At 55.1% G+C, this 141,182-nt stretch overlaps 2 protein-coding genes across 3 annotated transcripts; one reads left to right on the forward strand and one right to left on the reverse strand.

The window, feature by feature from the left end:
* The first annotated feature begins 3,740 nt into the window (after positions 1-3,740).
* Positions 3,741-16,780, forward strand: HK3 (hexokinase 3). Its single transcript, XM_056113042.1, has 18 exons — positions 3,741-3,821; positions 5,023-5,185; positions 5,943-6,097; positions 6,219-6,338; positions 6,767-6,865; positions 7,978-8,077; positions 8,172-8,355; positions 9,525-9,680; positions 9,808-10,041; positions 10,784-11,079; positions 11,479-11,618; positions 11,709-11,828; positions 12,550-12,645; positions 12,843-12,942; positions 15,203-15,386; positions 15,651-15,806; positions 16,283-16,516; positions 16,622-16,780. Exons 1-18 carry the CDS (start codon positions 3,741-3,743, stop codon positions 16,764-16,766), a joined length of 2,763 nt encoding a protein of 920 aa, XP_055969017.1. The 3' UTR covers positions 16,767-16,780.
* Positions 16,781-16,882: 102 nt separating this feature from the next.
* On the reverse strand, positions 16,883-82,505 carry UNC5A (unc-5 netrin receptor A). Of its 2 annotated transcripts, XM_056113123.1 has the most exons (16): positions 82,410-82,505; positions 34,871-35,092; positions 28,565-28,708; positions 28,190-28,293; positions 27,437-27,617; positions 26,716-26,883; positions 26,051-26,215; positions 24,598-24,786; positions 24,185-24,487; positions 20,822-20,909; positions 20,504-20,672; positions 20,005-20,238; positions 19,732-19,881; positions 19,314-19,478; positions 18,424-18,602; positions 16,883-18,086 (listed from the first exon to the last, which is right to left on the reverse strand). In XM_056113123.1, the coding sequence occupies exons 1-16, from the start codon at positions 82,477-82,479 to the stop codon at positions 17,921-17,923; spliced, it is 2,697 nt and encodes an 898-aa protein (XP_055969098.1). In that variant the 5' UTR covers positions 82,480-82,505; the 3' UTR covers positions 16,883-17,920. The 2 variants fall into 2 exon arrangements, with proteins under 2 accessions (XP_055969098.1, XP_055969099.1); XM_056113124.1 differs by lacking the exon at positions 26,716-26,883.
* Between the last annotated feature and the right edge of the window lie 58,677 nt (positions 82,506-141,182).

Genomic DNA, 141,182 nt, shown 5'->3' on the forward strand with positions numbered 1-141,182 from the left:
CACGCAGTCGACCCAGGTTCAATCCCCAGCACCTCATACGGGCCCCAAGTCTGCCAGGAGTAAGCCCTGAGCACTGCAGGGTGTGGCCCTGAAAAGAAAAAAAGGAATTGCAAAATCCAGCATTAGCTGGTGACTGGTAAGGGGTGGTGGAAGTAGGGGGTGGGACTTGGAGATGTTACAACACGGAAACAGTTTTCACTTTGGGGTGTGACCAGCACAGTGAGATACCATACTTGGAGAACCAGGAGAGTTTCAGCCTGAGACAGTGACCTGGGGCTGTTGTTGAGGTAAGCAGACGCCTCCCTTCCCCTCTTCCCCGCTCCTGCCTCAGCTTCTGCTCAGCCTCTACAGGGAGTAGACCCTGGGTATCAATGAGGATGCCACCCAGCTAGCTTGAACCGAAAGGCCAGTTACGCAAAGAGGAGCCAAGTAGGACCAGAACCGTAGGACAGCGGGGATGGCCCTTGTCTGGCACGTGGCTCACCCAGGTTCAATCCCTGGCACCCACTAAGGTCCCCCCCCAAGCTCCACCAGGAGTGATCCCTGAGCAGAGAGCCAGGAGTAAGCATTGAGCACTGCCTGGTGTGACTTTAAAACAGTACAAAAAATATAGTAACAGGACACTGCTAGATACAACAGATTCTTTTTTTGCTTTTTGGGTTACATCCGGTGATGCACAGGGGTTACTCCTGGCTCTGCACTCAGGAATTACTCCTGGTGGTGCTCAGGGGACCATATAGGATACTGGGAATCGAACCCGGGTCGGCTGCATGCAAGGCAAACCCCTACCCACTGTGCTACCACTCCAGTCCCTGGATACGACATTCTTCACCAAGAATTCTTCATCGAGGAAACTAAAGTTTCTTGTGGGGGGGGGGAGGGGCGTGGTGTCAAATAAACCAGACTCAGCCACAAAGATAGCACAGGGTAAATGTTCATGCACTTTCCTGACATGCAGCTGACTGGGCACTATATAGTTCCCTGAGCACTGCCAGGAGTGAGCTCTAAGCCCTGAGCACTGTTGGGTATGGCCAAAAATCCAACAAAGAATAGACCTGGGGGCAGAGCAATGGTAAAGCAGGTAGAGCATTTGCATAGCACATGCCCTACCTACTAGGTTCAATCCCTGATATTCATATGGTCCCCAAACCTGACAGAAGTGTTTCCTGAGCACCACTGGGGAAAAAAAACCAAAAATGTAGAACAGATTATGGAAAAAGTGAATGGGGCGGGGGGTGCTAGAGAGCAAATACAGTGAGTAGAGTGTTTGCCTTCCACGTGACTGGTTCAATCCCCAGCACCCCAGATGGTTCCCCAAGCACCACCAGAAGTGATGCCTGAATGCAGAGGCAGGCATAAGTTCAGAACACCTCTAATTGTGGCCCCAAAACCATAAAAAAAAGCAGGGGGCGGGTCAGAGCAACAGTATAGCAGATAGGGTGTTTGCCTTGCATACAGCTGACTAGGGTTCAATTTTCAGCATCCCATATGGTCTCTCAGACCCTCCCTGAGCACAGAGTAAGCCCTGGAGTTAGCCCTGAGCACTGCCAGGTGTGGCCCCCAAACAAAAGAGTGTCTGAGAGGGCCAGAGAGAGAGTACAGCCGGGAGGGCATTTGCCTTGCCTGCACTGACCAGGGCTCATTAGTCCCCGGCATCCCATAGGGTCTCCCAAGCATCACCAGGAGTAATTCCTGAGTGCAGAGCTAGGAGTAACCCCTGAACATTACCAGTGTGATCCAAAAAGGAAAAGAGTGTCTGAGTGAATGAACAAACGTTCCAGCCAGCTGGCATCAAACATGCAAGTTTCCCACATCTACCCCCTTGGCTCTTTCCAATGGTGATTGGTTGCATCCTCTGTGAAACTCATATTGCATTTGATGGAAACTGTAGGAATAGGTGACTTTGGAATGATCTGATGCAAACTGATTTTTTTATGCTTTTTGGGTCACACCCAGCGATGCACAGGGGTTACTCCTGGCTCTGCACTCAGGAATTACTCCTGGCGGTGCTCAGGGGACCATATGGGATGATGGGAATCGAACCCAGGTCGGCCGCGTGCATGGCAAACGCCCTACCCGCTGTGCTATCACTCCAGCCCCCACAAACTGATTTCTTGATGCACTGTAGCACTGTCCGCTGTCTCCCGTTGTTCATCAATTTGCTCGAGCGGGCACCAGTTGTTAACTGTTTTTGGCATATCGAGTATGTCGATATGGGGAGCTTGCCAGGCTCTGCCGTGGGCAGGATACTCTCGGTAGCTTTCCAGGCTCTCCGAGAGGAATGGAGGAATCAAACCTGGGTCGGCCACGTGCAAGGCAAATGCCCAACCCGTTGTGCTATCGCTCCAAAATGACATCAACATGATTTCTTGATATTAGGCAAAAATTAAGAAAGGAAAATTAAAAAAAAAAAAACTCAAGGCCAGAGAGATAATACAGTGGTAGGGCACTTGCCTTGCATGCATCTGACTCAGGTTCGATCCCCAGCACTCCACATGGTCTGAACCTGACAGGAATGATTCCTGAATGCAGAAGAGTAAGCCCTGAGCATCACTGAATGTGGTCCCAACACACACACACACACGCACGCACACACACGCGCACACAGACATACACACACTTTGGTGACTAGACTAAAGCATTAATACAGCTGGTAGGATGCTTGTCTTGCATGTGGCCAACTTGGATTCAATTCCCTGCACCCAATATGGTCCCCAAAGCACCACCAGGAGCAGTCCCTGTGCACCTAGCCAGGAGTATCCCTTGAGCATCACCAGGTGGAAAAACTTGGGGCTGAAGAGAGCATATAATTTGGGGATATTTGCAGACTTGATCCCCAAATCCACATGGGGTCCCCTAAGCCCCATCAAGAGTGATCCTGGATCTCAGAGCCAGGAGAAAACCCTGAGCACTGCCCAGTGTACACCCCATCCCCACCCCTCAAAAGAAAAGAAAAGCTATGGCCAGAACCCTGATTTCCCCCATTGTTTAGGGGGAGAGGAAAGTTTCCAAGACAACCAGAATCTTCGGAAGAATGTCTAGGAGAAATTGGGTACGAAAGCCAAGAGACAAAAGAAAGGGGGTGGAGCTTATTAGAGGCGGAGAAAGCACTTCCAGCATTGTTCAGGGCTTTCCCTGGTGCTCAGGTGCTCAGGGGCACCTTCCACAGCGAACCATCGAGGTCAGCTTGATCGAAAAGGGGTCAGGCACGTGCCTTATGATCTCCCTGTGTGATCTCTTCAGCCGGGGACGAGAGAATTCCACAGTGACAAGTAACCACAGCCTCATATGCCCGAGAGAGGGCAGGAAAGGTGGGGGCCGAGGAAAAGGCTGGGCTGGCCTCCAAGGGGTCCGAGGGGACGCTTGGGAGTGATGAGAGAAGGGAGAAAGCAGAGGCAGAGGGGATCAAGTTTGGCTGTGACTCGAGAGATGTCAAGTGAGAACCTGCAAAGGGTTCTGAAGAGGGTCAGAGAAATAGCACCACAGGTGGGGCACTTGCCTTGCACGTGTCTGACCTGGATTCGGTTCCCAGCACCACCCAGGGCATCCCCCACTTGGAGCACTGCCAGGAGTGTTCCCTGAGTGCAAAGAATGCTGAAATCCAAAGGTTCTGAGCTCCGCTCACAATTTCCTCCTGATCACCCCAGGAAGATGAAGGCGGAGAGGCTGGGACCCCAGCTTACCGGGAGGCTGTTCATTTCTCCCCCATAGGTGGCCACCCATCCCTAACGAGGACCCACATGGACCCTCCTGGGCCCTTCATGCCTCAGGAAGGCGAGAACCCTCCAGAAGTCGGGCCTTCCGCAGACAGCTCTGAGCTGGTGAGTTCAGCCCTGGGGCCCGCCCGGCTCAGGCCTGTTGGAATTCAGGGGCTGCAGGGGGAGGGGGAGGAGGGCTTCAGGCTCACCTTGCACCTAGGCACACCATCTCCTTGGGCCCTTCACACAACCTCAAGGTGGCTTTCAGGGCCTTGAGTCCTCCCAACCCGGAATGATTGAGAGCTGAGAGCACCTCAGGGCTACCTGCGAGGAACAGCAGTGGGCCAGAGTGATAGCACAGCGGGGAGGGCATTTGCCTTGCACATGACTCACCCTGGTTTAATTCCTGGCATCTCATAGGGTCCCCCCCAAGCACTGCCAGGAGTGATTACTGAGTGCAGAGCCAGGAGCAAACCCTGAGCATCACCCCAAACAGACAAACAAACGCAACTACAAGTTCAACAAGGGTTTATAGTCAAGGCTTCCTTCCGTCCTTGACCATGCCCCCAGGCTCTTGGCCATGCTCTGTCCTCCCAGCGGTGCCTTCCAGGGTCCCTAGTCCCCCATCTTCCCATCCCAACTCCACTTTGTCTGCCCAGAAACTGCAGAACTGGAAGTTGGCCCCAGAGTGCCTTGCACTCAGTCAGGGTTCTCGCCCCTTGCACGCAGCCAACCCAGGTTCGATCCCCGGCATCCCACAGGGTCCCCTGAGCACTGTCAGGAGTAATTTCTGAATGCGGAGCCAGGAGTGATTCCTGAGCATGACCTAAGAAGCCAAAAAAAAAAAAAGAAAAGAAAAAATAGCAGCATCCATTCCTCATTGTTGTTGGTGGTGGTTTTTTTGGTTTGATTTTGGCCACCCCTGATGGTTCTCAGGGCTTACTCCTGGCTTTGCACTCAAGGCATCACTCCTCGTGGTGCTTGAGGGACAATATGAGGTGTCAGGGATCGAACCCAGGTCAGCCACATGCAAGGCAAGCACCTTACCTACTGTACTATCGCTCTGGTCCCTTGGTCTGTGGGTTCATTCATGCACAGCTCTGTGGGGCCCTGTGACAGCCCCAGAATTTCAGCAGTGGAGGTGTTGGGACTTTTCTGCAGCCTGATGGTGGCAGAGGAGAGGAAAGGGTCGAGAAGGCACCCGGGCGATGTGCAAAGAGGTGCTGTTCTAAACGGGAGCTCAAAGACAGGAGCTAGGCAGGGTGGCCCTTAGGGCCTTGAGAACCAGGGACGGGCACCCCCATATCATCCTGCTTGTGCCCAGGTGCAGGCATGTCTACAGCAGTTCCTGGTGACCGGTGCCCAGCTGCGACAGATCCAGACCGCCCTCCGGAGCTCCATGGACCAGGCGCTGAGGGGCCCAGCCAGCCCGACCCCTGCTGTGCGCATGCTCCCCACCTACGTGGGCTCCATCCCGCATGGCACTGGTGTGTGGTCAGGCCTGCAAGGGAGGACTCTGGGGTGGGTGCACCTGACCCCTGGCCAGATCACTTCTAAGACCTCCCCCACTTTCAGGGGACTTTTTTTGGGGGAGGGTGACACTCAGTGATGAACAGGGGTTACTCGTGGCTCATGCACTCAGGAATTACTCCTGGTGGTTCTTGGGGGACCCTATGGGATGCTGGGAATCGAATCCGGGTCGGCCCCATGCAAGGCAAACTCCCTACCCGCTGTGCCAACACTCCAGTCCCCTCCCCCACTTTTTAGGGGGCCACACTCAGTTGTGCTTAGGGTTTACTTCTTGCTCTGTGCTCAGGGATCACTCCTGGTAGGGCTCAGGGAACCCTAGGGGATCCCACCTGGATCTGCTGGTGCAGGCACCTTCTGGACCATATGGGATGCCAGGGATTGAACCCGGGTCAGCCGCAAGCAAAGCAAGCACCCAACCTGCTGTACTATCGCTCCAGCCCCTTGGGCCATCGGACCAATGGTCCCCTTGGCTCCAGTCCCCTCCCCCTCCATTTTTTTCCGGGGGGGTTGGGTTTGGAGCCACACTTGTTGATGCTCTGGGGATCATGCAGTGCCAGGGATAGACCGTGGGGCTCCCCACTGCCAAGCCTGTGCTCAGCCCATCGGGCCAACCCCCCAGTCTCTTCCAGGTCCCTTCGTAGGAGACTGGGAGACATAGAAGGGTTGGGGGCTGGTGGACAGGAGGATTGCTCTAGCCAGTTCCATGCCCTGCAGAACAAGGCGACTTCGTGGTGCTGGAGCTGGGGGCCACAGGCGCCTCCCTCCGTGTTCTCTGGGTGACCCTGACGGGCACCGAGTGGCCCAGGATGAAGCCCCGGAGTCAAGAGTTCATCATTCCCCCAGAGGTGATGCAGGGGCCCGGCCAGCAGGTGAGAGCTCACAGCTCGCTCTTGGGGTCCCGCAGGGCAGCCGGCTCAGGTGTGTGTGTGTGGGAGTGAGATGGGAGGGGGAGGGAGGGCATCTCTGAGCCCCACCCCTGCCCCTTCCCAGCTCTTTGACTTTGCTACCTGCTGCCTGGCGGAGTTCCTGGACGCGCTCCCTGAAGTCCAGCATAAGCTGCAACTGGGGTTCAGCTTCTCTTTCCCCTGTCATCAGACAGGCCTTGACCAGGTAAGTGGGGGACAGGGGTGATCTGCGGATGTTGGACAAGTGACCTGCTTTGTTTTTCTTCTTTTTAGTGTGTGTGGGGGGGGGGCACACACCCAGCCATGCTCAGGGGCTTCTCCTGGCTCTGCACTCAGGAGTTACTCCTGGCCTGGCAGTGCTCCAGGGACCCTATGGGATGCCGTGGATTGAACCTGAGTTGACCGCATGCAAGGCAAACACCCTCTCTGCTGTCCCCTCTCTTTTTGGGTCACACCTGGCGATGCTCAGGGGTTAGTCCTGGCTCTGCTCTCAGGAGTTACTCCTGGCAGTGCTCAGAGGACCATATGGGATGCTGGGAATCGAACCCGGGTCGGCCGTGTGCAAGGCAAACACCCTACTCGCTGTGCTATCGCTCCAGCCCCTCTCTCTGGATTTTCTAACCCCCCCCCCAGAGCACCCTCATTTCCTGGACCAAGGGTTTCCGGTGCAGCGGTGTGGAAGGCCAAGATGTGGTCCAGCTACTGAGGGAAGCTATCGAGCGGCAGGACCTGGTGAGTGGGGAGGGGCCGCCCACAAAGTCCTGCTAGACTCTCCCTCTTGAGATACCTCTTCTAGGGACTGTGGGGATTCCCCAGCAGTGCTCAGGAGCCACAGGGCCACTCCTGGCAAGAACCAGACAACCGGGCTGAAGAGTTGAATGCTCAGGCCTGAGGATGTGGTGTGATTTGGGAGGCTTTGGGGAGGGGGTGTGTTGTGCCAGGGAAAAATCTCGAGTCCTTGTGCTTGCAAGGGATGTGTCCTGACCCCTGAGCTCTCTCTTCAGCCACATTTTCTCCATGTTTTTTATTTTTATTGTGTTTTGTTTTTTGGGCCAAGGTGGTGCTCAGGGCTTACTCCTGGTTCTGCACTCAGGATTACTTCTAATGGTGCTCAGAGTAACATAAGGATGCCAGGGATTGGGCTGGAACAATAGCACAGCGGGTAGGGCGTTTGCCTTGCACGCAGCCGACCCGAGTTTGATTCCCAGCATCCCATATGGTCCCTCGAGCACTGCCAGGAGTGATTCCCGAGTGCAAAGCCAGGAGTAACCCCTGAACATCGCCGGGTGTGACTCAAAAAAAGAAAAAAAAAAGGATGCCAGGGATTAAACCTGGGTCAGCGACATGTAAAGCAAGCGCCCTCCCCACGGTACTATTTCTCTGGGCCCCTCCATGTCCTTTAGGAGGATGTGTTGCGGGTAAATGCTCCCATTTTACAGGTATGGAGACTGAGGCTTTAAAGAAAAAAGAAAAAAGGGACCAGAGAGATAGCACAGTGGATACAGTACTTGCCTTGAGTACCATCAGGTGTGGCCCTAAAACCAGAAGGAAATAAAGGAAAACTTGAGGGGGCTGGAGTGATAGCACAGCAGGGAGGGCATTTGCCTTGCACATGGCCGACCCTGGTTCAATCCCCAGCATCCCATATGGTCCCCTGATCATCACCGGGAGTAATTCCTGAGTGCAGAGCCAGGAGTAACCCCTGAGCATCGCTGGGTATGACCCAAAAAGAAAAAAAAAAGGAAGGAAAACTTGAAACTTGAGAAGGTGGAGGTGTGTGGATTTGGGGGTCTCCTTGGAGATCTCTGGGTACCCGCTGACCTCTGTCCTCCCTCTGTGGCCAGGCACGCCGTGTGGAAGTGGTCGCTGTGGTCAACGACACGGTGGGCACCATGATGGGCTGTGAGCGGGGGGTCGGGCCCTGTGAAATTGGGCTTGTTGTAGGTAAGACGGGAGTTGGCTGGGGGCGTGGACTTGGGGGGGGGAGGCAGCTGCCGCCTGGGGGGTGGCAATCCTCACTGGGGGTCTTCCCTGGTAGACACAGGCACCAATGCCTGCTACATGGAGGAAGCTGGTCACGTGTCCACACTGGACGAAGACCGGGGCCGCGTGTGCATCAGCGTTGAGTGGGGTTCCTTCAGCCAGGACGGGGTGCTGACCCCCTTGTTCACCCCCTTCGACCACACCCTGGACTTGGAGTCTCTGAACCCCGGGACCCAAAGGTAGCCTGACCTCCTATGTCTGCCACTTGCCTGTCCTCTCTCCCTCCTGGACTTGAGTTTCCAGAACCTTTGGGGACTGGGGGAGTGCTGACCAATTCAAAGAAGCAAAGGGGGGGCTGGAGCAATAGCTCAGCGGGGAGGGCATTTGCCTTGCACGCGACTGACCCGAGTTCGATTCCCAGCATCCCATATGGTCCCCTGAGCACTGCCAGGAGTATTTTCTTAGGGCATGAACCAGGAGTAACCCCTGTGCATCGCTGGGTGTGACCCAAAAAGACAAAAAAAAAAGTCAAAGGAGCAAAGGCTCCGGGCTGCATCATGCAGCGGGAAGGGTTATTGCCTTAAATGCAGTCAACCGGGGTTCGATCCCCAGCATCCCATAGAGTCCCCCAAGCTCTGCCAGGAAAGATCCCTGGAAAGCACACACACACACACACACACACACACACACACACACACACACACACACAGGAGCAAAGGCTCAAGGTTCTAGAACTGGGGGAAGGGGATTGGAGCTATAGAACAACTCAGGGGGAATTCACCTTGCAAATAGCTGAGCTGGGTTCAATCCCCAACATCCCATATGGTCTTTCAAGCACCACCAGGAGTGAATCCTGAGTGTAGAGCCAGGAGTAACCTTAGAGTATCAAAGGGTGTGGCCCCCCAAAAGCCAACCCCCCCAAACAAAAACAATACAGCAGGGAAGGCACTTGCTTTGCTCACAGCCAACCCAGGTTCAATTCCTGGTATCCCATAGGGTCACCCAAAACCCCACCAGGAGTGGTCCCTGGGCTCAGAGCCCTGAGAAAGCCTTTTGCACTGCCAAATGCGCCCCTTCTGGAGCTAAACTTCCCACCCGACCCTCCCTTATTCCCTGTCCTTACTGGTTCTGACGGGTGGCAATTCAGAGGAAACAAAGCACTCAAATTCCCCTTTTTGGGTCCTCCTACCCCCTGGATGGTCTCCCTGAAGTGAACTTCCGCCAAAGCTAAAGGAGGGGCCTTGGCAAGCCCCCAACTGTGTGGGTGAGCATTTCCTGGGAGGCTGTTTGTTGATGGAACCTCAGTTTAAGGCCCGCCCCAAAAGTCTTGGTTGAGCAGGTGGAAGGTTTAGAAAAGGCTCTGTGTGCGTCCCCCTCCCCTCACACCGTGGGGTGCCTGTCCCCGCAGATTTGAGAAGATGATCGGAGGTCTGTACCTGGGGGAGCTGGTACGGCTGGTGCTGGTGCATTTGACTCAGGCGGGGGTCCTGTTTGGCGGCCAAGCCTCCCCAGCTCTGCTGAACCTCGGCAGCTTCCGGCTGGAGGACTTGGCGGAGATGGAGGCGTAAGTAGGAGAAACAGGAGTATGGGGGCTTGGGAGGGACAGTGGATGGGTCTTGGCAGCTCAGTCCCCAGTGTGGGGCTGGGGGCTACTTGGATGGAACCCTGCACTGAGCCTTCTCCCCCCGCAGCCCCTCGGCAGGGGAGCCCCGCGTGCGCGCCGTCCTGCAGCGCTTGGGCCTGAGCGTGGGAGCGGCGGATGCGTCGCGGGTGCAGCGCGTGTGTGCGGTGGTGTGCGCGCGGGCGGCCCGGCTCTGCGCCGCAGCCCTCGCCGCTGTCCTCTCCCGCCTCCAGCACAGCCGCGAGCAGCCGAGCCTCCAGCTCGCCGTAGCCACGGGAGGCCGAGTGTTCGAGCAACTGCCCAGGTAGTGGGAAGGGTTAGGGAGCCGTCCTGGGGAGACGTTCAAAGGACTGGAATATTATGGGGTTTCGCCTGTGAGAATCTTGGGTTCCAGCCCTGGCCTCACATGGACCCCAAGCACGGAGCTCGGTAGTTCCAGAGCATCACCAGGTGTGCCCGCCTTCAAAAAGTCAGAGATTGGGGGGCTGGAGTGATAGCACAGCGGGTAGGGCGTTTGCCTTGCACACGGCTGACCCAGGTTTGATTCCCAGCATCCCGAGCACCGCCAAGGGTAATTCCTGAGTGCAGAGCCAGGAGGATCCCCTGTGCATCGCCAGGTGTAACCCCAAAAAGCAAAAAAAAAAAGCCAGGGATTGGGGCTGGAGAGATGGGACAGCCAGTAGGGTGCTTGCTTTGCACATGACTGACCCGGGTTCCATCCCAGAACCCCATATGGTCCCTTGGAGAACTGCCAGGAATAATTCCTGAGTGCAGAGACAGGAGTAACGACTGAGCATTGCTGGGTGCGCACCCCCCCCCCGCCAAAAAAAAAAAAAGACTCAGGATCGTGGGTGGCGTTGTTGACACAGCTCTGGAGGTGTGGTGCAGCAGGGACCCCTGGTAGGGTTCTTTTCTTGGAAGCTGGGCAGATATGCCAGGTAGAAAGCAATTTCGAAGGAAAGGGCTGGGACCCAGGGGGTTAGCCTGCCATGCAGGCCAGAACTGGCGGCGAGCCCAGGTGCTGTCTGCTCTGTCTCTCCTCCTAGCTTCCTCCGGATCCTGCAGGAGACCGTGGGGCTCCTGGTCCCCGAGTGCGATGTCTCTTTCCACCGCTCTCTGGACGGCGGCGGCCAGGGGGTGGCGATGGTGACGGCGGTGGCTGCCCGCCTGGCCGCCCACCGGAGTCTGCTGGCCTCCACCCTGGCACCTTTCCAGCTGAATCGAGAGCAGCTGGCAGCTGTGCAGGCGCAGATGCGCGAGGCCATGGTCAGGGGGCTCCAAGGGAAGGCCTCCTCCCTCCGCATGCTCCCCACTTACGTCAGGGCCACACCTGATGGCAGCGGTGAGGACCAGTGGGTGGGGTTTGTTGGGCTATAAGGGGCGTGGCTCGGTCTGGGGGCGTGACCAGCATGGAGGTGTGGTCCGGGTTTGGGGGCGTGGTTATGGCCGAGAGTAATATAAACTGGGGGGCGTGGCTCGGACTGGGGGCGTGGTCTAGGTGAAGGTGGGGCCCGGGCTTGGGGCGTGGTCACGGCTGAGGCCGTGGCATGGGCTGGGCCTAAGATGGGGGCGTGGCCAGGGCTAGGGCGTGGCCCGGGCTGGGCCACAGCTGGGGCCGTGATGAGGGCTGGGACACAACTTAGAACACGGTCCCATCTGGCGGCGCAGCGTGAGCTGGGGGCTGGTATGGGCTGGGCTGCTCCACCAGCTCTGCCTTACCAGCCAGACCACTGTTCCACAGAGCGTGGGGACTTCCTGGCCCTGGACCTTGGGGGTACCCACTTCCGGGTCCTCCTGGTGCGCCTGGCAGCGGGGAGCGTTCGGATCACCAATGAGGTCTATTCCATCCCGGAGTGTGTGGCCCAGGGCTCAGGACAGCAGGTACTACAGGGAGCCTGGACCTGGGGTGGGGACTGGGGGATGGGGAAGGACCGGCGGGGAGCCCTTCCCTCATATGCCCACCTCCCACAGCTCTTCGACCACATCGTTGACTGCATCGTGGACTTTCAGCAGCAGTGGGGCCTGAGTGGGCAGAGCCTCCCGCTGGGTTTCACTTTTTCCTTCCCCTGCAGGCAGCTGGGCCTGGACCAGGTAAAGCTGGGGCTCTAGAAAGGGTCAGCCCTGAATCCTACAACTGGCATGCATTTTAGGGGGTCAGAAGGGGGACATCACGGTGCTAGGTTGGCAGCAGGGAGACTCTACAGGGATTAGGTGACTTGCTTTGCACATGACCAGCTCTGGTTTGATCCTGCGCATCCCAGTGTCTCCCATGCCTCACCAGGAATGATTCTTGAGCACAGCGCCAGAAATAGCCCCAGAGCACGGTTGGATATGGCCCCAAGCCACGACAGGCAAAGGCCCATCCGTTTTTTCCCAGAGCTGGTGTGCCCACAGGCAGTGGGTCAGCCTGGAGGTTGTGAGGTTGGGTCATAGGGGGGGTCGATTCGATGGGCACCCAGCAGGATGGCCTGTGGAGGTGCTACAGTATCTCCCAAGCGCTGGATACTAGACCAGCAGAAGCCTGTTGCTGCCTCTCAAAGGAACTTTTCAAAGTCTTTTGGCTGGGCCAGAGCGATAGCACAGCAGAGAGGGCGTTTGCTTTGCATGTGGCAGACCCGGGTTCTATTCCTGACATCCCAATAGATCCCCCGAATCCCACCAGGAGTGATCCCTGAGTGCAGAGGCAGGAGTAAGCCCTTGAGCATCGTCAGATATGGCCCCAAAACCAAAAAGGAAAGAAAGAAAGGGATGTCAGCTTTAAGGGGCAGTGGGAGGTTCCCATCCCCTCCTCTCCCTTGCACCCATACCGCAGGGCATCCTCCTGAACTGGACCAAGGGTTTTAAGGCTTCAGACTGTGAGGGCCACGATGTGGTGCGTCTACTGCGGGAAGCCATAGGACGCAGACAGGTAAGTTGCAGCTTCCAGTGAAGGTTGGGGAGGGAGGGGGGGCGTACTTCATCGGCGGGGGGAGGGGGAGCAAAGCGACTCCTGCTTCCCAATGGGGGTGGGGGAGGCCTCTGCAGCTCTAGACCTCTGGGTCCAGCGCCAGTTGCCGTGGCGACCACGTTGCCTAGCAACCGAACAGCGCGTCCTTTTGTGCACAGGGAGTGGAGCTGAATGTGGTCGCCATTGTCAATGACACAGTGGGGACCATGATGTCCTGCGGCTACGAGGACCCTCGCTGCGAGGTTGGCCTCATTGTCGGTGAGGAGGGTCCTGCTCTTTTGTGCCCCAAATGTCTCCTGTGAAATCCGTAACCTCTGCTCTGACCCAGGGGAGTCCTTGGAAACACAATAGCATTGGTTGTGGGCAGGGGGTGCCCTGGAACACAGCTTAGCGATGGTTTTATAGTCATTCTGTTCTGAGCCAGCTGCGGAATGAACCGGGGTTGGGGAGACAGAGAGCTGAGAGTTGGGCGGAAATACTAGATAGGGTCACCATGGGCAAAGCCACGACCTTGGGTAATTTTCCAGCCACACAATGACCTTGTAGAACTTACCAGCCCCTTGATCTCCTCTAAAATCGTGCACCTTCTAAGAAGAGTCTGATTTTTCAGTTGTTGGTTTGGATCAGGGGCTCTACCTGACAGAGCTCCTGAATCTGTGTTCAGGGATCACTCTTGGGGGGCTCGGACCCTATGGGGTGCCAGAGATGGAATGTGGGTCAGCAGCATGCAAGGCAAGCACCCTCTCCATTGTACTATTGCTCTGGCCTAAAGGATCTGTTTATTGGAGGCAATTGAGAGAATGTCTCCAGGGCTCCTGAGTATAGGAAGTGGGGAATAGTACCAGATCCGGGGTGGGAGCAATAGTACAGCGGGTAGGGCATTTGTTTTGCATGCGGCCGACCCGAGTTCAATCCCTGGCATCCCTAATGGTCCCCCAAGCACTGCCAGTAGTAATTCCTGAGTGCAGAGTCAGGAGTAACCCCAGAGCATCACCGGGTGTGACCCAAAAAGCAAAAAAAAAAAAAAAGTACCAGATCCTTCTATGAAGTACCCCTCAGTTGCCAGTTGGGGCAGGGCAAAGGGGAGGAGGGAGGGAGCTGAGGGAGGGAGTTCCCTGCTTTTCCCTCCAGGGTCCAGGGACTGAGCTCAGCTCCAGTACAGACAGTGGAGCGCTGAATTCAATGCAACTCCCAAGGGCAATGAAGCTGAGAAAATAAGGGAGTCAAGGGCCAGAGGGATAGTACAGTGGGTAGGATGCTAGCCTTACACGGGGCCAAACTGTTTTCAATTCCTGGCGTCCCGTGTGGTCTCCCAAGCATGCCAGGGGTGATCCCTGAGCATAGCCAGGTGTGACCTGAAAACAAACAAAAAAAAAAACGGGCTGGAGTGATAGCACAGTGGGTAGGGCGTTTGCCTTGCATGTGGCTGACCCAGGTTCAATTCCTGGTATTCCATATGGTCCCCTGAGCACCGCCAGGAGTAATTCCTGAGTGCAGAACCAGGAGTAACCCCTGAGCATCACTGGGTGTGACCCCCAAAAAATAAGGAAAAAAGGGGGGTGCCATAGGAGGGTAAGTTGTAAAAATAATTTATTTAAGAGTCCAAAGAGCTGTTATATCGGGTAAGGTGCTTACCTTGTACACAGCTGACCAGGGTTATTCCCTGGCAGCCCATATGGTCCCGCATGCCCTGCCAAGAGTGATTATGTTCTTTTTTTTCTTTTTGGGTCACACCTGGCACTCCTGATGGTGCTCAGGGGACCATATGGGATGCTGGGAATTGAACCCGGGTTGGCCGCGTGCAAGGCAAACACCCTACCCGCTGTACTATCACTCCAGCCGCACCCAGAGTGATTCTGGGGCACAGAGTCAGGAGTCGTCCCTGATCACAGTGAGGTGTAACAAAAAAAGGGTGAAAAAAGAAGAGAAAAAATTGAAAAGAAACTAGGCTTGGAAGGAGAGGATGTGATGGACTCCAGTTCCCACTGTTTTTTTTTTTTAATCACATCCAGTGATGCTCAGGGGTCTGGCTCTGCACTCAGTAATTACTCCTGGCAGTGCATGGGGGATGCCGGGGATTGAACCTGGGTCGGCCACGTGCAAGGCAAACTTCCTACCCGCTGTACTATCGCTCCGGTCCCTCAGTTCCCACTCTGGTCCCCTTCTCTGCTTCAAACTGGGCACAGATGCAGAAGTAGTGTGGCCCGCTCATCAGGCATCCTCTGGCCATTTGGGGGCCCTGGTATCCCCAGAGAGATATCCCGAGCCTTTGCTTTGACTGGAGACTTGGGGCTGGCCCCGCTGACAGTGGGAGACCTGAACACAACTGCCTGGGCAGGACTGAGGGGCGGGTTCTTCTCAGCGCCCCCTATGGGTCAGGGCGGGTGAAGCACCTATGAACGGGAAAGCAAAGGCCTGGAGGGAGACAGAGTGGTCGGGAACGTGCCCCAACTTTGCCATCTTGGTGTGGCATGCGTTACTCCCCGCATCCCTAACGGACTTCCACTGCCATCTGCAGGGACGGGCACCAATGTTTGTTATATGGAAGAACTTCAGAACGTGGCGGGCGCCTTCGGGAACTCGGGCCACATGTGCATTAATATGGAATGGGGCGCCTTTGGGGATGATGGGTCCCTGGACGCGCTCAGCACCCGCTTCGACGCGGACGTGGACCAGGCCTCCATCAACCCCGGCAAGCAGAGGTCCCAGCTCACCCCTGGGGGCTTACGGGGCTGTGCTGGGCCGATAGAGGGGGTGGGGGCGGTGGGAGGGGGGGTTGAGGGGTGAGCTCTTACTCCATGCACACACACACACACACACACACACCTGGGGGCTTGCGGAGCACTGCTGGGCCGCTGGCGGTGGTGGAGGGGGGTTGAGGGGTGAGCTCTTACCACACACATACATACACACACACACACACACACACACACACACACACACACACACACTTGCCCTCCTCGCAGGTTTGAGAAGATGATCAGCGGCATGTACCTGGGGGAGATCGTCCGCCACATCCTCCTGCATTTAACCAGCCTTGGGGTTCTCTTCCGGGGCCGGGAGACCCAGCGCCTTCAGGCCCGAGACATTTTCAAGACCCAGTTTCTCTCGGAGATTGAAAGGTGCCTCACTGCCGTGCTTAGATCAAAGGCTGCATTGCAGGCTTTTTGCGTGGGGGAAGCCCTGGGTTCAATTCCAGACACTGCAGGGTCTCTGAGCAGCGCCAGCTGTAGCCCCCCACCACCCACCAAAGAAAGATGTATTGTCCCCTTTTGTGCCCCAAAGAGCCTTTCTGGGTGCACTTTTTGTTTTTGGAAGGGGATAACCCAACTGTGCTTAGGGCTCCCTCCTGGTTCTGTGCTCAGGGATCACTCCCTGGCAATACTTGGATGCACTATATGTGCTGTTGGGATCGAACTCAGGTGACGTCATGCGCAAGGTGCTTACCGGTTCTGCTATCTCTACCAGTTCGGGTCTCTGTGCCCTGGGTGTGGGAAGCTGGTGGGTGGAGCAAGTGGGAAGCTGGTGGGTGGAGCCAGGTCTCGCGGGAACTGACGTAGACCCCGCCCCTCTGAACGCCCCTCCCTTCTGGCCCCAGCGACAGCTTGGCCCTGAGACAGGTCCGCTCCATCCTGGAGGACCTGGGGCTGGACCTGACCTCCGATGACGCCCTGATGGTGCTCGAGGTGTGTCAGGCTGTGTCTCAGCGGGCCGCCCAGCTCTGCGGGGCCGGCGTAGCCGCCGTGGTGGAGAAGATCCGTGAGAACCGTGGCCTGGACAGGCTGGCCGTGTCGGTGGGCGTGGACGGGACCCTGTACAAGATGCACCCCCAGTGAGTCTGGGTGCTGATCGGGCAGGGCAGGCACGGCCAGGAGCAAAGACGGGGGGCACACCTGGGATGAGCATTGGACCCAGGCCTCCCCTTTCTCCCTCGTAGCTTCTCCAGCCTGGTGGCGGCCACCGTGCGCGAGCTGGCACCTCGCTGCCAAGTCACTTTCCTGCAATCGGAAGACGGGTCTGGCAAAGGGGCGGCCCTGGTCACTGCTGTCGCCTGCCGCCTTGCCTCGACCGCCCGGGCCTGAAGAAATCGCCAGGAAGCAGCTGCACGTGGAACCAGGATCTCCACCTTGATCCCCAGTTTACCTTGAACCCCCCCGCAGACTTCCTCCTCCCTACCCCCCAGAGAGGGAGCACCGGGTTAGCAATATATATATATAATTTATTTACATTCACGTCCACTAAAATCCCTACGCGCCCCGGCAGCCGGCAAGGCTGTGAACATAAGGCCAAGTGTAAGTGCGCCAAAGGGCACTTAAAGACTGAGTCGGGGCGCCACCTCCACACGCCAGGTTCCCCCCCACCCTCCCGAGCGGGGGGAGGAGGGGCAGCGGCTGCCCTGGCCACGGGCACGACACAGCACGCACACTCGCCCTGGTCAGCCCCGGGACTCACTGTTGCATAATCACACGCCCCCTAGGGGGCGCAGCTCCACGCAGCTGGGGGCCGGGGGAGGGTGGGGACGGGAAAGGAGTGGTGGGAGCCGGCGACCCCTGGGTGGGTGGGTGGGAGAAGCGGGCAGCATAGGGCCAATGGAGAACCACACCAGGCGTGAGACACGTTGAGGGGCAGCCGGGTGACCAGCGTGAGATGCGTGTGTCTGTGTGTCCCGGGGGGTCCGGGCGATGGGGGTGACATGGGTGTAAAGAGCACACAGACATGCAGGGGAACGTGCCCCCCGTGGTGGTCATGTGCCTGAACCCAGGGGCTGCCCCCTGATCCGTCTGTGGCCCTCAGTCCTGGAGCCTGGGAAGTGGCCTTCTCTCCACTGGGGCCCCCCTCCCCGCAGGCACCAAAATGTTTGCATAAGATCCAGCTCCGTGGGAGCCCCCCCCGGTGGGGGGAAGGGCACATCCCTAGCCCCGCGTGGGCGTGCATGGCCGTGGATGTGGCCCCCTGGCCAGGGGCAAGAGGGGAGGTAGCATGGCACAGGCAGACACACACACACAGAAGGTTCCGACGCTGGCCCCGGGACCCTCCTGGAGAGGAGGTGGCCAGGCCGAGGAAGGTCGTGAGTGTGGGCGAGGTGGGGGCGGGACCGCGTCCTCCCGAGGGTCCTGTCCGCGCAGCTCGGCCGGGGTGGGGGGCCTCTCGCCCCCATCCCCGGTGGCTTGTCTGTCCCTGGTGGGTGCCAAAGCTGGTGAAGTGTAGGCGCCGGCGTGGGTGTGACCCGGCCGGCTCAGCACTCGGCCTCCGATACGGTGAAGAGGCCCGAGTCGGGCTGGCCCAGACCGGCCACGGCGGCGGCCAGCTGGCTGAGGTTGCCGTTGGGGAAGTGTCGGGCCTCCCACAAGTTCAAGATCATGGCTGTGGGGCTGGGCTTGGAGGCGAAGAAGCTGAGATGGCTGTAGGGGTGGAAGCGGGGAGCCCGTGAGAGGTCTGTCCCGCCCCTGGAGGGTGCACCCCCTTCCCTTCTCCCCAGGAAAGGGTCTCTCCTCGCTCAGTGCACGGGATGCCCCTGTCGCAGCTGGGGGAGCCCCCACAGGGTGTCCTGGCCTGCCCCATTTCCCATTCTGCAGGCCCCAACCCCAGACTTGTGGGCCTCGCCTCTGGTCTGCAGTGTCCTGACCTACCCCCACTTCCTATCCTGCAGGCCCCGCCCCCGGACCTACAGCCCCCGCCCCTCACGACAGACCCCGCCCCCAGAGCTGCAGGCCCCGCCCCATCCCACCTCCCACCCACCTGTCCAGGTGCAGTTTCTGCGCCAGAGTCCGCCAGTCGGCGCTCCGGCTACATGGTGGGTCGAGGCTGGTAATGATCTTTTGCCGAATGAGGAAGGGAATCTTGAAGGCACTGGGGCCCACGAGGGCGGGGACCCCCCCTTCACTCTCCAGAGCCAGCAGCTCTGTGTATCTCGTGTCCTGGGAGCAGGAAGGAGCCAGGTGTCCGTTAGTTTAGAACTTTCCCCCCACCAGGCCCAATGCTGCCCGCCTCTGATATAGGGCGGTACTCTGGGGCCTCTCGCATTGCCCTAACCCCTCTCTGGTCTTAAAAATTGTTTTTAAAAAATTTTATAAAGTAGTTCATAATATTTGATTCCATTTAATATTCAAACACTAATCCCACCACCGCTACATCTTTCTACCACCATATTTTGGATGCTTCCATTCCAAACCCCAGCCCCCCGCCCCAAAGCAGAACCTAAATAATATATTTTGTATTGTTTGTCATGAAACCGCTGAAAATGCTACAAAGCCTCTCTGGCCTTTTAAGCAGAGGCCATCACCAGGTGCTGGGAGACATCAGCACTCAGACCCAGGGTCTCACACGTGCCGGGAGTGTGCTCTACCACGTGAACCATATCCCTGGCTCCCCTACCCGCCTGTCATACTCCATCTTCCAGGTCCAGCTCGAAATCTCCCTGGGATGTCCCCATTTCCTACTATCTTCTCCCCCCAACCCCTGCCGGGGTGAGGGGTTGCTCCATATTTCCCACTCTGCCCATGTGGTCCCCATGTCCCTCCGTTCATCTCTGCCTCTGCCTCAATCCAGCCGGAGACCTTGAGGCGGGGGTGGGGTGGTGGGGGTGGGGGGGTGGGGACCGAGCAGGGCCGACTTCCGCTGCTGCCCACCTTGGTTATATTGATGTTAATGTTGAAGCTCTGCCCTTCGCCCTCCACCTGCCACACCCACACCTTGCAGGCTAGGTCGCTGGTGCTGGGGCTGGCGCGCTCCAGGGCGAAAGTGCAGTGCAGGTACTGCTGCGTGCCATTCCAGATGTGGTAGAAGGGAATCTCCTGCGGAGGGGTGGGGAGGGTCGGGGGCAGCGCAGAGGGTGGGTCAGCAGGCACAGGGGCTTCAAGGCTCACCTCTTGTCAGCAAGCAGGGGGGGCGGGGCCTCAAAGGGCGTGGTCAGCGGAGGGTGGTGCATTAGAGAGGCAGGGGCAGCACAGTGGGCGGGGCCGCTGAGGGGCGGGGCCAGCGCGGGGCGGGGCCAGTGCACCGGGCAGTTCCAGGCGCGCCCCCTGCAGGCACTTTGCGAGATCTCACCTGGTAACTGACCAGAAGCTTGCTCTTCCAGAGGGAGCTGGGCACGTCGTGCACCGAGAGACGCAGGTTGTGGTAGCTGTCCTTGAAGTGCAGGATGCGGGGCTCCTGGATCAGCTGACCTCCCAGCTGCTTCTCCAGCTGCACCACCTCCTGCAGCACCGACAATCAGCGGAGATGGCACCGCCCCCCACCTCCCACTGGCTCCGCACCCCACCGGGGGTTCGGAGAGGGATCGATTTCCCCTTGGCCAGCTAGGCAGAGGTGCTCGGGTACCTTGAGGGCATCATGGGTGTCGTGCAGGCAGTAGACGCGGATGGTGTACTCCAGGGACGTGCAGGCCACCGGGGCGAACAGGAGCAGCTTGAGGCGCTTGGAGGCGGCCACGCTCAGGGCCTCACCCACCAGCGCGAAGCGGCCCAGCTGCTCCGTGAACACGTAGCAGGAGCCTGCGTCCAGCTGGCAGTAGTAGAGATGGGAGGGCGACTCCTCACCCAGATGCAGTACATCCTGCGGGCAGGACCCCAGAACTCAGTGGGCAGGCCCCCTCCCGGCTGGGAGGGGCAGCCGGAGACTGGGAAGGAGGGATAATTGCGGCTGAGCCCCATGCTAGGGTGGGGGGTACACGCAGACGCCAACTGAGCCCCTGGCTAGGGGGGTCACACAAAACCTTCAGTTGAGCCCCATAATAATGGGGGTGCACCCACAGACTCCCAGATGGAGTGTACACACAGATCCCCCAGCTGAGAGCCACTAGGGGTACCTGGGCACTCACCTCCCAGCTGCCTTCACAGGACTGCTTTTTGAGGCGCAGACTCCAGCTGTCGGGGCCCGGCTCCCCACAGTGGTCCATGGTGAGGATGACGGGTCTTGTGAGCAGCACCCCGGGGGGCCCGCAGCTAACGATGGGGCTCAGCAGGGTCTGACAGCCGGCTAGGGGCAACCTCAAGTGGGGAAGGGCGGGTGGGGGGGGCAAGGCGTCAGTGGGTCCTCCTGGGAACGGGGGGGGGGGGGAATCCTGACACCTGGGGTGGAGGATGGGCAGGGTGACCGCGAGCGGGGAGCCCCACCCCCCCAGCGTGCGCGCCCACACCTCACGTCCTCCGGCTTGTGCAGTGTGAGGTAAACTTCGTAGATCTTCCCCCGGGGGATGGCGTCAGGGGGGATGAGGAGGCTGATGCCTGCGACAGAGAAGCGGGAAGCCCCTGGGTTACTGAGCATCCATTTTTCTGATGACCTGCTAGGAGTCTCTGATAATGGGCAGGAGCCCGCCAAGCTGGAGAGAGAAGTGGCGATTCCTGCTCCCCAGCCACACGGGCTTGAAACGGAGTCAAAAGTGACCCCAGGGGCCAGAGTGATAGTGCAGTGTCTTACACGCAGCCGACATGGGTTCGATCCCTTGCACTTTAGGATCCCCATAGTATCTCCAGGAATGATCCCTAAGCAGAGAGCTGGAGTAAATCCTGAGCATCACAAGTGTAGCAAAAAAAAAAAAAAAGTACAGCAGGTAGGGTAGGTAGGTGCTTGCCTTGCACATGGCTGACCCCAGTTCGAGCCCCAGTACCCCCATATGGCTCCCTAAGCCCGCCAGGAGGGATCCCTGAGTGCAGAGTCAGGACTAAGCCATGAGCACTGCAGGGTGTGGGTCAAAAATGAAAACCCTAAAAACATACAGACAGGGTGATCCTAAGAGCTGTCAGAAAACTCTAGTCCCCCATACCCCTAACCTGTACCTGGCTCTGTTCATCCCAGGCCTGCTAACATCCTGCCCACCTCCTCTATAAAATTCAGTTCTCTGGCTTGCATTGATTGATATTTTAGTGGTTTTATTTGAAGGTTTTGGAGTCATAACCTGTGGTGCTCAGTAGTTATCCCTGGCTCTGTGCTCAGGAGTGGCCCCTGGCAGTAAGTGGGGTCGAATGTGTGTCAGGCAAGTGCCTTAAACGTTTGCACTTGCCAGCCCATCCTGACCTGTGTTTCAAAGTGCTTGGCCTGAAGCTCCCAAATATCTTTCTTTCTTTCTTTTTCCTTTTTTGCTTTTTGGGTCACGCGATGCACCACAGGGGTTACTCCTGGCTCTGCATTCAAGAATTACCCCTGGCGGTGTTCAGGGGACCATATGGGATGCTGGGAATCGAACCCGGGTTGGCCGCTTGCAAGGAAAACGCCCTACCCACTGTGCTATTGCTCCAGCCCCCAGACTGGGGTTTTATCCCCAGCATTCCATAGAGTCCCTGAGCACTGCCAGGTATGACCCTCAAACACTGTAGCACTGTCCTCCCATTGTTCATCGATTTGCTCGAGCGGGCACCAGTAATATCTCCATTGTGAGACTTATTACTGTTTTTGGCATATCGAATACATCACGGGTAGCTTGCCAGGCTCTGCCATGCGGGCAGGATACTCTTGGTAGCTTGCCGGGCACTCTGAGAGGGGCGGAGGAATCGAACTCGGGTCGGCCGTGTGTAAGGCAAATGCCCTACCAGCTGTGCTATTGCTCCGGCCCTCAAATAAGCTAACAAACAATTTGTTCACATATTGCAAATGCTGATGACTCAGAGAAATGAGTGGAAACGTCATGAAGTTTTCACCCCAGTAGGGAAGAAAAAGGGAAAGTAGTCAGGGAAGCTGACTAGCTAAGCTGACCACTGACTAGCTAAGTCTCCAGATCAAGGCCCCTAGGAGCTGATGAAACAATGGGGAGCCAGGAGGCAAAGGGTCTTTGTGTGTGTGTGTGCGTGCGTGTGTGTGTGTGTGTGTGTGTGTGTGTTTGGAGGGCTGCTGCCATGTGCAGGAAAGACAAGGTCACTGCAGGCAGCGGACTGAGGTTGGGGTGTAATCTGGTCACATGGCTCAGTGACGTGGGCTCCTGCAAAAGCCGTGAGAAGCCCGGTCTAACTTTGTGGGGTGCAGCATGGGACAGTGAGGAGGATGAGGCGGAGTCAGAAGCAGGAGTAGGGAGAGGGGCCGTGGGGGGAGCGGGAGTCCTTAAGGAGGAACCAGGAGGGGATTGTAGAGGCGAACAGGAGAAAGAAGAGGAGCTGGAGGTCAAGGTGGCCCCCCAGCCTCTGGCTTGAGCAGTGCAAGGGCTCAATCCCTGAGGTGGGGAAAGTGGGGACGCAGAGGAGGTTGTGGGGGAGGGCGGGAGACAGCGCTGTTCGGGGCAGGAGGAGGCTGAGGGGCTGCGAGACAGCCAGATGGCGCTGCCCAGGAGATGGCTGGGTGTGGGGGCTGTCACTCCCTGCTGAGGGAGGAGGGGGAGTAAGATCTGCAGGAGGGAAGCCAAGGGGTGGGTGAGATGGTGGGCAAGGGTGCTCCAGAGGGAGTTCCGAGGGCTCCTGAGGCCTGGAGCGGCAGCTAAAGGCATCTGCTCAGCAAGCACGAGACCAGGAGTTCGGTACCAGTACTGTCCGCCCTTCACCCAGTGCGGTTCCCCTTGCTGGCAATGCTGCTCTCTGGGGCCTCTCGCACCTCCAGAGTGCAGCCTCTGATGCACAGCCAAGTGTGTAGGAGCACTGCAATTAGAGAGGTGCGTGAGCACGGTGCCAGGAGCATGACGCCTAGTGAGAAACTCAGCACATGTGAAGCACTGCAACGGCCCCCTTGAGCTCCACAGCGCCCCCTAGTGTGCATGTGTAAGCGCCCCCCCATTAACACGATGAGCTCCCCTATTGAGCATGTGTGAACCCCACAGCATGTGCAATCCCAAGCATCCAAACAACCGCCAGGAAAGGGCACCCGAGAGGATCAAAGAACAAAAGGCGTCTATGTTGTTTCTGCGGGTTTTCTGAGAGGTGGAGAAGGCCCCCTTTTCCAAACCGTTCATCCTTCCCAGCAACTGAACCCAGGGCTCTGCCATGGGCTGGCTCACCATTCTCTCCATCTCGATCCCCTTTCTTCGCCTGCGGGGCTGAGCAACACAAGAGAAACGGTGTGTGTGTGTGTGTGTGTGTGTGTGTGTGTGCGTGCGCGTGTGTTGGGTGTGGAGCTTCTCTCTGCTTCACAAAGCTAGGCTGTGGGGCTTGCTCTTCAAGCTCCGTAGTACCAAGCAAAGCAACAGCTCATTGGATAAGGAGCTTGCCTTGCATGAGGCTGACCCAGGTTCAATCCCTGGCATCCCACAGGGTTCTCTGAACACCACCAGGAGTGATCCCTGAGTGCAGAGTCAGGAGTAACCCCTGAGCATCACTGGGTGTGGCTCAACAACAACACCCAGGGGCTGGAGAGATAGCACAGCAGGTGGGGCGTTTGCCTTGCACGCGGCTGACCCGGGTTCGATTCCCAGCATCCCATAGGGTCTGCTGAGTACCGCCAGGAGTCCAGGAGTAACTCCTGAGTGCAAAGCCAGGAGTAACCCTTATGCATCGCCAGATGTGACCCAAATAGCAAAAAAAAAAAAAAAACCAAATATTTCCTTGTACGTAGGCAGGGGGACATGCTCTGGGGTCCTTCCCACCTGTGTTTGGAATCATCAGCCGGCCCCCGAGGAAGTTGAAGGTGCCATAGGCCATGTTGCTGGTGCCACGAGGCAGGGATCGGAAGAAATTCTGAGCTGACAGGCGAGACACCAAGTCCTCCGCCTCCGAGGCTGGGGAGCTGAGGTGCAGAGTGTGGCGGCCTGTCCCCAGCGGGCTGAGCAGGTGCCCATTGGTGAGCTGGAATTTGGTACCAGGCCCGTCTTGCCGGGAACACAGACTTCCCTGGTAGGTAGTAGTGGTGGTGCTGAGGTCTGGCTGGATGGTGAGCAGATGAGGATTGTCTGCAAGGACAGAGACAGACTTAAGACACGTCGGCCCTTGGCAGAAAAGGGGCGGGGAAGGTGGGGAGCGGTGGTGGTGTCAGAGGGGCGGAACTTCCGGGACATCCCACCTGCTTTGCTGGGTTTGATACTGACAGGCTGGAAGCCGGAAGTGAGGATGGACGAGTCGGCCACGTCTGAGTCCAGCCCCTCCTTCTTCCGGCAGTAAACAAGGACCAGAACCAGCAGTAGCAGCAGCAGGCACACGGCCACGGCGATCAGGCCCACATAGAGAGCCACGTCCTCGGGGCCGGAGGCAGCTGCGGGAGAGGGAGGTGGGGCAGCAGGCTGAGGACCAGGGTGGCAGCTGCTTAAGTCTTTCACCTACCGGCTACCCCCTTGCTGGGTGACTCCTAGCAGTGAGTAGGGCGCTGGCCTTGCACGCAGCTCACCGGGGTTCCAGTCCTGGCACCCTAGAGGGTCTCCTGAGCCCCTCTAGGAGTGATCCCTGAGCACCACTGGGTTTGCCCCGTAAATTCCCAAAAAGCAAACTCTGTTTGCTGGCAGATCATAGGGATGGGGGAAAAAGCCCCCTTTCTGTGGTTGGTGGTCTCATGCAGGGTTTCAAGATTCTGCCCACCGGGGCTGGAGTGATAGCACAGCAGGTAGGGCGTTTGCCTTGCACGCGGTTTGGCCCGGGTTCGATTCCCAGCATCCCCTATGGTTCCCTGAGCACCGCCAGGTTTAATTATTGAGTGCAGAGTCAGGAGTGACCCCCTGTGCGTCACTGGGTGTGACCCAAAAAGCAAAAATAAATAATTTTCTGCCCTCCTAGGTTCGGCAAAGGTGTGTGTTTGGAGGCAGGGTGAGGGGAGTGGGGGTGTCTGCCCCTCTGATTTCTGTCCCCCTCTAAACTAGGAGCAGGACCCTCGGTGTGTGTTTGTTCCAGGGCTGGGGATAAAGTGATTAACCCCCTAGAGAGAGCATTATCCATTTTTGGGTTTGTTTTTGTTTTGCAGCCACACCTGGCAGTGCTCAGGGCTTACTCATGGCTGTTTTCAGGGATCACATCTGGTGGGCCTCAGGGAACCCTACGTGGTACTAGGGAATCGAACCCAGGTTGACCGCATGCAAGGCAAGCGCCTTACCCGCTGGACTATTGCTCCGGCCCCTAGCGTTATATTGGTTTAGAGCTGGGCCTTTGCAGAAGGAAAGAAATGTCCATCAGAAAGGAATTGACACAGATAATTAGGTTTTTAATTGAAAGCATGGGGGAGGGTGTGCTCCGGAGGGGAAAAAAAAAATCCAACAGAGATCTTTAATTGTTAGTTATGGCTTTGTAATTAACAGGCCTCCCCAATCTGGAACCCTCCCAGGATTCGCTGGTGCATTTGGGGGACGGGGAGTGGGGGAGGGGGGGCAGAGGAGTGGGGCTCTGGAGGTGCCTGGGCTTTGTCATGTTTCCGGGGACGCCTGGTAGGTATTGGGGTGTCCCTGGATATGGGGAGCTCTGGAGAGATGGTCCAATCACCCCGCAGCTAATCCTGTAAGAATGCCCACCCTGTGGGGGTACCGGGGACTAACTGTGCACGCAGAGGTCGCTGGTACAATTGCGGGTATCCAGGTCTGCACCCCGACATTCCTCGCCGCCATTGCGGGGCGCTGGGTCCGAGCACTCGCGACTCCGCCAGTGCGTGCAATCCAGCCCGCAGGCCGACCACTTGCTCCACGTGCTCCAGCTGCCGTCCACTAGATGCGAGACACACGGGATGAAGGTCAGGGATGGCATCGTCGGTTGGGGGGGTTCAGTCCAGGTCGCCGCCCCCCCAACCCTCTGCCGAGTTCGCCCCGCTGTCCCAGGATGTGGCGCGGGGGGTCCGGGCTGCCTGTAGGTGATGCATGCTGATGGGAGGAGGCGGGATGAGCCCTGGCCTCCAGACTTAGACTGACCCCAGGGGCGCCCCAGCCCGCTGCAGTGTGTGAGCGCATGGACGCCCCCACCCCTCCCGGGGGGTTCTCCCAGATCCCTGCACCCCTGCTCAGCCCTACCCCTGCCTGGTTACTGAATCTCAACCGCGGCGACCCAGCCCCACCTCTTGTCCCATAGAAACCCTGGTCCCGGCTTCAGACGGAGCCTGGCCCAGCGGGCAGGCAGACGGGCGGGTGGGATGGAGCCATGGGGGGCAGATGGAGCCGGGCACGGAGATGGCGCGGTGAGGAGCGAGGCGGGCGGTGGCGGCCACTGATACCTGGGCACAGCGTGGCGCAGGCTGTTTTCTGGACATTCTGCCCCTCACAGAAGGCGCCCCCGTTGAGAGGCGCCGGGTTGGTGCAGCTCCGGCTCCGTTTCTGCCAGCCGCGCCCACAGCTGGCACTGCAGACGGACCACTCCGTCCACGTAGACCACCCACCGTTCACTGGCCGGACAGAGAAGGGCCGGGGTCAGGCAGCGGGGGTCGCTGCCATGCTGGCCCCGAGGGGCCCAGGCAGGAGGGCATTGGGGGACTGGGCCCTGGACGCAGGTCGGAGCAGGGGCTGGTCTGGGAGAGGGGTCCCAGAGTGTGGGGGCCCACGCTTGTGCCACGCACCCCAGGAGCCACTCCACTCATGCTTCTGCCAGGGGTGCTGAGCACGTTGGGGGCTCCCAGACCTAGTGGCAGCTCCTAGGTTGCCTCCAGCTCCGATCCAGATGTTCTCGGGGACACTCCTGTACCTGGCACGGCCCTCACTTTCCCCAGAGTCCCATCCTGGGCCTTCATCTTTCCCTGCTCCCCAGAAAGCCAAGTCAGCCCCACATATCCCCAGCGCCCCTAGACCCTGCTCCTAGACCCTCATTATTCTGGCCACTGTTCCCATCTGTATCAACCTCAGCGATCCTTCTTCATCGCCCCCCCCAAGCCACACAGCGATGTCACCTCCATACTGTTCCCCATCGCCCCCGCTCGCGCCCCGCCAGTGCTCGGAGCCCACCATAGACGATGACAGCAGCCGACGAGCTGCGGCGACGGGCCACGATGTTCTTGGCTACACAGGTGTAGTTGGCTGTGTCTGCCAGGCGGGCCTGTCGCACCACCAGGCTGTGCTCGCGCGTGATGTACACGTTGGGGTCCAGGGAGGGATCCACCAAGTCTTCATTCCGCAGCCACTCCACCTGGGGAACAGAGCCACGCCCCTGCACCGCCAGCCACGGCCCTCCTGGCTGGCCGCTCCCCGTTCAGAGCACCTTGCCACGCCCTCCGCGGCTGGCCACTCCCACCTAAAGCACTACCTGCCATGCCCCTGCGCCAGACCACGCCCCTCGCTGCTGGCCACGCCCCGCTTAGACACGCCCCCTCACTGCCAGTCTCAGCTCTTGCTCTTGGCCTGGGTTCCAGAGGGCAGGTAAGGTTTAGGGAGTGGGCATCAGCCTGGGCCAGGCCCTGAGTCGTGGGAGTCCTTCCCTGGAGCTTAACCCAGAGTTTCCCACTTGTGGGTTTCCTGTCTTCCTCCTGCCATGCTTTTGGACCCTTTGCTAAGGTTCCAAGTGCCAGCCAGTCACGGGTGCCCAGGGCATCTGAGTTCAAAGCCCACATCTGTGTGCCGCACATGCCCTGCAGCGGGGGAGCTGGCGTGGGAAAGATACAGACTCTGCCAACAACTGGGCTGGGGGTGCGGGAAATTCTCAAGGAGGAACTCAGTCCCTCTGCCGGCGGACACCCACCCCTTCGAGCAAAGCCCCCTCACCTCAGCGGGGGGGATGCCCTCCGGCGGCCGGCAGGCCAGCACAATGCCTTGCTCCAGGGACACTTCTCTGGCCAGCGGCTCCTGTTCGAAGTTCTTGCGCAAATCTGGGGGAGAAGAACAAGGGGTTTTTTTCCCCTCCACCCTGTGAGCGTCAGGACAGCGACACGTCTGACTCCCACAAGCGCCGGGGATGGGGGTGGGTGGGTTAGAAGATGGAGGAGCCCTACGCTTCTGAAGGGACAGAGATGGAGAGGTGTGAGCAGCAGACCACTAGACTTCCTCCAACAATCTGGCTGGAACTTAAGGTTTTCTGAGGGGAACTTCTTCCTCCCCACTCCACATCCACCGTGATTACCCCCATGGCCCTGGACTCACAGGCAATGCGGATGTAGGCCTTCTGACTCTTGGTGGTACCCGACGAGCTCCACGCCACGCACTGGCACCAGTACTCCTCCAGCCCAAACACCTTCTCCACCTGCTGCCTGGACACGTTGATACGCACCTCCATGGCCGGCAGCCCTGGCGGGTGGGGCAGGAGCAGGGGGGTGGTCAGCGCCCTAGCCCTGAAGGCACACGCTGCCCGGCCCACCTTCACCCCGCCCACCTGCTTGCCCCGCCCACCAGTTCCACTGGGCAAAGTAGATGCTGGAGTGGACCCTTACCTTAGCCTGGAGCTAAAGGACGGTACTGATGTCAGAACAGCTATTAACAATAGAGTTACCGCAATCACCTGGGGCTCAACCGACTTCCTCACACACCTCTAGCCCTTTGCACCCACCCCAAGGTAAGAAAACAAGAGATTGCCACAGACAGAGGTGTTGGGGGTCCTCTGAACTGAAAGTACACACACTCCGGGGGCACTGCAGTTCTTGGGCTGAGCTATGTGTGCCCAGGCCCTGGGGAGCAACGGGGCTGGTGGTGTGGGGGGCTCGTCTATAGAAAAAGAGCTGGCCGGGAAAGCAGGCATAAAATCCACTCTGCACCCACTAATTGGGATTGTGTGTGGGGGGGGGACTGCTTGTTTTTTTTCCCTTTTTGGGTCACACCTGGCGATGCACAGGGGTTACTCCTGATTCTACACTCAGGAATCACCCCTGGCAGTGCTCAGGGGACCATATGGGATGCTGGGAATCGAACCCGGGTCGGCTGCGTGCAAGGCAAACGCCCTACCCGCTGTGCTATTGCTCCAGCCCTGCTTGTTTGTTTTTGAGCACAGCCAGAAGTGCTCAGGGGTAACTCCTGGCTGGGTGCTCAGAAATAACTCCCGGCGGTGTTCGGGGAGACTCTATGGGATGCTGGGGATCAACTGGGTTCAGCTGTGTCCGCCAGGCGGGCCTCTCGCACCACTAGGCTGTGCTCGCGCGTGATGTACACGTTGGGGTCCAGGGAGGGATCCACCAAGTCTTCATTCCGCAGCCACTCCACCTGGGGAACAGAGCCACGCCCCTGCACCGCCAGCCACGCCCCTCCTGGCTGGCCGCTCCCCGTTCAGAGCACTACCTGCCATGGCCCTGCACCAGACCAGGCAAATGCCCTACTTGTTGTACTGTACAAGCCCCGAGACTTTGTCAAGGATGAAGATGAGGGGCTGGAGCGATAGTATAGTGAGTAGGGCGTTTGCCTGGCGTGCAGATGCCCCTGGTTCGATCCCCAGCACCCCTTATGGTTCCCTGTGCCTACCAGGAGTGACCCCTGAGCGCAGAGCCAGGAGTAAGCCCTGAGCACTGCCAGATGTGGCCTCCAAACCAAAATCAAAAAAAAAGAAAAAAGAAAAATGGGGCTGGAGTGATGGAGTGATAGCACAGTGGGTAGGGTGTTTGTCTTGCACGCGGCCGACCCTGGTTCGTTTCCCAGCATCCCATATTGTCCCCCAGCACGGCCAGCAGTAATTCCTGAGTGAATGAAGCAGGAATAATTCCTGTGCATCGCTGGGTGTGACCCCCCCAAAAAAAAAGGAAAAAAAAGAAGAGAAAGATACAAATTCAGCTATTTGCCTACACTTACCCCCAGACTCAGGGAACTGAAAGGGGGGCCTGCGGAGGGGGGGGAACACAGTCCCTTTGAAAACTCAGAAGGACCATCAGGCCCCCTCCAGCTCCTGGTCCCTCTCCAACCCCCCCCAACAATCCCCGGTCCCCTCACATCCCAAACCAGTGTCCCCAGGAGTGAAAAAGACTGTTTGTTTCCAATTTCTCCTCCTGACCCCAATCTCTTTTGGGTCACTGGCTTATCAGGGAGCGGCAGAGAGGCCGGGGCTGCTGTGCTGTTCCCATTGTTAACACAGAAATTCAATTAGGGCCGCATTGCGGGGAGCCAGGGTCCCCGCAAGCAGCCAGCCCGGGAGACTGTTTTCTCTCTTCATTTCTCTAACACATCTTCCCTGACCTCCAACCTGACCCCTTCTTCACCCCTTCCTACTTTTTTTTTCATCGCTCACCCCTGCTCTTGGAAGGGGGTGGGTTTCAAAGCAAGTGGGGGGGTCACCACTGCTAAATCTGATCCTTCTATATGCCTGCCTCTGCTTTCTCTTCGGCACCTCAAAGCACCCCCAATGCACGCCTCCTCAGGCAGGGGTGGGGTGGGGAGAGCATGGTGTGAAGGCTGACAACTAAGGATGCCCCACGGTCGGTGCACAGAACGGGAACATGAGTCTCGGGGTCTCTGGCAAGGGGTTTTTGATCACAAACCCAGGGAAGGTGTAGGGGTGGGGTGGAGGAGGGGAAACTGGGGTTCTCTTCAAAGAGCATTTAGAACAGTTAGAACAGGACCTCCTTTCTCTCCTGGGAGCCAGATGTCCTGTTCCAGTCTCCCCCTCTCCCGCCACCGCAAAGATGTTAGGGTCAACTCAACTTGCACACAGTCCAGTAACTCTTAGGGAGCAGCACAGTGCTCAATTTAAGCTCGATTTCTCTGCTCTCCCCGCCCCGCCCCTTCCTGCCACTGCCAGCCTCGATGAATTCCAGCCCAGAGAGTCTGCCAGGTCCCTGCCGCTGCCCGCCCTTAAATCCCACCAGCTCTGGGAGAGGAGGAAGAGCCTAGCCCCTGCCCTGCCTGGGGTCAGGATGGAGGTGGGGGGCTTATTCCGTGTGCCGGGTTTCATTCATCCTACAGCTCACTACCTTTCTTTTGTGGAGCAGATGCCAGGCTGGCGGAGGGCAGGGAAAGGGGAGTGGAGGACGTAGGGGTGCAGAAGGGTCCCTACTGATCAAACATCATGTGCGGTGTGGGCAGGCATGTGAGAAGTAAATTTTAAAAGTTTATTTGTTGGGGCTGGAGAGATAGCACAGCGGGTAGGGCGTCTGCCTTGCACGTGGCCGACCCAGGTTCGATTCCCAGCATCCCATATGGTCCCCTGAGCACCGCCAGGAGTACCTCCTGAGTGCAGAGCCAGGAGGAACCCCTGTGCATCGCCAGGTGTGACCCAAAAAGCAAAAATAAAAAAGTTTATTTGTTTATTCATTTATTTGGGCTGGAGCAATAGCACAGCAGTAGGGCGTTTGCCTTACAAGCGGCCAACATGGCCGACCTGAGTCTGATTCCTCCGCCCCTCTCGGAAAGCCCGGCAAGCTACTGAGAGTATCTTGCCCGCACGGCAGAGCCTGGCAAGCTACCAGTGATGTATTCGATATGCCAAACACAGTAACAAGTCTCATGATGGAGACGTTACTGGGCCCGCTCGAGCAAATCGATGAACAATGGGAGGACCGTGACCATTCATTTATTTATCTGGGTTGGAGCGATAGCACAGCACGTAGGGCGTTTGCCTACCCGGGTTCGAGTCCCTCAGTCCTCTCGGAGAGCCCGGCAAGCTCCCGAGAGTATCCCGCCCGCAGGCAGAGCCTGGCAAGCTCCCCGTGGCGTATTAGATATGCCAAACACAGTAACAACAAGTCTCACAATGGAGACGTTACTGGTGCTCGCTGGAGCAAATCGATGAACGACGGGAGCACAGTGCTATTTATTTATTTAATTTATTTATTTTTGGCTTTTGGGGTCACACTTGGCCATGCGCAGGAGTTACTCCTGGCTCTGCACTCAGTAATCACTCCTGGCGGTGCTCGGGGGGACCATATGAGATGCTGGGGATTGAACCCAGGTTGGCTGTGTGCAAGGCAAACGCCCTACCCACTGTACTATCGCTCCAGCCCCAGTACATTTTTTAAAATTTATTTTTTATTTTTTGGGTCGGGGTGTGTGTGTGTGTGTGTGTGTGATGTGGCGGCGCTCAGGGACTACTCCCAGCTTGATGCTTGAAGCCCATGTGTATCAAAGTTGGGGCATCTGCATGCAAAGCAAATGCCGTCTGAGCCATCTGCCCAGCCACAAACACAAAATGTTTTCTGCTGCTGGGGTTCGAACCCATGTGCATTCTCTCACTTAACCCCACTTCAGCCCGGGGATTTGAACATTTCCACTCTTTATAGCATCGGAGGGTGGGTTCTCCTTACTCCAGGCTCTGTACTCAGGGATCACTCCTGGCGGGGACTGAGGGACTCTATGGGGATCTAACCCAGGGTTGGCCGGCCACGTGCAAGACAAATGCTTTACCCGCCATACTATCTCTCCGGCTCTGAATTTCCATTTTTATAGCATCAGAAGGTTGGGATAAGAAACGTTTCTGGATTTTGGTCTCTAACCCTGGTCGGCTACATCGGTAAGGAGGATCAATGAGTGACATACAAGGAGTACTGAATCCCTAGGGTATTACCCTAGACCCGCTCTCGCGTCCCTCAAACTCCCCCCTCCCCCAACGATGGGTGGGTTGCAGAGTCAGGCTGACCTTAGATTCCCCAATACAAAACGTTTCTGGGGCAAAGTCTGGAGTGCAGCCGGCACACGCGGCACGCGGCACATTTGCATATTTGCGAGTAAGACCGCGCTCCGCCCCCAGCGCGCAACTCGTCCGGGTTAGAGATCCGCGCCGTCAATGACAAATGCTGGTCCTTGGGAGGCCCAAGGCTAGAAGCTCCAAGGCTAGAAGCTCCAAGGCTAGAAGCTCTCTGGGCACGTTTCCCAAGAAACTCTGTGCCAGGCTTGAACGGAGCCAAGCTGGACGCCTGTGTGGGCGTGAGGGGGGGGAGGGGCGGGTGGATATGGGAGTGGTGGCTGGCCTCGCCTGTGGCTGTCACTAGCCTTCCTCCCCTTCTAGTCTTGTCCCTGGGGGAGTCGCCACAGCAAGGGGTGTGGGGGTCGCTCTGCAGGCTGCAAGGAGGGGGCTGAGCTCTGCGCGTGGGGTGCAGGGAGTGGAAGGGCTTGGAGAGAGTCTCCAGCAGAATCTCACGGCTCCCACTTTCTTCCAAAACATTCAAGAGGAACTCTCCTTCATTCTCATTTAAAAAGCGTACTTTAATTTGATTTATCTTTTGGGACTGGAGTGATAGTACAGCGGGTAGGGTGCTTGCCTTGTGTGTGGCTGCTGACCCGTGTTCCATCCCCGGCACCCCATAGGGTTCCAGGAACCCCACCGGGAGTGATCCCTGGGCACAGAGCCAGGAGAAAGCCCTGAGCCCTGCTGAGTGGCCCTCAGCACACCCTCCCCCTCCAGATTTTGTCTTTATTTTGGTTACCCCCTTCACTGACAGGGCAGAACAGTGACGGGGAGCACCAAGATACCAAGATCTGACCTGGGAGGTCAGGATTTAAACTCAGGGTCTCATTCTACCCCTTTAACTCTTTCCTTGACTCTCCTCACTCCCATTTTCTTTTCTTGAGGGAGGCATATCAGTATGGCCCTGGGATCGAACTCGATCAGCTGCGTGCACAGTCAGATATTCTGCTGGATTATATCTCTCCAGTTCCTCTTGGTCTCCATCAACAACCAACTGCCTAAGATCAGGGCTAGGGGAACCGGTGTCTGGGCTAACCCCCAGATCCCCTGCTTCAGATCCCCCTGCTTCCTATTCAGCTTCCCTATCATCCACCCCCCTCTGCCTGCCACTTGCCCTAAGTGTCAACCAGAGTCCTGGCCACGGCACTGGGCAGTTTAAAATCCCACGGGACTGTGAGGTCACCTCACTTTCTCTCTGGGGACCTGTGCCTTGTGTGTCACCTTCAGGCTTGGGAATATTCCTTTCTCCTGGCCCTAATTAACGCTCACCCTCCTCTTCCTCTTTCTCTCCCTCTCTCCCTCCCTCTCCTTTTAGGTAGTGTGGTTTGCGATACTGTTACTGAAAGGACTTTGCCTCCTTTCCGCACTTAGTTCTTGTCCAGAGTGATCATTTCCCACTATCATTGTCATAGTGGTCCCTTCTCTGTCCAAACTGCCCTCCCCCCACAACTTGTGGCAAACTTCCTACCAGTCCTCCTGGCCATCAGTTTTGGGTACTATTCTCATACTATGTTTTTTTATATCCCGCAAATGAATGCAATCATTCTATGTCCTCCCGTCTCCCTCTGACTCATTTCACTCATTTCACTCTAAATGCCCATCCGGATATAAGCAAATTTCCTGACTTCATTTCTCTTCACGCATCCAGCCTCCTTGAGCCACGCCCCTCCCACCCCACGTAGCCATGCCCTCCCCACCAGCCTCCTTGAACCATGCCCCGCCCACCCTTGTAGCCACTCCCTCCCTGCCAGCCTCATTAGCCACGCCCCTTCCACCGCAGAGCCACACCCTCAAAAAACCCTCCTCGAGCCCCGCCCCTTACACCCGGCCCACCCCAGAGCCAGGCCCCTCACCGCTACTGGCGTCAGTGCTGCGCTCGATCACGTGGTCCACCTGGCGCACCCACTCCCCATTACATTTGAAGAAGATCTGCGTGGCGGGCGTGGCCTTGCACACCAGCAGCACTGGCTTGTTTTTGACGATGTAGACGTCCTCGGGCTCCACCAGGAAGTGGGGCAGCAGATCCGGGTTGGCGCCGGGCACCGGGTTGGCCACCGTGGCACTCTGCTGGGCGTCTGCAACAGAAAGAGGGACGTGGTGAATCCAGGGAACCTAGCCGATGGCCAGGCGGGCAGCCAGGGGGCTGGACTCCCCTCTGAAAATTGGGGTGTGGGGACACTTCCTGTCTGTTCAGGGAGGGAATCAGGCTTAGTAGAACTCAGGGACCAGCAGTAGCGACTTGGGCGTGCTCCCTGGGGCAAAATCTAGGGATCTGGGAAGTAGCCCATTGCCCCAGCAGGTCCTGGAGAAAACCCGAGGGACAGACAGGATCTTGCAGGCCCCCTGGACCACTTTTGGGGAGTGGAACTTACTCCTAGCTCTGCGCTCAGACATAGCTCCTGGCCGTGCTTAGTGGACCTTACAGGGTGCCGCGGATGGAACCTGGGTCAGCAGTGTGCAACGAAATCGCCCCGTCGGCGTTTCCAACTCAGAAAATAACCAAAGAAACGAAAGAGGGGCGAGGCTGGAGAGCCTGAACTTCCCAGGGGCCCAGCAAGGGGGCAAAGGAGGGAACCAGGCAGGATGTGGACCTGGGCCACGTGCCACGGCTCAAGGAGACCTGAATGTGGGCTTCCTTCTAATTTTAACTGAAAACCACAACCATGTCCCAAGGCATCGGCTGCTAATTACACAGGTAATTGGCTTTGAGGCCTTGGCAGAGGTAAACCCCCTTAGCAGTCTGACCCTGATCGATCACTGGACCCCCAAGAGAGGATGGTGGGGATGCGATGGAGTGGGAGGGGGGAAGGGGCACCCTCTACCTCTTCTCGCCAAATGGATTCCTCCAGCCTCCCCCCCACCCCAACTTCCTCACACACGGCAGGGGCCTCTGGACACTAAGAGGGTGCAGGGTGGGCCCCAGAGGTCCTCTGGGTGGTGACTTTGGGAGGTTACTGTGTGTCACCTGGGCGGAAAAAGGCCCCATCACCCCTGAGATCTGGAGGTGCCTCTCTCTATTCTCCCCCAAAGCTAAGGGGAGCTTCGTTCTGCCCCCAGCCCCCACCCCAACATCTGCGCCACTCCATCTCTCCAGGGGTACAAGATCCTGTTTCTAGTGTGGGAGTCCGTCCCTGTCACCCCAAGAGCATGTCTTGGAGGAAGGCACCTGGGCCTGGGCCTGGAGGTGTCCTAGGATGCTTGGGGCATCATCCTCTCCTGCACTCAGATGAAATGAACCAGACGGAGGGTGAAATGAGCAAGGCTTGGTCCAGGGGCCTAGTCCAGGGCACCCCTACCTGAGCCCGTAGCCCCCTGGACCCAATGATCTACCATCTCCAAAGGCACCTGCATGTTCTCACCTTCAACTCAGAAACCCTCCCAGTGGGGGCCGGAGTGACAGTACATTCCTGGCATCCCACACCGTTCACAGAACACCACTAGGAGTGATTAGAGCCAAGAATAAATTCTGATAGAGAAGGGAGCACTAAATAAAGGGTGTTAGGAGGTTCCTCCCAGGATGGGAGATGCGTGATGAGAGTAGACTCTAGACCGAACATGATTGCCACTCGATCCCCGGCATCCCCTAGGATCCCCCCAGCACTGCCAGGAGTGATTCCTGAGTGCAGAGCCAGGAGTAACCCCTGAGCATCGCTGGGTGTGACCCAAGTAGCAAAAAAAAAAAAAAAAAAAAAAAATTCCTGAGCATCCGCTGAGTGTGACTCTGCATCCCCCCCAAAGAAACCTCAGCTACCTTGTCTGGGGTGGGCTCTGATGGGGAAACTGGGGCTCACTGCTGGCAGGCGCCGTAGCCTCGGGATGAGGCAAGGGAGGGACTGGGCAAGTGAGAGTATTTTATAGGGGCAGGGCAGTGTCCACAGGATTGGAGGGTCCCCGCGCCTCTCCCCCACCCCAGGACAGTCTTGCGCTTTCTCCTTGATCGCGTCCTCCCTCTGGTGACTTCACACAGGCTCCATGTGCCTGTGTCTGCAGCTCCGTGGTGAAGGTCAGGAGGCCAGGACCACACTGGCAGCTGGGGAAAGCTCATCACGTCCACCCCACCGCACCCCAGACATCTTCCCAGAGACCCGTCAGGGCCCCCCGCCTGCCCTCCGTTACCACGGGCTTCTGCAGAGGCCCTCAGGAGGAAGGGAGAGGCGTCTAGACATCTCACAGCTGGGCTGGGGGGAGTCAGCCCTGCTCCTTCCTGCGGGTTCCTTTCCTTTTCCCCATTAACTCCTCACTCTCTGGGAAGCAGCAAGTGACCGGGCCCCAAAATCAGGCAGCACAGTGGGGTGTGGGGGAGGGGGAGGTATGTATGGCACCCTCTGTGTGAGGATCTGAAAGGGGGCCAATTCTTTTCAGTGACCTCGAGAACCTTCGGAGAAGTCACCGCATCCACGCAAGACCCCAAGGGCAAGCTGGATGCCCCCCAAGCAGCCCACGGGGGCAGCCCCCTGGCCTGTGGGCTAGGTCTCAGAAGGTGGGGTGTGGGGTTAAAAAAGCAGGCCTGCCTGCCCACTATCCCCCCCCCACCAACCCCCAAGTCTCCCCTATCGATCACGGGGCCAAGCACTGCTCACGTCAGCCGCCCGCTGAACCCAGCACAATCCCTCATGTCCGCATTTAACTGCTAATGAAAAATAAATGTACTGTGACCAATAAGAGACATACCTCACTTCTCCAGGGCCTCCGTCACGCCAGGCTGGCACGGCTCCTCTCCCCACCCAGGGCCGGGGCACAGCGATTGGGTGCACCTGGGCTACCTCCAGCCCCAGCTCCGTCCTCGAGCAAGGACACTGCCCCCCCCCCCCCCCCGTGTGTGCATGTGTGTAACTCAGGCCCCAGGAGATGGCCACCTAGAGTGACCAGAAGCTTCCTTCAGGGCAATAGCTGCCTCCTCTCCCTCAGGAGCCCCTCTGGGGCCTCCTTTGCTTGTCTCAATGATGCCTCGGGGGGTCAGCAGGTTCTGTGAAGGACCTTGGTTCCCCAGCCCTGTTTGCCGCACTCCTCACTACTCCCTATTACCTTGCCCAGGGGTCTGCTTCTGTCCGCTGGTGCATTGGCAAATGACACATTCCTCAGCCCACAGACCAGATTCATCCCAGTGGGTGTCTATGGGATGTTCCCAAATAGTTAAGGTGTCTCTCTGGCTGCCCTGAGCATGTCATTGCGCACTTATGAGGGTCACACACGGCCACAATCCCCAGGCATCTTTCTCCCCCAAAGCTCCCCCAGTCACAGCTCCCCAGGCATCTTTCTCCCCCAAAGCTCCCCCAAAGCTCCCCCAGTCACAGCTCCCCACAGCTCTGCCGCCCCCACCTCTAGATCTCTGTCCCCACTCTGGCTGGAAACCCCCTTTACTTGTTGTGTCAACAATTCCTCCCTCTCCTGGAGCTCAGTGCCTTTTCCTGGGGTTCCACCGCAATCTTTTGCACCAGGAACCTACAGGTGCTGAGTCCACTGTCCATGCTGGAGGTGAGGGAAGGGGCGCGGGTGCTGGCAGGCGTGACCTCTGTGTGGGCGTGGCTTCATAGTGGGTGGGAACCCGACAAAGGCGTGGCCTCTGTGTGGGCGTGGCCCACACATGGGCGGGGCACCCGGGGTGGGTGGGGCCTCAGAGTGGGACATCTCTAGACGCTAGACTGTGAGTGTACATGAGGACAATTGGTTTGTGGTTCATTTTGGGTTTGTTGTTGTTGTTGTTGTTATTTGCTTTTTTGGGTAACACCCGGCAATGCACAGGAGTTACTCCTGGTTCTTACACTCAGGAATCACTCCTGGCGGTGCTCAGGGCAGGACCATATGGGATGCTGGGAATCGAACCTGGGTTGGCCATGTGCAAGGCAAACGCCCTACCCGCTGTGCTATTGCTCCAGCCCCAACATGAGGACAATTGGGAGATGCAGGTCCGACTGGTCTCCAGACGGATCCCTGCCACCTCCCCAGTCTCCCCCAAAGCCTTCTCATGGCACAAACACCCATAAGCAGCTCAGGTCAAAGGCCCTCTCACTTTCCACGGGAGCCCCTAAAGTTCCCCGGAATTGCAGGTGGCTCTGGCCTTGAGGCGGGGTCCTTCTGGTGGGTCCTTGCCCAAAATGGTCTCCTACTCTCTCAGGAGGGCACAGGATACCTGGAACCTCAAGGGCAGCACTAATCCAGCTGCCCCACCCCCACAACTCTGTAGGGATGCCAGGGGCTGGGTGACCACCCGAGTGTCTAAGTGTGTGTATGTGGGGCTGGAGTGATAGCACAGCAGGTAGGGCGTTTGCCTTGCACACGGCCCGACCCAGATTCGATTCCCAGCATCCCATATGGTCCCCTGAGCACGGCCAGGAGTAATTCCTGAGTGCATGAACCAGGACTAACCCTTGTGCATCGCTGGGTGTGACCCAAAAAGCAAAACACAAAAACAATAAGTGTGTGCATGTGTCGGACTGTACCTGTGTGTATCTATTTGTGTGTGCGCGTGTGTGTACATGCGCGCACAACATGTATAGGAATTCTGTAACCAAAGTTCAGCAGGAGACACCCATAACCTGATCTTCAACCATTCCTTCACTCGTTTATTCATTCATTGATTCACTGTAGCACTGTCCTCCTGTTGCTCATCGATTTGCTCGAGCGGGCCCAGTAATGTCTTCATCGTGAGACTTGTTACTGTGTTTGGCATATCGAATGCGTCACGGGGAGCTTGCCAGGCTCTCTGAGAGAGGCGGAGGAATTGAACCTGGGTCAGCCACGTCAGTCGCGCACAAAGCAAACGCCCTACCGCTGTGCTATCGCTCTAGCCCTCAAACAAAAACCATAAATAAGAAAAAGCAGAGAACCCTCCCTTATGAATCCCACGAGCTGGGGCTGCAGGCCACGGCCCAGTTATGTCCGCGCTGGCCATAGTTTCCAACAGAAACTTCCCAAGTGCAGACGGGAGGTGTCGGGGTTCATCCCCCCGCGCCACCCCCCCACAGGAGCCTCCGCACCATTCATTGATTCATTTTCATTTATTCACTCATTCACTTATTCATTCCTTCATCCATTCATTTATTCACTTATTTGCTCAGAGCGGAGGGAGGAACCCCAGCTCAGGCTCTTTCCATTCAAGTCAGAGAAATGAAGAATGAGGACAGGGGTAGGGGGGTGGAAAGGGAGGAGAAGGGGGGAGGGGTCCTGAGTCTGGGTGTCGGGTGTGGGGGGGTTGCAAATCTGGGAATGCTTTTTGAGAAAGGGTGTGGGTGCCAACTGGAGGGGCCCAGGGCTTGGGGCTGGCATGGGAGTGGGGTCCTGAGAGCCAGATTGCCTTGAGGACTCGCGAGGTTCATGGGCAGAAAGCAGCAGTTTTGCAGGGAGGCCCAGGTACATCCAACGAGGGCAGCATGGAGGGGAGAGTCACAGCAGGTGCCAAGGGGGCATGGGGTACATTTTTTTGGTACCACCCAGTGGTACTCGGGGATTACTCCTGTCTCTGAGCTCAAGAATCACTCCTGGAGGGACTACGTGCAAGGAAAGTGTCTGCCCACTGTATTATCACTCCGGCCCCTACAGGGATTTTTATTTTGAAAGTTTTGTTTTGTTTCGGGGCCACACCCGAAATGCTCAGGGTTACTCCTGGCTCTCCACTCAGGGATCACTCCCGGAGATGCCCAGAGGCACTCTATGGGGTGCCGGGGATCGAACCCGAGTCAGCCACAAGCCAGGCAAGTGCCCTACCCGCAATACTATCCAGCCCTGGGACGTTTAAATTTTTTTTTCTTTTTTGGGTCACACCCGGCAAGGCACAGGGGTTACTCCTGGCTCTGCACTCAGGAATTACTCCTGACGGTGCTCAAGGGACCCTATGGGATGCTGGGAATCGAACTCGGGTTGGCCGCGTGCAAGGCAAATGCCCTACCCACTGTGGTATCGCTCCAGCCCCGGGACGTTTAAATTCTTGAAAGGAGTTAGGAATTTATTGCAAGGATTATGGGGGCTGTGGTGGAAGCAGTGGTAGGGAAATAGATGGTGAAGCATCCAGCATAAAGGACCATGGCAGACCCGCCCCCTTATGACCCAAGTAACTGCCCAGTGGCTAAAGTTTCAGCAAGTAGGCCTCCTCTTCCGGGAAGCCTTCGTGGATTCACACTCTTCTTCACCATTCCTTCCAGTGCCCACCCTGTCCCCAGTATCTCCCTCCAGGCTCAGTGCGGATTTGGGTGAACCCATTTGCACACTCGACCAGGAATTCCATGGGGTCAGAGCCTGGGTGTGGAAGGGATGCTGACGGGATGTTGGATGAGTGACTACACAACCACACTATGGCGCCAACCCCTTCCCTAAATGTCTGCTCTATTCCAAGGGGACTTCCCGCTTATCCTGCGCAGGGATGCAGACCGAGCTCAGGAGCGGGCGACATGAAAATTCCTCTCTCCCTCACTGTACCCCACCACGCTGAGGCTGAGGACCCCCCCAGAATCCCCCCATATCCCTTCCTTTCTCACCTGCAGTCTCAAACGCGAGGGCCTGCCTGTGTAAGCTCGGAAGCCCGGGGTAGGTGTGAAAGTGCTTTCAAATGTTTTATTTTTAAGAGCACCATGAAAATATGAGGTGTGATTAATCAGGCTATTCAGGAACACGGCTTTGTAGGGAATTAATTGGGGGGTGGGGTGGGCGTGGTCTGTTTCCCACGGCTGCTGGGTCCCAGCCCCTGTCCACCACCAGATCCTTTCCCTGTCCGCTGGGTGAGGGACAGAGAGTGGTCCTGGTTAGCAGGTTAGCAGGCTGTTGTGGCCACTCCCTCCTCCTGCTCCTTCTCTGGGACCTTTTTTTTTTTTTTTTTGCATCACACCCGGCAATGCACAGGGGTTACTCCTGGCTCTGCACTCAGAAATAACTCCTGGCAGTGCTCAGGGGATCATATGGGATGCTGGGAATCGAACCTGGGTCGGCCATGTGCAAGGCAAACACCCTACCCGCTGTGCTATCGCTCCAGCCCTCTGGGACCTGTTTGGATTTGAAATGAGGTGTAGCAGAGAGACCCCTGGCTTCCAGCTCTCCCCAGCACCGAACACAGGCTAGCAGTGGGGCTGGAGCGAGGACCGCGAGGAGGGCGCTTGTCTTGCACACGGTCAATAATTGGGTTTGATCCCTGACACCCCGTAGGATCCTCTGAACCCCACCAGGAGTGATGCCCAAGTGCAGAGCCAGGAGGAAGCCTTGAGCTGGGTGTGGCCTCCAAAACAAACAAATGAAAGACCCCAGAGCACACACACCAGGCTCCTACTGGCCCCGAGGAGGTGGCACTTGGATTATTCAGGTTCTCCCTTCCTCTCTGGCTAACACCACCTGGCTGGTTGGTTGCAGAAAATGTTGGTGGGGGGGTGTGTGTAGAGAATAGCCTAATCTCCAGACCCCAGATATGGATAACTGTCACCCACCACACACCCATACATCCAGCCATCAACCCACCCATTCACCCACTCATCCACCCATCTACAATGCATCCATCCACCCATTCATCCATCCATCTATCCATCCATCCACTCACCCACCATCTGCCCATCCATCCATCCATCCATCCAATCATTCCACCCCATCCACCCATCCAATCATCCTATCCATCCATCCATCCAATCATCCCATCCATTCATCCATCCATCCACCCACCCATCCATCCAATCACCCCACCCATCCATCCATCCATTCAATCATCCCATCCATCCATCCAATCACCCCATCCATCCATCCATCCATTCATCCATCCATCCAATCATCCCACCCCATACATCCATCCATCCATCCACTCACCCACCATCTGCCCATCCATCCATCCATCCATCCAATCATCCCACCCCATCCATCCATCCATCCATCCAATCATCCCACCCCATCCATCCATCCATCCAATCATCCCACCCCATCCATCCATCCATCCAATCATCCCACCCCATCCATCCAGCTATCCATCCATCCATCCATCCAATCATCCCATCCATCCATCCATCCATCCATCCATCCAATCATCCCACCCCATCCATCCATCCATCTATCCATCCATCCATTTATCCATCCATCGAATCATCCCATCCATCCATCCAATCATCCCACCCCATCCATTTACCCATCCATCCATCCATCCACTCACCCACCATCTGCCCATCCATCTATCCATCCTAGAACTCTCCTGCTGGTCCCTGGGGCACAGAGGCAGATCTGCGGGATGTATGGCAGGTGGAGGGTTGCAGGAGTCACAGTGGGGGGATCGGGATGGCTTTGCACTCTGGGATCACTCCTGGCGGGACCCAGAGGTCCCAAAGAGGTGCCAGGAATCTTACCTGGATGCACCAGGTGCAAGGTAAGCACCTTCCCCGCTGTACCATCCCTCCAGGCTCCCCTCCCCCACGCCCCATTGTTAAACCTCAGTTTCCTCATTTGGGACACATCAGGACAAAGTGGGGGTCAGGCACGACACCCTTCCCTGCCCGGGGTCTCGAGACACCCCTCCTGCCTACTCCTCAAACTCCATGGAGGGGGTGGGGGTAGGGCTGGTAGACCCTGGGGTTCCCTCCAGTCCCTCATGTCTAGGAGGGTGCAGGGGGCAAAGGGGGACAGATGGGGGTGACCCCCGGCTCTCCCCCCCAGGCACTCAGCAGCTCTCCTGGACCCACACGTGACGCATGGCTGCTCGCGCATGCGCTCCAGTGTTCCTGGGAACAGAACGTGCGCGTGAAACAGCAGCAAATGCCAGCACCCCAAGATCGCAGGAAGGTCACCCTCAATCCCCGAGGGCTCCAGGGAGCTGATCACAGACACAGACGCGGCTGGCCGGAGGACAAGGAGAGGGGCTCCTGGGCCTCACGCAGGCAGCGCTGGCTCAAACCCTCCCTCCCCCCCACACCTCACAGTCTGGGCTTGCCTGGGGTCATCAGGCCACAAAGGGCGGCCAAAGGGCAGCCTCTGGACCCCCTCAGCCAGGCCATGCTGGGGGGACAGTGGGGAGCGTCTGGGCCCCGGGGGCCCCCACCTACCACATTTGGCCCTCAAGGATTTTGTTTCTCAATTTTAGTAGCACTGTCCTCCCATTTGGTCATCGATTTGCTCGAGGGGTCACCAGTAACTCTCACAACAAATTGTGAGACTTGTTACTGTATTTGGCATATCGAATACGTCACGGGTAGCTTGCCAGGCTTTGCCGTGTGGGCAAGATACCCTCGGTAGTTTGTCTTGCCGGTTCTCAATTTTAATCTTTTTATTTATTTATATTTTGGTTTTGAGGTCACACCTGGTGATGCTCAGGGCTGACTCCTGGCTCACTCAGGAATCACTCCTGTGGTGCTCAGGGGACCTTATGGGATATCAGGGATCGAACTCAGGTCAGCCGCGTGCAAGGCAAGTACCCTCCCTGCTGTACTATCGCTCTGACCCCTAATTTTAATTTTTTGGGGGCCACACCCCACATTTCAGGACTTACTCCTGGCTCTGTGCTCAGATGATGATGCTTGGGGGACTTTATGCAGTGCGGGGTGGAAGGGTGTCAAATCTGGGTCCTGCCACATATTAGGCCCTGTTCTGTCTCTCCAGTCCATGCCCCATTCTCCAACTCTCCAAGCTTGTCTACCACAGGGCCTTTGCACATGCTCTCTGTAATCCCCGCCCCCACCTCCACAACCTGGCTTGGCATCCATTCCTCCTTTCCCCGCTCCACCCCTCCATTGCGCCATTTGAAATCACCCCCATCCTTCCCCAGCTATTGTTCCTCCCAATATTTGAAGTCATCCACTGGCTTGCCATTCTTTGGCCCCCCATTTTCCGCAGCCTGTCATAACCACAGGCACCCCAATTTTCGGGGGGCCACACCTGGCAATGCTCAGGGCTTACTTCTGGCTCTGCACTCAGGTATCCCTGCTGGTGGGGCTCCAGGGACCATCTGAGATGCCAGGGATGAAATCGGCCTTACCAGCTGTTCTGCCTCTCGGACCCAGGCACCCCACTTATCTTAACTCTCTACTGCCTCTCCCCAGAATCTAACCAGGGACAAAGGACCTACTAGCGCCTCCAGAAACACTGAGTTTGTGAGCCCAGGAACTCAGCTGCATCCCACTAAATGCACGTCACCGGTCCACCATCGGTCAAGATCCGCAGACTTTGGGGAACTTAGGACGCTGGGGAGAGTCTGCAGGGATTTGCGGGGGGGAGGGGGAGGGCACTGACGGGGTTGGAGGGGGAGACAGGGTCCCTTGGGGCTCTCCTCTTGCCCCCAGGACCTTGCTTGTGGGGGGGGGCGCCTGAGAAATAGTTAATAAAAGCCGAGGTCTAAATAAGCATTTGATTAACAAACGATAAAATAGCTATTGTGTCCCCGAATTAAGCTGTAATTGTGGCTGATAATTGGCTGGTTAGAATTTAATAAGCTGCAATTAAATAGAATGGAATCCGGGGCAATTACGTGGTCACACAGCCCAGAGAGGAGTGGGGAAGGCAGACTTTGCCGCGGGTGGGTGCCGGGATCTTCCGTGGCGTCGGTGCGGGCTGCGTGGCTGTGGATGTAGTGCGGGTTTGGGTGGGGGTGCGGGGGTCAGGAGAGGGGAGTTTGCGGGAGCGCGTGCGCCCGTGTGTGTGTGTGTGTGTGTGTGTGTGTGTGCGCGCGCGCGCGCGGGCACGCGCCTGGGGCTCAGCCTTCCACCACCAGGCACGGGCGGATGCTGGCGCAGCCACCCCCCCCCCCCCCCCCCCCCCCCCCGCTGGCTGCCTCGGAGCCCAGCCAGAGTCGCTGGCAGCAGACAAGGCTCCGTGGCTCAGCTCCCTGCTGGGCGGGAGGCCGAGGCGGGCTTGGGAGGGGCTGCGCCGCCCGGCTTCCTGACGACCAGGGCTCCGAGCAAGGGAAAGGACTCGCTCAAGGTCATTCGGTCCTTGTGATGGGTCTGTGGGATAGTCTCGGAGGGAGGCAGGGGGGACGCGGGCCCAGCAAGCTGGCCCCTCCGGTCACACCCCTCCCTTCCATTTCCACCCAGGCATCCCACTTCATGCATTCCAGGCTAGGACAGGTACAATTGTTTGCTCCCCGTTCCTGAAAATAAGACACCCCCATTCCGTATTTTCTTTTCTTTTTTTTTTTGCTTTTTGGGTCACACCCAGCGATGCTCAGGGGTTCCTCCTGGCTCTGCACTCAGGAATCACTCCTGGCAGTGCTTGGGGGACCCTATGGGATGCTGGGAATCGAACCCAGGTCGGGTGCATGCAAGGCAAATGCCCTACCCTCTGTGCTATCGCTCCAGCCTCCTCCATATTTTTTCCCCCTTTTTGGGCCACACCCAGTGATGCTCAGGGGTTACTCCTGGGTCTGCACTCAGGAATTACTCCTGGCCATGCTCAGGGACTATAGGGGATGCCAAGGATCAAATCCAGGTCAGCTGGATAAAAGGCAAATGCTCTACCCGCTGTGCTATTGCTCCAGCCTCCCATACTTTCTTTTTTGACTTTTGGGTCACACCCGGTGATGCTCCTGGCTCTGCACTCAGGAATTACTCCTGGTGGGGCTCAGGGGATCACAGCGGACACCGGGGATCGAACCTGAGTCAGCTGCGTGCAAGGCAAACATTCTCTCCGTGGTGCTATCGCTCTGGTCCCCACTCCCCTTCCATGCTTTTGTTCCTTTGATACTACTGAGACTCTGGGATCTGCCCTGACACCCCATCACTCACGGTCCGGGGTGACTTCCAGGTACAGCCAAGGGGATGGTGCAGTTTCCTGCAAGTTCTACTAACGACCTCATTCGCTTTTTAATTTGCTCCAGGAGCCATGCCCAGCAGTGCTCAGGGCTGACTCCGTCTCTGTGCTCAGGAATCACTCCTGGCAGTGCATGCGGGATGTCAGGGATCGAACCCGGGGTCGGTGGTGGTGTGCAAGGCAAACACCCTCCCCGCTGGACTATCGCTCCGGCCCTCATCGGCATTTTTGCAGCGTTGCCGGTGGTTCATTTCATTCAGGTGCTGTCCCGACTCGGAACCATTTCATACCTCACTGGCTTCACGTGGGCCCAGCCGGTGTGGGGATTGGGGGGTTCAGAGGCAGCCGTACGGCTCCCTGTAGGGCTGGGAGTGTCGGGCAAGGCAGGGAGTCCCCCGGGCTCAGCCCAGAGACAAGAGGGAGGTCATACAGCCTCCCAGTCTTGGGGGGGGACACACACCCTGGCCGGAGCTCCCTGGCCCTGCCCCACACACGTGCTCAGTGACATGCACTCACGCTCACCACTCCTCCCCTAAGATTTGGGGTGATGTCATCAACCCTCAACACAGTTGGAGAAGCCAGACAACACAATTTTTGTTATTTGGGGGCTACACCCAGCAATGCTCAGAGGTCACTCTTTTTTTTTCTTTTTGGGTCACATCTGGCGATGCACAGGGGTTACTCCTGGTTCTGCAATCAAGAATTACTCCTGGCGGTGCTCAGGGGACCATATGGGATGCTGGGACTCGAACCCGGGTCGGCTGTGTGCAAGGCAAACGCCCTACCCGCTGTGCTATCTCTCCAGCCCCATCCTCCTGCTTCTGAGCTCAGGAATCACTCCTGGCGGGGGATGCTGGGGCTCGAACCCTGGCCAGCAAGGCAAACAGCCAACCCACTGTACTCTGGCTCCGGCTGTAGGAAGGAACTCTGATCCCACACTTCCACCCTCCACTATCACTCTCTCGGGCGCTGGGGTTATCCCACAGTCTCCTGCATCCCCCCTGCACACACCGCTCCCTACAGTAACCTCATCCCCGGCACCCCAACACCCCTGCTGCCAGCTCAAGGCACTCACAGCCCTCCTCCCCCACTCTTCCTGGAAACACTCCCTCCCCCCAACTTTATACCCCCAGCCCTGCCCCCACATCTCCTCCCCCCTTCCCCCCCCATGAGGCTCATTGCTCAGCACCCTGGTTCTGATGGGGGAGGGCAGAGGGGGGATGCCTCCTCCATCAGACTGTGAATGTGGCAGGCCTGCTCTCCACCCCCCTAGCACCCAGCTCTGGGACCCACAGCTGGGGGTCAAGGATTGCGGATGAGTTTGAGGGTCACCCTCCCTCTCAGCAGCCCCAGGCTGGGCAGTGGGAGTCAGTGGGAGTCATTCCTGTCCCTGCCTGTGTGTGACTGGCCCAGGGCACCTCTTCAGGGGGTGGAGGGGAGCCCTCCCCCCAGCAGCTGGAGATCAGCTGCTCTCTGCTGTGTGAACTTGGGCAAATCTCTGGCCTCTCTGGGCCTCAGAAGGACCAGGGGAGACCAACCCAGGTGTCCTGGGGACCAGGGGAAGCAGAGAGGAAAGGGGTTCATCCAGCGACCCCTAACCACTGCCATGGGGACAGGCCTGGCTTGGAATTAGTTCTTTCAAGAAAACCTTCCTTCCTTCCTTCCTTCCTTCCTTCCTTCCTTCCTTCCTTCCTTCCTTCCATCCTTCTTTCCTTCCTCCTTTCCACCCTTCCTCCCTCCCTCCGTCGCTTCCTTCTTTTCTTCTCTCCTTTCCCTCCTTCCCCTCCTTCCTAGAATTGGTTCTAAAGGTAAAAGGTAAAGGTAAAGGCCCTCCCGTTGATCGTCGATTTGCTCGAGCGGGCCCAGTAACGTCTCCATTGGAGACTTTGTTGTTACTGTGTCTGGCATATCGAATACTCTCGGTAGCTTGCCGGGCTCTCCGAGAGGGGCGGAGGAATCGAACTCAGGTCGGCCATGTTGGCCGCGTGTAAGGCGAACGCCCTACCCGCTGTGCTATCGCTCCAGCCAGAATTGGTTCTAAAAAAAAAAAAAAACCCTAGAGGCTGGAGTAATAACACAGCAAGGTAGAACGTTTGCCTTGCATGCGGCCGACCTGGGTTCAACTCCCAGCATCCCATCTGGTCCCCTGAGCACCATCAGGAGTAATTCCTGAGTGCAGAGCCAGGAGTAACCATTGTGCATCGCCAGGTGTGACCCCAAAAAAGAAAAAGAAACCCTGAAATTTCCTCCCTTTGTCTCTCCCTCCCTCTCTCTATCCCACCCTCCCTTCCTTCCCCTTCCTTTCTAGAATTGGTTCTTTCAGGAAATACTACAATACTTAGAATTTTTTTCCTTCCTTCCTTCCTTCCTTCCTTCCTTCCTTCCTTCTTTCCTTCCCTCCCTCCCTCCCTCCTTCCTTCCTTCCTTCCTCCCTCCTTCCCCTCCTCCCTCCCTCTCTCCATTCCTCCCCCCAACTTGTGGAATGCCCCATTTGGAAATGTTCGCAGCTCATTTGAACTCTGTGAAGACAAGCTGGCTGCTCCAAGATGGACTGGACCAAATCCAAAGTCTCCCGCAAGTTTACAAACTTGAGCGAGGGGGTCCCAGATGCAGAGAGCACACAGGGACAAAGGCACTTTCCCTGCACGTGCCTTGCCCTGTCAGGAATGATGCACAGCTTCCCACCAAAAGAAGCAGGTTCAGGGGGGCCTATTTCTGGGGCGTAGGCAGAGGCTGGGGGGTGGGATGTTAGAGTCCATCACTGCAGGCAGCCTCACTGCATCACCCCCACGCAAGGGTCCCCTGAAAGGCAGGGTTTTCAGCAGCTGAAAACCTCCAGAACTGAATCGCAACCATGTTCACGGTCGCTGAACCTCACCCTGGAGTGAATCTTTTCTGGATCACACGGCTGCAAATGCGGTCACATGACACTTCACAGGACACACTTTACCCATACTCCAAAGTACCGCACCACATACGATGGGATTCAAAGTAGGAGGCAACCAACCTTTGAGGGAATATTATATTATTTCGGTTCTGCTGTGGGGCAGGGATTGGGGTTCGGGATGGAAACACCCAAAATATGGTGGTGGGAAGGTGTCATGGTGGTGGGATTGGTGTTTGAATATTGAATATAATCAAATACTGTGAACTACTTTATAAAATAAAAAAATATTTTAAAAAATAAAGGTTTTTTTTTAAATTAATTTATTTATTTATTGAATCACCATGGGAAAGGTTACAAAGCTTTCAGGTTTAGGTCTCAGTCATGCAAATATCAAGCACATTTCCCTTTACCAAAACTTACTTTTCACCATGAAGAACCCCAATAAAACCCCACCCCCCACCCCTCCCAGTCCCTGTGGGGCAGATGAATTCTAGTTAACACTCTATCTGCTTTGATTAGATTCATTGTTTCAATAAAAGATTCACCACTATTATTTAGAGTTTACCCCCCCTCCCCAAATCAGACATGCTGACAAAGCATTGTGAAGTGATTTGCTTTCTACAGCTGGGTTCAAGAATTATATGTTGGTTTTGGATTTCTGCTATTTTACTTATTGACCCTGGAAGTATTTCTACTGAAAGTAGTTAAAGATACTTTCAAAGATAGTTAAGAAATTGGTTTCTGTGCCCTGGAGTCGTGGCCGTGCTGGAGAGCCGCTAGTGGGGGGCAACTGGTGGCCTCGGTAGGGCGTGAAGGACGGACCGGAACGCCCCCCTTCCCATGAGGTTTTAGTCGCCCCCACTCCCCCGGCTCATACCTGCTGTCCACAAGGCTCCCATGCGGCCACCATCTTTCTTTCCAGAGAGGAGAAGGCGACTGGGGCAACACCCTTTCCCCTCCGGACAGACATGATGGCCTGGATTAACGCATAGTCCGTTCACTTTTCTGCTCCAAGCTGCCGGGTTCTGCATTAAGTCCTTGTGCTTCTGGGGCCGTGGCCGTGCTGGAGAGCCGCTCGCGGGGGGCAACTGGTGACCTCGGTAGGGCGTGAAGGACGGACCGGAATGCCCCCCCTTCCCATGAGGTTTTAGTCGCCCCCACACCACCGGCTCATACCTGCTGTCCACAAGGCTCAAAGGGTTTTTTTTTTTTTGGCGGGGGCGTGGATAAGGGTTTGGGTTACATCCAGAGGTGCTCAGGGCTTACTACTGCTCTGAGCTCCTGCTCTGATCACTCCTGGTGATGCTCAGGGAAGCATCTGGGGTGCCGAGCATCAAAGCAGTTTGGCAGCATACGAGGTGAGTGCTATCCCCGATGTACTACTGCTCTGACCCCCCTTTTCTGGCAGGAGGAACAACGGGGGGAGGCAGGGATTCACAGGTAGATTAGGAAAGCAGAAATGGGATGCAGAGGAAGTGGGAGGATGGTGGGCTGAGGGGGTGACCCACTCTCCCCACTTTTGCTCTGGGCAACCATTGGCTCACCAGAGGAAGCCAGGAGAGGGCTGCTGGTGAGGCCCTGGCACCCCAAGAAAAGAGCCTCGCAGGGCTGGAGCTCAGCACAGAGGGCATTTTCCTTGCATGCAGCCGACCCAGGTTCAATTCCCAGCATCCCATATGGTTCCCTGAGCACTGCCAGGAGTAATTCCTGAGTGAAGAGCCAGGAGTAACCCCTGTGCATCGCCAGGTGTGACCCAAAAAGAAAAAAATAAGATCCTCGGGGCTGGAGCAGTAGCATAGCGGGTAGAGCGTTTGCCTTGCACGCGGCTGACCGGGGTTCGATTCCCGGCATCCCATAATGGTCCCCCAAGCACCGCCAGTAGTGATTCCTGAGTGCAGAGTCAAGAGTAACCCCTAAGCATCGGCTGGGTGTGACCCAAAAAGAAAAAAAAAGAGCCTCGCAGAAGATTCCCCCCAACCCAAATTTGGGTAGGCAGAAGCCTGGGTTGGCTGCGCCCCACCAGCTGGGAAGTGGGTGGCTGGCTGCACCCATCGTACCCCGGCAAGACAGTAATGAGCCCTCACCCTGTTTTAATTACCGGCTGTCCAAATAATTATCAGCTTGTTTATTTCACTTCATGGCGGCCGTACTTCCTTCTACTGATATTGATTTCATGTTTTCCTGCTCTGTTCATTATCTTTCCTGCCCCTTTAATGGGCTCTGAGGTCTTGGAGGGACTTGGAGGAGGTGGGGGGAGGGGGCGGGAGGAGCTGGGGTCTTGCTGTGCACCCCGAGGCAAGAAGCTGCCCTCTCTGGGCTTAAACCCAGAACACCCCCCCTCAAGCCCTCCCCAATACCCTCTCACGCTTGATGCATGCAGAAAGGAACGTGTTCAAACATGATTTCCAAGGTATGGAACGCTGCCCCCTGGAGGCGGGTGGCGGTAGTAGCCAGGGCTGATTCTGCAGGGCTATTGGTTCGGTGGAAGAACAGGTTTTGGGGCCAGAGTTTTGGGAGGTTTTGGGAGGAGGAGGTGTAGGAGGAGGCGGCAGGGAGGAGGCCGGGTCAGGCCGTAAGCAGGGTAGTGAGTGACCCCCCACCTCTCAGATCTGATGGGGGAGGAGCCAGGAAACCCTACCTCGCCTTGCCTGACCCCCACCCCTTGCTCTCAGGCTCACATCTCAGTGGTTGCCAAGGTTAGGGGAATGGGTGTTTGCCTTGCATGCGGCTGACCCAAGTTCGATCCCCGGCATCCCATAGGGTCCCCATAACCTGTCAGGAATGATCCCTGAGCACAGAGCCAGGAGAAAGAAAGTCTGTTGTTATTGGTGGGGGGGGGGGAAATTCAGATTTTGGGGGTGGGTTTGGGTCACACTTGGCACTGCACTCAGGAATTACTCCTGGCGGTGCTCAGGGGACTATATGGGATGCCGGGAATCGAACCCGGGTTGGCCACGTGAAAGGCAAACACCTTACCCACTGTGCTATCGCTCCAGCCCTGGGATTCAGATTTTTGTGGGGTTCCCCCTCCCATGAGAATGGGGCAGTAGGGGCTGGAGAGGTTGTGCAGCGTGAAAGGCGCTTGAATTGCACAGGATCAAGCAGGATTCGACCCCCAACATTCCATAAGGTGCCCCCCAGCACCGCCAGGAAGTGATCCCTAAACTCAAAACCAGGAGTGAGCCCTGAGCACTGCCGGGCGCGTCTCCCCCACACCCTCCCTCCCACAAAAAAAAAAAAGGAAAGAAAAAGCAAAGGAGATAGTAGGCGAAGTCAGTTTGGGAACCTTTGTTTGAGAAATTAAAGAAAAGGGGAGCCGACTTGCCTCTTAAAATAAGAGGCAAGAGGAAGGCGGAAGGTAGGGGTGGGCTGCGGAGGGGGTGTTCAAGGAGACCAACCTGGAGGAGGAGGTGTAGGAGGAGGCGGCAGGGAGGAGGCCGGGTCAGGCCGTAAGCAGGGTAGTGAGTGACCCCCCACCTCTCAGATCTGATGGGGGAGGAGCCAGGAAACCCTACCTCGCCCTTGCCTGACCCCCACCCCTTGCTCTCAGGCTCACATCTCAGTGGTTGCCAAGGTAACGTGTGATGCTTTACCGGCCCTGCGCGGTGCCAGGGCTGGAGTCTCAGATTTGGGGGGTGGGGGGGTGGAAAGGAGAGAGCACGGTGGGGAGGGGAGGGGGACGGGGAAGGCCGGGGCTTTGTCTGCAGTGAAGATTTACCACCCCTTGCAGGGGTCATTAGCGCTTAATAAATCACTAATAATTGCATGAATATTTAAATCTTCATAAAAAAAGAAAAAAAAATCAGCAAGCGCGTCTCCCTGCGAGGGTATTTATTGCTTTCGGGCTGGAATCTATAAAAGTGGGCATCGGGCTGATTGAACTGCTGTTATCGGCCCGGCTAAATGGGTAATTGGGACGGAGAGACGCAATCAGAGCTATAAATTACATACAGTAAACCGAGGGCATTAACGCGGGGTTTATTATCAATTATCTTTGCGCTCATTCCCCTGAAAACGAACTTTAAGTCTATTAAGGAGAAAATTTAAGGTCTTAATGAATTGGAGAAAAAGAAATTGCTGAGGGACCCCACTCCCAACACCCCCTCGCCTCATCCCCTTGCACCGGAATCCTCTGTGGCTGATAAGGGGGGTTCCCCAATCCATCCAAGGAGACCCAGGCAGGAGAGTCCGCCAGCTGGGTGGGCCCCAAGGATCTGCCGTGACCCTCTCTTGAATGCAGCCGGCAAGCGAGTGAAAAGGGGGGATGGTGGGTGGCATTCACCAGTGAGGCTGCATGGGTGGGTGGGGAAAATCAGCCGCTGAGGTTTTGCCTGTGCCCCAAAGGGGAGAGGGTAGGGTGCCCTGTGTGAAGTGGTCACTCCCCAGCATGTCCTCCCCATCCAACACGCAGCCCACTGGTTCCTTGCCTGACGTCAAGGTCAGCACGACCTACTTCCGGGCCAGTTCACCCAACACCAGGGCTCCCTGGGGCACACAGAGGTGCCAGGATTGTGTTCAACTGACCTGGAATGCTGACAGCCTGGAATTTTTAAATGGGGGGGGGTCGGAGGCGGAGGGGCAAACCCCAGAAAATCCAGGCCACCCTCTCAGGGGCTCCCCCTTGGAGAGGCAAGCCCTGGCGAGGTGTGAGATTAGCACATCCCACCTTCTAAACCAGGGATGCTGATGGGGGGAACCTGAATGGCTTCCCAGAGGTGGTGTCACTGGGCCTTCCAGAGAAATGAAAGGTCCTTAAAGATCGTCAGCTGTTGGAGCAATAGTACAGTGGGGAGCGCATGTGCCTTGTACAAGTTTTGCTCCAGGTGCCACCCCCGGTATCCCATAGGGTTCCCGGACCCCGCCAGGAGTAATTCCTGAGCCTTGAGCATCACCGGGTGTGGCCCCCAAACCAACAAGAACAAGGAACAAAGTAGGGGTCATACTGATGCAAGAACTGACCCCACTACCCTTGGGGACCCAGGGGACCCCTGTGTGCCACACGTCGCATCTCAGAGAGTCCTGGTGCACTGAGGGAATGGATCCCATTCTGTTTGGGGTGCATAACCATGCTTGGAGACTCAGAACCCCCATGAGCTTGGATCCGTGTTCAGATACAGCTTTTATTTCAAACGTGTGTTTAGGGGCCAGAGCGATAGAACAGTGGGGAGGGTGTTTGCCTTGCACACGGCTGACCTGGGTTCAACGCCCAGCACCCCACAGGGTTCCCCTAAGAACCACCAGGAGTGATCCCTGAGCTCAGAGCCAGAGGTCAGCCCTGAGGACAGCTAGGTGTGGTCCCCAACCCAAAATTAAATAAATAAATATAAAGTAAAACCTGGGCTGGAGCGATAGCACAGCGGGGAGGGCGTTTGCCTTGCACGCAGCTGACCCACGTTCGAATCCCAGCATCCCATAGGGTCCCCTGAGCACCGCCAGGAGTGATTCCTCAGTGCAGAGCCAGGAGTAACCCCTGAGCATCGCCGGGTGTGACCCAAAAAGAAAAAAAAAGTAAAACCTGCGTTTGTTCCCCCAACTCCATCTGCATAATGGCGACCCAGCCCCCACTCTCTGCACGCCCCTGGGGGTCCCCTCCATCTCCCCACTCCCTCCTGCCTCTGTAAATAGCCCTCTCCTCCATGCCTATAATTAGCCGCAAGTCAAATAATTCATAACAAACTTTCCCTATCTTGGCATTTTTTTCGCCAAGGTGTCACTGAGCACCTCGCAGGATCAGCAGGGGGCAACCCAGACTCAGCAGGACCCCCGCTGAGCACCCAGGCACAGGTGGGGGACAAGAGGAGAGGAAGCAGGAGTGGGGTGGGCAGGATGGTTCTAGGATGTAGCACGCTTGCCTTACATGCAGACAATAGAGGTTGGATCCCCGACACCCCACATGCCCCAACCCGACCCCCAGCCCGACCAGGGGTCATCCCTGAGCACAGAACCAGGAGGAGGCCCTGAGTACCACTGGGTGTGACCCCCAAACAAAAAGAAACCTAGAAGCTGGAATCTGGGGTGACCTGGAGGGGAAGAAGACATTGTCTTGTCTTGTTATCCCCCCTCCAACCATGGGGTGAGGGAAGGAAACGCCCTTGAACCATGCAGAACTCTGCTCCAAAGCTCTGAGCAGGGGAGGGGGGCAGCAGACTCCTCCCGAGTCTACCGTGTCAGTCCAATGCGATCAGGACGAGAGGGGTGCCGACGGGAGTGTTAGCCTTCCCGGGGAGCTGTGGCTGAACCCCGACTCTGCCTTCCCGCCCTTCCCACATTCACAGCCCCCCTGCAGCCACGCCCACCCCCATGAAGCCACGCCCACTCCCATGAAGCCACGCCCACTACCGCCTGCAGCCCCCTGCACGCCCGAGTAACAGTCACCTTAATTCCACTTATTTAATTGGGGGTTTTTAATTTTTATTTTTTGGAGGGCAGGGGGAACACTTGGCGGTGCTCAGGGGTTACTCCTGGCTCTGTACTCAGGAATCACTCCTGGCAGTGCTCAGGGGATCACATGGGATGCTGGGGATCGAACCTAGGTCGACCACGTGCAAGGCAAACACCTACCCGCTGTACTAACGCTCCAGGCTCCATGTGAATGCATCTGAGAGCCAAACCAATTGCTGTTCTACGTGTGTGTTTCTGGGCTGTAGGCTCCAGCCCCTTCCCACTTTGAGCTTTCACCGAAGGTTCCAGAGCTCACTGCAAGCCTTGCGGGCCAGATTATTCCTTCTTGCCAATATCACTTTGCAGCTCAACCCTGGCAGGAGAGTTTGGGGTGACAGGGAGCTGGGATTGGTAAGACCCTACTCAGAGATTTTTTTTTTGCTTTTTAGGTCACACACAGCGATGCTCAGAGGTTACTTCTGGCTCTGCACTCAGGAATAACCCCTGGCGGTGCTCAGGGGACCAAATGGGATGGTGGGAATCAAACCCGGGTCGGTTGCGTGCAAGGCAAACACCCCACTCGATGTGTTATGGCCCCAGCCCCTCAGAGATTTTTTTTTAACTTTTATTTTTTAGTTGGGGCATACCTGATGATGCTCAGAGATAATTCCTGGCTCTGAACTCAAGACACTTCTTTCTTCTTTCTTTTTTTTTGGAGGGGTGGGGGATTTGGGGTCTTACCCCGCGACACTTGGAGTTACTCCGGACTCTGTGCTCAGGAATTATTATTGGCGGTGCTCTGGGGACCCTGTGAGATGTAGGGGATCGAACCCGTCTTGAATAAAGAATTGAATTTTCAAGAAATTAGGTTAGTTATCAGGATTTAAAGGTGTAGCCCTAGGGGACGCTGTCCACGGTGCTGAATCCACGGCCTCCGAAATGGCTGTCCGCAGTGCTGAAGGCATAGACCAGGCGCTGCATGTGGTAACCAAGACCGCCCACCCGGGGCAGTCTCGATTCTGGACCCCAACTCCGCGGTGCTATACGACCCATCCACCTCATCCGAATCATCAGAGGCAACTTGGAAAGAGCCCAGAGCATCTTCAGAAGCCTGAAGAGGGAGGCAGGCTTTATTAACTTTGCCTCCCTTGCTGGTTCCCAAGACTCAGACAGATATGTGGGCATAAACTCCAACCTGCTTGAGTCCTGATAGTGACCCTGGCCCAGTGTGGGTGGATGACCACTCTGAGATGCTTATGTTCTCCAGGGGTATGTGTGACCCTAGGGACCTCAGACCCCATTTCAGCCCATCCCTGATGGAGACGCTGGAGGGAGGTGGTCAGGCAGAGATAGGTTGTGGGCAGGGGGCAGGATGAACAGAGAGAGAAAGAGAGAGGAGGAGGAAGGAGGGAAAGATGGAGGGTGAGAGAGAGAGGAGGAAGGGAGGGAGGGAGCGAGCCTGGGTGCCAACAGCATTAACTGCAGGGCTTGGCAGAAGATTCCTATCCTCACCAGCATGGGCACTGCCAAGTCAGGTACCTGCTGGACAGAACTGTGCAGAGGTACCTGCTGCCAGCTCTGTGAGGACATGACTGGTGACAGGGGTCACTTGGGACAAGAGGTCAGCACTGTAGGAGTGGAAATCAGCAGCTGGCAGATAGTAGAGTGTTTAGGGAGCAGGGTGACCCAGGTACTGGACTCCCAATACCACTTGGTTTCCTGAGCATCTCTGGGTGCAGTTTTGGGATTTGTTTGTTTGTTCGGGGGCCACACCCAGCAGTGCAGGGCTTACTTGTAGCTCTGTGCTCAGGGATCCATCCTGGCTGGGCTTGGGGGACCCTACGGGGTGCTGGGGATCAAACCCGAATGACCGCATGCAAGACAAGTGCTATATTATTGCTTCAGCCCTAGGTGAGGTTCTGGAGAGCCCTGAGCATCACTAGGTGTGGCCCTGGAAGCTTCTAATATTGCCAGGCTGGACTGAATGTTCTGAATAGCCCACACCCATGGGTGTTTGGGCTGAACCTCTGGTCCAACTGACCAAGAATCACTAATAGCGTCCTGCCCCACCCTAAAGAGTGGAAACCTGGGAATTTCCTGGCAAGGACATGAACAGAGGTTTGAGGGCGGCCAATGAGGAGAGGTGAGAAGAAAATGGGGGTTCAGAACAGAAGTGAAGGACTGAAAGGCTTAAAGCCCTTATTTTTGCACCCCTGGGTTTGAATCCCAGCACCCCATAGGGTCCCCTGAGCACCACTAGAGGGTGTCTCTTGAGCACAGAGCCAGGACTAGCCCCTGAACACCTTCGAATGTGGCAAAAACCAACCACCACCACCAACAACACAACAAACAAACAAACCAACAAAAAAACCCAAAACCATGGCTGGAGCAATAGTATAGCGGAGAGGGTCTGGGGACAGCATTCGCCTTGCGCAGCCAACCCAGCTTTGATTCCCAGCACCCCTGAGGGTCCCCCGAGCACCGCCAGGAGTGATACCTGAGCACAGAGCCAGGAGGTAGCCCTGAGCATCGCCGGGTGTGGCCCCCAAAACCAACCAACCAAACAAACAAACAAACAAACAAAACAGAACCGAAGTGGGACGGCTGGAGGAAGCGGCACTGAGAGAGCCACCAGCCAGCAACTGTCCCTAAATATAGACTCAGGCACTCAGAGCCGGGTTTCCGCTGCGAGACGGGGCGCAGGCATCCGGCAGGGAGAAATTTCCTCCGTGACATCCAGCCCCCAGGACTCAAGCCCCCCACATCTCCCATTCTGCCCTGGCACCGCCACTCTTGACTCCGGGAACCAGACACAGCTCAACCTTTCTAGAAGCAATTTATATTTCCAGCCTGCAGCCCCTCAGGGGAGAAATGATTTTCAAAATTTATTCCCTACTGAGTGCTGCCGGAGACGCCTCTCATTGGGTTAAAATCTACCTCGGTAGGGCTGTTTGGGGAGGGGCTGGTAAGCAGTCGATCTGGGTTTTCGGGGTGAGACACATGCTCCCCTCTCGAGGTGCATTCTGATATTTGCAGATGTCCATCCGACTCCTTCATACCCCCCATCGACTCCTCATAGCCCCCCTGACGCCATCATAGCCTCCAACCTCTCATAGACCCCCAACTCTCTCATACCCCCTGACTCCTCCTAGTCCCCCTTACCCCCTCGAGGCCCCCAACTCCCTCATAGTCCTCTTCTGTACAATGAAGCTGCCCCCAGCAGGCTCATCCGATTCATGACATCCATCCCTGCTCATCAGACCCTAGATGACAAGTCCAACTGGCACTCAAATGGTCATCTACATGGTTTTTTTGGGGGGGTCACACCTGGCGATGCACAGGGGTTACTCCTGGCTCTGCACTCAGGAATTACCCCTGGCAGTGCTCAGGGGACCATATGGGATGCTGGGAATCGAACCCGAGTCGGCCGCGTGCAAGGAAAATGCCCTACCCGCCATGCTCTCGCTCCAGCCCCTCATCTACATGTTTTTACCTGGAGGAGATCCTGATTCACCCGTTGGCCATGGCAAAGCAGCGCCCCCCCGCCCCCAATCTCCCCTTCCATTTCAAAGATGTATAAATGGAAGGTCCGGGGCTCGGAGAGATAGTTCTGCAGGGAGGGCATTTGATCCCCGGCATCCCATAGGGTTCCCTGAGCCCCACTAGGGGTGAAGCTGAGTGCAGAGCCAGGAGTCAGCCCTGAGCACCACCAAGTGTGGCCCCAAGACAAACAAAAAGGAGAGTTCAGGAAGAGAAATGAGTTTCTCAGATCACAGAAGTCTGCAATATTGGGGACTGGAGTGATAGACAGTGGGGGAGGGTGTTTGCCTGGCACACTGCCAGCCCCGGGTTTGAGCCCTGGCATCTCATAGTCCTCCTTACCCCCCGAGCACCGCCAGGAGTGATTCCTGAGTGCAGAGCCAGAAGTAACACCTGGTAACACGCTGGGTGTGGCCTCAAAACCAAAAATTTAAAAATTAAAAATTTTAATATAAAAAGAAGCTTGTAATAGGAGTCAGATACTCCATAATTTCAGGGGCCCCACCCTCACCCTGCCCTGTCAAGAAGGCAAGACTATCAGTGAGCACTTTTTGGAGATTGGAACCTTGCATCTGCATCTCAGGAGGGGATCATTTGTGGCTCCTTACAAATTCCTTGCCCAGGTCTGAGTGATAGCACAGCGGGGGAGGGGGTGCTTGCCTTGCACCCCTAGTGTGCCATCAGTCCCACGAGGAGTGATACCTGAGCACCACCAGGTATGGCCCAAAACAACAAAAAACCAAAAATTCTTTGCCCAACCATGTCTTCTTCATTTTTTTTCTTTTTGGATCACACTGGCGATGCTCAGGGGTTACTCCTGGCTCTGCACTGCACTCAGGAATTACTCCTGGCAGTGCTGGGGGACCATATGAGATGCTGGGAATCGAACCCGTGTTGGCCATGTGCAAAGCAAACACCTTCCCAGCTGTGCTACCATTCCAGCCCCAACCATGTCTTCTATGGTCTTAGGAACAAACACCCCTACAGGCACTGTCCCCCCTCAATCCGCCCAATCATAACATCGCTGGCCATTCTCTGCCCAATCCACCACCTTGGGAGATAAGCTTTTCCCTCCAGCCTGGCATTTTACCATCCCCCGGGGAGAGTTTAGATTTAACCACAAACTCGGTGATTTCACTGTATACACATCCTCGCCTGGATCTTTTATTTAAATGTTAAGGGGGGGGAGAAGATTAGTGCCAATTCTTGGTGGAGCTCACTTCTCTATCTCACATTCCTCGCTCCACAAGACTGTTTATTGCGACGCAGACCTTTTGTTTCCCTTCTTTGTCGACTCCTTATCAACCAAGAGGCAGTAGCTTCCAATTCCAGATGAATCCATTTTACAGACACGCTCCCGTGAGCGACCCACATTCCTGTAACACTTAGGATAATGCGAAGGACACGCGGCACCCACACACTTTCCTACACTCACACACTTTTTTTTTGTTTTTTTTTGGGGGGGGCATACCCAGCAACGCTAAGGATTTACTCCTGACTCTGCACTCAGGAATTACCACTGGTGGTGCTCAGGGGACCATATGGGATGCCTGGCATCGAACCTGGGTCAGCTGCATGCAAGGCAAGTGCCCTCCCTGCTGTACTATGGCTCCGCCCCCACACACTCTTACACACACAGAGACTCATACACTCATAAACACAGACTCACACTGCCACACACACACACAGACTCACACTGCCGCACATATACACACAGACTCACACATAGTCACACACTCATACGTGTGCATACTCACACTCAAAAGTACACACACATGCTCACATACGCTCTCATGCCCTCATAAATGTAAACATACATTCACAAACAAATATGCTGGTCACACACACATACACACATTTACACAGACTCACAGACTCTTTCTCTCTCTCTCTTTCTCTTTCTCTCTCACACACACACTCAGGACACAGACTTACACTCTCCTATCACAGTCATGGTCTGTCTGCACCCCTTCTCAGGCACCCTTGGGCTCTCCACCCCACCTCTCTCCCCCACCTGCACGTGGACAGGGGAGCCAGCTGCCGTATGTTGAGGAGTCCAAGGATATTATGTTTGACAGGAGAGATGAGGATGGAGCCAGGCAGGCAAACGCCAGTACAAGACCGAAATGCATCGGCAGCTTGGAGCATCTGTAAGTGTTGGGACGGGATCAGGGAATTTCCTGAAATTTGGACTGGGGTGGGCAGAGGATCCTGGCTGAGGCCCCTACTCAGCGATGGCAGAGGGGAGGGAGGGGGAGGAGGGCAGCACAGCAAGCTGGGCTGACCTGGGGGCATCTATGCACTTGGCACACCGCAGACTGCTGAGCCTCAGGAGCTGGCCTCGAGGGGGCAGTATCCCTGGCAGGGCCCACAGGACTTCCGTCTGCCTTGGAATTTCTTCATTGGCACCCGCCCATTGGCATTGCCACCCAGACATTCTGGCCCAGCCACAGGGCTGAGGTCAGTTCGCCAGCATCCTGTATCCGGTATCCCTCACACAGCACGCCCATGCAAATGAGGGCGGCACCCTGGCCAATGGGAGTGTCATCAAGAATTCTATGTAAATAAAGGCAGCATTCCAGCCAATGGAAGTGTCATAGAGATCATATGCAAATTACGGCGGTCCCCGGTTCAATGAAAAGGCCATCAGGGACTCTATGCAAATTAGGGGGGGTACCCTGGCCAATGGAAGTGTCATCAGGGAATTCTATGTAAATGAGGGCAGCACTCCCGCCAATGGAAGTGTCATCAGGGATCCTATGCAAATTAGGACATTCCCCAAGACAATGAAAATGGCATCAGGGATTCTATGCAAATTACGGGGGGGGGGTACCCTCGCCAATGGAAGTGCCATCAGGGATTCTAAAAATTCTGAATCAGGGATTCAGGGACCTAGAAAGGTCTGGGTGGGATGGGTGGGGATGGCGAGATGGCGGATTCGAAATCCTCAGCAGGAGAAATCCATCTGTGAACTGGCAGAGACCTCTCTGCCTTTATCCTGCGGCCCGGGAGTTCTTCAATCAGATCCCTCTTACTTTCTTTTTCCTCCTTTCCTGGCATTTTTCTCACTCCCCACCCCCTTGCCCCAGGATTCTTGGAGGAGAAGATCTTTAAACAAATCACCCCTCCAGGGCCCAGGGGGGATATATTAGAGTTCCAAAGTGATGGGTAAAACGGGAGTGGTAATCCAGGGAAGACAGGGAGACATATCGGGCAGGCTGGGTGGCTAATGCCAGCTATGCATCTCGGGCAGGACTGGGGAGCCGCAAGCTACTTCTCACAGGCAGACAGGCAGACTGGGAGGCTGAGAAAGGGAGAGAGGACACCTCCCCACCCCCCCACCCCCATCAGCTCCTCCTCTGTTCTCTTCAGCACTCCGACAGTGTGCAATTATTTCATTTCTTCATTTGCACACTGGCCTTTGCCTGTCTCCCCAGCTAGAGTCTCCAGCTCCCAGGAATCTCTATATCACCCTAATTCCCCAGAGCCGGGCTCAAAGCCGGGTGCTCAATCGACGTACGATGGGAGCGGAGGAATGAATGAAGAAGCAGGTAAGGGAATGAATGAATGAGGGGCTTCTGGCTGGCTACACCCAAGCTGGTTTGGAGATGAAGCCAGACTCGATCTGGATGCCCTGGGGTTATAGCCAGCAACCCATGTCCCAGATGCTACCCTGCATAACTAGATGCATGAGAAGATCAAAAATCTAAACTTTAGAAGAGGCCCACCAGGCGCTGACCCCTGACTTGCCCCTGTCCACATCCTGCGTGTACACTGGCACCAGTGTGGGGACCATCAACCTCCTCCAAATCATTCCGGCACAGAACAACTCCCTGTCATCTTCCGATTGGCCTCTGGGCCACCGTGATCCTTCTAACGCCCGCCCCCGCCCCCCCCACCCCCTCAGATCAGATCACACTGTTTTCCCCACGTGAAATCTTCTGCCGGCCCCCACCATCTCTTGCTTGGTGTGGCATTAAAGGCTTTGCATAATGCGGACTCAACATCGCAGCCTCTGCTGGAGCCTCCATCACCATGGAAACTGCGAGGACAGCAGCCCACACGGGTCTTTGCGCTCCCCCTCCGCAACCTGTCCCAGAGCCCGGAGCCCTTCTGGATCACGGCCCTCCATTGCACAGATGAGGAAAAGTGAGGTGCGGTGTAGTAAGCATTATCCAGCGAGCTCCAATCCCAGCAGCTGTGCCCTGCAGCTCCTCAGTGCGAGCCCGTGCGCTGAACCCTTGATGGCTTCAAGCCTCAGTTTCCGCATCTGTAAAGTAGGCTGAGGACCAGCGCCTCCTCTGAGTCCCCAAGACGAAGCACTACTCTGCTAAGAAGGAGAAAGCTGGGCAGGGAAGTGCGACCCCTGAGTGTGAGCGGGGAGAGAGTGGGTGCGGGACTGGAGGACTGAGATGAACCACCGCTAGGGGGCAGTGTCGGCGGCCAGGTGCGGGGAGGCGACAGAGATGGGGGCGTCAGGGCTCCTGGGAAGGCGAGCTCTGGACAAGGCAGGCCACAAAAGTATGCAGAGCACTTGAGTGGCTGGAGGGAGAAAGTGGGGGGTGGGGGAGGGAGGATGCACAGCAGGGCAAAGTGGGTGATCCAATTTAGCCCCGCCTCCAGCACGGGTTTCCTGCCGCAGCAAATGCACAAAGGGGAGGTTCCTGCCCCTCATCCCCAGAACTGGAGAGCTGGAGACTGGGGGAGGGGGTTCGGGGGCTCCATATAGCAGCTGACTGGAGTTGCCAGCTGCAGTCCCATAAATCCTGCCTTGGCCCAGGCTGGCAGTCCATTACCATGAAGGATTTTTATCGCACTTTACAACCTCCCTGTCTTGTACGGCGACAGCAGGTAATTAAAACAATAATTGTTTTCTGATGTTGCTTCTGCTGAACGATAAAAGCTTCCAGTTATTTTCCTTTCGCAGGGGTAGGTGGGGGAAGGGGTCGGAGCTGGGGGGCGTGGGGCTGGGGAGGTGGAGCCACGGAGGAGGGGAGGGAGGCACGCAGTTAGGGGAGGAAGGGGTGGCCAGCACCCAATGCAGCCTAAAGGACTACAGGACTCTCCCTCTCCTCTTTCTCTCTGCAAAGTTCTGGGCACTTCCGGGCACATGCAAGCAGGACAGGTCAAACATGCGACCCCTGCCGGCAACATGCGCTCCTGCAGGCAACGCGCGCCCCCTGCAGGCACGTCCTTTTTGCCCAGCCCTGAGCCACCCTGGGGACTTGCTCCGGAGTGGGTCATTATGCTCCTGGGAGGGAGGGAGGGAGGGAGGGAGAGAGGGATGCAGCAGCTAGGTCCTTGTCTGTCCAAAGCCTTAGGGACCCTGCAGAGAAGCTCCCAGCCACCCTGAGAGGCTGTAAAGACAAACGGTAAAGATGTATATGTGGGCACCTGTCCCCATGCTAATGTGCTTTTGCTTCTTCCCAGCTGTCCTAGGTCTGGGGCACCAGTGGGGGCTTGCTTGGGGAGGACTGAGTCCATCAAGTCACAGAGAGCTTCATTCAAGGGTAATTGGGAAGAGTTTTCCTGCCCCTCCATCACCAACCCACTCACCTATCATCCATCCACCCACCCTCCATCCACCCACCGACCCACCCTCCATCCACCCACCGACCCATCCATCCATCCACCCACCCATCCACCCGCCCATCCATCCTCCCTCCACCAATTGACCCATTCATCCATCCTCCTACCTACCCATTCCTCTCCCTCTCTTCATCCATCCACCCATTTATCTATTCATCCACCCTCCACCCACCCAACTATTTAAGCATGCCTCCATTCATCCCTTCATCCACTCCGCTCTCCACCCACCCAGCTATTCATCCATCCACCTATCCCCCAGTCATCTTCTCCCCATCCATCCACTCAGCCACTCACCTCGCCACCCATTCATCTACCACTCACCAACATGCTCACCCATCCTCCCATTCATCCACCCACTCATTTATCCATCCATCCATCTGCCATCCATCACTGACTCAACTAGCCACTCATTCATCTATTAGTCACACACTTACATACTCTTCCATCCTCACCCATTTATCTACCCACCTATCCACCCATCCATCTACCCTCAGACCCATCCATCCATCCATCCATCCATCGACCCACCCATCCATCTTTGATCAGTCAAGTCACTCACCTAGTCACTCATTCATCTATTAATCACTTGCCTATATGCTCATCCATTCTTCCACCCATTCATCCATCCACCTAGTCATTCACCTCACCACCCGTTCATTCATCAGTCACTGGTATGCTCATTCATGCTCCCATCCATCCACCCACCCAATCCAGAGCTTCCCCTTAATAACCAGGACCTGTTCTAGGCATGGGGCCATAGCAGGAATAATCTTCCTGAGGAATTACTGTACCTTAGGGAGCTTATGCGTGGGGCTAAAAAGTAATACAGTGGGTAAGTCACCTGTTTACACACAGCCAACCTGGATCCCCATATGATCCCTGGAGCACCACCAGGAGCGATTCCAAGTGCAGAGTCAGGAATGACTCCTGAGCACTGCCAAGTGAATCCCCCCAAAAACAAACAAAAAGAAACAACTTACGTTCTACCAAGGATGGAGAGAAAACTACCAACATAAAGATCATCTTTGATATAAGGTGCATTAAAGAAGCTAAAAACTCGGGGCTGGAGTGATAGTACAGCGGGTACGGCATTTGCCTTGCATGCAGCCGACCCGGGTTCAATCCCCGACATTCCATATGGTCCCCAGCACCGCCAGTAGTGATTCCTGAGTGTAGAGCCAGGAGTAACCCCCGAGTATCACTGAGTGTGAACCAGAAAAAGAAAAAAAAAGCTAAAAACTGGGGTCAAAGCGATAGCACAGCAGGTAGGGAATTTGCCTTGCACATGGCTGACTTGGGTTCAATCCCTGGCATCCCATAGGGTCTCCCGAGCCCCACCAGAAGTGATTCCTGAGTGCAGAGTTAGGAGTAAGCCCTGAGCATTGAGTCAGGAGTAAGCCCTGAGCATTGCCAGATGTGACCCCAAAACAAACAACAATATAAAGTTAAAACTAAGCGATAGCTTAGACGGTCAGGGAGAGCTGTCTGAGGGGGTGATTCAGTGAGAGTTGGATGACTGAAGAAGAATGAGGGGTGTAGAGCTGTGACAGAACCTTAAAAACCCCAAGTCTCCAGGCTGGAGTGACAGTACCGCAGGTAGGGCATTTGACTTGAATGTGATCGACCCGGGTTCGATCCCCAGCATCCCATAGGGTCCCCTGAGCACCACCGGAAGTAATTCCTGAGTGCAGAGCCAGGAGAAATCCCTGAGCATCGCCGGGTATGACCCCAAAAGCCAAAAAAAAAAAAACAAACCACAAAAGACCCGAAGTCTCCAAACGCTGCTGTCCTGAAACTTTTCCCTTCCAGTTCTGCTATGTAGAGTCCCACAGTGAACATGGGGTGGGCTGGGGGGAGGGCTAGGGCTGGGGCCAGACATGAGCTCTGCTAGTGACACAAGTGACATCATACCTGGGGGCTCCCCCGCCGCGCCCGGAGGCTGCCAGTAAATCACCCTGATGCTTTAAAACAAATACTTCTTAATCACTAAAAATTGAAATGATTTCATGTGAAAATGTTAATGTATTCGGAATCACAGTCGCACACCGCATCTGACAAATTAGCACCCAGCCCGCTGCATTGTTTGGTAGCTGCATTTATCCTGGTGACGAGACACGCACACAAAACGGGGCAGAAGGGTGGAGAGGCTAGCTCTCAACTGGGGGCAGCTGGATCAGCTGGATCGCAGGGGGCCAGGGAGACCTTTGACCCTGGCAGCCGGCCAGCCTGCCCAGAGCATCCCCGCCGCCCAGACCCCTGATCTGACCTAGGCCATGAGATCCACAATGCCCAAGGAACTCAGATACTAGCTGAGCTGGGTGATCCCAGGACAGGGGAAAGATAATTTGAGCTAGAACTTAATACTCCAGGTGCCGGGGAGATTGTACAGTGGGTAGGGTACCCACCTTGCATGCAAACTACTTGGGTTTGAACCCCAGGTTGGACTGACACCACCAGGAGTAATTCCTGAGCACAAAGCCAGAAATGTGGTCCCCAGCACCCATTATGGTCCCCTGAACCCCGCCAGGAGTGATCCTTGAGCACAGTGCCGAATCAAAAGTAAGAATTTTATATTTCAGAGGCCAAGGGGTAGGCGTTTGCCTTGCACACAGTCGACCCGAGTTCGATCCTCAGCATCCCATATGGTGTCCCAAGCACTGCCAAGAGTGATTAGTGATTCCTGAGTGCAGAGCCAGAGCCAGAAGTAACCCCTGAGCATCATGAATTAATTAAATATTAATAAGAATTTAATATTTCAAAACAGAAAACAAAACCAAGAATTGAATAATTTCAAACCAGACGAGGCAGCGAAACAGGAACTCTCAAGGCTTCCTGGTGGGACTGTAAAATAGCACAGGGGCGGGGACTGTGACTAAAAGCATCTGCCTCGCATGCAGGAGGTCATGAGTTCGATTCCCAGTGCCACCCACAGGCGCACGGGATTGGCTAACTGGGTAGACCAGTATGTGAGCAATCTCTAGCACAAAAACAAGTGGATGCAAGCACTAAAACAAAAGCTTGTGATCTTGGTCGCACCACTATGAAAGATACTGGAGCACAGGGGGTGGAAGGTGACCCCCGACCCCAGCGAGCAAGAAGCGCCACAGCGACCCCTGGTGGTCACTATGCAATTGCACCCCTGCAATTATGATGTGGGTGAGCACTATAATCAACGTCAGACCCACAGCAGAGCAAGCAAGCATGTGTGAACCCACCCCACCTCCCCGCGGTCCACTCCACGTTCCCAAACTCCACCCACCACCGTTCCCCGTGATCCCAATACCAACAAGAACAAGAGCTGCAGAGATAACACAGCGGGTAAGGCGCTCCCTTGCATGCAGCCAACCTGGGTTCCATCTCCAGCACCCAAAAGGGGTCCCTGAGCTCCTCCAGGATTGATTCCTGAATGTAGTCAGGAGTAACCCCTGAGCAGAGTCAGGTGTGGCTCACACACACACACACACACAAACAACAACAACAACAACAAATAGCAACAAAGGGGAAGGGGGAAATGTTTCCACGAGTTAGGACCTGGAGCCTGAACCTGAACTCACTTTCCTTGCCTGCACCTGACCTGGGTTCAATCCCTGGATTCCCCCCAAGGCCCGCTTGGCATGATCCCAGAGCACAGAGCCAGGAGTAATCCCTGAACACTGCCAAGTGGCATCTCCTCCCCTTCCCCGACCCCCCCCCCACAACCTTGCAAAAAGTAAAATAAAATAGTAAGTAGCACTGTTAGTAAGGAAGACAGTTCAGGACATCGTCAAAGAATTGAATGTTTAGGGCTGGAGGGATAGCACAGCGGGTAGGGAATCTGCCTTGCACGTGGCTGACCCGGGTTCGATTCCCAGCATCCCATATGGTCCCCAGCACCGCCAGGAGTAATTCCTGAATGCAGAGCCAGGAGTCACCCCTTGTGCATTGCCAGGAGTGACGCACAAAAAAAAAAAAAAAAGAACTGAATGGTTCACGTGGCCAACCCAGGTTCAGTTCCCCAGTTTGAACCCCTTACGGTTCCCTCCAGCAGTGATTCCCAAGAGTAGAGCCAGGAGTGAGTCCTGAGCATTGCTGGGCGTGACACCCCCCACCCCAACAAACAAACAACCATTGATGCCAATTCAGTGCCTCCCTGAGTGGCCGCTCCCTCCGCTGACCCACCTCAGCCCCTGCCCGGCCCGCTGTGCATCAGAGCATCAGTCACTGTTGTGTGTGATTGTCACTGTCAATTGCAAACCTGTGCCCGGGGGGGCGGGGGGGTAGGGCTCTTGCCTTGCATGCAGACAGCCTGAGTTCGATACCTGACATCCCATTATGGTCCCTTGAGCAATGCCAGGAGTAAGTCCTGAACATCATTGGATGTGGCAAACAAAATGGAGAAAGTGTGACATCCACCGAGATGTTGTCCCTCCGAAAGCCCATCCCCTGGGCCGGCGCAATAGGACAACGAGTAGGGCACCTGCCTTGCACGCAGCTGACCGGGTTCTATTCCTGGCATCCCATATGGTCCCCTGCGCCCTCCGATGTCTTTCGCAGGCGTGATCCCTGTGTTAAAAGTTTTAGAGGGGCCAGAGAGGACAGTGGGTATCCCATATGGTCCCCCGAGTACCGCCAGAAATGAATCCTGAGCAAAGAGGCAAGTTAACCCCAGAGCATAACTAGTGATGGCCCCAAAACCAAGCAAGCAACAAACCTCAAGGCAACAGCCGCCTGCTGGAACCACTTCACAGCCAGCTGGGGCCACCTCTGACCTCCAGTACCTCCTATTTCCTGCTCCTAACCTCGCCCTTCTATCCTGGAGGAAACAGAAAAGTATCCCCCCTACCCCCCATCCAGTCCCATCACCTTTAGCCTGTCTCCGGGGAATGCATGGCACCCCTGTGACATTTTCTTTGCATCACTTGGTGAGAATTCACTTTCCGTGGCTGGGATCCAGGCTCCAGCTTGGAGACGGGGTAGGGATATTTCTGTGGGATGGGTGTGGGGGCGGTTCCCCAGCTTTTTTCAACTTTTTTTTTTTGCTTTTTTGGGTCACACCTGGCGATGCACAGGGGTTACTCCCGACTCTGCACTAAAGAATTACTCCTGGGACCCTACGGGATGCTGGGAATCGAACCTGCGTGGGCCGCATGCAAGGCAAACACGCCCTCCCCGCTGTGCTATCGCTCCAGCCCCTCTTTTCAACTTCTTTCCCAGTCTGGGCTCCTCTCAGATCTCTTCTCAGCCGGCAAAGCTGTGAAAGGCCGCCCCTCGCCCCGCCCCTGCCCCACCCCACCCCGCCGCGTCCCTCGCCCCCGCCCCCCCTACAGACAGCACCCCGGGGCCGCTCGGTTCCACCGTCTCGGTCTCCCGCATCCATCCCGCCTGGCTCCATCCTGCCGCGGGAAGACAGGCTCTTGTCATTTCTTGCCCGGCTGATCGCGCAGCCTCCCGGCTGATCTCCTAGCCTCCAGCCTCTGCTTCCCTCCCGTCCTCCATGCGCGGCCAGATTAATCTTTCTTAAACACCGCTCACCGCCTGTCACTTCCCAGCTCAGCGATCGCGCCAGCCCCGATGCTCACTGGCCCCCCGCGGGCACCGTCTGCTCCAGCCAGGCTACGCCTCTTGGTTCCTCCCCTCTCACTCACCCCCACATCCACGGCTGTCACCCAGGGAGACGCCATCGCTCCTAGGTCCGATCCCCACATGAGGGGACCCCTGGGTCTCAGGGACCACCCCCCACACATATCATTTGGAGCAGAAGGAGACCAGCCTTGAAGCCCCAGGTCTGTCTAGGGGGTCAGTCAGTGGGGCAGTGATTAGCGCTTGGAATTCTCCCCAACATAGAGAAGAGGGACCTTTCTTTTCTCTTTTTTTGGGGGGTCACACCCAGCGATGCACAGGGGTTACTCCTGGCTCTGCACTCAGGAATGACTCCTGGCGGTGCTCAGGGGACCATATGGGATGCTGAAAATCGAACCCGGCTGCGTGCAAGGCAAACGCCCTCACAGCTGTACTATCGCTGGAGCCCCAAGAAGAAGGACCTTTCTGAAACCAGAGTGATAGCACAGCGGGCAGGGCTCGTGCTGCAGGCAGCCGACCCAGGTTCGATCCCCGGGACAGTCAGTGGACTCTCCCTGCCCCATGTGGTTGGGGAATTTGTGATCCAGGGGCTGAAATCCCGGACTCGCTCACACAAGGCCTGTTGTCACTTTGAGCAACCTTCCTGGCCTGCACTTTTTTGGGGGTGGTGGGGGTGGGGTTCATACCTGGCAGTGCTTAGGTATCCCAGGTTCTGTGCTCAGGGATCACTCCTGGCGGAGCTCAGGAGGCCTTATAGGGTGCCCGGGATCAAGCCTGGGTTGGCCAGGTGCAAGGCAAGCGCCCTCCATGATGTGCTAGCTCGCAGGCCCATGCTCTAACTTTTCCTTCTTTTTATATTTTTTTGGGGATGGGGGTTGGGGACCACACCTAGTGGTGCTCAGGGCTGACTCCTGGCTCAGGAATTATTGCTGGAGGTGCTTGGAGGACTCATATGGGATGCTGGGGTTCAAACCCAGGTCAGCCGTGTGCAAGGCAAAAGTCCTCCTCACTTCTCTCTCTCTCTCTCTCTCTCTCTCTCTCTCTCTCTCTCTCTCTCTCTCTCTCTCTTTTTGTTTTGTTTTGTTTTTTGGGTGACACTCGGAGATGCTCAGGGCTTATTCCTGGCTCATGCACTCAGGAATTACTCCTGGTGGTGCTCGGGGGACCCTATGGGATGCTGGAAATTGAACCCGGGTTGGCCGCTTGCAAGGCAAACGCCCTACCTGCTGTGCTATCGCTACAGCCCCTTGTGTTCTAACTCTTGAGTCAGCCCCAGGCCACATCCAGGTGACACAGGGAGTCTGGTCTCCCCAGGTGTAAAGACTCCAGTCAAACCTCTGGGCTCCGGGGACCCGGGGGTGGGGGGTATGGGTTTGGGGGAGTGAGGGGGATTAGGCCCCATCACGCCTGGAAATTAAGGCTTCTTTCTCCTCCAAGAGATACCAGATAAGGCCTTCACAGCTAACTGGGGACAGGGACGGGACACGGTGCAGCGGGTGGTGGAGTGAATCAGGTAGGTGACAAAGTCAAGAGAAGCCACCAGATGCCAGCTGGCCCACCTCTGGGTCAGGAGCAATAATACAGCAGGTTAGGCATAAACTAATGCCTTGCACAAGGCTGACCCAGGTTCAATCCCTGGCATCCCACTGGGTCCCCAAAGCCCTGCTCGGAGTGATTCCTGATTGCAGAGCCTGGGCATTGCTGGGTGTGACCCCAAAAAGCCAAAAACAATACGAAGAGACAGATAAGAAAAGAAACAGCTGGCCCAGCTCGCTGGACCTCAATATTCGCATCCAATAAATGGGCCGAACCTCCTCCTTCAAACTTGGCTCAACAGCTAGACCCTCCTCAAGGGGGTCCTCCCCCCCACCACATGCATCCTTCCAGATGGGGAGGGGGCCCGGGTGGGGTGGGGGTGAGGGGCAAGCCCAGGAGATGTAGTTCAAGCCCGCGGCCTCCGGGGGGCTCCGAGTGGGGCGAGGGGCCCGGAAGGGGGCGTAGGGTCGGCGCAGGGGGTGGGGTCCGCAGCCCGGCGCGAGCACAGCTGAAGGCGGCTCCCCGGGCGGCAGCCGAGCGCTCAGCCAGGAACTTGTTAACAGGCCCCGAACAAAGGGCCGCTAATCCGGCAGGCGGGCAGGCGGGTGGAGACATCCCGCCCCTGCCCCGCGCTCCGCCGGCTTCCCCCGACTTCAGCGCGCCCCGTGGGGGGACCGGCGGGGTCGGCGGGGCGCGCCCACCCCCCAGCACGCGGCACCCCATCCCACCCCCACTCTCCCGCCCGCCCGCTGGCGCGGATGCTAATTGCACATCCCGGGCGCGCCCACCGGAGCTCACCCTGCACCTCCCGGGGCCCTCAACTCCCATCCCAGCCAGCCACCCGGTTCTGGGAGGGGGCGGGTTCCGGTCCAAAAGCACAACTGGGGGAAAGCCAACTGCTTCCACCACCACCCCCAATCTGGTCTCCGCCCCCAGGCAGAATGGCATTGGGGTGGTCCATCTGCACGGGTCGCTCCCACCCCGGCCCCCGGCCCTTGGCTGGGGAGGCTGAGGGCAGAGTTCAGCACCCCAGCCTCTGCGCACCCCAAGTCCAGACGCCGCCCCCGACCCAGACCCCAAATCTCGACCACCTTCTGGCCTGCAAGTCAAGGTGACCCCCAAGGCTCGCGAGAGTCAGTTCTGACGTCCAGGAGTGAGGAGGGGCCTGGATGCGGGTACCCCCACCCCGGAAATAGTCCAACCCCCAGACAGGATTTTAGGGACCCCCTTCTCATCAAACTGGGCCCTCACCGTGCCCCTCTGGGCAGAAGCGCCCTCGACAGATGACTAAGCTCAGTGGGGAAAGCACTTGCCTTGCACACTTGAGGTCCCGGCTGGGTCCCCACCCCTGTAATGAAAAAAGAGGGGGTGCTTGGTGAGTCCCTCCAAAACCTACGCCTGGAAACGGGAGCCAGGTGCTTCTCTACGCCCAGCTCCTGGGTATGAAAGGGAAAGAGGAAAAGACACCAAGTCTGGGGCAGCCTCAGGGACGTACGGGGGGGAAGGAGTTTGCAGGGAATGTGGCTGACCCCAGTTCGATTCCCGGCTCCCCGAGACCCCCCGCCAGGAGTGATTCCTGAGCGCAGGGCGAGGAGAAAGTTCCTGAAGACAGCCAAGTGTGGCCTCAAAACAAACAAAAAGACACCAGGTGCTGGGGCTGGAGCAATAGCACAGCAGGTAGAGCTTGGCCGACCCGAGTTCGATTCCCAGCATCCCACATGGTCCCCTGAGCACCGCTAGGAGTAAATCCTGAGTGCAGAGCCAGGAGTTAACCCCTGTGCACCGCCAGGTGTGACGGGGGGTGGGGGGGTGGGGGTGGGAAGGACACCAGGTTCGGTTCCCTTTTCCCTGGGCGGGGGATGGGAATAGGGAGGGGGCGGGGTGCATCCTCTGGTCCTAAGAGGAGAGGGCCGAAGAGCGCCCCCTGGCGAATGCGGCCATGCCGACCGCTGCCATTTCCCACCCCATCCCTCCCTGGGTAGTCAGACCCGGGTGAATCCACCTACTCTGCATCCTCCCCGCCCACCACCCCCCACACACACCCCGGATGGCGCAACAGGAGGCGGAGCCCAAATCAAGGTGAGATGCTAATTCCGCTTCTGCGCCTGCGCCCCCCCCTTCTCTAGCCCCAGCTGTGGCCTAGGATCTTGGTCCGCCAGCCCAGAACCTGGCAAGTGCGGGCTTGAGGTGGGGGAGGGGACACTCAGGCACGGCACTGGCCCCCTGGGGTGGGGTGAGGTGTCCCGGAAGGAATTGTTTTAGCAATTCCGAGCGATCCCCAGGAAAGCACGCTCCTGCTTTCAAGATTCCCATCTTCTCAGCCTGACAGCCACCTGGCAAGGAAGTACCAGCAAGGCAGGTGCTGGGCAGGTGTGAATGGTTTCTGGGGGTGGGTACCTTGTGCCGAGTGCGATTCATACGGGGATCCCCAGCCAGTTTCCCTGGGTATACCCGCATTGGCACGAACGGTCAAGTCCAAGTCTGTGACTCCCAACAAGCAGCCCAGAGAGGGTAAGCGAATTGCCCAAGGTCACAGAGTATTCAGGGAGCTGAAGCATGGGCTGAAACTGAATTCCCAGGCCCGCCCCCCACCCCCCGCCCCCCACTGCCATGTTATGTTACAGGCCTGAGCTTCTTCTCCACACAACCAGGAAATGCCCCGACCCTCATCCTCATAAGATGCCCCCCATCTCCTAACTGGTTTGCTCTTTGCACACTGGATGTTTGTATCGGGCTCTTATTCCTGCAAGGGGAGGAGGTGTGTGTGTGCAGTTGGTGAGACTGGGGTTCGGGTCAGGGAGGGGGTTCCTCAAACCAGAAGCAATGACTCCTCCCAGGGGGTCACGCCTGGATTTGGATCAATGAGATGCTTCTCAACGCAGACGTTCTCTTTCTGGGGGGGTCTCTCCTCAGGGAGTCAGTTCTTGGGCAGGAGCACAGGCTTGGCATGTGGGAGTCCCCCCGTTTGATGCTTGGCGTCCCATGATTCTCCCAATACTGTGAGAAATAGCCCCCCCCAAAAAAAATCTCAGTTCTATTCTTTTTGCCTTTTTTGACTTTTTAGGTCACACCCAGCGATGCTCAGGGGTTCCTCCCGGCTCTGCACCCAGGAGAATCACTCCTGGTGATGCTTCGGGAACCCTATGGGATGCCAGGGATCGAACCCGGGTCAGCCACGTGCAAGGCAAACGCCCTACCCGCAGGATTATAGCTCCGGCCCCTAGCTCAATTCTTTATTTTGGGTTTCGAGCTACACTGGGCGGTGCTCAGCTTCCTCCTGGCTCTGTGCTCAGGGATCACTCCTGGTGGTGCTGGGGAACCCTAGAGGGTGCTGGAGCTTGAACCCAGGTCGACCTCGTGCAAGGAAAGCACCGTCCCCGCTGTGTCATCACCCCAGTCCCGTCAGCTCTGTCCTCATCTGTGATGAATACCAGTGAGCGAGAACAGAAAAAGACAAGTAAGATCCAGAAAGGGCTGCGGGGGCTGGAGCGATAGCACAGCAGGTAGGGCGTTTGCCTTGCATGCAGCCGACCCGGGTTCGATTCCCAGCATCCCATAGCGTCCCCTGAGCATGGCCGGGAGTAACTCCTGAGTGCAGAGCCAGGAGTAACCCCTCTGCAATGCCAGGTGTGACCCAAAAAGCAGAAAGGGCTGCAGCGATAGTTCAGCGGGCGGGGTGCTTGGCTTGCATGCAGCTGAGTCGGATTTCAATCCCTCGAACCTCACAGGACTCCCTGAGCCCCACCAGGAGTGATCCCTGAGCACAGAACCAAGAGTGAGCCCTGAGCACTGCCGGGTATAGCCTGTCCCCATCATGCCCTGAGCTGTGTTATCTACGCCGGGTCCTTCTTTGGGAGGGCAGCTGTATCCCATTTTGCAGAGTAGAAAGTCCGGCACTGGAGCTGGAGCAATAGCACAGTGGGTAGGGCGTTTGCCTTGCATGCGGCCGACCTGGGGTTCGATTCCCAGCATCCCATATGGTCCCCTGAGCACTGCCAGGAGTAATTTCTAAGTGTAGAGCCAAGAGTAACCCCTGTGCATCGCTGGGTGTGACCCAAGAAGAAAAAAAAAAAGAAGAAAGTCCAGTACTTCTTAAAGATCAGGTGTTTAGTCAGAACTCGGCCCAGTCAGCTTCCTCCTGACAGTAAAAGGGGGTGAAGCACCCCAGAAGGCAGGGAAACCCTTCTGACTCCCCAAAGTGGGGGAGCCTTCGGCAGCCCCAACTGATGTCAAGTTCAACCCTGAGGACGAAATCAATCGAAGGAACCTGGGAAATCAGGAAAGGCCCCATCATGTCTTCTCCCAGCTGGGTCTGCAGCTCTGAGATCCCCAGAGGCAGCAGTGCTCTAGTAGACTGCCGTCAGGGCTTGGGGAAGCAGTCGAGGGGTACAGCACATGTCTCGCATCCAGGAGAACCCGAGCTCGATCCCCAGTACCTCCTCCAAAAAAACAGAAAAGGGGGCCAGAGTGATAGCACAGCGGGTAGGACGTTTGCCTTGCACGCGGCCGACCCGGGTTCGATTCCCAGCATCCCATATGGTCCCCCAAGCACCACCAGGAGTAATTTCTGAGTGCAAAGCCAGGAGTAACCCCTGAGCATTGCTGCGTGTAACCCAAAAAGCAAAAAAAAAAAAAAAACCCAGACAAGGGCCAGAATGATAATCCGGGGGGGGAGGGGTGGCATTTGCCTTGCGTGTGGCCGACCTGGGTTTGATCCCCAACATCCCATATGGCTCCCCAAGCAACACCAGGAATAATTTCTGAGTGCAGAGCCAGGAGTAACCCCTGAACATTTCTGGGTGTGGCCCCAAAACAAAACAAACAAAACAAGACAATTCCTGGGCTGGAGTGGTAGTACAACAGGAAGGGTGTTTGCCTTGCATGCGGCCAACCTGACTCAATCTCCCACATCCCATAGGGTCCCTGAGCCTCGCCAGGAGTGACCCCTGAGAACAGACCCAGGAGTGATCCCTAAGAACAGAGAACAGAGCCCTAAGCATCACCGGGTGTGGTCTGAAAACAAAACAAACAAAAGGACAGCAAAAGAGTTCAAAGCTCTAGACTGTTCTATGTTGCTCTTTTCTCCGAGCTTTATCTCATAGTCTCTGGGTCTTGGCCATTGATGTGATTACATGGCGCCGGGGGCAGTTTGTGGGTGTGACTGCCAAGCTACTGGAAAACGGGGGAGCTGGGGCGGAGGAGGCCCAGTCCCGTTCCTAGCGGGCTTGGAGATCTCAGACACGGGTCCCGCAAACCTCAGCAAGAGAGTTCAGAGCTCTAGAGCACGGGCTCAGAATTCTCAGAACCTCATGGTTCCAAAACCTTGGTGCAGAGAGCACCAAGCCAGGAAGGCCGACCCCTCACCTACTCCCCGCCTCAAAAAAAAGAAAAAAAACATCTGGGACTATCTCTGCCTGGGAAAGGGTCTAGGCTTGTCCATCTGTGCAAGATAATCCAGCAGGGAGGGCGCTTGCATTGCACCTGGCTGACCCGGGTTCGATCCTTGGCATCCTATAGGGACCCCAGAGCACTGCCAGGAGTGATCCCTGAGCACAGAGCCAGGAGTTTCCCCTGAGCATCGCAGGGTGTGGCCCTAAAACAAATAACAACAACCCAAAAAAGCTGTGGTGGGAGAATTAGTGCTAAGGTGGTGTTGGAAAAGCTGAACAAACTTCTCTCTTCCTGGGTAGAAGTGCTCCGAACGCAGCCAGGGACCCCTGACTCAGACCGAGGCAATAGAGGATTGATCAGGAACCATTGGGGTGTCTGTGAGGGGGGGAGGGGTGGGCACAGGAGAAACTGAGGAAATGGCTGAAGCTGGAAGCTTTTGACGCTGTCTCGGGCTCCCACGTGATTGGGGGTCACTGAAGAATGAGCCCCTCCATCCGTAGCCCACTCAAATCTCATTCCCGTGTAACTGGCCCTGGAGGGAACCATAGGATTGTGTGGAGGGGGCCGGATTCAGGCCTAGTCCCCCCAAATACACAACCAAGGCCTCGGTCTAGGTCTGGGTTGTTGGGGGACAAGGTGGGGAGCGGGGGTTGGCAGGGCCCAGGGTGCCAAGCTGTGTGATAGGCAAGGGGCTAGAGAGTGGACTCCAGGGCTCTGGGGGGCGGGGGTCCGCGCGTGGACCCCCCACCCTACCGAGAACCCCCAGCACACTCCACGGTACGTGGGGATAAGGGGGCGGTGCGTTCCCGGGGTGCAGGGTCGCTTTTCACTTGGGGGGTCCAGTCTGGCCTCTAAGTGGACGGAGGATGGGCGTGGGAGGGGCTGGAGGGTGACAAAGGAGGGGCCACGGGCAATGTCGCGGGCAGCTGAGCTTAAGGACACGGTGACAGATTAGACGTGAAGCGTGAAGGAGAAAGGATGCGGAGAAAGGAGCGAAGCGGAGAGTTCTGGAGGAGGGTAGAGGGGCTGGAGAAAGAAAAGGTGCTGGGGGTGGGGCGAGTGCGAGGGGCGGGGCCAGGGGCGGGGCCAGGGCCGGGGCGGGGCCCGCTTCTAGGGGGCGGGGCCAACGCCAGGGTTTAAGCATCAACCAGGTGGGCACCTGCGCTAAAGCCTTGTTCTGGAGAAAGGAATCCTGCTCCACCCGGAGGATTTAAGGCCAGATCCTGCCTCTCCTGCCTCTTCCTGCAGATTTGGGGCCTCCCAGGCAACACCAGACCTCAAGAAGGAGTGCAGGGCTAGGGAAGGGTGTTCGCCTTGCCCACCACTGACACAGCTCTGATCCCCAGCATCACATAGGGGTCACTGCTAGCCTCCAGGAGTGATCCCTTAGGGCCGAGGCAGGAGGAAGCCCTGAGTGTGGCCCCCAACCACCCCCCTTCTCCGCCTCCCCCCCTTCCCTGCCAAAAGGGTAGAGCACATGATTGGACATGTGAGGCTCGGATTTGATCCCAGGCATCCACATGTTCCCTCCATGCTTCTGAGAGCCACTAGGTGTGGCCCTGGTGGCCCTTGAGTAATGTCAGGCCTAAGGACCCCAGGAGTGCTCCATCCCCATAAAACAAAGGAAGAATAGAAAACAGGAATAACTTTGGCAGAGGTCAAATCCAGCTGTTTGGGAAGAGACACATCCTGGCCACTTGGTTTGGGATGGGGGTGGGGTTGGTTTTCCTGGCTTCATGTCAACCCCCAAATTCCTGGGGGAAGGGGGAAAACTGCTCCTGATACAAGGGGCCCTCTGGGAGGGGCACAGGGGGTGCAAGATCTCCCCCCCCATTCCCAAGGGGGCATAAAAGCAGGGATCTCTAAGTTCTGGAGAATTTAGAGATCTTCTCTCCCTCTCAGCCTCCAACTGAAGGCTCCAGCCTGGGGTTGGAGGGTGTAAAGTGGTGTGGGGTGAGGGTGGGAGAACGGAGTGACAAAAGGGCATTTGCCTTGAACACAGCTGACCCGGGTTCTATCACCGGCATCCCATAGGGCCCCCCCCCCCCGAGCACTGCCAGGGGTGATTCCTGAATGTAGAGCCAGGAGTAACCCTTAAACACAACCGGGTGTAGCCCCTCCCCAATACTTTTAAAGGGGGATGCTGAGGAAGATAGTAGCCCACCAGGCTAGATAGTGGGGGCGCTGGCCTTGGAGAGGTCACAGCTTGGAAGTGGGGGTCCCTCAGTCCCACCTTCCAAGAGAACCAGCTTCCCACACACCCCGTCTGCAGAAGCATCATGATTCTGGGGATGCTAGGAAGGCCGCCAGGTGTGCACCAGCCTCCCTGGGCACCCAGGCAGGTTGAGCCTACGAATGGTGGGGAGACAGGTGTATGGCACTGCACCCCGCTCCCGGAGAGGGGGGTGAGTGCGACAAGACAGGCTTTCGGGGGCCATATTGGGCGACAGGGGAGGGGGGCGCGCCTGGTCTGGGGAGCAGGAGGCTGCGGACATTCTGGCCCCGAGTGCCCCCTGCCGGCCGGCCGGCGCTCGGCCACTCACGCGCGCATTTTCCGCTCCGGGCTGTAGCCTGGGGAAACGATGGGCGGTCACGGCGGGGTCATGGGGGTGGGGTGGGGGGGGGATGCAGGGGCCGTGGAGGCATCGGGACTGGGGCACCAGGGCCTAGAGCGTGGGGGGCGAGGTAGGGGGATTGCAGCCGACCCTTCACTACCCCCCCATCCCCCCCCTTCCCCCCGCAGGAGAGACGGGATGGGCTTGCTGGCTCCTGAGGCTGCAGATTGCTTGCCTGGAGGCTGGCTCTGCTCTCCACTCCCCTGCAGCATTGGTGGTCTCAGACCCCAACAGGTGGCACTACCAACCTGGAACGCAGTGTCCCCCTCCTCTGCACACCCCCCCCCCCCGCCACACCTCTACACACCATCATCACCATCACAGGCTGCGGCACCCTGACTCACAGCACCCCGTTGGGTGCTTCTCTTTACAGGCTCACCTGTGTTCACTCCCTCCGGACACACACACACACACACGCACACACACGCACACACATACACCTGCAACCCCAAGGCCCTCACACAAACACACAGACAGGACCCCGCCACCGGCCCTTGGATACATTCATCCAGTGCAACATTTCCTGGGTACCAGTTTGGCCTCTAGCATTGGTGAGGGGTATCTGGACACCCCCTACACACACACACACACACACACACACACACACACACACACCGCCTCCTGTTCACCATCATGCTTTGTGGGGCAGCCGACACCCCTGAGCCATACACACACACACACACACACACACACACTGCCTCCTGTTCACCATCATGCTTTGTGGGGCAGCCGACACCCCTGAGCCATACACACACACACACACACACACACACACACACCTCAGTAGCCCCCAGTCTCAGGTTGGCAACGGTGATGCGCTGCCTTCACTCTGGACCGGAGACAGAGGGGCAGGTGGTTTGTTAAAGTGAGGAGTGACCGGAGTGGGGTAGGAGGGGAGAAGGGAGGCTGATGGAAGGGATGAGATGGGGTGAGAGGGAGGCTGAGGGGGGGGTCCAGCCGGCCCCACCACGCAGAGACCCAGCTCCCACACCAGACTGACCAACTCAGTCTTGCCGATCTCCAAAATCTTCCCCCATGATCTCCATTAACGCCTGCCTCTGGGACTAGGGTTTCTTTTCCACAATACTAAGCTTCTTCTTCATTGTCTGGGCCACAGGAATGGGGCACCCCCCCCAGATCCTTCCTCGGGGCAAAGAGAAAGAAGTGCTGGGCTAACACCTCAGGCCCCTGATTCCACAAATGTGTGCCCCCCAAACACTTACATATAAGCATATAAGCTCAGCTCTGAAAACTGCATGGGATTGAGGGGGTGTAAAGATCCAGAGCGCCCCCCCCACACACACAAATAAAGCTCTTGCTCAGGTGAAGCTAGGGGGGAGCAGACAAAGGATGAGGGGAACACCCACTTCCCCAGGTATGCATGGGTCAGGCCACGTTAGGTAGACAGGGGAGAAAGGTGGGTGAGAAAGGAACGCAGAGGCGCAGAGGCCAGACGGGGCGTCAGTGTGGCCCCTCACGGGCGGGAGAGCCAGGAACCACTGTCTGGCTGGGCTGTGATGCTGTGACAAGTCTGGCAGAGAGGTTTTGGGGGGGCTGGTTTGCGCGCCCCCACTGCCAGCCTGCGTGTGCGAGCGTGTCTCGGGGACAGAGGACGCGGTGTTCTGGACGTAGGCTGAGGCCGGGTGCCAAGCCGTAAGATGCCAAGGGGCAGTTTGGGGCAGATGGTCACGCGGAAGCGGTCTCTTGACTGCACCCCCCCGGTCCCCATATCTCCTCCATTTCCTCCAGACATCTGGGATGGACCCCCCAAGCTTCCCATCTGCAACCCCCAGAATCAGGGCTTCTCCCGCCCCCGCCCCGGCCCGGCGCGTGGATGCAACGCCCTCGACCCGGTTCCGGGGGCCGGGCAAACAGCAAACTTCCCCCGCCTGGAGGCGTGGGGCGTCTACACTCGCCAGCTCCGCGCGCTGACAGCTGCTCTTGGACTTGGCAGAACCCAGGCTTCCGGGGAGGCGCGCGGGGAAGCCGCGTAGCAGCCGCGAGAAACAGCCCCCGCGTCCCGCCTCGCAAAGTTTGGCCTCCGGGAGGGGGGCGCCCCCCAGCCCGGGCCGGCAGCGCGGGGTCAGGGACCCCCCTCCCTACACACACACATACTCCCCGCCACCCTAGCCGCCAGCGATCGCGCGCACGGTCCCCACCCCCCCACCGCCGCTTCCCCGGGGCGCGCGCGTGACTCACCCGAGCCGCGGAGCCAGGACGCAAGGACTATGCCCAAGAGCGCTGGCCACAGGCCGGGCCGGATGGCCATGACCGCGGGCGGACGGGCGAGCGGGCCGGCGAGGTGCGGGGTGTGGGGTGTCGGGGGGGTGTCCCCCCACCAAGCGGGCGGGAGAGCGGCTTTCAGCGCCTCGGCGCGGAGCCCCTGCCCGGGACGCCCCCGGGGTCCATGCCAGCGGACGGCGCGGCGGCCGGGTGACCGGCTTCGGGGCGCACGCGGCGCGTGGCTCCCCTGGGCACCCGGAGCGCAGCAATGCAGCCGGGGCGGAGCGCAGCGCCCAGCGCGCCGCGCACGGAACCAGCCGCCGCGCGGTACCCGCAGCCGGAGAGCGCGGGCCGCCGGGCGCCGCAAAACGCGGACTGGAGTTGCGGAGCCGGGAGAGGCGGCGGGGCGGGGCGCGGGGTGCGGGAGGAGGGGCCCGGCCACCCCGCGCCGCGCGCCACCCCCCCCGACACACTGGGGATCCCTCCCGGCGTCGCCCGAGGCTCCCCCGGGGGAGAAGTTGGGGGTACTCTGCAAAGGAAAGGTGGGGGGCGGCGGGAAGGTTTGCTCCCACCCACCCACCCGCCCTGCGAGGTCCCCAGGAGTCAGAAACCCGGAGTGGATCGGATGCCCGGATCCGGGCTCTCGGGGACCCGCCGATCTGCGCACAGGTGGCCCGGGAGGGGCCGAGGGCTGCGGCGACCCCGGGGCTGCGCCAGCCCTGCAGAGAGCAACCCGGGACCAGTGGGGGGACCGGGTTCGATTCCTCCTGCACTTGGCACCCCGCCTCTCCCCGCCACCCCGACTCTCCGCCTCCCCGGCCGCGCTCCGGGGCCGCCGGCGCGCCGCGGTACGCACGCCACCAGCCCGCGGCGTGGAGCGGGGACTGCGGGAAAGCTCGCGCGGGGTGCTGGCCCACCCCCCGACAACACACACACACACACACACACACACGCACACTCCGACCGAGCCAGGCTGCAGGCCAGACTTGGGGGCCACCCGCACTGCCAGCCACGTCGCCCGCGGGACCCCCCGCGGGAAAACCCCTAATCTTCCCCCCCCCCCGCCCTGCATCTCGGCGACCGGGAAACCCCCCCCCCTTTGGCGTAGCGCCCTCGGCCGGGCGTTAGGGGGTTGCGCCCTGGGCGCGCCCGGCGCGGAGGCCGTGGGCGTGCAAAACGGAGGCGCGTTTTCGGGGGGGAACCCGAGACCTGGGGGTAGGCTGAGGCTAGGCGCCTCCTTCTCCCGGCTCTGTGACCTTGGGCAAGTCACGTCTGCTCCCAGAGCCTCCGCCTCCGGCAAGAACCCTCCGTTCCCCGCCCCCCCATCCCTTAATCCGGTTAGAATAAACAAGAGTGTGTAGCCTTGAAGGAGAAAGGAAATGACAAACGCTCTCCTCGGGGCTCTGGGTAGTGATGGGGGGGCAGGGGGCGGCGGGGCGGGGGTCCGAGGGAGAAGGAGGGGAGGGGTCGCCCCGGGAGCGCGGGGTCGAGGACGGAGAACGCTCTCGCGGGGGCCGCGGACTCTGGGCTCAGGCACTGCGGATTGGGCAGCTCAGAATGATCTTGGCTGGCACAAAGAGAAGCTCTTCGGCATTTCTTGATACACGAGGCCCTCTCTTGGTCTGTCTTTTGTTTCCCACTTTTGATAGAGAAGGGTTATGAAAAATGTTCAGCTTCCCTCTTAACTCTGATAAAAAAGAAGGGAAAAAAAAACCCACCTCACATCAGCCAGTATTCAGATAAGCATCTACAGACGCCGCAGCCCCAAGGAAGAAAGGCTGGGACCGACCTGGGGATGCCGAGGGTGCAGCTGGCTTGGCTCGTCGGGCTCCACGTGCTCTGGGGAAAGGGGTGCTGGGGGCTGGGGGTGGGGTGCGGTATGACCATTATCTTCCGATGTTTCAATAGAAGCCATTTTGGAGGAAATCTGATTTCTTTTAAATGTTTGGAATCGAACAAAAATAGGTGTCCTTCAGATGAAAATGGCCCTACATGGTTGCCAGTTTCTGGATGTTATGCTGTGCTTTGGGGGTGCAGATCCTGTGTGTGTTGGGTGGGGGTGCGGCTCTGAGCCTAAGGTCTGGGTGTGGGTGTGCCCAGGCTGCCCTTTGACCCTAACGCCCCGCCCCCACTTCCTGGGAAGACAGGAACAGGAGGGAAGAATAGGAGTGCCTACATTGGGGACCAGCAGGAGAGAGGATGGGAAGGACCCCGGTTGCAGCAGGGAGAAGGGGATGAGGGTGAAGGACTGAAATCGGGATCGGGAGCTGGAATGGAAAATGGAATCACAGGGAGAAAGGAAGGAAGGAAGGAAGGAAGGAAGGAAGGAAGGAAGGAAGGAAGGGAGGGAGGGAGGGAGGGAGGGAGGAGGGAAGGAGAGAGGAGGGAGGGAGGAAGGAAGGGAAGAAGGAAGGGAGGGAGGGAGGAAGGAAGGGAGGGAGGGAGAAAAGAGGGAGGGAAGGAAGAAGGAAGGAAGGAAGGAAGGGAGGGAGGGAAGGAGGGAGAGAGGAGGGAGGGAGGGAAGAAGGAAGGAGGGAGGGAGGAAGGAAGGAAAGAAGGAAGGAAGAAAGGGAGGGAGGAAGGAAGGGAGGGAGGAAGGAAGGAAGGGAGGAAGGAAGGAAAGGAGGGAGGAAGAAAGAAAGGGAGGGAGAAAGGAAGGGAGGGAGGGAGGAAGGGAGGGAGAAAGGAGGGAGGGAGGGAGGAGGGAAGAAAGGGAGGAAGAAAGGGAGGGAGGGAGGGAGGGATAGGAGATGGATGGCGGCTTAGGAGAGGAAGGGAGGATGGAGGGAGGGAGAGAGAAAGAAAGAAAGAAAGAAAGAAAGAAAGAAAGAAAGAGAGGGCAGAGCAGTAGTATAGTGGGTGGGGCATTTGCCATCCACGTGGCTGACCCTAGTTCCATCCCGGGCCATTTGTGGGATGGCCCCACGAATCTCACCAGGAGCGATTCCCCTCCCTTTGTTCCTTGCTTCTCCATATGGGATGCCAGGGATCGAACCTGGCTCAGTCTCGTGGGCCACACAGGTTTATTTCTTGCCTGTCTCTCCTGAGCTCTTGCTGTGCATCTCCACAGGCTGACTGAGTGGCCGTCTTTTCAAACATCCATCAATGAGGCTCTCAGTCAGGGAAAAAGGGCTGGAGCGATAGTACAGTGCGGAGGGTGCTTGCATTGCATGCCATCCTCTTGAGTTTGATCCCCAGCATCCCATAGGGTCCCCAAAGTCCCACTAGGAGTGATCCCTGAGCACAGAACCAGGAGTCAGCCCTCAGCACAGCGGGGTGTTTCCCAAAGGGGAACATAGCATTAAGAAGGGTCCCAGTGGGGCTGGAGTGATAGTACAGCGGGTCGGGCATTTGCCTTGCACACAGCCGACCCGGGTTTTGTAGGTTTTTATGCTACACCTGGCGGTGCTCAGGGTTTCCTCTGGGCTCTGTGCTCAGGAATTACTCCTGGTGGTGCTCAGGGACCCGATGGGGTTCCAGAGATCAAATCAGAGTCAGCCATGTGCAACGCCAATAACCGCTGTTCTATTTTCCAGTGTGCTTATTGTTTTTCCCCCAAATCTATTCAGTAGATGGCCAGATGAGATCAGGGTTCCTGAATTTCTTACCCCCTTTGGCCTTGAGAACAATCACAAAGGGTGGGAAGGTGGGCGGGAGGGAGTAGTTAGATCCTGCCTAAATAGAACCTGCAACCAAGGGGTCAATTATACCAGGGTGGGTACCTCTTGCAGTATCCCTGGGTATAGGCTCACCTCCAAGTTCTGTGCTCAGAGATCACTCCTGGCAGGGTTCAGGGAATCCTCTGAGATGTCGGGCATCAAACCTGGTCTGTCGGGACTCCACGCTCATTTGCCCATTCTTGGCTCCCTTGAAGGGAGCAAAAAGCATTTTGCTCTTTTTGTTTTGACTTATGTCTGAGTTTTCTCCCTCTGGGCCAAATAGGCAAGCTTTTGTTTTTATTTTAACTTGGGGGCCATATCCAGTGATACTCAGGGGTCACTCCTGGCTCTGCATTCCAGAATCACTCCTGCTCGGGGAACCCTATGGGATGCCAGGGATGGAATGCCTGGGTTAGCCCTACCTACTCAGCGAGGCAAACGCCTTCTCCACTGTGCTATCTCTGTGGACCCAGGAATAGGAATGCTTTGTCACTGTCACTGTCCTCTGTCCTCCCGTTGTTCATCGATTTGCTCGAGCGGGCCCAGTAACATCTCCATCATGAGACTTTGTTGTTACTGTGTTTGGCATATCGAATACGCCACGGGGAGCTTGCCAGGCTTTGCCATGCGGGTGAGATACTCTCGGTAGCTTGCCGGGCTCTCTGAGAGGGGTTGAGGAATCGAACTCGGGTCAGCCATGTTGGCTGCGTGCAAGGCAAACGCCCTACTCGCTGTGCTATCGCTCCAGCCCAGGAATACTTTAAATAATTTTTGGGGGGTTTGGGGCCACAATCAGTAGTTCTCAGGTAACATCTGATGATGCTCAGGGCTTACTCCTGGCTCTGTGCTCAGGGATCACCCCTGGCAGGATTCAGGGGACCCTAAGGGATGTCAGGGATCAAACCTGGTGGTCAGCCGCATACTAGATAAATATGCCCCACCCTACCCACTGTACTACTGCTCCAGCCCCACCCCCATTTTTCCGAATAGGGGCCACCCTAGCAGGATTAGAGGGTCACCTCACTGGCCAGCATTGTGAACCGCAGGGTTCTGTGCTTGAGCCTGACAATGGGACCATCAGGGCCACACCTGGTCTCTCTCTCTCTCTCTCTCTCTCTCTCTCTCTCTCTCTCTCTCTCTCTCTCTCTCTCTCCTCCTCCCCCCTTTCTCTCTCTGGCTCGAATGGCAGGAGGTCCCTGTGTCCGTCACCTGCAATTTCTGGTTCTTTCTGTAGGTGGCGCCACACATCTGCAGCCTCCGCGGCCCGTGTCCTGCAGGGTCTGAACCGCCTGTCATGGGTCTGTGACAGGACGTGCTTTGAGCCCAGAGGAATGGGGGACCTAAAAGCCCAGACGTGGCCATCCCCATCATCTCAGGGGGAGGAGGCTAGGAATCTAGGGCTTTAGGGGCCAGAGAGGGATAACACAGCCGCGAGGGCATTTGCCTTGCACGCAGCCGACCTGGGTTCAATTCCCGACACCTAACAGGGTTTCCCTGAGCCCCGCCAGGAGTAATTCCTGAGCACAGAGCCAGGAGTCAGCCCTTAGCATTGCTGGGTGTGGCCCAACCCCGCCTCACCCCACCCTCCAATTAAAGCTCTCCTCATCCCCCAACAGTTGATGCCCCACAAGCAGGACCCCTACCCACAACAATACTATGAGCAGTGGGCGGTCCCCCCCATCACCCTTTGGGTCACTGGCTTGCCTTAATGGTGTTATTGTTTGTTCATTTTGGGGGTAACATCTGATGATGCTCAGGGCTTACTCCTGGCTCTGTGATCAGGGATCACACCTGGTGATGCTCAGGGGATTGATCCTACCAGATGCCAGGGATCCAACCCAGGTCAGCCGCGTGCCAGGCAAATGCCTTCCCCTGCTGTCCTAGCTCTCCGGAGCCCCGGGTCGCCAGCTTTTTAAATTTAACTGCAGAGACTTCATTTCATCCCCAGTCTGTTCTGTCACATCCCATCTAATCCCTCTTTCCCATATGGCGCCCTCTCCTGAGGTGGAGATTGTCAGGCGGAATGCTTGTTAATTTCTCCAGCTTCCTGTCATTCTCCACTGAGACTGGGAAGTCGTGGAGACTTTCCACAAGCACTCAATATACAGGGAAGGGGGGAAGGACTGAAACAGAGCCGGTCGACTTACCAGGCCAGATGTCTCAGAGACTGCGAGAGGCTAATAAGTCCTGCTTCTCTTTAACCCACTCAGAAAACCTCTCATCATGAAGCCAGACAGTTAGGACAGCAGGCAGGGATCGACCCAGCATCGATCTTTGGCACCGCATTGGGTTCCCTTAGATCCTCCAAGAGTGATCCCTGAGCACAGAGCCAGAAGTCATCCCTGAGCACTACCAGGTATGGCCCAACCATCCCCCTAAAAGTTCCAAACTTCCAATCACCCCACCCTCCAGCTGATTGCTGTAAGTAAACAAAAAGGATCTAGCCGAGGAGCTGGAGCAATAGTACAGTGGGGAGGGCGCTTGCCTTGCATGCGGCTGACCTGAGTTCGATTCCTGGCACCCTAAGGGTCCCCAAGCTCTGCCAGGAGTGATCCCTGAGCACTGCAGCATTGCAGATGTGGTTCCCAAACAAAAACAAAACAAAAAAATAGAAAACCAGCAGAAAACTGATCTACACAGTCAGTAGCATAATCTAGTGGGCAGTGAGTGGGGTAGAGAAGACTTGCTTTTGATGACCCTAAACACTGGCTCTTGATGGTCACTTGTTTGTTCTTGGCGTTCACACCTGCCTGCTTCCCCACATTTCATTTCTGCCTCAGAATCGGCGTCTTCCTAGCAGGCCTCCCCGAGGTTCCCCCTGCTCACTGTAGGCGCATGAGGTTCCCAGGAAACATCCCAGCTCTGTGCTAGAGGCTGGTGCTTGGCAGATCTGACCAGCCAGCACCCGCTCTGCCCTGAGCCCTCACTGAATGGTTCTGTCATTAGATAGTGCTGTCAAGCTCATTGGCCCACAGCTGGACGATTTGTTGGAACAGAGGAATGGAAAGCAAATGGCGATTGTGAAGCTGCCACCAGATAAGCCGAACCCATGTGGGCAGAGAAAAACCAGAACCTGGAGAAGAGAGAAATCTGAATTCGGGCTCACTGGGCGAGCTCCTGGATCAAACTGTTCCTGAAGCTGTAAGACACACTCTCGGTGTGACCGGAAGTTATTCTGTCTCTTTGTTATTGTTTAAACCCTTTGGAAATTCTGCACATGAAAAACAGAGAAAGAATCTTCCCTGGTGAAAATCTCTTCTGAGTCCATTTTTTTTCTTTTTGGGTCACACCCACAGATGCTCAGGGGTTACTCCTGGCTCTGCACTCAGGAATTACTCCTGCGGTGCTTGGGGAACCATATGGGATGCTGGAAATCGAACCCAGGTCAGCCGTATGCAAGGCAAATGCCCTACCTGCTGTACTATGGCTCTGGTCCCTCTTCTTAAGTCTTGCCCAGGAGATAGGTGATGCTGGGTGAGTACTTGCTGTTTGTGACTCACAGTGCTCTCCTCTGGGAAATCCAAATCCTGGTCCTCCCAGCTGTAGGTTAGAGTGGAATTAGAACCAGGAAATAAGAGAGTAAGGAATCAGGGTCTGGAATGATAGCACAGCAGAAAGAGTGTTTACGTTGCATAGAGATGATCCAGGTTTGATTCCTGGCATCCCACAGAGTCCCCTGGACTCTGCCAGGAGTGATTCCTGAGTGCAGAACCAAAAGTAAGCCCTGAGCACCACCAGGTGTGGCCCCCAAACAGACCAACAACAATAAGAACACTAAGAAAGAGTCACTGGAGATTTAAATAGCACAAAGCTGGAGCCAGAGTGATAGTACAGCAGGGAGGGTCTTTGCCTTGCATGAGCTAACCTAGGTTCAATCGCTGGTACCCCATTGGGTACCCCGAGCACTGCCAGAAATAATTCCTGAATGTAAAGCCAGGAGTCATCCCTGAGCATCTTCAGGTGTGGCTCCCAAAAACACAAAAATAAATAAATAAAATAACTGACACAGAGCACTAAAAGCAACACCCTTTAGAGGATCCTAGCAGGGATTTTCTTTTTTTCTGCATAAAAAAAAAACCCGATACCCACTTATGCCCTAAATTTAACTTACATGTGTACTCAGCAACACTTCCTTAGGATGGGGTGGGTTTAACCCAGCAGCAGTCAGGGCTTACTTCTGGCGGTGCTTGAGGGTTACCATATGCAGAGCAAAGGATGGATTCAGGATTAGCCACGCTGAAGGCAAGTGCCTTACCCACTGTCCACTCTCTCAGGCCCTCCGAAATTATTTCAGTGCACACTCACAAATTTCCTGTGTGTCTCTATTGGTACACAATGTTATGGCTCCCTGCCCCTCACTCAAGTACTTCCCATCCATACAGCTTTGGATACAGGGAACTTGGCGCCCAGATCCTTCTGCTGTGTTGCCGGCCCCTGAGTGTCCAGGACCACGGACAGCGCCCAGCATTTCTTGGTCCACCCAGCTCAGTTTTCCTCTTTCCCTTCTCCTATCTATCCCCATAAGCTCTCCATAATCACCTCCTCTCCATGACATGGGTACAAACACTGAGAAAGGATGTCGCCTGCCTTCCCACTCAGCTCACACGGTCAGGGATAAACTCTGAAATCTCAGAACCGCTTCAGAACTCTGGGTGGAGGCAAAGCAAAGACAGCTCCGAAGAACAAACTGTTTTAAGATTCGAGAGCCATGCTCCTTAGATGAAGGTGCTATCTCACCCATGCACATGGACTCGCTCATACAGAAATGCATGCATGCACACACACGCGCGCGCGCACACACACACACACACACACAATACACCGCTTAATGTCTGCTGGCAGCGCAAGCTCTGAGGTTGCCCTGACGACACAGTTTCATTTCCCAGTTTCCCCACTGGGCACTCTCCTGCAGGTTTGGAGGTGAGGTGTTCCCTGCAGAGAAGAAGGGGGGTGGACCGAGGATATTCACTGAAGGCCAGGAGGAGGAGGAGGAGGAGGAGGAGGAGGAGGGGGAGGGGGAGGGGGAGGAGGAGGACTGGATTGGAGCAAACAGCAGCTTGGCACTGCGCCCTTTGCAGATGACCTAATGAGCATTTCACAGAGTTAATTTCATTAGCGTCTCTGGGAGATGAACAATTAGCAAGATGCTCGGATGCCTTTAAAAGCTTAAGAGAGGGAGAAGCTTGCCTTCCTGACTTTCCCTCCATCCTGCCAGCTCCCCCTCCACCAGGTTTCCTCTGCCTCCCTGGCCTACCTTTCTTTCTCTGCAATCATGTCCTCCCAGCGACCCCTCGGCCCCTAGCCCACCCACTCACCCCACACACACACCGCCATGTCGGTCCCTCCCGCCTCCTTTCAGCCTCCATCTGCCCTCCGGCAGCGCCAAGCTGGACCATAGCCCAAAGTGCATCAACTGGCCTCTTGTGTTCTCATCACTCAGACACCCAAGGCAGGGGCTTGGCTGTGTCCTGTCTTGCAAAGAGTGAGAGATAGGGCCCAGAGTGATAATACAGCAGGGAGCATGCTTGGTTTGCACACGTGGCCAACCCGGGTTCGATCCCCAGCACCCCATATGGTACCCTCAGTCCACCAGGAGTGATTCCAGAGTGCAGAGTCCAAGCAAACCCCGAGCACAGGTGGGTGTGGCAAAAAAAAAACTGAAAAAAGAAGATAAGAAAGCAGAAGGTTGTTTTGGTGCCCAAGGCAAGCTGGGCCAAGAGAGATGGGAGAGTGTCTCTCTGACTGCCTGATTTTTTGCTCTCAAGTCTTGGGGTTTGAACCCCTAACGCCTCGAAGTTTCCATTCCCATCATCAGGCTAGTTAGTGGTGGGCTCGGGGTAATCTCTATCCCTTGTCCAGGACTGGGAGATCTGGGACTCTGGAAGTGGGGAAGAGGTTGGGGTTCACAGAAGGGATGCTCTGGGCCATGTCGGCAGCAGCTATGTCTCCATCAAATAATGAAAAATGAGGGTTCTGGACCTAAGCTATAATGCAGTGGGGAGGGTGCTGGCCTTGCACTTGGCCAACTTGTGCCTGGTCCCCCTACACCCTATAGGGTTCCCGAACCCCACAAGGAGTGATCCCTGAGCACAGAGCCAGGAGTAAACCTGGAGCACCATCAGAAGCGGCAAAAAGAATGAGAAAAAGAAAGAAATGGAACTCTGAACAGCAGGGAAGGTACTTGCCTTGCAGGTGGCCCACCCAGATTCAATAGCCGGCATCCCATATGGTCCTCTGAGCACTGCCAGGAGTGGTTCCTGAGTGTAGATCCAGGAGTAACCCCTGAGTATTGCTAAGTGTGACCCAAAACCAAGCAAAAAAATCTGATTCTCTATAGCACAGATGGTCTCCCTCTCTCCTCTCTTTCTCTCCATTCATCCTGTTTATGAGTTCATCCAGCATCTACTTATCCACCTAACCATTAACCCACTCACCCACCCATTCATCCTGTCTTTCATCCATTCACACATTAACCCACTCATCCTATCTATCCAACCATCCATTTTTTCCTTTCTTTTGCTTTTTTAATTATTTTTATTTATTTATTTATTTATTTTTTGCTTTTTGGGTCACACCCGGCGATGCACAAGGGTTATTCCCGGCTCTGCACTCAAAAATTACTCCTGGCAGTGCTCAGGGGACTACCATATGGGATGCTGGGATTTGAACCTGGGTTGGCTGCATGCAAGGCAAACACCCTACCCGCTGTGCTATCGCTCCAGACCCTCTTTTGCTTTTTTTAAAGCTTGATTTATTTGTTTTTCTTTTTGGTCACACCCAGTGATGCTCAGGGGATACTCCTGGCTCTACACTCAGGAATTATTCCGAGGTGCTGGGGGACCGTATGGGATGTTGGTAAATCGAACCCGGGTCAGCCTCGTGCAAGGCAAATCCCCTCCTCACTGTCCTATCACTCTGGGACCCCAACCATCCATTATTTACCTGCTCATCCAATCAATCATCCCCCACCCATTCAGCCTGTCTGTCTATCCTTCTATCCATCCATCCATCCATCCATCCATCCATCCTTCCATCCACCCATTCAGCCTGTCTTGTCATTCTGTGTATCTTCCATCAATCCATTCACTCATCTATCCACCCATCCTATCTGTCTATCCATCCATCCACCCACCCACCCATCTGTCCATCTATCTCTGTGCATGTTTGTATACAATTCATACACAGATAAACAGTGTATTTGTAGCATAACGTTTTCAGGGGAGGGAGAGCTGGGGAAAATGTCTACTAAACTTCTAATAGGGGCATTGGGGAAAATCAGTGAAGAAATACTGTTCCCTGGAAGGCTCTAAGAGGCATCGGGGCACACACACCCCTAACTCGCCAACGCGTGCACACACAAGCACATCCCACACTCATACACATGTCTGCACACATAGGTGAACACATGCTACATAGGGACATGCACACCCCTATGTACACACAATCATATCCATGCTGGGACACACAGACACACACACACAGACACACACACACACACGCATGCATGTTTGCATATGTAGATAAGCGCCCCCACCCAAGGACACATCTTCCGCACACTCTCGAAGAGCCTTCTTGCTCTCACCATGCAGATACACACACTTCATCTTTACTCTCCCACACAGACATCCGGAGGCTCCAATAATGCTGCATTAGCAAGGAGCAGACTAGGTTAGGATTTTAATAAGCCTTCAAATAAAAACCAATATTCCACCCCCTCCCCAGACCTTTGTGCTTTTTATTAGCAGGACATCCCTGGTTCCTGTTTCTGGAGAACAGAAAGTACCTTCACATCCCTGGGCCTGTTCTTCCTTCCTTCCTTCCTTCCTTCCTTCCTTCCTTCCTTCCTTCCCTCCTTCCTTCCTTCCTTCTTTTTTTCTTTCCTTCTTTCTTTCGCTTTTGGGTCAAATCTGGAAATGCTCAGGGGTTACTCCTGACTCTGCACTCAGGAATTAATCCTGGTGGTGCTTGGGGGACCATATGGGTGGCCAGGAATCGAACCCTGGTCAGCTGTGTGCAAAGTAAATGCCCTACCCACTGGACTATCGCTCCAGCCCCCTGGCCCTGTTTCTGCGATGATGTGTGTAAAAAAGAAGGTTTTGAGGTTTTGTTTTGTTGTTGTTGTTGTTGTTGTTTGCCATACCTAGTGATGCTCAGCGCTGACTCCTGGCTCTGAACTCAGGGTTCATTCCTGGCGGTGCTCAGGAGACCGTATGGGTTGCTGGGGATCAAACCTGTGTCAGCTCTATTCTCTGTGCTATCTTTCTAGCTCCGAGAAGAATATATGTGCGAGGGTATGGCACGCAAGCCTCCTAGAGGTGGAGGTTCCATTCACGCACCTCATTTAATCATCTTTGGGGGCCTGTGCTCTGTTGGCTAAGAATTTAGAGACTGAGTCTGGAAATTGAAAAACAGAAGGGGCTTGTCTTGCACATAGCCAAGCAAGGTTCAATCCCCAGCACTCCATATAATGTCCTGAGCCCCGGCAGGTGTGACCCCAAACCCAAATCCCAGAGAACCCTAAAAACACTTGGAGACAGACCAGGTGAGGTCATCCAGGCTAGCTTTCCCCGTCCCTCCCTTCCTTCCCGCTGTCGAGGTCATGGTAGGGACTTACTAGGGATTGCACACTGGCCTGTGGCATTGAGGATCCCAGTGGTGGCTCTGGGGATCAAACTCAAGACCTCACGCATGCAAAGCAAGTGCTCTAACGCAGAGCCGTATCTCAAGTCCCCATTCTGATTTCGTTGGGTTTCCCTTGCCCAGAATCACTTGCAGAGAGGCCCTGGAGGGGGTCAAGCAAATATCCAGGGATATCTGTGCATGATATGTGCACGCCACGCCCATTCATACCCCGCCACTATTCTCAAGCCACGCCCCTTTCCACGCCACGCCCACCGCAACATGCCACGCCCCACTCTCCCGCCACGCCCCCTACCCCACGCCTCGCCCCTCCCACTGCCTTGGCCCCCAGCCCAAGCTGGAGCCTGCGCCCAAACAGATGGGCGCTATTCACCCAGCGCAGCAATTCTGACTCAGTCCCTTGGGGGTTGGTACATACTGTGTGCCAAGGTTAATTAAACTGGTAATTAGAAGGAGAGATGCTTAATCTCTCTGGTTAATAAAATAACCCCTCTTGCAGGAGCGCGCGGACACTGTCTCTGGGCTGAGCGGAAGAGAGACGCTGAAGCCTGGTATTAGCTGAGCCACCAAGCAGAACTGTCGCCACGCCCTCCCGCCGCGGCCCGCCCTCGCCGCCCCCGGAGGCCTGGAACCGAGGCGGGGTGGGGGGAGGGAGCTCAGCCTCAGCTAGCGATGCGCAGTGTATTGGGAGCTAGAAGGAGGGTGGGGCTTGTAGGGTGCATCCCGGAGGTCGTCTCCTGGGGACGCTCTGGAGTGACAGACAGACAGAAACCACAGGACTTCTAGTCCAGGTCAGGCCAGGCGGGGCTCTGGGTACCCATGTGGTGCTGGGGATTGAACCCCGGTTGCTGAGCGCAAAGCAAACTCCCTACCCATTGTCCTATGGCTCTGGCCCCGTAAAAATATATTTTAAAAAATTTGTTTTGGGGAGCTGGAGCGATAGCACAGCGGGGAGGGCGTTTGCCTTGCACGCGGCCAACCCGGGTTCGATTCCCAGCATCCCATATGGTCCCCCTGAGCACCACCAGGAGTAATTCCTGAGTGCATGAGCCAGGAGTAACCCCTGTGCATTGCCGGGTGTGACCCAAAAAGGCAAAAAAAAATTTTTTTTGTTGTTTTTGTTTGGAGGGTCTCACCAGCGGTGCTCAGGACTTACTCCTGGCTCTGAACCGAGGGATCACATCTGGCGGGGCTCACATCAGGCGGTGCTGGAGATTGAACCCAGGCTGGCTGCGTGCAAAGCAACCTCCTGAACCGCCCTCTCCACCCTCCCACCGCCCTTTTTAAAAAATAAAATGATGTGAATCTTTCCAGCTCTCCTGTGTCCGTTTTTTCCCGGAAGGGGTCCTGGATGGGGCATCCAGGCCGTTCTCTGCTCGGGCACGTGGAGGCGGGCTGCCAGCGCTGCTGAGGTCTCTAGGCTGGATCTGAGATTTTTTTTTTTTTGCAATCTGGTTCTTCCTCTGGGCCTCCATCTGCAGTGTGCTCCCCGCCCCGCTTAGCAGTGACGTGAAGCTTCGGCGTTTGCTCCATCACATTTTCTCCCAGATGGAATTTTCCAGGAGAAGAAGCAGGTTTCCTTGGCCCAAACCTGCACCCCCACCCCCCAAGGGGGACTCTTGGTCCAATGGGTCCACCCTGCTCCCTTGCTTTCCCCTTGAGATAAGAGGGGACCCAAGAAATCCTGGGAGCACCCTCTTTCTCTGCTCTTGGTGGCTGACACACCTAAGCAGTTTCCAGAAGGTTCCCCATAAGGGGGGGAGGGAGGAGACAGGCTACACCCATATCGCCCCCTCAAAGAGTCGGGTTGCCTTCCGTTTCCCACCTCCAAGAACAGCCCTGGCGGGGTGACAGAGGTGCTCCCTGGGGCCACTGTGAGGACAAAGGTGCTCAGCTCACCAGCAAGGCTGGGTCAGGTCTGAGGGCCTGTGATCTCTTCTAGTTCCTGGCAATGGTGGACAGAGCCTGTTGATGGACAGCAGGTGGTAGGGGAGGGCGGAAGTGTATACCCAGGCAGGGTGGGGGTAGGGTTCTCAGGTCTGACTCCTGGCTTTGCACTCAGGGATCACTCCTGGTGGTGACTGGGAACCCTATACTGTGCTGAGGATCGAACCTGGGTTGGCTGCTTGCAAAGCAAGTGCCCTACCTGCTGTGTTGTCTCTGACCCTGGAGCAAAGGATTTCTTTTAACCTCCTGAGGATTGGATTAACCGGCTTTGAAGTCAGGGGGATTCAGAGATAAAAGCAAGTGGTCCTGAGGCTCCAGGGCATAAGTTTGTGGGGGCGATCTCGAGGGCTTTTATCTGCCTGAGTGGTCCGTCAGTGCCTAGTCTAAAGGGAGAAATAGGGCAGGAACAGGGAATACTTTTTTTAAAGGCAGGAAGCAGAAAAGAGAGTAAGCACCAGAGGAGTTAGGACGTTCATGGTAAGGATGCCTGTCCATTCACCCACCTACCTATCTGTCGATCCATTCACTCACCCACCCAAACATCCATCCATCCACACACCCATGAACTCATCCATCCACCCACCCATATATCCCCTCACCCACTCGTCTACTCATCCATGCATATATCCATCCATCAATTCATCTACTCATTCATCCACCCACCCATCCATTCATTTATCCATCCACCAACCCACCCATCCATTCATTTATCTCTCTCCACCCATTTATCCATTCACTCATCCATCCAACCATCCATCTAACCATCCATCCATCCACTCATCTATCTATCCAGTCATCTACTCATCCATCCATCCATCCACTCATCTGTCTATCCATCCAGCCATCAATACATTCACCCATCTGTCCATCATGCATCAATCTATTCACTTCAACATTCACCCACCTGCTCTATAATACTCATCCATCCATCTATCCATCCATCCATCCATCCATCCATCCACCCTTCCATCCATCTACTCATCCATCCATCTCCTTATGCAGAGGATTGTACACAGGGATTTTGCCTTGCAGAAGACAAATGGCAAAAACCATGAACAGGCTGGTGCCCGGAGGAGGGCAGGCATAACTGGAACAGGGAAAGAGGCCTCTCTCCAGGCGATGGAGACAAGAACTGAGCACTGGTTGAGCCAGGTAGAGATTGCAGCATATGCAAAAGCCCTGAAGCTCAACCGATGGGAGAAACCAGAAGGTGGTGGGGGCAGGTATGGCGCTGAAGGGACAAAGCACATGCCTGGCATAGGTGTGCCCCCACAACTCAGTTATGGTCCCCACAATAATAGTGAACAAAAAGGAGGTGCTAAGAGACAAAACAGGTGGGTTAGTCACTTGCCTGCAATCCTGATTTGAATCCCAGTACCATGTAGTGTCCCCCAAGCACCACCAGGGAGTGACACTGAGCACAGAACCTGGAGCACTCTCTGAGCACTGCTAGACGTGGCCTGCTCTAAAAATAATGGCGGGGTGACAAAAATAATGACCCTGGGGCTGGAGCTGTAGTACAGTGGGTAGAGTGTTTGCCTTGCACGCAGCCGACCCATGTTCGATCCCCAGCATCCCATAGGGTCCCCCGAGCACGGCCAGGAGTGATTCCTGAGTAAAGAGCCAGGTGTGACCCCAAAAGCAAAAAAATAAAATAAAATAAAATAATGACATCCCCCCAAAGTGCAGTCAGAGCCATAGTACAACGGGAAGGGCAAAAAAAAAATGTTTTTTTTTTGTTTGTTATTTTTGTTTTTGCTTTTTGGGTCACACCTGGCGATGCACAGGGGTTACTCCTGGTTTATGCACTCAGGAATTACTTCTAGTGGTGCTCAGGGGGCCATATGGGATGCTGAGAATTGAACCCAGGTCGGCCATATGCAAGGCAAACGCCCTACCCACTGTGCTATTGCTCCAGCCCCAATGTTTTTTTTTTTGCTTTGCCAACCAGGGTTTGATCTCTGGCACCTCATAGGATCTCCCGACCACCTTCAGGACTGATGCCAGAGCACAGAGCCAGGAGAGAGCCCTGAGCACCTCCAAGCAAACAAAAATGAATAACAACCACAATGTCCTCCAAGAGAAGAAGGGAGAGATGAGAAGACACAGGACTCTCATAAGTCATGATAGAATTAATTTGAACTTTCCAAGCAACACAAAAACCACAGGCCAGAAAAGACAGAACTGGACACCCCTTCAAGAAAGAGCAATCTGGGGGCTGGAGCGATAGCACAGTGGGTAGGACATTTGCCTTGCATGCGACCGACCTAGGTTCGATCCCTGGCATTCTATTGGTCCCCCAGGCACGCCAGGAGTAATTCCTGAGCGCAAATCCAGGAGGAGTAAGTCCTGAGCATCGCTGGGTGTGACCCAAAAAGAAAAAAGAAAGCAATCTGGAAGTTGGGGGAAAGGGGGAGGAGGCTGGGCAGGGGCCACGAGCAGCCCTGGAGAGCTCTGCCTCATCCCATCTGGTGCTCCCCCACTCTAGGTTCCACCCCAATCAATCAGGAGGGACTGGTGGCCGCTGCTCACCTGCAGATCCCCGTGGTCAGCCCAGGGTACCCAGAAGAAGGTGGGTGACCCACTTCAGCACCCACCATGCCCCCATCCCCTCATCCTGCAGCGCCCCCTGTAGGAGACAGGCTTTGTGGGATGTTCCCCCACACTGCCCCCCCCAAACCCCTGCCAGATGTGATTCCGTCTCAGCAATCCCTAAAATTTGTTTGTTTTTGGCTTTTTGGGCCATACCCGGGGCCATGCTCAGGGGTGACTCCTGACCCGGCATTCAGAAAGTACTCCTGGCGGTGCTCAGGGGACCCTATGGGATGCTGGAAATCGAACCCCGGACAGCCGCGTGCAAGGCAAACGCCCTACCTGCAGTACTATCGCTCCGGCCCCAGCCTCTAAAATACAGAGGCTCCAGTCTCTACCCCCATCTGCTGCCATGGCCTAGAAACCATCGCCGCTGTATACACACAGGTGTCGGGGTGCAGACACTGTACCCCCTTCCTCCTCACCAGTTGGCGTATTGGAGGCGATGACCCAAGGCATCAGGCAGGAAAGACACCCCCCCAACCCCCACCTCGGAGCAGAGAAAGGCAGCCCACGGGGGACCCAGGAGCTGAGCCCATCTGTCGGCTCCTAGCTCCAGAGCCCAGGCCGGCAGGCCAGTCTGTGTTTATTTCATGTATGTGTTATCCCCGCTGGAGTCCTGCTCCCTCTTCTGATGTGTCTATCTCTCCCCTGTAGCTGTCAAAGGCGGCACCCCCCCCCCCCCACCCAGCCCCTCAGCCTGCAGCCAGGAGTTTGGAAAGACAGAACCCGGCATCTTTCAGCCGGCGGGCGGGTGCGGGTGAGTCTGCACCCCACCAGCACGCGCGAGCAGCCAGCTCTCTGGGCTGCAACGGTACTTTACAGTTTGCATGTCTCTGTCCTACGCAGGAGTTTAATTATATCCCTGCCTCTTTCCTGAAGGAGTTCAAGGCGCTGTTCTTTGCGGGAATGCTAGGGGTGGGCAAACACTGACTCCCCCCCACCCCAGTCCCCAAGTCCCCTGAGCCAGCCAGGGTTAGGGGCAGGGCTGGGGACGCTGGAGCTGGGATGGGCTGGAGGGCTCCTGGAGGAAGTTTCCAGAATCCGCCTTCTTCCTGAAGCAGGTTCTGTCTGGGGGTGTCTAGGGTCATCCGAGCCATATCGCAGGCTCGGGCTGGAGTGATAGCACAGTGGGTAGGGCGTTTGCCTTGCGCGCGGCCCGACCCGGGTTTGATTCCCAGCAACCCATATGGTCCCCCGAGCACTGCCAGGAGTAATTCCTGAATGCAGGAACCAGGAGTAACCCCTGAGTATCGCTGGGTGTGACCCAAAAAAGCAAAACAAAAACAAAAACATATCGAAGGCTCAGCCCGTGTTAACTGGAGGCCCCGCGCCTTCTGTCTGGAGTTCAGAGGGGGACGGCTCTCGCCGGGGGTGGGGTTGGGGATGGAGGGGACCCTCCCGGAGGAAGCTGGGGAATCCGGGGAGAAGGGTCAGGAATGGAGAGGCTGGAACTGTGGGGGTGAGGGGATGGTGCGCAGGGCAGCCTGAATCCCCTGCTCCCCCATTCTCCTAGTGCGGCTGTGAGGGTGGGGGAGTGGGGAGGAGGAGGAGGAGGAGGGGCGCGCGGTGGACAGCAGGTGACACGCAGCCTGGGAGCCCAAGCTGCTCCTGCCGCCGCTGCAACAAAGGGGAGCGAGGGGGCCGGAGGTGCTTGGCAACCGCTCTCGCAGCTGCTCTGGGCTTGAAGCTGAACCACATTGCTGGCTCCAGCGCCGCGCGAACAGGTGGCAGCAAGATTGGCACAGCTCGGAAGATCCATCTTGCAGCGGGGGGTATGGGGGGGGTGGAGGAGCGCGCAGCCTCGCAGGGAGCAGAGCCCTGGGTGAAGGGGCGGGACCTCGAGGCCGAGGGGCGGGGACTCGCGGTTCATGGGCGGGGCCTCCGGTGTGGGGCGGGGCCTAGGTAGGAGGGGTGGGACTTGGCCGGGCGGGGGTGGGGCTGTGTGGGAAGGGGGCGGGGTGGTGAATAAGCCCCACCCCTCAGTCCTGCCCTGGGGCAAAGGGCTGAGACCCACTTTGTTCTTCTCACCCCATCCAACCCCTTTCTCTCTGTGCACCAGAAGATCCTGTAGCCTCTCAGCAGCACCACTACGGTCCTGCCTCCAAACTATTCTCAGGGGTTTACATCCCTTCTGGCCAGCTCACCTCTCTGCTCTCTGGCTGCCAAGATTGCTTATTAAGGGGCCACTTGAGCTTCCGTGGCAGAGAGGGGCGCAGGGGGGGCTCCTTCCTGCAGGAACTCCAACTCAAACTTCCTCAGCCTCTTTCCCTCTAGCAGGAGAGGGAGCCCCCAACGCATGTTGGGGTGTCAGACTGCCAGCCAGCTCCCTCTGACCTGAGACCTCCCTCTGGCGTGACCTGCCTCTCCCTGGGGAGTTCTGCAGGAGGGTGGCCAGAGGTGTGACTCAAATGGGTGGAGCGCTGGCCTTGCAGGCAGAAGGTCCTGAGTTCGATCCCTGACACTGCAGGATGGGACAAACTCTCCACCTGGCTGAGAACTGCCTGGTGTTGTCCACAAAACATCAAAGAAAAGAAAAAGGGGCTGGACTGATAGTCAGGGGCTGGAGGATGGCCCAGGGCCTGGAGTGATAGTACCGATAGATTGTACTTATGTTCGATTCCTGGTACCACAGAGCCCGGGCATCCCATATGGGTCCCCAAGCCCTGCCAGGGGTATCCCTGTGTGTAGAGCCAGGAATAAGTCCTGGGCACTGCCGGGTGTGGCCCCCAAACTAACTAAAAAAAAGGTAGTTTTTTTCCACCCCTTCCAAAAAGGACACCCCGCAAAGGAGCTCCCCTTCCCCCCAGCTCTGCTCCTTGACCCGCCTTTTCCCCCCCTTCCACCAGCCCCCCCCGCCCCCCGCCCCTCGCTCCCCCTGGTATTCCCAGGGCCTGGCTGCCTCCTGAAGATGGACGGCACTTTACAAACTCCATATGCTCAGTTTTCTTTTATTATTTTAATTTCTAAATACTTGGGCCTCTTTCCAGCCCTGGCTTGCTGCTGCGATTTGGCTGCCAGCAAACACAACACACACGCGCGTGCGCGCGCACACACACACACACACACACACACACACTTTGCATTCTCGCCTCCTCTTGGGCCCAGCCTGCATGCACATGCTCCCTTGGGGAGAGAGGAGAGAGTTCAGTTCGTACACATGTGTAGGTGTGATCAAAGTGAAACAGATCCCAGAGGTAATGCAGAAAAGGGGGGGAGGGGCTGGGGGAATAGAGGGGTAGAGTCTAGGATCTCTACATTTAAGCTTCAGGGAGGGCGTTTGCCTTGACAAGGCCAAGTTGAGTTCAATCCCAGAGGGTTCCCCGAGCACCACCAGGAGTAATTCATGAGCATTGCTGGGTGTGTCTTCCACTGCATCCCTGCTCCAAAGAAAAAGTTTAAGCTTGAAAGATGCAGTGGAGGGAGAGAGAGAGAGAGAGAGAGAGAGAGAGAGAGAGAGAGAGAGAGAGAGAAGCGGGAAGGGTACTTTCCTTGCATGCAGCTGACCTGGCTTTAATTGCTGGCATCACGCAGGGTCCCCAGACCAGCGTCAAAAGAAACTCCTGAATGCAGAGCCAGGAGTAAGCCCTGAGGACTACCAGGTGTAGCCTCCCCCACAAAATGAAAAGGAAACAAAGGAATAGAGGAAGGAAGGACAGAAGGAAGGAAGGAAGGAAGGAAGGAAGGAAGGAAGGAAGGAAGGGAGGGAGAGAAGGAGAGAGACAAAGAGAGAGACAAACAGAGAGAGAAAGAAGGAAGGAAGGAAGGAAGGAAGGAAGGAAGGAAGGAAGGAAGGAAAGGAAGGAAGGAAGGAAAGAAAGAGAAAGAAAGAAAGAAAGAAAGAAAGATGAAAGAAAGGATGAACGGAAGGAAAAAAGGAAGGAAGGAAGGAAGGAAGGAAGGAAGGAAGGAAGGAAGGAAGGAAGGAAGGTAGATTCAGTCAAAGCTTTCCTTTTCAGGGACTGGAGCTATAGCACAGTGTGTAAGACGTTTGCCTTGCACGCAGCCGACCCGGGTTCTATTCCCAGCATCCCATGGGGTCCCCCAAGCACTGCCAAGAGTAATTCCTGAGTGCAGAGCAGAGGAACCCCTGAGCATTGCTGGGTGTGACTCAAAAAGCAAGAAAAAAAAGTTTCCATTTTCAGAACAGAAACTATAGACTCTCCCCAGGGCAGGGCAATAGGTCACTCTACTCCACTCCTGGGGGGTCTCTTCTTCCTTGAATCTGCACCAGGACTGTTCTGTCCCTCCCCTCCTCCCCTTCCCCCTTCTCTGGCTGAGAACTCTCCCACATTTCAAGCACAACTGAGGCGGCTGAGGAGAGACTTGACCGCAGCTTGGGAACTTGCGTTGCACACAGCTGACCCAGGTTCAACTCTCGTTACCCCAGAGGGTCTCCCGAACCCCTCCAGGGGACATTCCTAGAGCAGGAAGAAAGCCCTGAGCACTGCTGGGGGTGGCCCCCAAACTCACAGAACAAAGCAAAGCACCATTTTTTTTTGTCATAGGGTCTAGACAACTCTTGGAGACTCGGCTTTATTCTCTGACTGCACTGAACACATCTCCCAACCTTTATTTATTTATTTGCTTTTGGACCACATCTGGCAGTGCTCAGGGATGGCTTCTGGCTCTGCACTCAGGGATCACCCCTGGCAGTGCTCAGGGGACCCTTCTGGATGTGGGAGAGTGAACCCGGGTCAACTGCGTGCAAGGCAAGCACCTTGCCTGATGCACTATTGCTCCTGCCCCCTCCCCTAAAATATTTAAAAGCTCATCCTTGTTGCCCAGCGCCCTGATGTAATCTCCTCTACCAAGCCTTTCCTAGCCCAGCGGTTTCTCTTGATGCAATGCTGGGGGAGAGATTGGGAGGACCTATGGGATGCCGGGGATCGAACCCGGGTCGGCTACATGAAAGGCAAACACCCTGCCCGCTGTGCTACCTATGGCTTGGACCCCCACCATCGCTACTCTGTCAGATCTGCATCCGACTTGTTCAGTCTAATAGTTGCCTTTCCATCAGTCCCCTTTGGAGGAGGGGGGCGGCGGAACAACGTAAAGAAATGAAATGTTTAAAAAAAATAGAAAAAGGAGCCTTTTTATCACTGCCATAAATGGAAAGCCAATATCACATGCCATAAATAGAAGACAACCGCTAAAATAAATGCCACGAAAACAAAACAGAGAGAGGCGAGCAAAGCCTGAGGCCCGTGGAAGGCAATTGTGGGTTGGGGGGAAAGCGGGGAACGACATCGAGGTTGCTCGCACTGAGGGGCCCCTTGGAGGTCAGAGTCGCTTGGGGCCACCTAGCAGTGGACAGAGATAGGGTCGGTCAGAGGTTTTACAGCACAGCTAGTGACTTTCTCACACCCTGATCGCTTCCCTCCTCCCGCCGAGAATGTTGTGATTTCTCTCCATTTCTGACACCTCCCCAAGGCCCTCGCTTGCTGTGGTCCTCCCAGAAAGGATCAAAGATCCGGGGTGCCTTTGACCAAACCACGCCCAGTGTCCCGATTGTGAAGCCTTCGTGGACTCGACGCGGAATTGGTGATTCATCAAACGCCAAAAAGCCAAGTTTCTTCTGTCAGACAAAATGGACCCCCAATTCATCTGTTCCTTCAGCCCTGTTTTTTTCCCCTGAAGATTTCCCATAGCCAAGTAAGTAGGTGGGTAGGCTTTTAAAAAGAAAAATTTTTTTTTTGCGGGGGTCACACCTGAGCATCACCAGGGCGTATCTGCACAATTCGGGCTCTGCACTCAGAACCTACTCCACACTGGTCCTCAGGGGATGCTGGGGTGGGTATTGAACCTGGGTCATCTGTGTGCAAGGCAAACACCCTACCCACTGTACTCTCTCCCTGGTAGGTATCCTTTATCTACTTCTTTTCTCTCTTTCCTTATCGTTTCTCTGACTGGTCCTGCCCACATGGAATTTTAGTGAGAGTGCTTTGTGTTTGCAAGCTTTATAAAAACCCAGTCTAATTGGTCACCACACAGGTTAAAGCTATAGTGCTGGGCTGGAGAGATAGCACAGCGGCTAGGGCATTTGCCTTGCACGCGGCTGACCCGGATTCGATTCCCAGCATCCCATATGGTCCCCTGAGCACCACCAGGAGTAACTCCTGAGTGCAGAGCCAGGAGTAACCCCTGTGCATTGCCAGGTGTGACCCAAAAAGCAAAAAGAAAAAAGTTATAGTGCTAAGGTCTGGAAGTATTATCAGCATCAGACGAGGCTTGATCCAGCAATTCCCAAGAAGTTCCTACACAGACCTTGTTTTCCTCGTTTCTCTTGTCTGACCCCCACATTATGAGTTACGCTTATGAGTTTCATCCCTAAGCTCCTCACAGATCCTCTCAGACTCTCCACCAGGAGAAACTGCAGACTCTTCCTAGCAAAGTACTGGCTATCCAACCTTACATCCGAGATTCTCTTCCCAAATTCCACGTGAGTCCCAGAAGACTTGGCTTCTCTTGGACTTGACTCTGATTGGATGATTTGAATGTCTCTGAACCAATTCCCGTCTTCAGGAGGCGGGGCTAAGTTAAATGGCCAATCAGAGTTTGCTCCTGGAGTGAGTGTGGCCTCAGCTCACCATCCATAGACTGAAAAGGATCGGGGGGTGTTCCCAAGTGGGGGAGTTCTTGAAAGACTGTCCTTGGAAGAAGGGATGAGTGAAGATGAAGTCAACCCTAGACAACCTGAGCATCGGGTGCAAGTGAGTCAAGGAAGCTAGCAACGGTGGGACTTCTTGGATTTTCTCTCATCTTTTTTTGGGGGGGTTGTTTTTGGGCCACACCCAGCAATACTCAGAAATGACTCCTGACTCTGCACTCTGGGGTCACTCCTGGTGATGCTCAGAGAACCCTATGGGATTCCCCCTCCCCCACCTTGTTCCTAGAGGTCAAAGTCTTGGATTGGAGCAATAGTACAGCTGACTCAGGTTCGATCTGGGTACTACATAGGGTTCCCTGAGCACTGCCAGAAGTGCTCTTTGAGCACAGAGCCAGGAGTAAGCTCTGAGCAGAGTTAGGTGCCCTCCAACCTCTGCCAAACAAAACAGGGCTAAAGTCCTGTTTCACTGGGGCACACCAGTCAGATAAGGCTGGCTGACCATCAGTTGAATGAAATGCATCCAGAGGCCTGAACGAGTGCACAGCAGGGAGGGCATTTGCCTTGCACGTGGGCTGACCAGGGTTCATTCCATTCATTCCACCGGCATTCCAGAGGGTCTCAGAGTATTACCAGATGTAATGTAGAGCTGGGAGTAACCACTGAGCATCACCAGGTGTGGCCCCCAAAACAAAACCCCCAAAATGGGTTAAGTGCATCCTGAGGTGTTTGGGGGGGAGCATAGCCATTGGGGGGGGGCTTCTACCTCCCCGATCTGCAGCTCTGGGGCAACATGCAACTCCAGGGCTGTGGGACGTGTGGTTCCTCAGCAACACAGGCACCCCCCATCCCCATCTTTCCGCCCTACTCTGAGGGGGATGTTTCCCCTTCCAGGGCGCAAAGCCACTGCCGATACTAGCAACACGCATGGCCCCAGCTCTGCAAGCCGTAAAGCAGCTGAAAAAAAATGATGGCAGGCGAGCAAACGAGCCACCGAGGAAATTAAGTCGCACTCAGGGAGCTGCGCGGCTCGGTGCTGACAGAGAGGGCCAGCGAGCTCATAAAACTAAACACTTAAACTCTCCTCTTTACAATAATTACTGTGCCTTCAATGCCTCTGGCTGGCCTCATGGGAGGCCGGAAGACCAGAGGGCACATGGAGGCAGGGGCCCCGGTGCAGGTCAGGGACAGGCTCTTCTTACCGCCTCACCTCAACCCCTGCATTTGACGGATGTGAACCCAGGAAGCCCAGAGAGGGTAAGTGACTAAGTGAAGGTCACACAGCCTTGCTATCCGTGGGACTGACCCATAAACTCCCTCCTCTCCCCACGGGCATGGAGACCCCTTTCCACCCAGGTGCTCTCCAAATCTCATCCAACTTTTCCAAAGCCCAGAGCTGCACCCACCCCGTAGGAGAGCCAGGACAGAGACTGACCCTGTCATGCTCCGTCCTGGCTCGGGAACACAGCTGACTTACAATAAGGTGCTTCCCCCCCCCCCCCGCTTTTTGGCTGGAGCGATAGTACAGCAGTAGAGTGTTTGCCTTGTGTGCAGCCAGCCCAGCCGAGCCGGGTTCAATTCCTCCGCCCCTCTCAGAGAACCCGGCAAGCTACCGAGAGTATCTCGCCTGCGCGGCAAAGCCTGGCAAGCTACCCGTGACGTATTCAATACGCCAAATGCAATAAATCTCAAAATGGAGACGTTACTGGACCCACTCGAGCAGATCGATGAACAATGGTAGGATAGTGACAGTGACAGCTTTTTGGGTCACATCCTGCGATGCACAGGGGTTACTCCTAGCTCTGCTCTCAGGAATTACCCTGGTGGTGCTCAGGGAACCCTATGGGATGCTGGGGATCGAATCCAGGTCGACCTGGATTCGTAGGGCAAGGCAAATGTCCTACCTGCTGTGCTATTGCTCCAGCCCCTAAGATGTCTTTTTGGGGGGAGCAGGGGGACTGGAGGGAGTGAGGGGAGCAGAATTTGGAAATCCTCAGCCCAGAATCCTGAGCAAGGTGTGTGTCATCTGAGCCCCCTGCCATCTGGAAGGATGCCAGGAGCAGAAACCGGCCAACCACAAAGCCTGTGACAGGGGTGGGTGGCACAGCACAGCCTGACCCAAGTCCTCGCAGGGTTTTTGAGTTCGTGTCCCTCGGCGCTGCCTTGACACCGGGTGACCCCACGCTGCTTCCCCAGCTCCCCCCTTCCTTCAGCCCCCCCCACTCCCTTTCCTCCCGGACCCCCTCCCCCAGCGACACCCCGCCCGCCTCTCTGCTTGTCAGGCTGCCACCTTCTGTTCCGCCAACCCTCCTCGCCGCCCCCTCCCCGAGAGGGGACAGCTGTTGTTTTTTTCCCGACAGGCACCGTCCCCCCCCTTCAATGGGACCGGCCCTCCTCCTGGCTCAGTCCTGAAGGCTGAGAAAGACTCAATCGGAAAGATCCGATGGCTTAGACCGGGCACAGCAGAGACAACTGTCCCTGGCCGGGCCACACAGTTGGGATCACGGAAAAATCCTAAAACTGATTCCGGGGAGTCCTGGGATTGTAGGAAGGAAGGAAGGAGGGGGGCCTCTCTCGGGCCCAGAGACATCGTGCGGTGGGAGGGTGCTTGCCTTGCATGCATCTGACCCAGGTTTGATCCCTGGCAACCATAGGGTCCCCCCAGGATACCGCCAGGAGTGATCCCTGAGCAGATTCAGAAGTCAGCCCTGAGCACTTCTGGGTGTAGTCACAAACAGAAGATAAAAGAGGGGGGCTGGGATGATAGCACAGTGGGGAGGGTGTTTGCCTTGCACACGGCCTACCCGGGTTCAATACCCTGCATCCCATAGGGTCCCCTGAGCACCGCTAGGAATAATTCCTGAGTACAGAGCCAGGAGTAACCCCTGAGTATCACCGGGTGTGACTCAAAAGCAAAAAACAAACAAACAAAAACATAAAAGAGGGTCTTCTCTTTCCTTTTTTTTTTGTTTAATTTTTTTGTTTTTTGGGGTCATACTATTGTGCCCAAGTGTCAGATCCTTAATTGTGGGGAGACCAAGTCCACACATAATAATGCAAAAGCAAAGGAACTTGGGGGCTGGAGTGATAGCACAGCGGGTAGGGCATTTGCCTTGCATGCGGCCAACCCAGGTTCGATTCCCAGCATCCCATAGGGTCCCCTGAGCACCGCCAGGAGTAACTCCTGAGTGCAGAGCCAGGAGTAACCTCTGGGCATTACCGGATGTGACCCAAAAGCAAAATAATAATAATAATAATAATAATAATAAATAAAAAGCTAAGGAACTTTATTACTAGCCGTGGAGTCTTGACAAGGACCCAGCCTCCAAATCACGCGCAGCTTATATAGGGTTCAGAGTTAAGAGGCAATTTAGATACTGGTCTATTCTTAGCTTTGGCCCTATTACAATGGTGGTCAGCAATTAGGCAATGGTTAGCAACAGTTTCTAAGGAGGGTACAGTGACCCTTCATGACTGGCTAGACCCAACTGCTCCATTCCTTATCTCGGCAAATTACCCAACTGGGAGTTTACCAGAAACTGCAAGTCCTGCTTTGTTTGGGAAAACAAAAACCGAGGTCTACTTGAGACTTAATGTTAGCTGCAGCTTGTCAATGGCATCAGTTTCACCCTCACAACACCAGGCAATGTTCAGGGATTACCCCTGGCTCTCCGTCACAGGACTCACTCCTGGCGGTGCGAGGGGACCCTGTGGGATGCCAGGGATCAAACCTGGATGGGGGTGGGGTGGGGGATGGGGTCTTCTCTTTTTTTTTTTTGCTTTTTGGTTCACACCTGGCAATGCACAGGGTTTACTCCTGGCTCATGCACTCAGGAATTACCCCTGGCGGTGTTCAGGGGACCCTATGGGATGCTGGGAATCGAACCTCGGTCAGCCGCGTGCAAGGAAAATGCCCTATCTGCTGTGCTATTGCTCCAGCCCTTGGGGTCTTCCTTTCTGCGGGGATGGCCAAACTTGATGCGGTTGAGGACTTAAGAATAAAGAGAATGCAGAGAAAAGAAGCCCCTCAAGGGGCTGCCCGAAGCTTCCTGCAGTCTGGCTGAAACACCCACATTCAGCCATGCCTGAAGGTGTGTCTGCTGGGAAATAGAATTGATGACGATTTCACACTTGGAGAACGAGCTTCCCGGCTACAGATCTCAGTTGTTAATATTCCTAATGGCGGTGAGGGTTGTTGTTCAGAGACATGATTGCTGGGCTTTATATATTGCGAATAATAATGTCACTCTTTATATTTGGCTTCAGAAATTTGCTTGGGTTTTGTTGTTGTCCTTTTGGGGGCCACACCCGGTGGTGCTCAGGACTTACACCTGACTTCGTGCTCAGGGTTCACTCCTGGTGGCCTTGGGGAATCACATGGGATCCCGGGGATAGAACCCTGGTCAGCTGCATGCAGGGTAAGCCTTCAGCCATTGCCTGGCACACGGCTGACCCAAGTTTGATCCCCTGCATCCCACACTGTCCCCTGAGCATCGCCAGGAGGGATTCCTGAATGCAGAGCCAGGAATCAGCCCTGAGCATCCCTGGGTGTGGTCCCAAACATACCAAAAAAGACTAAACTCTTGCCTCCAGGTGTCCCCAAAGGGTTGGGGTCTTCTGGGTGCAGTGATGGGAACAGGTGCAGAAGGGCCAGCTGCTTCAGGGAAGAGAAGGGACAGGAAGCCTACTGATGTTTCTTAGCTCAGCATGTCTCCAATCCGAGCGAATGGAACCGGGAGCAGCGTCTGGGTCTGTAATGGTGAATCAATGCAGAAACTGTCTTCCTAGCACTTGCACTCTTTTGGGGATTTATTATTATTATTATTATTATTATTGGTTACCGAATGTAACCTGCTCACATGGCAGAGTCTGGCAAACTCCCTGTGGCGTACCCAATATGCCAAATACCAGTAACAATGATGGGTCTCATTTTTCTAACCCTCAAAGAGCCTTGAATATGGCACTTTTTTAAAAATCTCAGGGCTAGGATGAAGGAGATATTATTGGGGCCTGCTCGAGGCAATCAACGAACAACAGGATGGTCATGGTCGTGATCGTGATTATTTTATTATTATTAGTTTTGTGTCATACCTGGCAGTGCTCAGGGCTTACTTCAGGCTCTGCACTCAGGGATCACTCCTGGCTGTGCTCCGGAGATCCTACAGGATGCCAGGTTGAACCATGGTTTGGCAGGATGCAAGGCCAGTGTCCTTCCTGCTGTGCTATCACTCTGATACCCTTTTAGGTATCTCTTAGCGTCTACTAAAAGATGAGGTGGGTGCTGGAGCAATAGCACAGCGGGTAGGATGTTTGCCTTGCATGCGGCTGACCCTGGTTCGAGTCCCAGCATCCCATAGGGTCCCCCAAACACCGCCAGGAGTAATTACTGAGTGCAGAGCCAGGAGTAATTTCTGTGCATCGCTGGGTGTGACCCAAAAGCAATAATAATAATAATAATAATAATAATAATAATAATAATAATTAGGTGATTTCACACAAAAATATAGAATCCCAGACTCCTTTAAAATAAAACAAAAGCCTGAAGCTTTGCTTAGACCAGGCCTGCAGCCCCCATCACCAGGAGTTCCTTTCCTGGGGCCTGGACACTCTGCTTGGCTATAGTCCCCACCTCTCCCGATGGCCTCCCCAGGTACCATTCCCTGTTGGCCTGAACCCTGCGTGGAGAATTTCCTGCTGTACAGAGAGCCCTAGGCTGAAAAGATAGCACAGCGGGTAAGGTGTTGACCTTGCACACGGCCGACCAGGTTCGAATCCCTGGCTACCGATAGTATTCCGCCCAGACGGTAGAGCCTGGCAAACTCCCCGTGGCATATTCAATATGCCAAACACAGTAACAACAAGTCTCACAATGGAGACATTACTGGTGCCTGCTCGAGCAAATAGATGAACAACGGGAGGACAGTGCTACGGTGCTACAGAGAGCACTAGGGAGGGATGCTGGGTAATTAAATACCACCCACTAGGAGGAAATTGGGTGGGGGTGGGGGGAACAGAACAACAGAATTGTCTCACAATCCCCAAGACCACAAGCATAGGACCAAGAATGTTTCCCTTTAGAAGGTTCTAGAAGGGGGGGAGGGCAGGAAGGAAACTGAGGATATTGGTGGTGGGGAAATGTGCACTAGTGAACGGACGGGTGTTGGAACATTAGATGACTAAAACCCAATCATGACCAGCTTTGTAACTGTGTGTCTCACTGTGATTCAATTTAAAAGAAGAAGAAGAAGGTTCTGGAAAGCGGTCTGTTCCGGGCCTCAGGCACTCACTCTTGGCAGCTGGCCTCTCCCGCTGTCTTTGCACATTCTACCTGTCATGCATGTCAGCATCCCCCTTCTCCCTTTGCATAAGGGGACCAGCCAATGGGGGGGCTCCCTCTTTTAAAAAGCCCCTCCATTCTGTTTTTTTGTCTGTTTGTTTTGCTTTTTTTGGATGCTCAAGGGTTACTCCTGGCTCTGCACTCAGGAATGAATCCTGGCAGTGCTCAGGGGGCCCTATGGGATGCTGGGAATTGAACCCGGGTCGGCTACGTGCGAGGCAAACGCCCTACCCTCTGTGCTATCGCTCCGGCCCCAGTACCACTCCATTATGGACCATTCCTTTAAGTGGTTTTCTCTCACCAACGCAAGGAGCAAGCAAGGGACTGTCCTCTGAGCTAAAGGCTGGTCCAGACATACAGGGCGAAGGACAAATGGGACATTCAGCGTTCATTGGCTCCCGCTGGGAGCCTGGTGGGGAGGGGAAGGGCCTTTCAGTCGCTCGCCTGGGCTCCAAGAACCTTATGCCTGTAGCTCAGAGCCCGTCTCAGACATGCAGCTCGGGCTAGGCGAAGCCGCTCCTAGCAGAAGAGAACCCGCGGGCTGGCACGAAAATTTCAGGTAATTGATGTTATTTTCCCATTGACTATGTTCAGCTAGAAGAGACTTTGGTTACGGGGTGTAATCAAGTCCCACTTCAGAGTGCTACTAAGATTACTTTTCAAATGAGAGAGAGAGTTGGGGGGGAGAGGGGGAAAGCGCCTTTGGGAAGAGGTCACCTCCTCGAGGACAATTGACGCGAGGGGACCCGTTGGCGGCGCTGGGATGCAGTTTTCCTCCTGAGTTGGTGGTGTGGGCGTTTGCACACGCGCATGCGTGCACGCACTGGTGCAGGGTGGGAGAGCCCGGCCCTGGGGCAGCGGTAGGGCTCCGTGTGGGGGTGACGGGGACCCTCAGCCACTCCCTCAGGCCCTAGTTAGGTCCCTCGGATGAAACCGACCAAGGGGCTGTCTGGAAGGAAAATGGGTCAAGCTCTGTGGGGGAACCAAAAAGACAGGAGGGGGTACGTGCCCGCAGGCCCATGGAGGGAGGAAGTGGGGAGGGTGAGGGGCCAAAGAGATAGCACAGTGGGTAGGGCGCTGCCTTGCAGGCAGTCAACCTGGGTTTGATCCACAGCATCCCATAGGAGCCTCTGAGCCCTGCCAGGAGTGATCCCTGAGTGCAGAGCCAAGGAGTCAGCCCTGAATAGCGTTGGGTGTGACCCCTCCCCAAAACAAAACAAAGCAAAGCAAAATTTCAAAATAGCAGATGAGGGGCTGGAGTGGTAGTACAGTGGGGTAGGGCATTTGCCTTGCACACGGCCAACACGGGTTCGATCCCCAGCATCCCATATGGTCCCCCAAGCACTACCAGGAGTCATTCCTGAGCACAGAGCCAGGAGTAACCCCTGAGCATCGCTGGGTGTGACCCCAAAAGAAAAAAATTAGCATATGAATACAATATGGATGACCTTATTTTGTTTTGGTTTTTTGGGTCACACCTGGCGATGCACAGGGGTTACTCCTGGCTCTGCACTCAGGAATGGTGGTGCTCAGGGGACCATATGGGATGCTGGGAATTGAACCGGAGTTGGCTGCGTGCAAGGCACATGCCCTACTCACTGTGCTATTGCTCCAGCTCGTGGATGACTTTAAGAGTACAGAAATGGGCAGGACAGAAATGGACAGGAGCAATAGTACAGTGGATAATGCATTTGCTGGCTGATCCCCGGCATCCCGTGTGGTCCCCTCAAGCATCACTAGGAGTAATTCCTGATGTGTAAAGCCAGGAGCAAGCCCTGAGCATCATCAGATGTGACTCTAAAAACCAAAAAACCAAAACCAATCTTTCCTCATTAAAAAAAAAACACTTTTAATTAAACTTTAATGTTAATTAATTATTTGGTGGGCTGGAGCGATAGCACAGCGGTAGGGCGTTTGCCTTGCACGCAGCCAACATGGCCGACCCGAGTTCGATTCCTCCGCCCCTCTCGGAGAGCCCGGCAAGCTATCGAGAGTATCTCGCCCGCACGACAGAGCCTGGCAAGCTCCCCTTGACGTATTCGATATGCCGAACACAGTAACAACAAAGTCTCCAATGGAGACGTTACTGGGCCCGCTCGAGCAAATCGATGATCAACGGAAGGGCCTTTACCTTTACCTTTTACCTTAATTATTTGGTGTTTTGGACTATACTTGGCTGTCCTCTGGGCTTACTCCTGGCTCTGTGTTCAAGGTTACTCCTGGAGGGGACTTGGAAGACCCTTTGTGGTGCTAGGGACTAAATCCAGAAATCTGGGTCTACTTTGTGCAAGGCAAGCACCCTACCTACTTTATTATCCGAGGGCTCCCTTTATTTATTTATATTTCATTTTATTTTATTTTGCTTTTTGGGTCACACCCTGCGATGCACAGGGGTTACTTCTGGCTCATACACTCAGGAATTACTCCTAGCGGTGCTCAGGAATTTTTAATTGATTGAGGTTCTGTGATAAGCAATACTGTTTAGAATGCCTCCCCAAGCATATTATTCCAACCCCAGAGACCCGTCCTTAATTATCCTCGGCAGAGTCCTTCCCTCCCCACCCCCCTTTTCCAAAGAAGATCAGATTCACAGGATCCAGAGACCAGGGCCCGACTCCTCTTGGGGGGTGGGGGTGGGGAGAATTCCACCCAGCTCCGTGAACTCCAAAGGGAAACCAAGAAAGTCTCCCGAGCATGCATTCGCCTACTTTTGGTTAAAGAGGCACTTAGAGAAAATACATTTGCTTCTTAAAGCTCTTGAGAGCGAGCTGTGGAGATAGGTCCAAGAGCCAAGCTCGTGCTTTGCATGCAGGAGTTCCTGGCACCACGTGGTTTTCTGAGCACCAATGGGTATGCCCCCCCTTCAAATTCTCCAAAAAGAACATTGATGGGGGATGCTCGATGCTCAAAAACAACCAATACTTGGTCTGGGCCAGGGGAGATTATAGGGTGGGGTGGGGACTGTGGCAAAGAGGACAGGACACGCCCCCTGCTGAAAGACCAATCACCTGGGGCTGGAGCAGTAGCTCAGCAGGTAGGGCATTTGCCTTGCATGCAACATACCCGGGTTCGATTCCCAGCGTCCCATATGGTCCCCTGAGCACCGCCAAGGTTAATTCCTGAGCGTAGAGCCAGGAGTAACCCCTGTGCATCGCCAGGTGTGACTCAAAAAGAAAAAAAAAGGAAGTACTCCTCATGGTGCTTGGGGTCCCCCACTTTGTTTCAGTACAAAGGACTATAATGTGGGGGACTACACCAGCAGGGCCTGAGATCACAGTCAACATGTCGGGTGGTGGGGCTGGAGTGACGGTACAGCAGTTTGGGCGTTTGCCTTGCACGTTGCCGACCCGGGTTCGATTCCCAGCATCCCATATGGTCCCCTGAGCAATGCTAGGAGTAATTCCTGAGTGCAGAGCCAGGAGGAACTCCTGTGCATTGCTGGGTGTGACCCAAAAAGTGGAAAAGAAAAAAAAAGTGGGGTGGTGTCAGGGATCAAACTCAGGGCCTCATGTCTGCAAGGCGGACGTTACCATTGAGCCGCCCACCTCCCAAAACAACTAACGTTTGTTTGTTTTTGTTGGGGGGGGGGGTATCAACCAGCAATGTTCAGGGACTACTCCTGGCTCTGCACTCAGAAATTACTCTTGACAGTGCTCGGAGGACCCTATGGGATGCCGGGGATTGGACCCGGGTCAGCCACGTGCAAGGCAAACTCCCTCCCCACTGTGTTATGACTCCGGCCTCACAACCAACAATTTTATATTCATTCTCTACGTAAAAGGCATTAGGTAACTGAGTTAAACATTGGAAAACTAGGGGGCTAGAGCGATAGCACAGCGGGTAGAGCGTTTGCCTTGCATGTGGCCGACCCACGTTCGAATCCCAGCATCCCATATGGTCTCCTGAGCACTGCCAGGAGTAATTGCTGAGTGGAGAGCCAGGAGTAACCCCTGAGCATCGCCAGGTGTGACCCAAGAAGCAAAAAAAAAAAAATTGGGAAACCGGGGCCAGAGAGGGTGGGGTATTTGCCTTGCATGCAGCCCACTTGGGTTTGATCCCCAGCATCCCAGATGGACTCCTTGAAAACCCCACCAGGAGTGAGCACTGAACACAGAGTCAGGCGTCAACCCTGAGCTGGGTGTGGCTCATAAACAAAACCAAAAACAACTCTATGTTCATTCACCTACCCTCTTCCTTTTCCGCAAATCATTAGACACTTGCTTTTTTTTTTCCCACCCGCTACTCTTAGACTTAACAGCTTCAAAGAGTTGTAACACCTCTGGGCTGGTGGATGAAGGAATCGCGGTGAGGCAGTTGCAGGGGGACAAACCTGGGCTTGGTGGTGGTTGTTGGGGGGCGGGGGTACGGTTTAGTGGGGGGGGGGTACGCCCAGGAGAGGCCAAGCAGCCCGGCCAGGAAGGCTCTTGCTTGCTCTCTGGCTCACTGCCCCGTGGTTTTGGAATTTGGGACTGTCCTGTTCTCAAGCTAATGATGCCATTTTTAGTGACTCATTAGGAGCCTCATTAAGAGTTGTTAGCACATCAAAACAGCGCCGGAGAGGGCTGGCCCGGGGCGTTCCTGGACCGGGCACTGGTCTGAATTTCGCTGGTAGCCGGGATGGGACAAAAGGGCAGAGAAAGAAACGGATTCCCCAGCCCCAAGTCCTTCCCGGGGTACCTTGGATGCTGCTAGCGGGGCGTGAGCGCCCCTGGTGTACGTCCTGGGAATTGCAGCGGCATTCCCTGGTGGCAGCGGGCATTGCCGACTCACCCCCTTCTACATTGCTCCCCATCATCATGCCAGGTCCCCCCGCACTCTGAGGTATTTCCTTGTGTTCCCTACACCCATTTCCTAGTGAAAGAGGGAGTCTCAGTTTCCCCTTGAGGTATTTTCTTGTGTTCCCTACACCCATTTCCTAGTGAAAGAGGGAGCCTCAGTTTCCCCTTGATCGATACTATAAGCACCTTCATTTTAGCTGTCCTGTGCTAAATTAAATTAAATATATTTAGTCTATTATATAGATTAAATATATATCTGTATTTTTTGGGGGTCAAACCCGGCTATGCACAGGGGTTCTTCCTGGCTCATGCACTCAGGAATTACTCCTGGCAGTGCTCGGGGAACCCTATGGGATGCTGGGAATCGAACCCGGGGCTACCGCGTGCAAGGCAAACGCCCTACCCGCTGTGCTATCACTCCAGCCCTCCTCCCCAAGAAATATTTTGAGTCGCAGCTGGAATGACAGTACCTCGGGGGAGGCCAACCTGGGTTCACTCCGCACCCCATGGGGTCCCCTGAGCTCGCTAGGAAAGATCCCTGAGTGCAGAGCCAAGAGTGATCCTTGAGCATTGCCTGGGGTGGTCCAAAAACTAAAAGAGCAAAAAGAAATTGCGTTCAGACTGTAGGAAGGGGCTCACCTGGGTTATCCAGCTCTAGGTTACTTTACTCCTCGAAGGTACCTGGGCAAGGGTCCCCCTCCCCCCCAGCCCAACGATAGCACAGCGGGGAGGGCGTTTGTTTTGTACGCGCTGACCCGGGTTCGATCTCTGGCATTCCATAGGGGCCCCTGGACAGAAGTAATTCCTGAGTTCAGAGCCAGGAGTAAATCCTTGAGCATTTGAGCTTTGTCTTGTGTGGCAAAAAAAAAAAAAAAGGTGCTTGGACCAGAGCGTCAGCCCCGCCCCCTCGACGCCCTCTTCCGCCCGGCACCCGCGGCAGCAGACACGGATCACTAGGGCATCCCCGGGCCAGGCTGGGCCGATAGATGATTTCTCTGAGTAATTAAGATGGAATTAAAAATTAATTCTTTCCTTCAGCCTGATTGCATTTCAAGGGATAAACGGAGTGTTAGGGCTTTTGAGCTTTTTTTTTTCTTCTTCTTCTTCTCCTCCTCCCTCAATTAAATTGGATCTTGTTTTGCAAGGAAGGGGAGGTGAGGAAGTTGGGGTTTATCCATGGCTCAGATCCCCTGGGGACGGACTGTGTGCCTCCTCCTTCCTCCCCTCTTCCCTCCTCCCATCTTCCCCTCCGCCAGGGGACTTGGTTCTCCAGAGAATCAACCGTCTGGGAGGGTTTTTGTTTGTTTGCTTTGTTTTCTTGGACGAGTCCTGTGATACTGGGGTACTGGGGTAGGGGGTAGCTACTCCCAGCTCTGTCCTGGGGGCTGCTCTCCACGGTGTTTGGAAGAACCAGAACTCTGGAATGCAGGAAACTGAACCGGCAGGACACCCACTCGTGCAAAGCGACCTCCAGTCCTTTGAACCCACTCCTCAGTGCTTAGGTGACCCCCGGGATGGGTTGGGGGGGCAGTGCTGCTAGATCAGCAAAGTCAGGTGACCAAGTTTTCCATAAAACTGAGCTGTCTTTTATGTTTTGATTTTTTTTTTTTTTGCCTTTTTGGCGATGCTCAGGACCGACTCCTGGCTCTGCACTCAGGAATCACTCCTGGCGGTGCTCTGGGGACCTATGGGATGCTGGGATGGAACCAGGGTCTGCAACATGCAGGGCAAGCGCCCACCCGCTGTGCTATCGCTTCTGCCCCCACTCAGGGATTTTTTTTTACTAGCTATTTATTTATTTTTCTTAAATTTTTATTAGTGAAACACCATGAGGTACAGTGGTAGACTTACAAATTTTTGTGCTTGGGTTTCAGTTATACAATGATCGAGTACCCATCCCTCCACCAGTGCCCATTCTCCACCACCAATGATCCCAGTATCCCTCCCACACCCCATTCCCCCACCCCACCCTACCTCTGTGGCAGGGCATTCCCTTTTATCTCTCTCCTTTTGAGTGCTGTGGTTTGCAAAAGAGACATAGCCCACTCAGGGATTTTATCAAATACACTGGCAAGTATTTGGTCCAGGGAGGCAGTGGGGCTTCTTGTCTCCGGATATTTCAATCTAGAGAAGAAATTTTCCTCTTTTTTTTTTTGAGGGGGGGGTGGCACACCTGTGGTACTCAGGGCTTCCCCCTGGCTCTACCCTTGGGATCAATCCTGGCAGGCTCCCTATGGGGCACCAGGGATAGAACGTGTACCCGGGGGCTGGAGCAATAGCACAGCGGAGAGGGTGTTTGCCTTGCATGCGGCCGACCAGGGTTCGATTCCCAGCATCTCATATGGTCCCCTGAGCACCACCAGGGGTAATTCCTGAGTGCAGAGCCAGGAGTAACCCCTGTGCATTGCTGGGTGTGACCCAAAAAAAAAGCAAAAAAAAGAGCGTGGACCTGTCGCATGCAAGGCAAGCGTCCTCCCCGCTGTCTTGTTTCTCCTTTCCTGTAAAAAACTATGCACGCTGAAGGTTGTGTGTTTGCGGGCTCTCTGGACGACTGATGGCCAAGGGCAGACGAAGGAAGAGACGAGGGCCAGGACGGTTGATCTTAGAGGCAGTTTATTACAAGGAAGTTTATCCCATAGAAGAACCTTATGTTATGAAGGGCCTAGGTTCTCTCAAGCACACGTTCCCCTTGCTAGTCTCTCGGTAGTCCATCTTTCAGCCCTCCTCTCTCCTTCTCCAGCTCCCTTCTCGGCTGGCTGACACTCCACCCAGTCAGGTAGCCAAATCAACATAAGAAAGCCCTTCCTGACTGCTCAAGGGCAAGATACCTCTTAAGGTGTTTTTCTCTTTTCCTCAGTCCAATAAACTATCAACTATTCCTGAGGTTATGCAGGAAGGATAGAACAGTGTTATCCTACATCTCCCCCTTTTTCTTTCTACAAAAAACACAAAATTTGAAACAGGAAAAATTACTAGCTATTTTTGTGTGGACACAGTAAGAGATAACATTGAAACTTGTAGGGCAGCTCTCCTGGGAACATCTTACCACAGACTCAGACTACAGTGCTCAGGCCAGATTAATTATTCCTAGCCCTAGCAGGGTCCAAATCTAGTTATTACTTTTTGGATCATGACAGCATTTGTCCATGACCAAGTTCTTAACTTATAGTTAAGCATTGTGGCACTTTGGTCAGGCCCATCTCGATGCCAGGGTAGCACATAGCTTACAGCTTGCCCTGGGTCCATCCAGTCCCTCGTCGGGACCCTGCCTTTAGGGGTGCTAGGAAGTGAGGGCAACTGAGGCTTAAGTTAAGAAAGCAGATGCCCAGGAATGAAATATCACTGAGAGTCACATTACAAAAGCATGTCTTCTTGTGTCCATACAAAAAGAACACTGATCTGAATAAACTATGCAAAGGACTTAGGGAAAAGAGAAAAACAATAATTTACAAGTCAACAGAACACAAAGAAAGTTACAAATAAACACAGAGAAATGGGAGCACTGTGATGGGAGCAACCCAATAAATCTAAAATACCTGAGTTTGCAGGAAGATTCCCCCCCTTTTTTCTTTTTTACAAAAAACACAAAATTTAAAACAGAGAAACAATTCCAAATACAAGACAGTCTCATTAGTTGTACCAAGATTTCAGTCCAATCCTGGACCTAGAGCAGTGCTTCTAGTAAAGTGTTCAATTGTCCTGCACTGTCCAGGGGTGATTAGAATCACCAATGATGAGAGTCATTTAGTCCCATTCTGAAGAAACAAAGTGTCTGGATCAAAACTGAAGAGTTGTTCCTGTAACAGCATCAGGAGTGGTTGCAGCAATGATTCCCAGGGGAGCAGCTATTAGGAGTCCAATGAATTTCAGGAAGCACTGGATCAGCCGGGGAGCACTGGAACAGGAGCATCACAACTTCTGGCAGGAGTACTTCAGTAGGGGAATGCAGCCATTCTCCCGTCAGGTTCATCAGTAGTCATAGATGTGCAACCTAGCTTATGTTTGAGAAAAAACACTTTTTTAAAGTTATCAGAGGCTTTAACCATCAGGGTTTGGTCTCCGTGCCTGCGGGTAGAGAAAAAGATAAAAGGAAGCTCCAATACAAATGGATATCCTAGAGAGAAATGAAAAGGTGTTCCTGTTAAAAGTCACTCCTTTCTCCTTCAGGAATCTGTGAATTCCAAGAAAGGGGTAAGAGTAAAGTTTTGTTAATTCAAAATGTAGAGGCTTGGCGTTGTCCAATCCGCAACCTGTGTTTTCTTCTTTTCCAATGCATTTCAGGAATCAGGGAAAGGGTGCATGCAGGCACCAACATGGGCCCCCGAGCACTGGCAGGAGCATCTCCTGAGCACTGAGCTGAGAGTAGCCCCTGAATACTGCCGGGTACGGTCTGAACTCCCCCAAGGTTTTCAACTCATTCACTCACACGCTTCTTCATGCATTTATTTTTCTGGGCCGTGCGTGCTCCTGATTCTAAAGACAGAAGCAGAGACGATGAGAGTCTCCTTCCCAGTATTATTCTTGGAGCACCTGCCGAGACAACCAGAGTGATCTTCCTCCCATTTATTCTCCCAGAGATCTTTTGTCTACCGCGAGAAAATAGGTCCTTTTCATTCTGTAAACAGCAGTGTACTAACTGCATCTGGTGTTCTTTGTTTTAATGGGGTTTGGGTTTTGTTGTTGTTTTGTTTGTATTTTGGTTTTGGGGGGTACCCACCCAGTGGTTCTCAGGGCTTACTCTTGGCTCTGTGCTCAGGGATCGCTCCTGGTAGGGCTCAGAAGACCTTATGGGATACTGGGGATTGAAACTAGGGTCATTTGTGTGCAAGGTAAATTCCTGAAGCCCTATACTATCTCTCCAGCCCCTATAAAGTGATGCTTGTTCTCACAAATTGTTAGGAAAATGCTAAGCGAAATGAGTCAGAAAGAGAGGGATAGACATAGAAAGATTGCATTCATCTGGGGAACATAAAATAACAAAATAGGAGATTAATACCCAAGAATGGCCGAGATTAGTACCAGGAATTTTGCTCTATGACTTAGAGGCCAGCCACACATGCTAGGGGAAAAGAGAGCCCAGATAGAGAAGCACCAAATAAAGGGTGTTGGGAGGATCCTCCCAGGATGGGAGAAGCATGCTGAAAGTAGACTGTAGACCAAACATGATTGCCACTCAATGCCTCTTTTGCAAACCACAGCACCCAAAAGGAGAGAGAGAACAAAAGGGAAATTTGTAAGTCTCCAACTGTACCTCATGGTGTCTCACTAATAAAAATTAAAATTTTTTTTAAAAAACCACAATGAGATATCACCCAAACGTACCATTAAAAAATGGCTATTATTTTATTTATTTTCAGTTTGGGGGCTATATCTGACGGTATTCAGGGCTTACTCCTGACTCTGCACTCAGGAATCACTTTTGGCCCCTTCCTCCCTCTCTTCCTCCCTCCCTTCCTTCCTTCTTTGCTTCCTATAATAGCCAGGGCTGGAGTAATAGGACAGCAGGTAGGATGCTTGCCTTACATGCAGGCAACTGGGTTTGATCCCCGGCATTCCATACAGTCTTTTGAGCACCGCCAGGAGTAATTCGTAAGTGCAGACCCAGGAGTTACCACTTCTGGGTGTGACCCCCAAACATTTTAAAGCCATTTTTAGGGGCCAGAGTAATAGTACAGCAGATAGAACGCTTGTCTTGCATGTGGCATACTGGGGTTTAATCCCCAACATCCCATATGATCTCCTGAGCACTACCAGGAAAGAAGAAAGAAGGAAGGGAGGAAGGAAGGAAGGGAGGAAGGAAGGGAGGGAGGGAGAGAAAGGAAGGAGGGAGGAAGAAAGAAAGAAAGAAAGAAAAGAAAGAAAGAAAGAAAGAAAGAGAATGAATGATTGTTGAGGATATAGTCAGATGCAAAAATCTCTTTTTTGGCTGTGTTTGGTTTTAGTTTGGGAGCCAGACCTGGCTAAGTGTTCAGAGGCTACTCCCTGCTCAGTGCTCAGGAGTTACTCCCACCCCAGTGCTCAGAACTCACTCCCAGTGATGATTAAGGGCCCAGGTGGTACTGGGGATCAATCTGAGTGCTCAGTCCACAAAACCCTATCCCCTGGCCACAGACTCGGAAACTCCAGGTCCCCTTAACAAGAATGTAAAATGTTTCCCCCACTTTGCAGGATGGTATGTCCAGTCCTCCCACAGTTAAAAATAGAAAGATCTGCCACTCCACGGGGTCCACTATTGGCTCTGTTCCCGCTCGAACTGAAATCTGGTCTCGAGCTGTTTGTCCACAGTCTCCATAGCAGCGTCGCTCACAACAGCCCAAAGGAGAGGCAGCTGGTGTGTGTTCACAGCTAGACATGAAACGTGGCAGAGCCGTACTGCGGAATAGTATGCAATGTGAGGCTGTTACTACCATGCTCGGGGGACGGGCCACGCCGAGGACGGAGCTGGCGACCCTGGCATGCAGAACCTGAGTTCTACCCTCAGAACCACTGTTCCAGCCCCATATTTTGGGTTTTTGGGGGCGCCACACCAGTGATGCCCAGGACTTACTCCTGGCTCTGTGCTCACAGCAATCACTCCTGGTGATGCACAGGGGACCATCCGGGATGCCGGGGATTAAACCTGGGTCAGCCGCGTGCAAGGCAAGTGCCCTCCCCACTGTGCTATGGCTCCAGCCCCAACAGGTTATGATTTATATCACCTGATAGTGTCCAATCTGGGCTGGAGCGATAGCATAGCCGGGAGGGCGTTTGCCTTGCACGCGGCAGACCCGGATTCGATTCCTCCCTCCCTCTCGGAGAGCCCAGCAAGCTACCGAGAGTATCCCACCCGCATGGCAGAGCCTGGCAAACTCCCCATTGCGTATTCGATATGCCAAAAACAGTAACAACAAGTCTCACAATGGAGACGTTACTGGTGCCCACTCGAGCAAATTGATGAACAATGGTGCAACAGTGTTACAGGTCCAATTTGAGTTTGTTTTTTTTTGGGGGGGTCACACCCAGAGATTCTCAGAGGTTACTCCTGGCTCTGCACTCAGGAATTACTCCTGGCAGTGCTCGGGGAACCATACGCGATGCTGGGGATAGAATCCGGGCTGACTATGTGCAAGGCAAGTGCCCTCCTTGCTGTACTATTGCTCCAGCCCCAGGTCCACTTTGATGAATGTGTTATATCCTCACTGATTTTTTTTATCTGGTCTGCTTGCTCCAAACATTAGTGAAGGGTTATGTAAAAAGACCCTAATGACAATTGTGGATTCATTGTTTTTCTCACTTAGTGCTATTCATTTTTTTGCTTTATTTTTGTAGGCTACACAATCAGGTGCATAAAATGAAGAGAATGATTGCATTTTCCAACTGGATTTATCTCTTGTCACTAAGAACTGCCTCATTATATCTAGAGAAATATTCTACTTTAAGCCGATTATATCTGCTACTAATAGAATTGACTGAACTTTTTTGGTTGCTTTTGTCATTATTTTCTGGGCTTATCTTTTGTTATTCACCTTTTAATGTTTTTATACTTAAGGTTTGTCTCTTTTTAAATATATTATATACATATATAATTTAATTAAATCCAACAGTATTGGTTGGGCTTTATACTAGAATAATTCAAACTTTAGTTTTTTTTTTGGGGGGGTGTCATACCCGGCGATGCACAGGGGTTACTCCTGGCTCATGTACTCAAGAATTACTCCTCACAGTGCTCAGGGGACCCTATGGGATGCTGAGAATCGAACTCGGGTTGGCTGCATGCAAGGCAAACTCCCTACCCACTGTGCTATCACTCCAGCCCCAAACTTAAGTTTTTATTTTGAGCCATACCCAACAATGCTCAGGGCTTATTCCTGGCTCTGTGATCAGGAATCACTCCTGGCAGGGCTCCCGGGGTGTCGGGGATCAAACCTCGGTTGGCCACATGTGAGGCAAGTTCCCATCCCCCCTGTACTGTCGCCCTGGCCCAGAAGAAAAGAATTTCTGGTGAGAGGGCTGTGACTCTGAGGTAAAGCGTATGCCTTGCACGCCTAGGATTTGAATATGACCCCAGTCTCTGTCACTAAGTATTTTTTTTCAATTCACTTTTCAAGACATTGCCAGACAGGATAGTGTCTTTTGACGAGTAAACATTTTTCATCTTGCTAAAATTCAATTTATTGATTTTTTTCCTTTTCTAGCTCATGGGGGTTTGGTTGTTGTTGTTTGTGTGTGTGGCATATTTAAGAATTCTCTTTTGGTTTTGTTGTGGTTTGGGGGCCACACCCGGTGATGCTCAGGGATTACTCCTGGCTCTGCACTCAGGGATCACTTCCAATGAGGCTCAGGGGACCTTATGGGAGGCCGGAGATTAAGCCCAGGTGGCCATATGCAATGCAAATGTCCTCCCCACTATACTATTCCTCCAGTCCCCATCCTTTCCTTATTAACTGCCTTGATATCTTTCTCAAAAATCTGGGACCTGGGGCTGGAGCAATAGCACAGCGGGTAGGGCCTTTGCCTTGCACGCGACCAACCCGAGTTCGATTCCCAGTGTCCCATATGGTCCCCTGAGCACTGCCCGGAGTGATTCCTGAGTGCAGAGCCAGGAGTAACCCCTGAGCATCGCCAGGTGTGACCCAAAAAGCAAAAAAAAAAAAAAAATCTGGGACCAGGGACCAGAGTGAAAGCACAGTGAGTAGGGCTCTTGCTTTGCACACAGCCGGGTCAGGTTTGACCCCCAGCATCCAGTATGGTCTCTGGAGCACCGCCAGGAGAAATTTCTGAGTGCAGAGCCAGGAGCAACCCCTGAGTATCAGTGGGTGTTGTCCAAAAACAAACAAAACAAATCTGGGACCAGAGAGATAGTACGATGAGTAGGGCTTCTGCCTTGCACGTGGCTAAAGTGAGTTCAATCAATCCCTGGCATCCCTTAGGGTCCCCCAAGTACCACCAGGAGTCATCCCTGAGTGCAGAGCCATCAATAACCCCCCACCACAAGCATCAGCAGGTGTGGCCCCAAAATAAAAACAAAGAAGCAAAAAAAAAAATCAATTTCTGGGTCTGGAGAGATAAGACAGGGTCAAGGCTTGTGCTTTGCATGCAGCTGACCCAGGCTCAGTCCCTGGCACTGCGGAGTTCAAGGACTGCTGTATCCCTAGACCGTTTTTTTTTTCTTTTTTGGGTCACACCCGGCGATGCACAGGGGTTACTCCTGGCTCTGCACTCAGGAATTACTCCTGGCGGTGCTCAGGGGACCCTGTGGGATGCTGGGAATTGAACCCGGGTCGGCCATGTGCAAGGCAAATGCACTGACTGCTGTACTATCGCTCCAGCCCCATCCCTAGACCCTTAAACAGAGATGCTGGAGCACCGCCAGGAGTGGTTTTTAAGTGCAGAGCCAGGAGTAAGCCCTGAGCATCACGGCGTGTGTCCCCCTCCCCCGCAAACAAAATAGATTAACAAATGAACAAAGATGCTGAAGAATTTCCAGGAGGGACCCACTCACCCCTGCACACTGCTTCACCCCCACGTGTACACCCAAATCCATGTTTTGTTGCCACACCTGGTTATGCTGACTCCTGTCTCTGTGCTCAGGGATCACTCCTGTCGGTGCCCGGGGGGACCCTATGGGATGCCGGGAACGAACCCAGGTTGACCACGTGCAAGATCAGCAGCCTCCCTGCTGCCCTATCTTCCAGCCCCTCATCTATATTTGAGAATGAACTTGTCAAGCGCTGCCTAAGAAATCCTGCCTTGGATTTATAGATCAATTTGGGGACCGATGACATTTCGGCCACATGGAGTCTGCAGACCTAGGAGCACAGCCCCACCCCCCCACCCCCGCCTGGGGATTTATATCCTGGGGAAACTTCTCGAAGCCACGCGGAGGGTCCCCCGAGCGGAACTTCTTCATCTTTTAGCCCATGTGCCTCCCTCTGAGATGACGGCTGAGGTTTCCGTTTGACGGTTTTTCCACCCTTCCCAGCTCTCTGTCCAAATTCTCCAAGTCCTCTGGGGTGTAGACTCTTCATTTTAAGCACATGGAGGCCAATGCTTGTGCTTGCTTCAGCCCTGGGTCCCCGTGAAAGTCTCCTTCCTGTCTCCCTCCTTCCTCCCATCCTCCCTCCTTCCTTTTTTTTTTTTTGCTTTTGGGTCACACCCTGCGATGCACACGGGTCACTCCTGGTTCTGCACTCAGGACTTACTCCTGACGATGCTCAGGGGACCATATGGGATGCTGGGAATTGAACCTGGGTCGGTCGGGTGGAAGGCAAACACCTACCCGCTGTGCTATCGCTCCAGTCCCTCCCTCCTTCCTTTTATCCTTCTTCCTTCCTTCATTCCTTCCTTCCAATCTCCCTCCCTCCCCCCTTCCTTTTCTTCCTCCCTTCCATCTTCTTCCTCCCTCCTCCCTCCTTCCTTCTTTCCTTCCTCTCTCCATCCCTCCTTCCTTCCCTCCTTTCCCCTCCCTTCTCTTTCTTCTTTCCTTCTTCCTTCCTCCCATTTCTTCCTCCCATTCCTCCCTTCTCTTCCTTCCTCTTTTTCTTCTTCCTCTCCTCTCCTTCCCTTCCTCCATCCATCTCTTCCTTTCCTCCTTTCTTCCCTTCCTCCTACTTCCCTCCCTCCTATATTCTTCCCTTCCCTCCCCCTCCACCCCTCCCTTACTTTCTCCCATCCTCCATCCCTTCTTTCCTTTCTTCCCTCTCTCTTACCCTCCCTACTCTTTCATTCCTTCTCTTCTTTCTCTGCCTCCCTTCTCTTCCTTCTTTCATTCCTTACCTCCCTCCCTTCTTTTCCTTCCTTTCCTCCTTTTCTCTCTTCCCTCCTCCCTATATTTCTTCCTTCCTCTCATCCCTCCTTTCCCTTTCTTCCTTTCTCCTTTCCCCTCCCTCTCTTCTCCTTCCCTCTCTCCATTCCTCCCTTCCTTCTTCCCTCCTCCCATCGATCCCTCTTTTCCTTCCTCCCATCCCTCCTTCCCTGTTTCCTTTCTCCCTTTCTCCCTTCTTCCCTCCCACCCTCCTTCCCTCCCTAATCCTTCCTTCCTTCCTTTGGTTACTCCCAGCTCAGTAATGGTCATCTCCCATCTCTGGACGGGAAGGAAGGGGGTGCTGTATCAAACCCCGTCCTCCTGCAAGCCAAGCTTGGGCCAGGCACTGTTGGGCATCTCCGCAGGTCCCCCCACCCATTGCTAAATGAACAGTTCAGAGGTGTTCAATCCACTCCCACTGGCTTGCAATCATGCCCTCCAGCAATCTCCAAAAAAATGCTTTCATCTTGCAAAACGGAAACCCTTTACCATGCCCAGTGAACACGAACGCTCCATGCAGCGCCCGCAGCCCCTAGTAACCACCATCCTCTCTCTGTCTCCATGAACTCAGGTTCTCTAGAGAGCACGCGTCCAGCAAGACACACACAGCTGCCGCCTGGGGACCAGTGTGTCTCACTGCCTGCCCCTAGCATTCACAAGGGAGGGAGAGGAGAGAAGAAGGAAGGGAGGGAGGGAGGGGGAAGGAAGGTGGGTGTTTAGGATTGAAATCTCCTTTGGCTGCATGCAAGACAAGCACCCTAACCACTGCACTATCTCTCTGCTCCCAGCTGGGGATCAGAATTTCCTTCCTGGGAGCCGGGAGTTAATTTACTGCTTTGCATATGGGTGGTCCAAGTCCCTCTCAGGCACTATCAGCAGAAACAACCCCCGAGCACAGTGCTGGGAGTAGCCCCTGAGCACAGTGGGGAGAGTGTCTCCAACCCCCCTAAATTCCCTTCCTTCTTCAGGCTGAAGGCAATTGTGTCCCGTGGAGAACCACGTCCTGTGCGCCTGTTTATTTGCTGGACAGTTGGATTGCTCCAGTTTGGGGGCTACTGTGTAGAAGGCTGCAAAAAAATGGGGGTTTTCTTTTATCGATGTATTTTAGTTTCGGGGGGCCACGCCCAGCTGTGCTCAAGGGCTTCATCCTGGCTCTGTTCTCAGGAATCTCTCCTGGTGGGTTGAAGAAGAAAGGAAAAGGGGAGGGAAGGAAAAGGAAGGAAAGAAAAGAGAGGTGAGGAAGAAAGGAGGGAAAGAGGGAGAAAGGGAGGGGAGGAAGGAAGAAAGGAAGAAGGAAGAAAAGAAGGGAGAGGAGAGGGGAGGAAGGAAAAACAGGAAGGAAGGAAGGAAGGAAGAAAGGAAGGAAGAGGAGAGGAAAGAAAGGAAGGAAAAACAGAGGAAGGTAGGAAGGAAAGGAGGGAAGGAAGGAAGGACAGAAGGAAGGACGGAAGAACGAAAGGAAGAAAGGAAGGAGGGAAAGAGGGAAGGAAGGAAGAAGGAAGAAAGGAAGGGAGAGGAGAGGAAGGAAGGAAAAACAGGAAGGAAGAATGAAAGGAAGAAAGGATGGAAGGATGGAAGGAAGAAGGGAAGGAGGGAAGGAAGGAAGAAGGAAGGAAGGGAGAGGAGAGGAAGGAAGGAAAAACAGGAAGGAAGAATGAAAGGAAGAAAGGATGGAAGGATGGAAGGAAGAAGGGAAGGAGGGAAGGAAGGAAGGAAGGAAGGAAGGAAGGAAAAGAAAAAGGGAGGAGGGAGGGAGGAGGGAGGGAAGGAGTGGGGAGGGAAGGAAGGGAGGAAGGGAGGAAGGAAGGTGAGTGCTTAGGATTAAATGGCTGCATGCAAGACAAGGGCCCTACCCACTGTACTATTTCGCTGGCCCCAGCAAGGGTGTTTAATAGGTCCTAACTTTGTAAGAGACTCAAACCGCCCAAGTTCCTTGCCCCAATGTGAAATTCACACTTGTCAGTTTCTGCTTAGAGCTTTACAATGCCACAGCCAAGAGGGAAAGCACCTCAGAGAGATCTTGCTGAACTTTCCCTCCATCCCGAGCTGGCTAGTAACCTCCACCCCAACAATGGTTTTAGGAAAATGGTTTTAGTCAAATTTCCTTCGCCTTTTCCCACTGGTTTCCAGCGGAAAGATTGGTCTGATACAAAGGGCCGCAGGCAAAATTTGTCCCTCTATGTCCCTCTCATTTGGATGACTGCAAGGCTATTTGACTTTTTCCTTTTCTTTCCTTTCTTTTAATTTTTTAATGATGATTTCAAAAAATAAATGAGGGGCTGGAGCGATAGCACAGTGGGTAGGGCGTTTGCCTTGCACACGGCCGACCCGGGTTCAATTCCCTGCATCGCATAGGGTCCCCCGAGCACCACCAGGCGTAATTCCTGAGTGCATGAGCCAGGAGTAACGCCTGTGCATCGCTGGGTGTGACCCAAAAAGCAAATAAATAAATAAATAAATAAATAAATCACCATGAGATACACAGTTACAAAATTGTTCATGATTGAGGTTTCAGTCATAAAATGTTCCAACACCAGTCCCTTCACCAGTCACCAAGGTCACCGAGGTCCCCAGTTACCCTCCCACCCCACCTCCAGGCTGCCTTTGTAACAGACACTTTTCTTTTTTTGTCTCTGTCTCTGTCTGTCTGTCTCTCTCTCTTTTTTCCTTTTTTTGCCTTTTAGACCCTGTAGTTTGCTGAGAAGTTTCTGCACCTCAAAGGAAATGACCAGGATACAAAGACTGACTATGGAATGGGAAAAGTTATTTACCCAGGAGCACCAAATAAAAGGTGTTGGAAGGATCCTCCCAGGATGGGAGAAGCATGCTGAAAGTAGACTCTAGACCAAACATGATTGCCACCCATTGCCTCTTTTGCAAACCACAACACCCAAAAGGAGAGAGAGAACAAAAGGGAATGCCCTGCCACAGAGGCAGGGGGGGATGGGGGGATGGGGGGTGGGAGGGATACTGGGATCCGTGGTGGTGGGAAATGGGCACTAGTGGAGGGATGGGTATTTCATCACTGTATAATTGAAACCCAAGCACAAAAATTTGTAAGTCTACAACTGTACCTCATGGTGTCTCACTGATAAAAATATAAATAAATAAAATAAAACTTGCAAAGTAAAAAAAAATAAATAAAAAATAAAACTGAGTTCACCCAGGTAAAAAAAAAGTTATTTACCCAGAGCCCATCTGATAAGGGTCTATCTCTGATAGCCAAGATATAGAAGGCACTGGTAGAACTTCACAAGAGAAAACTATCCAAAACCATCAAAGAACGGGCAGTTCAGTTTTTTCCTCTTGAAATCCTTTCCCATCTTTCATCCAGGTCATCCTTTTTTGTTTTGTTTTTGGGCCATACCCAGTGATACTCAGAGGGATCACTCCTGGCAGTGCTTGGAGGACCATACGGGATGCTGGGGATCAAACCCAGGTTTTGCTGCATGCAAGGCCAGTGCCCTCCCCAATGTACAACTGTTCTGGACACTTTCATTCCTTGATTACATCTTTTCTTTGTTTTGGAGCCAAACCCAGTGGTGCTCAGGGCTGACTCCTGGTTCTGTGCTCAGAGCTGACTCCTGGTTCTGTGCTCCGGGATGACTCCTGGCAGGGCTCGGGGGATTCTATGGGATGCTGGGGATGAACCCAGGTGGGCTGCATGCAAATGACTGGGGGAAATAAGACTAACAAAAGTCCTTCTAGGGGCTGGAACGCACAACAGGTAGGGCAGTTGCCTTGCATGCGGCCAACTCAGCTTCAATTCCCAGCATCCTATATGGTCTCCCAAGCACTGCCAGGAGTAATTCCTGAGTGCATGAGTCAGGAGTAACCCCTGAGCATCGCTGAAAAAAGAAAAAAGTCCTTCCAATGTAAATGTAAATGATCTCACACGTCTTCTGTAGTGTGTGTGTGTGTGTGTGTGTGTGTGTGCGTGTGTGTTGGGGTGGGGGCTGTAGGGGAGACTCACCAGCGTTGCTCAGGGCCCCTTTCTTGGAGATTCACAGTCATCTGGGCATGAAAGCTCAAGGCCTCATATTGGTGATGCCCAGCTGGGAGGCTCCAGCGCCCCCTGGGAGGGGCTGGGGAGACAAGCAGGTTCCGGGTATCCGGCTGGGGACCTTGTGCCTGGACCCCAGCTCACAGGCATCCCTTGCTCAGAGACTGTGGCTCTCTCTGAGAACCCCGAGCCCACCGGCTTCCTTGTCTCATTCAACTCATTTCCTTCCAGCCTCACCACGACCTTGAGCCTCACCCATTGGTCTCCATGTCTGCTCCCATCCAGATGAGCACAGCTTTGATTGTATTGACAAATGTGCTCATCCCCCAGGATAGAGAGATAATACAGTGAGGAGGATGCTTGCCTTGCACGTGACCGGCCAAGGTTCGATACCCGCCATCCCATAGGGTCCCCCCAGCACCACCAGGAGTAATTCTTTTTTATTTATTTATTTATTTATTTATTCTTTTGGGGTCACATCCAGCAACGCTCAGGTGTTACTCCTGGCTCTGCACTTAGGAATTACTTCCAGCAGTGCTTGGGGAGACCATATGGGATGCTGGGAATTGAACCTGGGTTGGCCGCGTGCAAGGCAAATGCCCTCCCCGCTGTACTATCGCTCTGCCCAGCCAGGAGTGCAGAACCAGAAGTCAGCCCTGAGCAATCCAACCATGAACTACTTTGTAACTATATCTCATGGTGATTCAATTTAAAAAGAAAAAAAAAAAAGAGTAACACCAGAGCATCACCAGATGTAACACCCCCCCCTCAAAAAAAAAAAACCCACATTGTTCAACATTTCCAGATCCTTCCAGAGCAGCCAGGTACCCTTCACTAGCCTCCCCTACCCCAGGCTAAGATTCTTGTTGTTGTTTGGGGGCAACACCCAGTGATGCTCAGAGATCACTCCTGGCGGGGCTCAGGGGACCCTATGGGGTGCCAGGGATCGAACCCAGGTTGGCCCTGTGCAAAGCAAGTGCCCTCCCCGCTGGACACTGACTCCTGCCCACAGGTGAAGTAGGTCTGTATAGGGGCTCAAACACATGACCTTGGCTTTATTAGCCCTGTGTCCTTTTTTTTTTCTCTTTGGGTCACACTCAGCCCATGCTCAGGGGTTACTCCTGGCTCTGCACTCAGGAATCACTCCTGGTGGCGCCTGGGGGACCATATGGGATGCTGGGAATCGAACCCGGGTCGGCCGCGTGCAAGGCAAACGCCCTATCCGCGCTGTGCTATTGCTCCAGCCCCAGCCCTGTGTTCTAACCAGGTGAGCTAACCAGCCAGAATGAGACTAGGGTCGCTAGCTGATGACCAGGTGCTTGAATGGCAGCCCTGCACACTCCGCCACCACACACACACATACACACACACACACACACACACACACACACACACACACAGAGCGGCTGGGAAATTGAGCTCAAGCATTGTTCACACTTCACTCATTATCCTCGGGGCACTGCCCACTGAGCCCCACACAGGAAGCAGAAACCTCTTGGCTGTGTGTCCGTAGGTTGTCTTTAGACCGAAGTGCTCGCAGCCAGGAGGGGGAGCGTGGGGGATGAAACAGTGGCCTAAGACGGCCCCCTCCGCCCCCCGAAGTGTGCGGGAACGCTTTCCTTTCAGACGCTGAACTCTCGCTTTTCTCCTCCTCCTTCTGAGGGCGGCGATTGCTTTTAGCCCAGAGGCATCGCTTCACTCGCAGAGAGCAAAAGCTCCTGCAGGAGCCCTAAGATAAATTATAAAGTCCAAAATGGAACGCACTTAGAGTGAGCGCAGAGTGAAAAATAGGGAGCGTTTTAGAGGTGTTTTCATAAAAGAAACCACCAGAACCATAGATCACCGGCTCTTTGCTGCGGTGGCTTCTGAATAGATTTAATTCTGATTTTTGACATGACCGTTGCAACTCATATATCTGAACACTGCCATCATCTCCCAGCTAGGCGGTAACTACCTTCCTGCTTCTTGTCTGCTGTTGAGGGGGGGAGGGGGAGAGGTAGGGGGGAGGGCCGCCGTCATCTCTGCAGCCCTGAGACCCAGGAACTAATGAGTCCAGATTTCTGCCAAGTATGAAGGAGCTCAGAGTGGATCTATCCAAATCCACCCGAGAAACCTGGCTGGGACGTTAGATAGTCTGGCGGGGAGGGCATTTGCCTTGCACGCGGCTGACCCGGGTTCGACTCCTGGCATCCCAGAGGGTCCCCCGAGCATCTTCGGGAGTGATCCCTGAGCAGAGAGCCAGGAGTCAGCCCTGAGCATCACCGGATGTGGCCCAGAAAGCAAAATCAAATCATCCCAGGCAACTTCTTGGGGAGATATACCAGAGGGAACCAGATCGCGAGGCCTGCTGGACAGGTGTGGATGTGGGCTTGTGAGTATACCACGAAATGTGGATTCTTTGTGTGCCCCAGTGCCATCATGAAGCTGCTGGGTGTGGCAAAACGATGCCGGGATCGAACCTGGTTTGGCCACGTGCAAGGCAGACCATGGGGATGGACCCCAAAACTCAGACCTGCATGTTCATCCCAAAGGGACTTTGGCAGCTTCCAGTTCGCGTGACCTTTGTCCATGGAGATCGTGCCAGCTCTGTGGGCAATGGCAGACAGGTCTGAGCCAGCCTGAGTCAGCCCACATCTTTATCTTTTTTGGGGGGGTCACACCCAGCGATGCACAGTGGTTACTCCTGGCTCTGCACTCAGGAATTACTCCTGGCGGTGCTCAGGGGACCCTATGGGCTGCTGGGAATTGAACCTGGGTCCCACCGCATACAAGGCAAATGCTCTACCCGCTGTGCTATTGCCCCAGCCCCTCTTTTTAATTTATCTTTTGAGTCACATCTGGCAATACTCAGGGGTTACTCCTGGCTTTGCGCTCAGGAATTACTCCTGGCAAGCTTGGGGGACCGTATGGGATGCTGGGATCGAACCTGGTTTGGCCACGTGCAAGGCAGACGCCCTCTCCTCTGTCTTATCGCTCCAGCCCCAGGACACGTCTGTATCTTGACACTGTTCAGCTCCCCCCCACTCTCCATCCCAACAGGAGGGTGAGCTGTGTTTCCCTGGGGTTCAGAGTAGCTTTTCAAGCCCTGGCAGGCAGCCAGGTGACCACTAGACAGTGGGTGACCCCAAGCTGTTAAAGTGATCACTTGAGGGGGCTGGAGCAATAGCACAGCAGGTAGAGTGTTTGCCTTGCACGCGGCCAACCCGGGGTTCGATTCCCAGCATCCCATATGATCCCCTGAGCACCGCCACAAGTAATTCCTGAGTGCAGAGTCAGGAGTAACCCCTGTACATCGCCGGGTGTGACCCAAAAACAAACAAAAAAAATCAAGTGATCACTTGGGAGATTGGAGCCACAGTATAGCACGAACGGCACTTGCCTTGCATGCAGCCAACCCTGGTTCGATCCCTGGCATCCCATAGGGTTCCTCAAACCTTCCAGGAATGATCCCTGAGCCCATAGCCAGCCCCCAGCACTGTTGCAGATAGCCCCCCAAAAAAAAACTAAGGAAAAAATTAGTTTAAATATAAAAAATAAGGTGAGGGGCCGAAGTGATAGCACAGCGGGGAGGACATTTGCCTTGCGCATGACTGACCTGGGTTCGATCCCCAGCATCCCATAGGGTCCCCCAAGCACCGCCAGGAGTGATTCCTGAGTGCAGAGTCAGGAGTCAGTCCTGAGCATCATGAAGCTGCTGGGTGTGGCAAAACGTAACAAACATAACAATTTAAAAAAAGCCCTGGGGCGGGCGGGGCTGGAGTGATAGTACAGCGGGTAGGGCGGGTAGGGCATTTGCCTTGCACGCGGCTGACCCCGGTTCAATCCCGGGCATCCCCTAAGGTCCCCCGAGGACCGCCAGGAGTAATTCCTGAGTGCAGAGCCAGGAGTAACCCCTGAGCATCACCAGGTGTGACCCTAAAAGTAAAAAGATAAATAAATAAGGTGAGCCCTGGAACACTGAGCAATTGGGAAGAGAGAAGAGGACGTAGCGGGATCCCAGGACCTCTGCGCGCCCCCCAACCCCTCCACTTTCGTCACCCCCCCCCCGACTCTCCCGCTGTGTCTGTAGCATCTTCCTCCCTCCTGTGCCTGGCCCGTGGCATCTCTCCGCCTTTGCAGCGCACGCCGGGTTCTGCAGCCGTGACTCATGCTTGGCGCGAGGCAGAAGAGCAAACACATCCTTGGGGCCAAAGAATGTGCTTTCTGCCGAGCTGCATGAGTGGGAGACTGACGCCCCGTGGGGTGCAGGGAGCTCACTCACTGGGCCACTTGCCAGGGTTCCCCTCACCCCCAGCCTCCTACTGAGCTGGGACCAGCCAGCATTCAGACTAGAAACTGGGACAGTAAGCAGGGCGGCTTCGAGAGTAACAGAAGGGGGCTCTCCTCGTGAAGGGGCCACCTCCCCCTCCCGAGGGACTGGGCTGGTATGGTTCTCTGGCGGGGAGGGGGTCGACAGGAGCCCGGAGGAGCCTCCCTTGCTGTGCCCACAGGGAGTCTGCTCACCAGGAAGCAAGTTCTAGAAGGGCCTGTGGTCAGAGCCAGGTTGGTGGTTACTTCCTGTAACAGAAGTGGCAATCCAGTCAGGAGCAGTTATTTGCACTGGGCCGGAGAGATAGTCCAGTGCGGAAGGTGTTTGCCTTGCATGCTGTCTGCCCTGTTTTTCTGTTTTGGAGTGTTTTGTTTGTTTGCTTGTTTGTTTTGGGGGGTTGGTCACACCCAGTGGTGCTCTCAGGGGTTACTCCTGGCTCTGCACTCAAGAAATTACTCCTGGTGGTGATCGGGGGACTCTATGGGATGCTGAGGATCGAACCCAGATCGGCTGTATACAAGGCCAAAGTCCTACCTGCTGTGCTATCACTCTGACCCCTGTTTTTGTTTTTGTTTTAATTTGGGGCCACATATGGCAATACTCAGGGCTGACTCCTGGCTTTGCACTCAGTGATCACTCTTGGTGGTGCTCGAGGGACCCTATGGGATGTCAGGGATTGAACCAGGTTGGCTGTGTGCAAGGCAAGTGCCCAACCCGCTGTCCTATTGCATCAGCCCAAGTGGTTTCCCTTCAGACTCAAAAGGTGGCCGAGGAACAGGTTTGCCGCCTGGGGCTCATCCGGCACCCCTGTGTCTCCCCTCCCCACAGTTCCCAATCCAGCTCTGCTAAGAGCAGCCCCTGCTCTCCCTCTGAAGGGACCCCAAGGGGGCAGGGGGGACCCACCTGTGGAAGACAACCCAGGGCTTGGCCGGGGGTATGCGCAGCTTGCAATGGAGCTGGGTCTGAAAGGCTCTCCTGGCCTTTCAGTGGCGGGAGCCCAGACCTTGATGCCTCAGCCAGCCGCCTCCAGCGCCCGTCACTCACAGCCCAAATGAACTGGAGGCATAAAAAGGATAATTACGGGGCTGGAGCGATAGCACAGTGGGAAGGGCGTTTGCCTTGCACGCGGCCGACCCGGGTTCAATTCCCAGCATCCCTGAGCACCGCCAGGAGTAATTCCTGAGTGCAGAGCCAGGAGTAACCCCTGTGCATCAGGGTGTGACCCCCAAAAGCCAAAAAAAGAAAAAGAAAAAAAAAGGATAATTACAGGATGGCGGTGCCTGGGGAGAAGATGCCCTTAGGGTTCCCAAGGGCTCCAGTGAGACTCAGGAGTGTGCCCGCTTGCATGTGCATAAACATAGGTGTGCCTGCACGTGTATGTGTGTATAGGCATGTGAGTATGCATGCATGTGTGTATGTGTGTGCATGTGCCTACATATGTCTGGGCTGCATGTGTGAATTTGTGCACATAACTGTGTATGCACGTGTGTTTATGTGTGTGGCCAGGTGAATATGTACGCATGTGTGTGTGCGCACAAGCACGTATATATGTGCATACATCTGCATGTGTGCTTCATGTGTGTATGCGTGCACATATGTGTGCATGCACATGTGTGCATGTGTGTGGTGTGCATGTGTGTGTTTTCATGCACATGTGTTTGTGCATGCACATGTGTACGTGTGCAGGTGTGAGCATGCAGATGTATGCGTGTTCTGCAAGTGTGGATGTATGTGCATGTGTGTGCACGTGCTGTGCACGCATGCATATGTATGGGTGTGTGCATGTGAGTGATGTATGTTTGTATGTGTGTACATGATGTGCAACTGTGTTTTGTGTGCATACGTGTGTATAAATGCACGGGCACACATGGGCATGTGTATACATGTGCATGCGTCTGTGTGTTCCCATGTGCATCTATTTGCAGGTGCGTGTGCGAGTGTGCAGATAATTTTTTTTTTTCATTTCAAACCCACTCAGTGTGGTAAAGAAACCTCAGGGTGTTTCTTATTCGGCAGAAGCCAGCGTTTTCCAGCCATAAGTCGCATCTCAGGAGAGTCCCGAGCTAGAAGGAGAAGGGACAAGTCTTCCTCAAGGGAGCTAAAAGATTTGGGGGAGGGTCCCTACAACACCTCCCACCCACCCCCCAAAGCCAGGCTCCTGAAGCACTTCCTGTTTTCTTTTAATAAGGAACCTGATTCTTTCCTCTGGGATGTAATCTCAGATTTTAAATGCAGCTTGACTCCGCTTTCAAAATCAACAGATAATGCTATAAATACCCGGTATTTCTGCAGCTCGGCCGCGGAGGATCCTTGTTGCCTTTGCTCCTTCTCTTCCCTGCTTGGTTCCGCCTCCGCAGACCAAGACGTTCTCTCTGGGTGGGTTTCTCTCTGCCCTCCGACCACCATCCGCCCATCACCAGGGTCCCAGGGAATCATCCCCCACCTCCCAGCGCCGACACTGTTCAGAATGTCCCTGAGCTTGGTCACCTTCCCTGGGGGGCCATATAATCCCTCTGCTCCCTGCCTTCTCCCCACGCCTGCCTCTGGGCCGCTGCTGGCCCGCAGGCTCCTAGAACAACCAGACTAGGCGCACCCTCTCTAGCTGTCTCCTACCCAAGCCCTGAGTCCTGCAAGTCCTGCAATTCCTCTTGTTTTGTTTTTTGTCTTTGCACCGCACGTGCTAATAATGCTCAAACGTTATTCCTGGCTCTGTGCTCAGGAGCGACGCCTGGCGGTGCTCCGGGGAACTTCATGCAGTGCTGGGGTAACTTCGTAAAAAACACTTGCAAGGCAAGCACCTTCCCCGCTTCTTATCGCTCTGAACAATTCCCCCCCCCTTTTTTTAAATCCCAATGTTTTCTAATTAGCAAACTGAGGGAGGGTTGGGGAATATACTGGAATAATCCAGCAGACACGAATAGCTTCCGATGCAATTGGGGAGCACGCAATTGGGGGGAGGGGTGTTGCGGAGAAAATTCCTGAGGTTTTATTATTATTATTATTATCATTATTATTATTATTTCTTTTTGAAAAGCAGTTGTACCAACTCAGGCTGGGAATCTCTGTTTTAGATCTCCCCTGAACAGTAAATCTATCATTTACCTGACTTTTATGGGAGTGCTCAGAGGCCACTGGACACTTGATCTGGGATGAATTGGGGGTCTTATTGGGTAGGGGGGTAGGGGCATACCCCGTTGTGCTCTAGGGCTTACTCCTGACTGTGCTCAAGGATCACTCCTGGCAGGACTTAGGGTGCCAGGAATCGAACCCCGATCATCTGCCTGCAATGCAAGGCAAGCACTCTACCCGCTGTCCTATTGCTCTGGCCCTAAGGAGGAATTGCTTTTGCTGAATATCACGGTCCCTCCGAGGATGTTCCTTTATAAGGCAATCGTGTGCACGCGCACGCGCGCACCCAATCCTTCATTCACAAATTCCCATGCCCACAGCCACAGGTGCGCCCTTATTACACATACCACCTGCTTCCTCCCTGCCTTCTCTCTCTTTCTCTCTCTGTCTTCATCCCTCCTGCCTTCCTTCCTGCAGACAGCACCCGCACACCTGCTGCGTGCCATGCGGAGGAAACGGAGGAAACATTCCTTCCCACCAGAAGTTCTTGCCCGCGGGTGGGCGGGGTGAAGAGCAAACACAGGTGATTACCAACCCCTGAGGATCTGCCTTAGTGATCAGCCCACAGACAGGCTTCCCGAGCCTGCAGGAAGCAGGAAGGCGCGAGGAAAGGCAAGGGGTGAGAAATGAGGGAAGGGCCTGCCAGGGCTAATGCATCCTGCCCTGTGCCCTGTCCCTCCGACCTGCGCCTGAAGATTGATGCAGTGACCTGAGTACTCGACAAACCTGCTTTGCTTCGCGGTGCAGCAGCTGATCCCAGTTAGCTCCCCAGCACTGCATGAGTTTTCTCGGTCACCACCAGGGGTCACTCCTGAGCACAGCATCAGGACTAAGCCCGGAGCCCCTCTAGGCACCGTCTCGAAACTCAAACAGGGCTGGAGTGATAGAACAGTGGGGAGGGCATTTGCCTTCTACGCTGGACGAACTGGGTTCAGTTCCCCGCATCCCTGAGCACCGCCAGGAGTAATTCCTGATTGCACAGCCAGGAGTAAACCCTAAGTGTCACCAGGTATGCACCCAAAAAGTTAAAAAATAAACAACTATAAACCAACTCTGCTTTTTTTGGAGTTTGTTTTGGGAGCCACACTTGGTGATGCTCAGGGATTGCTCCTGGCTATGCACTCAGGAATTACTCCTGGTGGGGTTTGGGAACCACTTGGGGTACTGGGGATTGAACCCCAGCCTGCTGCATGTAAAATAAATGTCCTACCCGCTATACTATCTCCCCAGGTCCTGGGACATTGTAAACTTTAGGCTTTATATATACATGGAGTGAGAACCACACCTAATTTCATTCAAGGTCTATTCCTGGTTCTGTTCAGGGGTTACTCAGGGACCATGAGGTACTAGGAGCTGAACGTGCAAAATTGGCACTCTGTCCTGTGAGCTGTCTCTCCAGCCTCTAGAAATAATATTTAAGGGGCCAGATCTATAATATCATGGATAGGGCGATTGCCTTGCATGTGTCCGACCTGGGTTTCTTCCCAGATATCCTATATGGTCCCTTGAGCATGCCAAGGAGTGATCCCTGCACACAGAGACAGGAGTAAACTCTGAGCAGCACGCAAAAATGAAAAAAAAAATAGGAAGGAAAGAAAGAGGAAAGAAGGAAAAATGACAAATGAAAGAGAAAGAGAGAGAGAAAGGAAGAAAGAATGAAAGAAAGAAAGAAAGAAAGAAAGATTTTCTGTGGATGTGAGTGTTGGGGAAAAGTCCCAAATAATAATGGTGGATCTGGTGTTGAAATATTGAATGTAATCAAAGTAGAGAGAGAGTAATGTGGAAACCATCTGCCACACAGATAGGGGAGGGGGTGGGGTGGGGGATATCCTGGGGTTTTTGGTGGTAGGAAATGTACACTGGTGAAGGGACAGGTGTTTCATCATTGTATGATCTGAGACTTAAACCCGAAAGCTTTGTAACTGCTCACATGGTGATTCAATAAATAAATTTATTAAAAAGAAA

This window comes from Sorex fumeus, unplaced genomic scaffold (assembly GCF_029834395.1).
Source record: "Sorex fumeus unplaced genomic scaffold, SorFum_2.1 ptg000019l, whole genome shotgun sequence".
NCBI lineage: Eukaryota > Metazoa > Chordata > Mammalia > Eulipotyphla > Soricidae > Sorex > Sorex fumeus.

Coding starts and splice junctions, on each gene's coding strand:
- HK3 (XM_056113042.1), top strand. CDS start 3,741: ATGGACCCTCCTGGGCCCTTCATGCCTCAGGAAGGCGAGAACCCTCCA. Junction 8,356..9,524: donor CTGAACCCCGGGACCCAAAG/GTAGCCTGACCT, acceptor CTGTCCCCGCAG/ATTTGAGAAGATGATCGGAG. Junction 15,387..15,650: donor ATCAACCCCGGCAAGCAGAG/GTCCCAGCTCAC, acceptor CCCTCCTCGCAG/GTTTGAGAAGATGATCAGCG.
- UNC5A (XM_056113123.1), bottom strand. CDS start 82,479: ATGGCCATCCGGCCCGGCCTGTGGCCAGCGCTCTTGGGCATAGTCCTT. Junction 28,709..34,870: donor CAGCACTGACGCCAGTAGCG/GTGAGGGGCCTG, acceptor CCCACCCGCCAG/GGCTGCCGGCCATGGAGGTG. Junction 20,910..24,184: donor GCTGATGATTCCAAACACAG/GTGGGAAGGACC, acceptor TCTCTGTCGCAG/GCATCAGCCTCCTCATCCCC.